Here is a 144,179-nt window from a genome sequence, read left to right on the forward strand (position 1 = left end):
TAGTGGAAGCTCCCGCTGAGCACAGCTCAAGGAAACTTTCAGTTCACGGCAACTGCAGGTCCTGCAAAGGAGACATTTTCTCTTCTGGACATCCAGGCGCCTGGGCTCACCTGAGGGCAGCTGCCAGACAAGGAGCCAGGCAGCTGGGGATGGGGGAGAGGCAGTTTTGTGGCACAGACGCCAAATTCTGCAACAGGACAATTCGTCAAAAAGCAGGAATGCTTTGCTCCTTCCTTGTCTTTCAGGCTGGAGAGCAGCATATGGAAAGCAAAGCTGTCCTGGCTATACCAATAGGTTTGAGACAAGCCTGCCCTAGCACAACACTCCCCTTCTTCCCACATGCCATTACCCTATCCTCTTTAGTTTTAGCTCTTCCAGCTGCATCCCAGCATGCATCCTTGTGCTAAAAATGCTCAACCAGAGTAAAACCCAGTATCCCTTAGCTCCTGTTGCCTGCAATTCAGCAACAGCCCAACAGCCCCGAACAGCAGGACACTTGCCCACAGCTGCTGCAGAAAGCCCACAGGAGGAAGCATGTTTATAGCACATCAGCTATACTGTACTGGATTAAAACTTAGCCACTTTCTGCACATCAAAGTGAAGGAATAGTCCATGGGAGGCAGGATGGAAATGCCCCTTGGGTGGCAGCACAAGCATGCTGTGAAACACACACCCAAGTTCTCGCCTTTTCTGAGAACTCAGCTTCTCAGCTGTGGGGCTTGCATTACCACTGCTCCCACAGGGCAGATCTGAGGTTCAGTGCAAGGGAACAGACAAGATGAGGCCAGCAGAGGCAGCAAGCTCAAGTCTCATAAGCAGAAAAAAAAGCCCTGCTGAAAAAAAGCAGGTGATGGAGGGAAGAAATCAAACAAGCTGGAATTTGGAAAGACTTCTCTCAAATACATATAGCCATTGCCTACAGCCAAAAGGGTAGTAATGTCTACCCTTAAGTGCTAGTCTAAACTGAGTTGAGCTCCAGCGGTCTGACCATTCATACATTGAGAAATGCCCAGCTTCTTCCGTGTTTGGCACAAACATTTAATAGCAGAATTCAAAACTCAGTATGTTCCATTTTAGTCTTATGTGGAAAATTAGTGCAGGTGATAATCTTAATTGTACAACAATATGTTAAAAAAGTTTATTTTACATTATATACATTAGGGAACATATTTCAAAGCATTACCCATCACAACAATAACGCAGGCCATAAATCACTTTAAATTTAGTTTGGTTTTAGTGTATATTATCACAATAAAATATAAAGAACATATACAAAAAAAAGGAGTCAAATGTGTGCATTTTGCTAAAACTTGGCATTTACATACTCCATTGGAAAATAGCAATCAAAAATACTTCTGATCAAAACTAAGTTCCTGTGATGCATAGTAACCATTGTATTGTTTGAATGAGGTAGTAACTAAATTATTTTGGCCATGTGTTAACATCCTAAATCAAGAAAGTGTGAAAATGGTTGTAAGGCCAAAAAAAAGTCAAAATGGCAACATCTTTGAGCCATTTTCACAATGTGGAATGTTGCTCCTTTTCACTGTGATATGAAATCATTTAGTAAGACCAACAGTAATACCAATTTTTAATCACTGTATACACTAATAATTCAAACACCTATTGCAGTGTTACAGCCAGGTACCTCTAGTCTGGGACTGACACCCAACCAGAAAGTATTGTTTTCAAGCATAGAGAAGTAATCATAAGGAGAGTTTTAATTAAATATAAAAATACAGGTGTTTAGCTGGTTTGTTTCACAAAGAAAACTACCCAAGTAAACTAAAAAAAGAAACTTTGAAGCCCAAGTCATATCCACAAAGTCACAGCTTACCTTTGTGACTAAATACATCACATCTCAATACATTGTGCAAACATGAACACCAGTGTGTTGCATCAAAATTAAAACAAGATTGTAATCTGATTACAGCCTTGGTTACGATTTCTAAAAGTTAAGATTTACTTGTATTAGTAAATTACATATAATAAAATACAATAGTGTTGTTAAATGTACTATATTTGTTGCTAGCATCCCACTTTATAATAAACACAAGAAGTCCTTAAAATAGTACCCCGATTTCATTTTTGCATCCTCAGTGACTTTTACATCTGTACAGGTAAGACACTTGTACTTAACAGGAGGACCGCTATCTACAGAAGGTCAGTGTAGGTCTTCAGCAAGAAGTTTCACTGAAAAATACTGCATATGTACAAAGATTACATAACAGTAAATTAAGCACTTCTGTGGTATCATAATGCTTATGTGTCCATACCACAAACAATTCTCATCTTCCTCTTATGCCACAATAAATTATAAAGTAACTGAAGTGGGGTTACTGCAGCTTTTGTGCAATTTCAGCCAGCCATGAATGCTGCTGCAGTAGGAGTGTTCTCTTGCCATGGTCAGCTGCCTGCCATGCGCTGTTCTCAGTAACTGTTCTCATGCCCTGCCAGGATATACAAATTGCTGTTGGCTGTTGGGTTATCCGTCGGCCTACTCTCCAGGACCACGACCCTAAAATGAAAATAAAAAAGCCACAACATCAGGTAAGCCTTCATTTAAAAACACCCCTGGATATTACTGTAAATATTGTTTCCCAGGATCTATCTGACCAGTGGTCATTTCTCTTTCCCTGGATGCCTCTAGTACAAAAGCTGCTCAAAGCAAGGCGAACCTCAAAGCTGGCTCAGTGTCTTGTCCAGGCAAGGTCTCCAAGGATCTCCCACAGCCTCTCTGGCCTCCTACCGCAGTGTTCAATCACCCTCACCATGATGTTTTCCCCTCTTTTATCCAGCTGGAATTTCCCTTGCTGCAATGTATGCCTGTTGCCTCTCATCTTTTCAGTGGGGGCTTCTGAAAAGGGTCCATCACTCAGCTACTGCCTGGGCTTCTGCTTTCCTGGAGCTTTGCAAAGCTAACCTATTAATCAGGTTCCAGTTCTGGAAGTCGTTAGTCTGCCCTTTGCCATTGGACATGACAGATAACAAAACTGACTCTTCTATGAGCATTTCTAGCCCTTCCCTGAGCCCATGTAACCTAAATCCAGAGAAACTTCCTCCAGCTCTGAAAGTCCCAGCGACAAAGACCTGCAGGCTGAGAGAGCCCTTGAGGAAAGGACTGCTATGTGCAGAATCTTCTCTCTTCCTCTTTTATTGCCACCCACTTTTGGCCAGCATTGGAGACAGGAGACTGGGTTTGCTGGACCTACACTACAACTGCAAAGACCATAAGGCATGTCCTACATCAGACCTTTCGCTTCAAAGGAGAGAAATTAGCAGTCACAATACTGTTTCACAAACTATTTGAGATTTTTTAATCAGGCAAGAACTGCTAGAACCGCTAAATGGACCAGGATGTTCATGATTTAATTCTCCTCCACAAACACCCTGAATTGAAGAGATTGTGGGAAATTCAAATCTATCTATTGTGCATTCACCCAAGGAGAGGCTGCTTGCTTCAAAACTATCGCTCAGAAAACCTACCCTCTGCTCAATGTGCTCCACAAAGTGACACCTCATGCCATGAAGCATTCCCCACTCACCAGGAGAAAGCAACATGCAAGTTCTTATCAGACTGATGTCAGTTTTTTGGCTTCTCAGAACCCCAGTTCCTATGAACTGCCTAGGAAGTGAAATGTGTTACTGGAAAAAGGTTTCACAGCTCAAGCACAAATTATGACAGTGCTGCAAGCAAAGTGGTATCTGAAGAAATTGGAATTAATGTTTATTGCAGTGCAAAGACTTTAAACACTGTTTCAGACTTGAGAGACTATTAGTGCAAGCCAGAAATAGATGAGACTGTATTTGGGGAAGAGGACATTATTTTTCCAAGGCAATCATTTGCAATGTCATGCTCCATTGCAAAGTCGGACTCATTTTTAAATTGAGCTGTACTGTCTCTCAACAACTAAGAGAAATGACATCACAAAGCTGAGCTCCACGCACACCTCACTGGAACAGCGAGAGTAAAGCCCTCAGGTCATACAGGAATATTACTTTCAACTACCCGTTATGAAAAAGCTATCAGGTATTGCATGTAAGGCAGAATCTGCAACCCCCAGCCAACAAAGATCGCTGGTAGCCAGCCAACAAAGCCACAGCACCATTCACTGCTGTTGATGTTTTGAGTAATTACAGGGCTGTGCATCAAGCTTGGAGAAGCAGAATATGGGGAAAGCCTTTGGTTGATGTGAAGCTCTTTTAGTAGTTCTAAGATGCCACAGGAGAGCAAGTTTACCACAAGTGGTATAAGACAGAAGCAATTCTCAAAAGAAAAAGAAAAAAGAAAGCCTATCTTGGCACTTCATATGAATAAATTACTGGTGAAACCGTCATATCAGCATGCACTCCCCAGAAGACAAAACATCTGCTGTTTTCATGGCTGTTACAGAAGTACAAAGTTTGACAGCAGGGCAGAGAAAGTTGAGGAAGTCAGTGACACTCCTAAATAGCAGTTACTGACTTGGCAAGCTGGTGTCTGGTGGGTCAGACAGACACAGTGCTAGTGTCCTGCAAAGCGGATGCCAAAGAACAGCTATGCTGGGAATTATCAAGAGCTCTTACAAGACCTGAGCTGTCATGCTGGGAGGACAACTGGTGGAGTTCCTTTCTGGGGGTAAAAGTGAGATATTTAAATTATTAAGTATTTTTTTTGCATTTGTCTGAAGAGGTAGATCTTGATGAGCTACTCCAGCAGAGCATCTAAAAGTAAAGATTTCACCAAGTTAAACAAAAGAATTACAGCACAAAAAGAAAGACACTCCTGGAGATTGTAACTGCAGCCAAATAGGAGCTTGCTAGCATGGGTGATTACTTCTGGAAGCCCACAAACACTTTTAGAAGTTTTTTAGGTTTTTTTTGGTTTTTTTGGTTTTTTTTTTTTTTTTTTTAATTAAGAAAGAGAAATAAACTTGAAGGGCTGAAAGGTAGACATGTACACAAAGGAATGAGTAAGATGGCTAAAAAAGGAATTGCAAGAAACAAGCAAAAAGAACTTTTACAAGGTAGGAGGATCACGCATTATTCTTCTATTTTAGCATGCCATGTTCACTTCTCTTCATACCTGTCAGATCCCAGAAGCCTGAATATCCTGGTATTATCAGAAATTTCTTGTGTGATCTAGAAAACAAAAATAAGACAAGTGTTTACACATTAAGTGCATAAGTGTTTTTTATTAAAATCAACCTAGAGAAAATAATTGACTATGACTGATGTTACCAATTTACTGCTGACTGAAATCCACTAGAGAATTTAATCCAACTGTCATTTTTAAATGAGATCTAGAAGTTTTCTGTGATTCGTACACATTATGTGAATTCCTCTAGTAGCAACTGCAAGCACAACAGCAAGTCTCAGCGTTGCACGCCATCTGAGCTACCAGTGCAATTCCCTTTACAGCCATGACTGAAATAGGTAGCTGTAGGTTGCAGTTTGTCTCACTCAAGTAGATATCCAAAATGGGTCAGGTAAATCACACATAAAATGCATTTTGTTGAGATTCTGAATCATAGTAATGATGCAATAAATTCATATTCCGAAAACCTCAACAGGGAAACAATCTAATTTGTGGTACTTATGTCCATTGTCAAAATATTATGTCTTCTTTTCACATTTCAGACTAGTGCAATAGAGCTTTGTTTACTGTGGGTGAATTATACTTGTGTGATACATCTTTATGATCACATGAATACCAAAGCACTAAAGAAAACATCATGTTAATCATGTCAACCAAAGCCCACTGCATACTCCAAAGGATATCAAGTCACACTGTGAACAGGTAGCAGTGTTTACAAAGCTCCTTTTCTACACAGCCACATTTCACATTCTTGGGGAAAGAGATTCTTCTCTCCTTCCCAGATCTTTGTAGCGTTAGCCGACTTAGTGAATTCACTTTTGGCACAGAGAACTTGCAAGAGAATTTTAATTCACAACAACGAAGTTCCCCACTTTGTTAAGAAAATTACTTCCTGCTTGTTGTGGGGCTCAGTCTGCACAATCTTGGCCCAAATTTTGAGTGTCATCTCAGAATTCATACAGTTCCCTGTTTCATTCTTCCCACTTAATCAAACCACTGCAGAAAGTCACAGTGGTGGAAGGAAACAACTTTGCAAGCAGCTCAAACTATCCCCCATTAAACCAACTGATAGCAGATTACGGAATCTGAACTAATCATGTCTTCAAAGACAAACACACTGCGAAGTTAGGCTCGTCAGGTTTTTGTCCTGTGTAACCACTTCCTACACACTATATAGTATAAAATTCCCCCAAAGTAATGAATATGGTCAAGATCTGAGCCTGGTAATACAGGCTTTTCACACTACAGATGAAAATGAGTCTATTTTTTTCTTAATAGCTGTGGCTAGTAGGACAGCCAGGAGAGATAAGGAATTTTAAAAGGCCTGAGAGCTTACCCTAGACATGTTCTACAGAGGAAGAATTTTGGGTGGCTTGCTTTCTGACAACAGCTCAGTTCTGCCTTCTGTTCTTCATTTAGGTGCTGGCTTTTGCTTGACAGTAGCAAAGCAAGAAGACACTGTTCCTTACGCTTTACATAAACAATATAAAGCATCCATCCACTTGCACTGCAGCACTCTGGGACATGCCCTCTAACAACTGGATCAGAGCTACTGAGTGCCAATGGGTGGAGTAATCCACTGAGCCTTGCAGAATGCTGCTAGCAGGAGTCTGGAGTTGGAGAAGTGCCTAGCGGCATCATCTCCTTCTTGTAGTCTGTGCTAACAACGGGGTGCTGCAGTTCACCATTATGAGCTCCTGGGAGAAGGACAATCATGCCTGGGGATCAAATATGCACAAATGCGACAAGAACCATTTGCAGACTTGGAAATAAGAAGTAGTCTGACTCCAGTTTTTGGTCCAACTTCCCACAAAGAGCAGGCTTACTCTCAGCACAGATTAGATCAACTGTGGCTTTGTGCAAATAAACGTACTTGTGTAACAAATGTGGAATGTCTAAGCTTGGCATGGTACGACTGTACATGTACCTTAAAATACAATTAGTCATAATGAGCTCAATTTCTCAGCCAACGCGACACTGACGAAACTGGTGAAGTTTGTAAACTTTCTTTAATAACCAAATTGACAGACTCATTAAAATCCTACAAACCACAGCATTTCCACTAACACATAGATACACAAGATTTGCAGCAAGAAATTAAAGGAAAAAAAAAAAGAGTTGAGAAGGTACTTGTAGTGGTTGAGCTATGTCTAAAAACTCACATCAAACTGGCTGAAAAAGGGGACTACACAGAAATTTTAGAAAAAAGTCTTTAGGTCAATCTGACATTTTTCTCCTGAGAATGGAAAATATTTCCTGTGAAAGCTGAGCACTAAAACCTTCAAAGTATTTGTAAGCCAAGCAAACATGGAAGAGACTAAAAACCAACGGGGAACTCATTCAACACTGTGACAAAAAGCTAAAGCTCAGCAGTGCAGCATGCAACCACTGGCAAAGCCCAAATTTTGGTATCCATGTGTGAGAGGCTAAGGGACTGAAACTGGTCTTCAAAGCAATTTAAGGTGAAGAAGATTCATGTTACCAAGAATTAGGCTTGGATATTTTCTATGGCATCATGACCCAGTCTCTTGCTGCTTTCTGCTTTCTATGTTAGACTTGACAGGGGATCTTGTGTAGCTTCACTGATTAGTTTGCAGCTTATGAAACATGCTTAGAATGAGACTCTAACTTCCAGGTCTGATCTAGGAAGTTACTGAAATGTTTTACTCTTTTTCAGACCATAGCATTGTGCATTTATCCTCTACTTGGTCTATACTAGAAGCTAGAATGTGAAGCAAAATGCAGTACTCACCTCATTTGATCGAAAACTCCTTCCTTGCATGCCGTGTTTCCAGAATGCTAACACGCTGTCTTGTAGACAGACTGGTAACAAAGAATACTGGAATCAGTTTTGAGGCATGATGTCAACTCATGCTTTTAAGGCCAAAAGCATGACTGCAATTTTGAAATTTGTACATGTATGTTTTACTCTATGCCATTCACCCACACAGACTGCAAAATGTCTCACAGGAATCGCTGAACCTGCCTCAGAAATAGCTGCATTTATATATTCATTTGTTTAATGAGTGGGGTTTAAAAATATTCCCACCTAATCAGAAAAAGTTCTGAAACTGTCCTTCTGTCTAGTCCTAAACATGTCCTTTCCTTTGAACAGGAAACCCCTCCTCGTTCTAATACTAACAGAAAGTATATATTGAATTTTAGCAGAAAAGTTACAGGGATACTGCACTGACATTCTTCACTTTCCCAGCAACTATTGGCTCACATGGTCCTTCTGCAACAGCAACACAAAGCTTTAGAGCCCTCTACTTCCCAGCCCTTCCCCTCATCACAAACATGGAGACAGACACCTGCACATGAACCCTGTGAAAGGCAATGGCTCTAGGGCCTTCCTCAAAGAGAGGGCAAGCGTGTAGGTCCCCAGGGAGAATCTGTCCCATGTGCATCCAGCACCCTGCCTCTGGGCAGGTATGCAGGAAAGAGAGCAGAGCTCTTTGGAGACACTATCAGGCCACAACAGGACACTGGTAGCTGGTTTGTGATGAGCAGAGAGGACTACAGCACATTCAGAGGTTCCACAGTGAGCAGCTTCAAGTACATGTACTCCTTCCTTCCCTCCAATCCTAACTAAGAGGAACCATAAAAGTAGTGCTTTCCGTGACAATGTTTTTTTGTTCTCTCCTCTGTGGGGCGTTACATTTGAAGTGCCTGAAACTTTAAAGCTTCTCCTCAGAATTAAATTCCCTCCAACTCATTATTTTTGTTCCCACTGTTCCTCCTCTTCTGGTGCTACCCTCCATCTGTGCACACATCCTTCCTCATCCCTCTTTCAAAAGCACATGAAACAATCCAGGTATGTAAGCCCTGAGGAATTGTCAAAATAAATGTATTCTGTCTTTGTGTTTCACAAATCTAATTCATTCAGATTCTTCACAAGAAAATAAAATTTACATAAAGTGTGACTTATCATATAATTTAGTCTTTGAGCTGCTTTATAAAAAAGGACTGTGTGACCACACACGCAGAATGAGTTAGCCATCAGTGATTCACAGAGTTTATGTAGATTGTGTTAAGGTATTCCTTTAGAGGCTGAAGGCCTCCATCATATTCCCAAGACACTTAGCCTAATCAGGGATGACTCCAGGGTTATCACTCCATTCCAATTGCTCCTAGGGAAGCATGTTACATAGCATGCTGAACCCTTCACTGAGCCTTCTCACACAATGTGAAATGCGTAAGGTAAGTGTTTCAAATGCCAAAGACTTGACAGTTAGCATCTCTAATTCTATACTGTAACAGTAAGTTAATCATAGAATATCTTGACTTGGAAGGGTCCCATAAGGATCGAGTCCAACTCCCCGCTCCTCGCAGGACTACCTAAAACTAAACCATACGACTAAGAGCTTAGTCCAGACTCTCCTTAACCACCCTCTCAGTGAAGAGCCTTTCCCTAATGTCCAATCTGAACCTTCCCTGACACAGCTTCATAACATTTCCTCATGTGCTATCGCTGGTCACCAGGGAGAGGAGATCAGGACCCCCCCCCACACTGCCCCCCTTGAGAAAGGTGGAAACTGCAATGAGGGCACCCCTCAGACTCCTCTTCTCCAAGCTGAACAAGCCAAGTCACCTCAGCCGCTCCTCCTAAGTCTTGCCCTCAAGACCTTTCACCATCTGGGTCACCCTCCTCTGGACACACTCTTAGTAGTTTGATGTCCTTCATAAATTGAGGTGCCCAAAACTGCACCCAGTGCTCGAGGTGGGGCCGCACCAGTGCAGTGTGGAGTGGGATAGTCACCTCCCTCGAGTGGCTAGCGATGCTGTGCTTGATGCACCCCAGGACATGGTCAGGCCTTTTGGCTGCCAGGGCACACTCTTGACTCCCCTTCAGCTTGACATCAACCCAAACCCCCAGATCTCCTTCCGCAGAGCTGCTCTCCAGCCTTCTTATCCCCCAGTTTACCCCATCCCAGGTGCAGAATCCAGCACTTGCTCTTGTTAAATTTCATACGGTTGGTGATTGCTCAGCTCTCTAGTCTATCCAGATACTCAATATTAATAATGAAATCCAACTTACCTATTGATTCAATCTGAAAGTCAAACGTGAGTTCCGATGACAGTTTGCGGCTGGATTTTAACCTGCCTTGCAGATTCACTATTTTTATGCAGCCTAGACAATAAACAGGATATGTCAACCAACAATTGATCTTCAATATATGACCTAATTTGAAGACAGACAGTATGCATGTACATGCATACGTATATATTTAGTTGATACTAAAACTTACAATCCAAACACACCAAAATGGTATCCCTCTCCAGCTGTGTTACATGTACAACACTTGTCTCTGTAGTGTCTATAAAAAAATGACAGTGTTAGTTCATAACATAAATTAGCATGAAGTTTGAAATGGAACTTCTAGAGATTGAGACAATTTAATGGGTTAGTGTGGTTTTATCTACTTAAAATAGTCATCTTACCAGTGACATTTCTCTTCTCTTAGAGAGGCATGTCCACTTATCCAACATGTTGACTGTGACAGGAAAACTGAAGCTGTAATATTAAAGTATGGACTTAATCCAGCCTTTTCTGAGCCATATCACAAAAGCAAACTCATGTGTACATTGTTTTCCCTTTATTCTCTCTTGGTGCCATTTAATATTGCTGTTGCAAAAAAAGGCAGATACATGAGACTGTCCACACTAAACCTGAACGCTGTTTCATTCCATTTTTCTTCTGCCTTTATTTCTAAATCTTGCTAGGGACTTTCATATTAGTACTTAACTCCTGCTGCTATTTTCAGACATTCCATCCCCAGATCTTCAAAAAATAGGGGAACATTTCCTTCTCCAAACTTTTAAAAGAAGGGTTACCTTCCTCTCTTCTGGGTTACAGCTGCAGCAGTCTCCATCACAGCAAACAGGGGGATCTGACCCGTGATTAGTGGACACGTCAACTCAAAAGAGAAATGTAGTTTTGGTCCATTTTTTTAACACAAAATTACACAGAAAGCAGCTTTTACTAATTCAGCATTACTGCCAGCGATTCTGTAGGCATTCTTTCATACAGAAAAGAGAAACTCATTAAATCTGTTAGAGATAAGAAATTAGAGCATGTTACCTAAAATACAAAAGCAGCTTTCAGTTAAATAATAAAATCCGTGCTCCTTGAGATGGTCCCTCCATCTCTTTTTTTGCTGTTTGTTTTGGAAGCCATACATTTATGATCTTAGCCAATTTCTAATGCATGATCTTAACCAAAGGTGGATATAGCCATGATGAAAGCATGCAACAGAAGGACTGGAGGATATACATCTGTGCAACCACATTATGCAATGTGGAAACATTCACTGCACTGGCTGAAGCTAACAGGAGAAGGATGGGAAGGGGAGAAACCCCCTGCAGTAAGTGTCTGCCAGCTAATTTTTTTAAAACGACTATCAGACACCTACAAAAAAAGTCAAGTGTCAAACAATGAAAACTACTATTTGACAGAAGCTATTTGTGACCATATGGTACACAATTTCCTCATTTAAAAAACACTGAAAAATCTGTTTCATTGCATTATTGTTCTCCTGCCAGCACGGGACAGGAATAAACTAATACAACATGAGGGTTTAAATTAGAGTCAAACAAATAGGAGAAAACGACAACATAGACACAACATGAGAACGCACAAGTGATTCAAGGAAGGTAAAGAAGTATTTTTGGAAGGCACAAAGCAATGTTAAATTTTGCACATTAAAAAAAAGGTACAGGGTAGGGATTACTATTCTTGTATTTACACACTGATGCAGACAATACTGAGAGAAGAATGACAACAGGACATAATGGGTCAAAGAATTTCTCTCCAGCATGCTACTTGTATGGACTCTACTAAAGTCACAGTTACATAATGTAGATGTGTGAGTTTGAAAATAAAATGCACTAACTCTGAAGTAGTTAAGTGCATTAATTGGCCATCCACTAATCACTTTTGTAACTATGCTTTAAACTGTGTCAAAATCTGACATACTTTTCAGCAGCAAGAAAGTCAGCAGGCATCTTCCTAATGGAAACTGTTCCTTTTAGTCAATTCCATGGTACTCAATCAGCAGGACTCATACACATATATATGCCAGCAGAGGGCTATATGTAAGTTCATCATGGATCAAGAAGGGCTTGATGTCTGGTAATAACAAAGCTATTTACTGCTTCTAAACCTACAAGGCATGACTGGGGTCAGCTCACTACTTTACCTAGTTTTATGGGGGGAACCTTGTAACTCTAGAAAAGTAATTCTTAGCGCACTTCCTTCTTAAGAGAATTTCTACTGTTGCTCAGATGGTGGCCTCCTCACTCACAGCACCCAGACCAGTGACAGACATGGACAGGTACTTGGTTCCTGCTAACGGTGGTCCTAATCCCTTTTGCTTTCCATAAACGTTGGGAGAATAGAAATATGCTCTCTCTCAGCAGGCAGCTGATAACACCATTTCTAACCACACTGGCTTATTGCAGGAGAGCCAAACCACACCTACAGATATGTTGAAAGAAATTGCTTAGAGTACAATTCTGTTAAAACCTATTAAATAAACAGAAATCATGGTGCCAGGGTAGAGCACAGAACACCACAATGGATATAGTCAAGTACAGCCTGATTTATGTAAATGCAAGAAGCCACAACTCCATCCTCTGCTATACTCAAAATCTCAAGAAATCCAATCAGTTCAACAAATAGCAACGTGCAAAAAAAGTGCATGTGGAAGCAGGTACAACCAGATACCCCTTTAAACAGAGAACTTATAACAGTCACTTAGTCTTAATGATTTAACCATTAGTTTCTTCAGAGGAAACTACCTTTCTAGTGCTTCAGCTGTAACAGAAGAGCAAGTAACATTTCTGAACGCTATTACAACAGCACACAAACCTGTTTCTGTAAACCAGGAAGAGGTAGAATTTGGGTTGACAGTCTCAAACTTTACCACCTGGTTGAAGTCTTTTCCTCTGCTGACACCGACACAAACTAAAGGGAATTCCTGCTCAGGGACTACCAGCATTTCAAACAATCTCAGTGGACAAGGTACAGGAAAATCTATGTGCTAGATTAAGAAACAAAAATAGATATTAGACAGGAAACCAGTTTAGTCTAAGTTGCTATTAGCTATTTAAACTGTATGGTAAATTTTATGCCATACATTTTGTAACATTGTTTACTTCTTCAGACAACAGTAATTGATACATACAAAAAGCCTGCGTTAAGAAGTTTAGAAAGTCTTCATGCCAATTCAGTTAAAATAAGACAGGATGTCTTTCATCATGTATGTCGTGTACAGCTGTCTAGAGATGACAAGAGTGCTATACCCATCATTGCTCTCCCCAGCTATGGAGTCCCTAAGCCCTGTTTCCCAGGCTGAACAAGTTATAGCAGCTGCCTCTACAAATGTAAGTCCAACCTGGCTCCATCTTCAGGTGGTGTCAGATGGGGAGATAAGTATTTCTGAGCACCTCCAGTGTCACAAAGCAGTGGCCACCTTCTCTCTAGTATGGGAGCAAGCCCTCTGTTAACCCATGTTACCACTCCACTCCACCATGTCTCAGTCCATCAGCCAGAGTCTTTTTACTGCGCAACTAAAAGGCAATGCTCATGGAGAGAAGGGCTTTGTTCTTCAACTGAAGCGCACCACAAAACCAAGAACATTCCTATAAATATTTTTAGTCAGTTAATACTTGTTACACATTTAAATACCTATTTTCATTGGAATTTAACAGAAACCAAGAGAAAAGTCTAATATCTCAAGAAATGGCTAATATTCTTAACAAGTCATTACAAGATAAATAGAAATTAACATGAGAGTATTTAATCTTATCATAATATTACCTTGATTAACATAAATTTTTGCATTGGTTCAACCCATTCTAACAAAACAATGCTAGACTGTAGTGCTCCACAAAGGTACTTGTGGCCTGTGTAGGGATTCCTCACTGCCAAAAAAAGAGAGGTAGAGTACGTTAGTGTACTAAGCAAATACAAATTATAAACAATTTCCAACTAAATAACAGTCCATACACTTTTGGAAAATACCCACCACTGCCACTCTAATCTTTTATATAAGGAAGCTGCTGAAAAGTCAACATCCACACTATGAAAATGGTGACAGTGAGCATACTGGAGCAGGGGCTGCCCTTCCACTGGGCACAGACAGCTAGTAGCTGGTGCCAAATAAGCCGTAATAAACACCACTCTCACAAGAGTGCTGTGGTATGTTTCACCTCTCCAACTCAAAATAAAGTTTTTTGGTTTTTTTATACTGGTAGGTGGGATTTAGTATTTTATATAGTCTTCAAAAAAATAGTTGACTGCATACATATTTGAAGTATCTTGCTCCACCATGTTGGTTTGCCTAAGCTATCTTCAAATCATCATGAGAAGCTGTTAAGAATGGCTTTTTCTATGACATACAGACAGTTACCCAGCAGGCACTGAACAATCACTGTCACTTGATAACTGCTTAGCTGCCTTCCAAGCACTGTCACAGCAAGTCTGAAATCCAGCTCCATTTTTCTGATGGACACTTCTAGATCAGCAGGAAATTCAGTTTCTTTTACAGTGACATAATTTATTTCCACTCAACTGCTCTTCTTCTATTGTTTGTCAGAACTCAAAAATTGGAAGAGGACAGTAAAGTAGCAAAATTGGGCACTGTGAAATCTGAAGTTTCACAACTTCAGTTCTACAGTATTAACAAAATTTTGCTCCTTAAGCACTGCCAGCATATCCATTACAATGAACAAGCGTTACTTCACACTTTGTACAATTACATCTAAAGACCAGATTTTAAAGTGTAGTAAAGTGACTGTGGGCCATCAGACAGTTAACACCACAGTTCAGAAAAGGAGCTTCCACAATCCAGTACTATCTACATAAGTGAGAAACACTCATGCTACCTTACTGCCAAGGAAATCCACTAGCAATCCCTTGGCACCTTAAACATCAAAGCTTAATTTCATTAATCCAAGTTCCCACTCAACATCAGTCACACTGACTGCAAACTGCAGAAAAATAACACTTTGCATGACTGTTAGTAAGGCTGAACTCAGCAGCAGAAACCAAACCCATGCAATTACCAACACCTGTAAGGTGGAGAAACAAGACCAGAAGTTCCCATCTTTTTCTGCCTCCTATGGCACTGCTGCTTCCCCCAGGCCAAAGGGATACCTATCCCAGCAGGAATGGAGGCTCAGGCTGCACATAAGTAGGGCAAGAGAGGGGAATCTATAATTTCTCCCCTGGGACCTGCCTTTTGCAGCTGCCCTTCTTGCCATCATGAATTACCACTTACACCTATCAGGCAAGAAGGACTCCAGGCTTATTAAGCTAAGCCATCTCTGAATGCCAGGACAGCAGACTCGCCCTCATAATGCCAAGTCCCATGGCACTCTTGTTAAATTCTGTGCCTATTAGTACAGAAACTGTAAGATTACAAAAGAGTACACCACCAGGTTTCTCATTTCATAGAGATCTAAAAACATATGGACTTCGGAATTAATTTTCATGTCAGAAAGCCAGCATTGGTACCTACTCTGATCCCTGTCACTCCACCCCTTCAGGTGTTCCCTTCAGCATCCATTAACACTCACAGCTTCACTAGATGCCTCAATTAGGGCAAGACCTGGACATACACAATACATATCATTAACACCCTACCACACCCTAGAGAATTTGTATCCCAGAAAAAGTCAAGCTTTAACAGGCAAGCTGGACAAAGAAGTGATAAAAAAATCAGACCTTTCAGCAATATTGGGGAGATTTTTGTCAGGATAAATGACAGGTGCTCACTTACCACTGAGTCTCTGAAAATCTCCCGTATAATACAACTCCTCATACCAAACACCTGATTATGGAACACCAGGTAAAACATTTCCAGGTACGAGAGCCTGACCCCAAGAGATCATCCATAGCTATTTTTCCTGGTTTTTTTTTTGTTTGTTTTAATCTATCTGCCCCCATCCCTCTTTTAAAACATGTCTTAACACAGTACACTTTGACACTTGGAACACACTATAAAGGCTTCAGAGACAACGCTGTCCTCAAAGAATTGAAAATACTCCTTGCTTTTTATCATCCAATATTGGTAACTGGAACTTGTGCTAGGAAGTCAGGCTACTTAAGCCTGATGGTAACTTCTTCAAGTTACTCCATCCATGGAGATTACGTTCTTCCTGCAGGCTGGTTTAGATTTGACATTCTGCTTCTCCACATTTCTTGAGAATTGTCTTTAAATATAAAGAGTGTAATGAGAAAGCTTTCACTGCTTAAATGCAAGGACTAACCTGAATGAGCTCACTGTCTGCAAATGCATAGTTTTGTAATAATGACAAAAGTCTCTTCTCCCTTTACCTCCTAAACCTGACTCAGTAATCTTAATACTGCCACCATTTGTACTGCTTCTTGGCATTTATTCTGCAGATCTTTACTTACCAACACAACACTTCTGACACCATTTAGTATCAGGAATTTTTGTAGACACTGCAAACTTCCTACAAGATATAAACACAGAATTATTGATCAACTAAAACAATTGAATTAATTTGCTTTTTAGAGTTGTTGATGGGAAAATTATATTTGCCCCCAGAAAAATAATATATTTATTTGTATATTTCTTTTCAAAATGATATGCCTAGAACATACATGGTGATCGCTCTGTTAGCACTGAGATCCTGCTCAGTTCTGCACCATTATAAATGCAGTTAAAAGTGAGGAATGGAGAGGAATAGGTACCTCAATACCTTCAAGCATAATTTACCACTCTCTCGCGTTATTTAATTATAGGTATTTATACACATGCCTGGATAGTCTATTAGTACTCCCATGATCATTCTTTTTTGTAATGCTGTAACTTATTGCATCTTGTGCTGGATACTACAAAGACAACGAAGTCCACTCTCGTCCCAAGGACATTTTAGGTCTAAGACACGACACATGGACTCAAGAGGTGTAGGAAATGGTGCCGTACCGGATCGCTTGCTGGGCCACAGTTCTTGCAAACTACCAGCTTAAGTTTTGCTAAACTTTTCATAGGCAGCACAGCATGTGTTTCAAGAGGAGGTCTGAAGGAAGACTGGAAGGCAGCTTTGCAAGAACTTCTCATGTGCAGGGGCTGCTCCCTGAGAAATCGTGAAAACAATTACTTGAAAATTTATCAGATAAGCCAGGGAAGATGTTATTTGCTGGTAGCGGGAATCAGTGTTTCTACACAGACTAGAAGATGACAGACAGTATGGAGATAGGCCACAGTAGCCTTGACAGTAAAAATAACTAATTTGGTGCTGTAGAAAAGATGGGAATAAGCAGAGTGATAGATGCTGCAAAGCTATGAATTGGGAAAATACTTGGATAGCATTTCAAATGAAGCTGTCCAGAAGGGACTGATAATACAGCAGGACTGAGCAGCATGAAAACTGAGTCCTGGCCACAAATTTTGGTTGGAAGTAGTCATGGAAGGAACTGCTCAAGGACACTCAAGGGAAAGAAGCTGGAAAGGAGACTTATCACAGATATATTTTTTGTTACTGAATGTTTGCCTACCAAGTATCATAAATTGAGCTTACACCATTTTGCAGATGAATATATGAACCTTACAAATTACTCTGAATTCTACTTTGCTTTGCATTTTCTCTACCAAAAACTTCACTTTTAACATATCTACATTTTTCATGTAGCACCCTTCATCATGGTATTCAGGGACTTGCTGAAGAATACACTTTGTGCTCTGGTAGAAAAAAAAAAATTATGCTCTTCTACATACTTCAAATGTACTACTTCTGCCTGGCTAAATGTTCCTACCTTGATGCCTCACAGCAAGGGATAAAACAGCAAAATGGATTATCTACATGACTCTGTCCTGCCTTTGAATGACTGGCTTGGCACTCATACATTCAGGTTGTACTGCATTTTTCTTGGAAATTGACATGACTGGACAAGAAATTTTCTGAGCCCTCTGCAACTTAGATGAGGTGTAATTCCACACTGAATGTAGTCTGAAGGTTTTCCTCACATGATCCTTATGATAATTACGGTTGTTAGTCCACTGCTGATGCCGTTCTCAAGTCAAAGTCAGCCAGCCAAAGTTAGTTTGGAAGAGAGAAGAACAGAACAGTGGTGCAGGCACACATAAGACAACGATTCAAAGCACAAGTTATCTCTCAGGTAATTAGAATTTAGCCTCTAGGAGGAACACAATTTTCAGACAAGTGTTGCACCATTATGTTTGCAGGTGACTGAACAAGAAGCCTTTCCTGAATCCAAGAATTAAATGTTAATAGGCTGTTAATAAACCAAAGGTAGCAGAGAATCAGGTCTTCTATAATAGAGTTTCCTAACAGAAAGCCTATTATATGAGAAGAACCAGGGATTCATTATGTACTTTAAGAATCAAAGGTTTCTCTGCAAACTAGATTAGGGTTACTACCTCCTCCTCTTGGATTTGAATGGGCTCCTAGGGGGCTTGTTTGGCAGCCAGCACTGTACCCAGTCTCTGGAATTTTGTACGTGCTTGTTAGTAAAGTTGGAGGGACTACATGCACAATGTGCTGTAGGCATCTGCGGACAAAAGTACCTCCTACACTGGCCTGCAAAAAATGACTAGCCAATGATGAATGTCAAATCTGTACTCCAGCGCTACTTTTCCCAGCTTTCAAAATAACCAATGAGCCCCATTCCCTCTGCAGTAAGAGATTACACATCCCTGCTTTTTTTTTTTTTTTTAAATAGAATGGAAAGATAGTGCCCAGAGTAACTAATGTAAGATCACCATTTGTACTTGCCTGAAATATCACAGGTACAATACTAACCCTAGATTTTGTTTAGCATCAAGTACAACCAGGATTTACCATACTATAGTAGCTGAAAAGACCTATGCCCAGAAACAAAAGGCTTCACAACAAGAAGGTAAGATGTACCAAAACCCATTTCTCTAACATGAGGATATTCACATCTTGATTTGTGTAAATTTACGGGTCTACCCTCTGATTAATGCCCATATGAGTTATTCATGACGATCTGTGAACAGAGCTCCACATTATTTGCTATCCCCAGAGTTTCACAAGCATATCCTGAACTCCCAGGATTAAGATATTCTGATATATCTCTGATGACGTGTATTTACCTGGGAAGTATTCGGTCAGGGAGTTTATGTGCTGGAATAGCAACGGGTAACTTTTGCATTTGCCTTGCATAATCAAAGAGTCCTGGTAGATTATGGGAATAAAGCTGAGAAGCTTTACCTGGAAATTAGAAAACAAAAACACACTTCAAATACGAAACCAAATGTTTACCAGCACTACCACTCAAAGTTAGCACAGTAACTTACCAGATATTGATAACAAGCAATTGTTCATGACATATAACCACGTACACCTTCGAGGAAATAGCTGATAAAGGGAAGGAAAAACAAAGAAAGAAAAGCATTCAATTTGATATACACAAAATGTGAGCACATTAAGTCAATCAATTAATATCTGCATAGATGACAGGACCAAACTAATATTGACTTGCTTTTTGTAGCAGAAATTAGCTTAAGCCAAGTAATGTTTACCTGGATTCCAGAGTTAATTCTGAGTAAATCTTAGGCACACACGCTGTATTTAACATACACATTAACACTTAGACAATTAGCATATTTTATATTCATGTCTTCAAGTATACTATAATTAGCCCGCAAGATGTCATTATAAAGATCAATCAATTTTCAAAAACTTTATAAACCATCGAACTCTTTCTTTCAAAGGAGAAAAGCATAACAACATAAACTTCAGTAAACAAAGCACAGTCAACAAATAATAACCATTCTAAAGCCTGCAACAGTCCAAATCTCTTGAAACAATTCAAAGTGGCACTCGAAGGGACTCTCCACCTGCATATGATTACACATTTCACTTAACTGATCAAGGAATGCAACAGACTGTCAAGGCAGAATTGTTATTTGTCAAATCCCACAATTACTATAAAGATGGGACTGAAACCAACAAGACATCCTTTAAAAAAACCCCAAAAAGATAGATTAAAAAAAAAGGTACTTTCCCCCTCTCACAATTTCTGGAGCTTGTTGCCACAAGAGGTCATGGAGGCAGAAAGTATCAACAGCATATACGAGGGATTAGACATACTCATGTCCAACAGGTCCATAAACGGACACAAAAACAAATAGGCAGGGATCCTCCAACATCCCCGATTCAATGACTAGTGGAGTTGGAAGAGAACAGACAGCAGACAGTGGTAAAGCTCATGGGCATTTCCTACTGCCACTTTAGAAAATAGGTTACTGGGCTAGACAGACTAAGGAGGACATTTCTTTTGTTGCTCCTAAAACCACAAAAACCAAAAAACAAACAACAAAACACCAAACCAAAACTCTGCCCCCCCCAAACCACCAAACAAAAAAACCTCATGAAACCAGAACAAAAAAAAACCCAACAAAAAACACCCACAACAAACCACCTCACTGCTGGTTTATTAGAAAGATTTGAAGAGATCTGTAAATTAATTGAAACATTTTTCTGCCAAAGAGCAAGAGATTCATCTTGATGCTGTGCTAACTCCTGCAAACATGTGTTATTTCTGCTTTGTCCACTACTGAAGTAGAATGTAGTGAAAAATGACAAGGATACTACTTTTGCTTTTACACTGAATTGTATCAGACCTAGAGAGTAAACAATGAAGTGAAACACAGAACTTGAAAATGTTATTAAAGCCCTATTGCCTTATATCATAAATAACGATGTAATAAATGATTAGCACAGAGGGTGCACTTCTATTCCTGAAGTCTTCTCATAACCTAAACACACTAAGAAAAACCTACGGTAATAATCCACCAGCCTGGCTGTATCCAAATGTAATGTGCAAGTTTGACTGATCTTCTGTAGCTGCATAAGCATATTGTGACTTAGTAGGTTTGGATCTGAGGATTACAGAAGAATAGCAATATTCAAATTTGCAGGTTGATTGACCCGTCATTCATTCCTCCCGTTCCACACATGACTGGCTGTTTTTACAAGCATCTCTTCTCATCTCTAAGTGCTTATTAAAACATTTCCCTACAAGCTCACTAGGCAATGCACTACAGAACATGGTGCTTAGAAAAAATGAGGATGGATACGAGAACATGAGTTTCATTACACCTATTCTCCTTGCCAATTTAAAAAAACCCACCAAACAAAACCAAAAGAAAAACTGAAACAAAACTCTTGTTGGTCTACCTGGCCTACAAGAATTACTGTATTAGTGATACTTGTCAGGGTAGGTTTCACAACTGCAGTGTAGCAGCAGAGCGGTACCTGAGCTAAGTTTTAACTAGCTAACTCAAGCACCAGTATGATTATGAGTTACACAGAGCTCAGTGCAAGCTATCTAGGCCGCCTTCTCAACACAACAGACATATCTACAACGTCTGGACCCTGGAAGATGAACAAACACCAGTGCCTCCAGCTTACAGTGCGAAGACTGTCCTTGCAAATTCCTCCATCTTGATGGCAGATGCATAGCTCCCTAAGTTAGGGAGAAGGCAGGAAAGAAAACAAGTCTCGTAGAGATTAACAAAAGAGCTGGAGAAGACTCCATACAGAAAAGCCTGCAATTGGCATTTCCCCCTCCCCAGTATCCCCTCAGAAAAATTACTATTTATAAGATTCTGCAAAGACAGTTTTAATTGGCATTCAGTAAGCTGAGTCTCATCAGCAAAGCTGCTTTTAAGACCAAAAGAATGGAATCTAGCATATAAAGAATCTCCTTGCTTCCCTGTAGCTGAAACACAACATTTGTTGCAAATATTCTGTCTTGTAACAAAGCTTTAAAGAAAATGGAAACTTTAATCAAAAATAAATCAGGGAAATTCCATACTATTTAACAAATCATTTAAATGCAGGACAATGCACTATGATGAAGTTCAACACATCGATATACGCAGATCTCCTACATAAACATGGTTCAGCCTACAAAAAACTTAAACTTGACTGAAAGGTATCCTCAATAGTAAACATTTTAGGTAATTCTCAGTGTAGCTAGTGCCTATGTAACTGTAGTAAAGACAATTTTTACAAGGATTATACAACATTAATCTGAGTGGCTAAAAAAAATGACAAAGATCTACTTTTTTCCAGAATATCAAAACAGAAATATACCTGCTCCATTGATGTTTCATGAAGTTCATTGAGGTTCAGTGTGTAAATACCTTCTTCTGCACCAAATATCAAGTACTGATCTACAAACAAAACCAAAAAAACCCTAGAAATCCTGATTTAAGGAGGGTGTGTTTTTTATAAGAGTATGCAGCTCTTTACAAAATACAGACTTAAAACAACTACATACATTGAAATAAACCAACCTATAATAGTCACAGTATCTGAAAGCATGGAAAATTAACCTTCCTAAGGAAGCTTAAATTTGTGGATGGGCTGGTTTAAGACATTAGGAAAGATCAGTCTTTTTTTTGTGACTGACAACTGGAATAAAAAACAGCAGTGATACAACCATAAGCAAGGATTCATGTCAATAATTTCCTCATGTATGGATTATCCTACTTAGACATTTCCATAGATTTTGTGACATATTCATAGCCTTCTTTTGGAGTACTTCAACAGCAGTACTGACTAGAACGTTTTCTCAGTACTTTGGGGATGCCTCACTTCTTGAATATAATTAATACCCTGGATTGCTTTTAGGCATGCGAACAAGACAGACATCTCATATTGAGATGATGTCAACTGCAAAAGATTTGACTTCTTTAATGCCAGTTTCTAAAAAAACTAAGTATTTTCTTGCTTAGGTGCTCAGTAGCACGTCTATACAGCCTATAATCAGAAGGTGAAATTGCATGCAACGCGAGTACAATGTTACCAATTATCCCTTTTATCAGGCTATATAATAAAGCACTAAAATAAAACCGTAGGACCAGAAAGATTGGCAGGGGGCAAATAAAGTGAGTGATAAAGAAAATCAATCTCAACTAGGACATCCAGAAGGCAGATTAAAAAAAAAAATTAGGATTGGCATCTTTTAGACTAAAATGTTGATAAGAGTCTTGAATCAAAACAAAAAAATATGGATTTTTTTACCTTTAATATGTAATTTATTCTTTTTAATCAAAGCTGAAAACTGCACCCCACGTATCTTAACATAATTAAAAAAACCCATTGAATTTCAGACAGCAGTGGCACAATTAAAGAAGAACTGCTTATATCAATAAACGTATTTTACAATATGTCTATTTTAAAAGGAATAGTCTTGCTCATTTAAGCACTCTTGAAATCTGAGGAGAGGACAATATGGGTAAAACATGCATAATATACTACCTCTTGTATCTGGATTTATCCATGATGTTGCACAATGAATTTTTAATGGACAGCCATTGAAAACCTTTGAAAAGCAAGCACCCATCTGTAGAAGTAAAAGCAATTAAAAATATACATATGAAAAATGAAAATGTGACATTTCCAATAGGATGATTTTTACTTGTCCTGGTTTCAGCTGGGATAGAGTTAATTGTCTTCCTAGTAGCTGGCATAGTGCTATGTTTTTGAGTTTGGTATGAGAAGAATGTTGGTAACACTGATGTTTTCAACTGTTGCTAAGTAACATTTAATCTAAAGTCAAGGATTTTTCAACTTCTGATGCCCAGCCAGCAAGAAGGCTGGAAGGGCACAAGAAGTTGGAAGGGGACACAGCCAGGGCAGCTGATCCGAACTGGCCAACAGGCTATTCCATACCACGTGATGTCACACCCAGTATATAAACTGGGGGGAGTTGGCCTGGGGGGAATCGCCACTCGGGGACCAGTTGGCAGGTGGTAAGCAATTGCATTGTGCATCACTTGTATATTCCAATCCTTTTATTATTACTATTGTCATTTTATTAGTGTTATCATCATTAGTTTCTTCTTTTCTGTTCTATTAAACTGTTCTTATCTCAACCCACGAGTTTTACTCCCCCCCCCCCCCCCCCTTTCCCCCATCCCACTGGGTGGGTGGGAAGTGAGTGAGCAGCTGCACGGTGCTTAGTTGCTGTCTGGGGTTAAACCACAACATTACTTAAAGTAGTAACAAAAGGTTAAGAGTAGTTTCATTTGCCATGTGGAAAATAACCTCATCCAGACAAGCTGATAAAAAGATTTTTTTTTTTAAAAGTGATTTTTTTTCTTTCTGTGTAAGACTTTCCTGAACAAACATACTAGAATTAGCATTTCAGAATTAGCTCCTAAATTAACAGTCTAAGCACATACTTACTACAAAGTTGACAAACCTGAAGAAGGTTCCTGAATTTCATTACTTTAGTAAGTCTCAACAGAGAAACTTTATTCTTGCCATATTCCACACACTTAAAATAAAACTCTAGGTCATGCAACAATCACAATCTTAAGTCTTAGATTTTCTATTAGTTGTTTCGAATTAACTTATTTTCAATATTGTTTGCTTCCTAAAGGGAGTCATCTGGTAGAAGATCCCACTCCTTGTTCAGCATAACCCTTATAAACTCAGTTTGCCTATTAAGCAAGTGTCTCGCATAGTATAATATAATCAACTTCTCCACCTTCCCCCTAGTGAAGTGTAACCATTTGTAGGCATTTATAATATTTACTAAAATTTGCTTCAAGATGACAGAAAAGCAAAAGCCAGGACTTCCTCCTTTCGCCTCAAGCATCAACATAATAATTACCCATCCTATTTCGGGTACCAGCTGATCAATAGTACTGTAGATGAAAAGGAATGATGCAGTAGTAACCAACAATTAGTAAAGTGAAATGTTATCATTTATCAAATGATGGTCAAACATAAGGACCAGACACAGGTAAGGGTTGTCATCTTGAATATAAGCAGGTATCACCTTTACGCAAAGCTACATACTCTGCAATACAGCTACAGAATGGCAATGTTTTCACTTTACTTTGTGAATTATTATCAATCTATAAACTGAGTTAACAAAATAGCTCTTGTGTTAACATTTGGGCAATTTTTTTTTTTTGTTAACCTGTTGCTGAATAAGAAAGTCTGCACACATTTCAGTCACTTCTGAACATAGTTTAGGTTAATAAGGGAAGAAAAAGAACTTCAAAATTAACCCTTTAAAATGAAAAGAGCAGAAATTAGACCCTTCTTCGTGCTTTGGACATCTCTCACTCTTGCATCACTATCAGGAAGTCCATGAGTTTGTCTGAATATACTTATGTGAGGGAAGAATCAAATTCATTGAGGGAAGAATCAAATTCATTGAGGTAATCAGTAAACCCCATTACACAAAGACAAGGGGAAAGACTTCAGCACTGCTGGTACTACTGCAAAAGTCTGAGTGCCAAGGCAGGGAGCTGGCTGCTTGCTAGACAATGAGATAATCTTCTGCAGGTGTAAGAACAGAAGTAAGAAAAGATACACGAGGCAGGAACATGAGAAGATACTGACACAGAGTGACCTCAAGGTACTGACAGCTTCAATATTGTCAAATCCCTCAGCAGCAAGGAGTCTGAAGGAGAGATGGTATCAAGAAAAACAATAAAGGGATGTTTTTGGTGGTTTTATGGAAGCCTGTTTCCAAGTGTACAGGTCACAAAGACACTCAACAGAAAACACACCAGATGACACTCAAAGCACTGATCTAGAATACTGGTGTTCCTGCTGCTCCTGTAACCAGCTATGCAATTCTCCTTGACCCTTTCCAAGCACTGAAGAGAGATGCTGCAAAATGGAGGGAAGCTGTGCTCACTGCTAAGACCTAGTTGAGCTCTGCAGTAGTAAGTTGGATAAGAAAGAAGGAGATGGAAATCAGAAGAGACTAATCATTTTCCTCTGGCCATTCTCAGTCCTGATATCGAGGAAGCCTGCAGAGCCAAGATGCTGCTGCAAATGCCCCAGAAGGGTAAACAGAGCCTGAGGGTATCATCTCTTAATACCAAACGAATCTCAAGGATACAGCTGAAAATCAGACAAATTATTAAACTGAGTTGCTAGTGGGGGAAAAAAACCCACAAACATGAAGTAAAAGGTTGAAGCAAGGCTGCTTGATCTGACTGCTGCCATGGAGGCATTTAAGTCTTAGGGGAATTTCAGCAGGCAAGGCATTCCCTCACTGGTAGGATCTAACAGGTCTCCCTGTGCTGCAGGGAAAAACACACTACCAGACTGGGTTATTAAGAAAGCTGAACAAAATCTCTAGAGTCAGAGGCAACCATGCATTTTAAACAGAGGCCCAGAACAACTAACTATTTTAGAGGACAGCGAGAACACAAAACACTTTTTACCATTTGACAGCATACTTAAGAACGACAGAGAAAAAAAAACCCTAACAAACAAGAATCAGAACAATGATGTCCCACAGAAAAAGAACATATGAGACTGAAATATTGTCAAAGTTTTACTTGCTGTAGCAGGATATTTGTTAAATAAAACTCCCAGGTGATGTTAGGATGCAGAACATGCTCCACAATAGAGAAAAGTAAAAGTCCAGTAATCCAAATGACCTGGGAGAAAAACCCCTTCCTTACCCAAATTTTCATTATTTGGCAACTGATGGAGACAGCAGGCAGAGAGGAACATGTGAAGTGCCAAACAGATCTTCAACAATTAACAGGAAGGTTAGAAAGTTTGTTATACATAGAAGGTGGGGTGTGATAAGGGAAGAGAGGGGAAAGACTTTCTAACCTAAGAACCAGCAGAACCAGAGAATTAGTGCACTACAAAGATGCATGAACATGCAAAGAACAGTCCAATATCCAAAGACTCGTTTGATCAGCTTCAGAAGTTTTCCTATTTTAGTCAGTCTCTTGTTACGGCTTCATTATATTAGCAACTCACAGTCATTCCCTGATGGCCTGTCCCTCAAATTTGTGGCAAAAGTTCAACACGTATGACTTCATTTTGAGCTATTCTATTTTCTACTCTTTTTCTCATTCCAGTCACCAAACCTTTCTTATTTTCCCCTCCCCATGATGATTCAGTTCTTTTGAATGCTAGGAGTCCTTCCAAATTTCTGTCACCTGCTAGTTTAAAGTATGCACTCCTAGGCCATGCGTTTAGTTTAATGTTTAGTTTATTAGAACAGGATTGACCTCAATAAACGATGCTAAACATATCAAGAACTCAGAGCTTAAACAATCCTGTGCATTTATGTAAGAGATTACAGTTCTAAGGAACAGAAGTATGACATCTACCTTAACCTGTCCTGCTTCTCTAAAATGGATAGGAAGCAAAAACCAGTATCATTTGCATTTACACACCCTTGGAGCAATTTTATCTTCTTATCTAAAGAAGAGAAACTAATCTGGCTTAGGAGTAGTGCAGCAAAAAGGTTAGTTTAAAAGTCAGATGAATCCCCTATTTGGTGCACAGCTCAACTACATGACTGCATGCTCCAGCACACAAGGAGGAGAGCGGTAAGGGCAGAAACAAACGGCCAAGAAGGCAAGACTGGCTATTCAGATCACAGTGCTGGCTAAAAGCACAGTGACAAGTCCGTGCAAGTATTACAATGAAATTCTAGTTTGCTTTATGTTATGAAGGTGCACATGGATATCTAACAGTATTTCCCGCCCTAAGGCATATACGAATCCTATCTTCAGAAGTTTTGAAACTTAGAGCTGCATAGTATAAACTTTGAGGTATCTGCCATTTCTGAGAGACATTAGCTCCTCAGATCAGCAAGTACCTTCAGTACACTGGAAGTACTTCTGTGGCATCAGTCACAGAACTCTCATTCACTTTTTAATGAAGCAAGCAAACAAAAAACCTTCCAAAATTTACTTCAAGAGCACAAAATCAAGAGCAATTTCTGAAATACCATACCTGTGGCTTAACATTTCCAAGACATACTGGCTTTTATATTTAAAAAAAATAAATACTACAAACATTCAAAAAATGTACTCTCTCAGCTTTAGTAAGAAGACTTGTCCTGCTTCCAACATGTATTTGTATGACTCAGTAATACTCACGTGTACTTTAGGTGTGGGAGGAAGGCCATTACTAATTGGTTTCTAGAAAATAAAAGTTTAAAAGTATGTTTACACTCACATGCACACATATGCATGAACATGCATATTCTCTCCCCACACTGTAGGATAACCAAAATACAAGTCTAACAGCATTCAAAAAAGTTTTTTTTAAAAGCACTTGATAAATAATAAAGCATAATTATATTAGGAGAAAATAACAAGCCAATATTTCTATCTACATAAGAAATAGATACAAAACTCTCCCTGCAGTTTGTTTTGTTTTTTTTAAGACAATAGAGTTGTGTTGTGTATTTCTACAGTACACTAAATGGAAGGCACTAGGCACCTACTGGGACACTCTGCTGTGTCCAGCGCCTCATGTACTAGATCTGAAAGCCATGGCTAAGCTTTGGCTACAGTCCCATTTTTAAGCATGATGTTAAGCTAGAGACCTCCCTTCCAACCGATGCTTCCATTAATTCTGCATGAGTTTGCTAACTGTGTCTCTAGTGACCACACACCACAAATAACCAGTATAATTTTCTTTCATTAAAACCTCTGCTATGATTCCCTAATATCTCCTCACTGAACGTCTGCATTATCTCCTCATTGAACATCTGCATTCAGTTGGACAGTCTATTGCGCAACATTTTCACATTACAATGATGCCTGAAAGAACGTCATACCCAGCAATACAAAGTTTAAGCAATATTGCAGCAATTGCTCAATTGTTCAATATTACAAGCAGTGTTAAACTCTATCAATAGGTCCTAGACCCACTTCCCTGTATCAGTATCAATTTCTCCTAGTAAAACATGCTTCCGACAAAATGTATTTCACAGGTAGTACAGGAAACTTCAAACACACAATTTCAAATGCCAAGTTCAAAGCAGTTGAGGAAATCATACTTTCTAAAGTACTGCCAGTATTACTGGCACTTCCTTAAAACAAAACAAAAACACACACATGTTTCTACTCTATTTCCTCTTCACTTCTCTCAAAAGAGCGACATTTCCAACCTCATCCTTAGAAGAAGTCCCCAAAGAGTGCGGTTTCATGTTACATTTAATCTGATCTAACTACAGATGTCCCACTCTCTCCCATCTCACATTCCCACTTTTGCATCATAGTAATAGAGTAACCACTCTAGAAGCCATTTGCTGCTTTGATGGAAAAACTCACTTGGAAGAGGAGAAAGGGATGCAGGAATATTCCCTTTCCTCAGCTCACAGCTGGATCTGATTACACGTGGTGTAAAACTGCATTCTCTCCATGAGAACAACTTCACGTAAGTATACATAGCTCAAGTCTGACACTAAACCCAAGCTGCTAGACCTGGAAACCTGGAGCTCTGGAGGCCAGCAGGCAAACAGCTTGCATATCTGGACCCTCAATCTACATTTCTCCACCTTTTTTCCCCGTGAACACCAAAAATCCCATATGCCTACATCTGGGATAGGAGGACGACTCATTTGGGAACAGCCCTGATTCAGCTCCTTTCCCAGGGCCAACAAAATCCTCCAACAAGCCATCAGGTGGCAGCACATTCCTTAATTTCCTCATTTGCTTAAATAGTCATTGCTCAGTTCAACACATTACATCTCTCTCACAGGATCTTGTTCTCATTACGTCTCTCAAACATGTGAATACAAGCAAGTAAATCTTGTATATCCACATTTATGTTAGTTTCTAATGAAAATTAAATACCGATGCAAACTTCAGCTTAAGACTGTATCACAACTACAGGATCTAGCAAAACTGTGCTTTGAGTCAAAGTAAACAAGATGCCACCCAGGAAAATTCCTAAAGAGCGTGCCTGCTCCTCTTCATTGAGCATGTTAAACAGTTCAGACAACTTTAAAACAACACCTAGAAGCTTAAATACCTACCAGTATTTCCTTCTTTTCTTTCCTTGAAAAATTAGTGTCTCTAGCTTCATTCTGTTGATGTGGTGATCCCTCTCTTTCACCATTTAATTGTACAGAAGTGACTCCATTACCTAGAAAGATTCATATTTAGAAATGTGTTCTTCTACCTTCAACTCAAAGAGTAGTCTAGCCTAAAAACAAATTTGAAGGTAATTAATATGACAAATCTAATGTGGGCATAGAAAGGGATGCAGTCACAGTTATGAGGCAAAATGTATTTAACACATCTAAAGAAAAGCTTCGCTACAGCTAATGCTTCAATTATCGATTCTTTATAAATAGCCTTGAGGCACTTCTTAGCACTGGATGCTTAAGCATTACAGTCAAATCTGCAACTGCAGTACTAAATATGTAGCAAGGCAGACCTAGCAAGATAGCAATTAAGAGTCAGACATTAAGCTTGCTTAAAACAAGCCAGTCCAGGACAACTCTCAAACCATGAGGCTTTAACAAAAGCATAAAAGGAACAGCCTGAGCAAACAGTAAATACACAGTTACTTGCTATACCACCCAACTCAGTTCACTATATATAAAGGCAAACTTTGAAAGCAAAACTCTATTCTTGACACATCAAATAACAACAACATTTGACACACAGGGCCAGAATCTGAAACCTATATACAGGAAAACTTTTTTATACCCTGTGACAATCCTGATATGCTACATTATAAGCCTGCTGCTTTGAAAAGCAACTGTGTCACCAATGGCATCAGTAGGAATCGTGTCAGTGACTTTCCTAGAAGGTACATTTGACTCTCTTAAGAGTCTAAGCATGCTTTCTTCGTGCATTTTGGCTTTCACGCACTTTGTTACTTGCCCACCAAAGAAAAATTACCACAGTACATTTTAATGTGCACATAGGTGAGGATGTAGAAATAAAATCACATTAGATTATTTAAGAAATATTTGTATACTTCTTGGTGTCACTTTTATTACCTAAAGCATTAGATTTCTGTGGAGGTAACCGAGGAGGTGGCGGTCTGGGTGGAACCTGAGACGCAGATTTTGCTGGACTCTCTGATGTTGGGCATCTCTTGATTGTCCCTTGATTATCATTTTCAGAAGGATGTGTTTCTTGGGGGATAAAGATGGATTTAGGCTGAAAAAGACACAGTAATAATAAAAACATAATGAAAAAAGATTCAAAAAATCCATGCTACTTCTCAATGAGGAAAAAAACCCAAAACACGTGCAGTATTTGGATCCTGGAATTTTCACAAGTAAATTGGTAAAGCAACTTGTTCTGCCATGCAAATTTCTTTCAAAAAACAAACTAGAAGGAAATGCATAGCAATAAGGAAAACCTTGTTATCAACAAAGGATGAATTCAAAATCATTATATTCAAGTCACGCATTAAACAATTATCGGGCATGTGAAAATGTCACTGTTTATGACTACAGATAACCAAACCAGACATTCAAGTAGAAACTAGGGAACATTCAATGATATGGCCAGAACTTTGTTTAAAGAATCCCGAACAGGGGATGTAACCACATAGAGCAATGTAGTTGAGACACTGGTTGCACTAAATGCTGCTTGTAAAATGCTTCTCAGTTATGCAAAGATAGTTAGTGCAGGAGGGTAAATAATCATACCTGCAGTTTTTGCCTGGGGAACCGACAGTCAGACAAAAAAATGTAAGTTTTTTTCTTTTGCTTTTTACTCATATTAAGATAACTTCAGTGTGCAAAACCTAATCTGATCCAGGCATGCCTCTGAAGAGCAATCAGACATTAAAAGTTAGCAAGCAGATGCTTTATTTGGCATATTAAAAATGGCTTGCATAACTAAATTTTTTTAACTACCCAATTTATTCCTTCCAAAGTATCAGAAGTGCAATTAGTCAGAAACAGCACTTTCACACTGACAAACACCCTACAGTGCAAGACTTCATGCAATTTGCAATTAAAGGCTACAAACATACAGGTCAACCCCCTGGATATACCCTTGACTTAAAACTTGATTCAAGTCTTCAAGTCATGGCACAAGTAAGAGAATCATCAGTATAGTAATTTAGACACTTCTGCATTCATTTATTTATTTAAAGTGCCCTTTTATTCTGGGCAACAAAATCCCCCTCACTTACCTTTGGGGGTAAAGGAGGTGGCACTTTAGGTTTCATAGTAGCACTATAAAGAAAAGAAAACAGATTGTTATCCAGTGTAGCTCTTTGAACCTTGTATTGCAGTGTTCAAGAGGATACAGAATTTTATAAATGCCATACAAATAAACACCATTAACTTGTCAACAGCACTATTGCATCCAAATAACTGCATCACAAATACTTTCAAACATTTTGTTATTGCTGTGCATACCACAGATACTACCCAAAACCTCAAGTATCACAGATCCTCCCTAGAGAGCACAAAGTGACACGATCTGATTTGTTGAAGAGGCACATACTTGTGCAGAAAAAAGTAGGGAGATGCAGAGCAGGCCTCATATTTACTCTGTTGAAAGGAAAAAGATTTAGGATATCAGTGAGTGTTTTTTAAAGGGCCATCTGTAGGTATACAGGGCAAAGGAGAGTTACAAGAGAACTGATGAATACCATCCCTTGAGAAATTTACTACTGACTTCTTGAGAAAGCCTTACACACGAAAGCAAAAATCCATCTGCAATGGACAGCTAGCCTACTGCCTGGGTTGTTTTGTTTTGTTTTTTTTCCATGAGTTTCTTTTTTTCACAGAGATCTTGGGAAAGACAACTTTGTAACGCAAGAACAATTCAATGGCTTGGCTCAACGGTACAAGATATCAGCAGCAAACAAGAAATCTGAAGTATCAGGAGCATTCTTCCTCTGCTGGTTCTGTGCTTTAAAGAATATGCTGCATTTAAAAAAAATAAATCCTAAATTCCTAAATTTTTTATATTTCTAAAAACTCTTACACTGTCCTGTTTCCTAATCTTTTGGAACAGAAAATTATTTCCATTAAATAAATTAGGAACACAGCTGTGAAAACCTGACATTCTTGCACAATATTTTCCTTATTTTAAAATTATGTTCCAAAGTTTTGGGAAAATATCCAAGTAGTAAGATATCTATTTGCTTGTTTACAGATCAACAACTTGTCTGCTTTGCTTCATTCTTTTCAGGAGTTTCTGTCCTGGCATATTATCAGTTGCTTTTATTTCAGAGAAGCTGGAAGGGGACTTCCAAGAATGGGTTACCCTGTTGTGCACTTCAGCTGCTATGGTGGTGGAGATTATCTTCTCTTCATGACATGGGACCAAGCTTAAGTCCTCAGTCATGTGTGTCCAAGCTCCATTTGTATTTTCTTTCATATTCTTCCCTGCTTCTTGGACAGCCATCACAGTGTTACTGGGCAGCCAAACGTAAAAAACAAAGCCAATGATTTGGCATAAATGTGACAGATGTTTATACAAGGGACTGTGTGCCCTGGTTTCAACAGCAAGGTTTATGTGCAATTTGTCACTGCTGATCACGCAGGTCAGTGCCCCAATAATTCCTGCTTTCTCAGCTTCCATAACCAGAAAGTTCAAGCATCATCAGCTTTGCTGCACATGAGAAAAAGAAATATCAAAACAATAAAAATTATTAAATGGAGATAATTTTATATTGTTCCCTGAAGTGTGTGGATTCTCTGCTGCTATGAATCACCCAGCTTCAGAGTCATGCAGTGGCATCAGTTTGGACTGGACAGCATACAGCTGCTTCATTATTTTGTTCTGGATCTGAAGGGAGAAGTGACCGGTGTCACATGTGCTCTTCAATTGCAGCTCCATCTCACAGAATCTAAAATCAAACAAAAGCCTTGAATCTTCAGTGGCCTCCAGAGAAAAATATCTGAGACCGAGCTGATGAACCAACATATTGCAGCAGAGCTCTGGGCTCAAGGAGATACCAATAGGAAAGGCACAGATGCAGAATCTGTCTGATCCAAGATTGAGGCATTCATGGCTTACTCCTGTGCTTTCAGGAAATTGTCAGGCCCTCTCTGTACAGCTAGAGTACCTAGGATGAAATACGGAAAGAAGCAAAAAACACCAGGACTTCTTTGGAAGGCCACTGGTGACTGTCCTTAGGGTCAGATGAACTGGAACCTCTCTGGAAGCTATCAGGTTCTTTCTTGCTTGACCTGAAAAAGAAAACCCACAGAAATACAACAGCGACAGAAGCAGCTGAGGTCAATGCTGTCTAAAAGTTCTGATGGAGCTTGTGGAAGGAATAAGGATCTCAAAGCACTGGACAAGGAAATCAGTGCAAGCACTTCAAGACAGCAGGAATCAAGGGGTTCCAACCCCTGGAACATTACTGAATTTGATGATACTGGCTGCAGAGCAATGGGGGTGTGTGTGTGGCAGAAACATTAAGCAAAAATGAACAGACACAGAGCTATACACAAAAAACATCCAGAAATTAGTATGGATGGAGGAACCAAGCTGAGCTGGCTTGCAGCAGCACAGATATCCAGTGCATCTTCACTGAAGGCCATGAGAGTGGAGCTGGCAGTATGGAGTTACAGGGGACTGTTACATCCTACAGGCCAGGAAGCCCGAGTTACCATTACCAAGGTCTATACAGCTATGAGCAAAGTGGGTTCTCAGCTTGGTCCAAATGTAGGGAAGCAAATAAATGAGTAGCATTATCAACCTCTTCCTCTCAAAGACAAGACACAGGAGCTTCATATTATTGATGAACTGTGAAATCAATCATGCCTTTAATCAACCACTTAAGAAATCCTTCATATTTCATTATTAAGGAATTAGCAAGGGGAAAAAGCCTGCTAAAAACTGACTAAAAATAATTCTTCTTCTATAAATATCACTTGTGTCAAACACCAAACATAATTGTGTTTTGATTAGTTGATCATGAAACAATGCAAGCTTAATGTACTTGTCACCTAGCCGACATCAGACACTATCAGTAGCTTTACCCTTCTTGAAGGGGGCTGTTCTTCATGCTTAGTACAGTGATAAAAAACACTGCCTCTGTTATAAAAGAACAACAGTAAAATAACTCAAGAAAAAAAAGAGAGAGAGAGATTTGGTTCTCTGTAAAGATATAGATGCCAGCAATAGATAACACGTTTTACAGGTTTCCGGTATGAAGAAACAGCTTTCAAAATTATCCATTAACAGTAAGTAAACAAGAATGCTGTCTCAATGCCATCTTTCTTTTTGGTCTTTACATCAGATTTATTTAGGAATGTAAATTTCCACATACTGGCTGTGCATTTTTAAATTGTTTCAGTTCTCATCTGTCAATCAAAAAGAGCCCAAGAATACTTATATCAGTGGAATTTAATATGAACATAATTAATTTAACACATGCCTGTTGATACTGCTTTTGCAGTCACTTAACCTTGCTCTCTCTGTGGTAAGGGAGCCAGTTCTATTCCAAAATCAAGTACCCATACAAGTATCCTCCTAGCTAGAATGTGGACAGAATAAACTCAATCATCTAGAGAAGATAGTTATGCATATATTTTATGTATTTTTAATGAGCTTTTATTTAATATACATTCATCAGTTCTAAAGAAGACACCAAGACTGGGGTCAGACAAATTACTGGCTCAATGTAACTATGCCAAGATTTTGTTCAATAATAGAAGATAAAAGGACAACGGCATCAAGCAAGGAACAAGATTTTTTTTCCCCCTAATTTATCACAAGCTTATCAGCACAATAAGAAAACTTCTGGTGATGGAATCTAGGAACAACATCAAATGCCTATCTTTAAAAATGCTATAGAAGAAGAATAATACTGAACTATTAGGGATAGAACATGATTCAACTTTTCAAAAAATTTTTCATCTATTCAAGAATCAGCTTTTCTATATATTTATTTATTTTTACAAGAAGAAAGGACTTACTGTTTAGCATCATCGTCTGCATCATCGTCGTCTTCTAAATGTGCCACATGACCCCTAAGAAAATGAACAAGGTACTACGGCTGAGTGAGTTGTATTAAAATTACCTTGGCTATGTGAAAAAAATCTCAGCTCAAGGGCTCTCTAACAGAAATTTACTGTCTTTTAGCTTTTTATCATTATTATTCTTCTCTAAAGCACAGCTGCAATCCAGACAACTAAGCCTCTCCCATATCCTCTCAGCAAGTACAGGTACAAACAAGAACTAGTAGTGACAGACATAAGAAATCAACGCACAAATGACTTTGAAACACGTAAGAGGGGGGAAAAAAAAAAAAGAATAAAATTACCGCTGATGCAGTTCTTCTTCAACTGATTTTAAGAGACTCCTTCAGCATTAAATAAGAATAAGAACACAGTTTAATTGTGGCACACATACTTAGTTATCAAAAGCCAGGGCAAATGCTCCTATGATTCTATCAGTAATTAATCCAAAGCATGTTGTTTCAGCTGGCTTTCAGAACATACATCGAACATCCACATACAAATGAACATAGCTGCATTTTATATATATATATAATTTTTTTTATTATTTATTTTTACACAACACACTTTCATATGCATTTATTAATGTAGTGCTATTAAGTGCAGTGGCCCTTGTTCCTGGCACTGTAAAACAAGGACTGTCTTAGCTTGATCCAATTTAAAGCAAATCCACACTATCCAAGAAAATCTTAATTATAAAAAATAAAAATCAGACTGACAAGAGGATTAAACTATTGTTGGAATAAATTCATTCTACCCTAGTTAATTTTTGTAACATTCTGAATTTCCTCATTTTTCTGTCTTTGTCTGAAAACACAGACAGGGAGGAACAGCAGGCAAAACACAGGGATATAAACAACAGGATTTCAGAAGATATCAGTATTTGTATTTGCCCCAAGTAAAAGATTGTGTGAAAGATATCATGTTCTATGCTTAGATTTTCTGCAGTTTTTTTAATACCATTTAATTTAGCAAAGCAAAGCTAGGCATCCCAATTCTGGCATGCATAAATGTAATTAGGAAATTGGGTGGAAAGGAAGAATTACATGGAAAACTATTTCATACGATTAATATAACAAAATTATTAAATGTATGAACATGAAGTTAAAGACTTTGCTGAGACAGGTAAGTTTTATTTTTTAAAGCATCCATAATTGAATGTTCCTAGTGCCCTACAACATGAAGAAGGGCATAAAGCAATGTCAAAGAGCAGTATTGGTAGTTCCTAGATGGGGTAAAATTGTGCTCTGTGGGACCTATGATGCACAACATTTTATTAACAAGCAGACCAATATAATGGCTCTTAAAAGGAGGCTTACAGCACCATAGAGACAATATGGTCAACACAGCCTCAAATACTGAAAAGTGCCGTAATTCTGTGTCATTGAAATTACTATTATTTTAGCAATAAAGAGTGATTTTGGAATTGTAGCTGATATAAACAAGCTTGACATTTTACTACATCCATTTCGGCTAATTTGTGATTTTTATATTAAAAGTCTTGAATTAAAGACAGAAAACGCTGTTGCTTACTCACTTATTTGCACCCAAGAAGTAGCCACACTGAGGACCATGACCATATTCTTCTAGCTGTAGATCCTACAAATACAAGAGAACGGATCGTTAAGACGTACAGGTAAGCATCAAACACATACCCTGTGTCATTCTGCTGTTATCCCCCCTGCCACACCTGAGCTACCAAACGAGCTCATTCCTCTGCCCTTCCTGACTCCTCACACCACTCTCAGGCCCATCACACCCCAAAATCTCCTCTCTGACAGTTTGCTGCGTCTCTACTTCCTTTTAAAACTCTGACCTTAGCCCCTTCCTTGGACACACACGTGCTTTGCTCAAGTCAGCTGCAGAAAAGGGAACAAACCAACAAAAATAATATAACAATCAAAAAAAAAGAAAGAAAGAAGAAAAGGAAAAGAAAAAAAAAGGACTTTGTGATCTGCCAGACCCCATACAGAACCCAGCATCCCTCACTGGCACATTGTAGTATTCATTTCAGATGGAGAGTAGCTCTGGCAGGGAGCCTGAAATGCCTCTAGCACATGGGGATGTTAAAGAAATAAGCCAAGAGGACAGTTAAAGTGTTTTTATAGCTCTGGTTATACCAATTCATATTTTAAGGATAACTATGTATGTTCTCATGTACACTTTAAGATCACCTTTTGTATCAAAAAATACAGTATTAACAGAAAAGTCAAGCACTCAAGCAATCATGGAGCATGGGCTACTTAGAAAAAGAAGTGGCAACAGGCCTCCAACACTATTATTCAACAGACACTGTACGACACACAAATTTAATGCATTAATGGCAATACAGGGACCATGTTGAAACACCATCAAATCTGCATCTGCCAGGAGGATACTGCTATAATTACAGGGTATTTTTTAATTCAGGTGGATCACAACAGGAAAAATCTGAACATAAATTTGCTCCCAAAATGCTGAGTGTATTCACCAGGAGAAATGAGTTATTGATCACTTAACGTAATGATAAATGGAGCTACATTGCTCCTTTCCAGGAAACATTTTAAAGGTCTCCCAACATATTCTGTCAAACAGGCCTTTCAGCTGCAACTCATATCAGAAGCATGCCATCCTTCAGAAAGATGCCCAGATATTCAAGCTGTAAGAGCAATAAGCTTGGATTAGACAACAACTCCTCATTGGGCTGACCTCTCAAAAGGGTATTTTTGAAAATCAGAGGAAAAGTCTCACACTAGATTTGCCAGTACTCCAAGCTGACAAAGCAGAAGCCACTGCAGCTTTCAGTTCCAGACTGAAGGGCAATCACTTTAATACAAAGCTATGTGTATTGTTTTCTGCTCAGCAAGGAGTTCCAGGTTGTCTACTGCACCCTCAGTTCTGCTCTGTAAAGCTAAGTAGTAGTTTCCACATGGGTGTTTCTACCACAGCTGTCAGTAGCTTTTGATTGCTTCAGTGACTTTCCATATTTTCCCCAAACAAGTGAGATACTGTGGAAAAAACAGTATGTAACTGATAATTACTTGATATGAAAGAATGCATAGATCAGAGGGTTGAATAAAAATGCAGAGGCAAGCCTGATGCTGGCATTTACTGAACCACGGAGAGACTGACTTTTCAATCTTTGTACCAAACTTATTTGTTACACATCTTCCTTCTAGAATTAAACTAAGAAACCCCCAAACCACCAAATCCCATCCACTTCTATGGAACTGACTCACAAGGGCCACCTGACTTTCCCCCTAGACATCTTTCAGTCGAACTAGAAAGTTAGGCGACAGGAAAGAAGGGCTCATAAGTGGCTGTGCCAGCAGGAAGGAAGGCTTGTTTCCCTCCAGGAATGTGTCCCAGGGTCGGCAAGGTAGCAGGTGGAAGGGGTCAGGCCTCAGTTGTGGGTATCTTTGATCCCTTCTGCTATCCTTATCTTCCTTCTTCACAGTTTCATCCTCCTCCTACGCCCCAATCTCAACTCCTCCAACTCCTTCTCCTTCCCTCAAGAAAGGCCATCCTAGGCCCTCGGCAATTTCAGTCTCTTCATCACTCCCAATATCTGTCACCTTATCCAGGCAATTCCCTTCTGCTGGTCCTCACCACCAGTTGATGCACTCGAATCCATCACAAAGAAACACAGATTAAACTTGCTTTACTGTGAGTACTTATACTACTTCTATGCAATCTCAAAAACTTCCACATGTAAGCACAGGTATTTTGAAGATTCAGACTCTAGAGCAGAAAATAACAAGACTGGAAACATAAGATGTCACCAGACTCACAAACAAGGAGGTTAAACAGGTTGTGTGAGTCTATGTAAGAAGATGCCAGAACAAAGACTGGGAGGCTGTTGAGAAAAATAACCCCAGATCAGTATAATGAAATCTGAGATTTTCACCTTGAAGTGACAAGCATTTTGTCTGCATGTTGCAAAATCATATTACTCAAAAGTGGGAAATGAAGATCTTATGCTGGGCAGAGCCAAAACATCTGTCCATTTTAATTTACACACTGTGCAATGTACAGCCATATATATTGTACAGCAATGACAGGAAAATAGGTAAAAGAAAATAAGCAAACCCCCCTAACACATAAGGAGCCTTCATCTGTCTTCAGGCTTTTAAAGCCTTACTGGCATTTTCTTTATGAAAAATGACATCTGCCAGAATTACTTATGTTTAAATGCTTTAAAAAGACAAAAACTTTACTTTGATTCAGTTTAGTATTGTGCTGCTAATTAGCATTTATTTGACTATGATTCTAATTGGATATGTATATTTTTTTGCCTTAACTAGCTTGTTAGAGTTCTCCTAAGCCCTTTAAATATTGCTGGTTTTCACTCCAAATGTGGGGTGAAGTAATCCATTGCTAGGGAAATCCCTTCTTTTATAATATTGACAGATAAATACTGAGTGCTAGAGAACTTTTAAAAAGTGCAATACATTTTTTCTTGTACCGTCTATGCCAAATATATCCAGAAGTTATATAAACCTTCTAGCTACGTATTTGATAAAAAATCATCAGTAAATATTGCATGTATCCTGTAAAGCCTCCAGTGAGTTGTTATGCTTTATCAGAACAACCAGTATAACCAGGTTTTTTTAAAGCCAAACATAAAGGTATTTTTTAACAAAACAGAAATCTTATCAGTATATGGATTCCCACTGGGAAGAACTGATTAACATTAATTACTAAATAATGCAAGAATTCGCTTAATAAAAGCTGCTACCTCTCCTGCATCCCTAAAGTAACCCAACAACTTTATGAATCTACATTAGTATTTTCATTTAACATACATACAATGCCGATTAGTTAATTAAAATTCTTTTTAGATCAGGCAACATTAACACAGAATAAATCTGAGTGACTAGACAGATATTTTCCAAGAGAATCTTGAGATCTACAGCCAGTAGGAATAAGAAGAGGTCAATGATCTTGGTGTTGAATTAAAGATGCAACCCCAGATTATTCTGCACTCAGCCTCAGGTTACCAACGATCCATTCCTGAACCACCACAACTGTGCACAAAACAGAGTGCTATTTGCTGGCAATGATCGCTTTGGAAAAAAGGTAATACAGGGAATAGCTATCAGTTCTTCTCAACAGCCTGGATAATATTAAAAGTCATGCAGAAAGACAAATCTCACCTTCAGATAAATCACATGTGCTAAGTAATCAATGACTAAAAACAGTATAAAGATTTCCTCAAAGCAAAGACAAATTTGGTGGTAAGGCCATGCTATGAAACAAATTCTGCAGGAATGATCAAATGTACAATACCTTCAGCTGTTTAAATTTCAAGAACTGCTATTTATTTTCTGCAGAATTTCATGATTGATTAATTGTTACTGTAACTTTGACAGTCTTATGTTCCTAATTTGTTCTGTAGGGCTGAGCTGTACTGGAAAACTATTTTTAGGTGTTCAGTCCTTCAAAAAACAAAACTGAATGTATACAGTGAACCAGCAATTCACAGTTACTTCCTACATTTGCTGTTCCTGAAATCTAGTGAGAAACAAGATCATTTGGATTTAAAGTCTTAATTTTGTCATTTCGCAAAGTGCTGGGGAAGTAACTCTGAATTTCAAAGAGCACAAGTCACCTCTGGACTACTAACATATCAAACAAGGCTGCACATACACATCTCTATTTGTCAGTAAAATCATTAAGCAATTCCTACCACATTGCTTCATAACAGAGGATGTTAATTTTAAAAAGAGCGTAATATTACCTAAAGCATATGCTATACTTTTAATGCCTTTATTTCATTAAAAAGTGCATTCTTGAATTTCTTTGGATAGCTTAGCACATCAGAAATACCAAGTTATATGTATATTTTCTTAAACATGCTAAATATAATTCTTCCCTGGCAACTGACTGAGGTTTTACTGTGCATTACTGCTACACAACCACTGCTCACCTGCCTCTTCCATTGTATTTCAGTTCTTTATGCATTTTGTCTATGAGTGTCCACTTGGTACAAACAGCACTATTTCATACCCATATAATGGAACATCACTACCCTAGCTAGCTACAGTAAGGCTTTGAAACAACAGGCAATCGTACACAGCATTTTTAAACTCCCTCCTACCAAGAAAGTTGCTAGCATCTCATTTTCTCAATTACTTTTGCTGAGGCAGAAAATACCCAAAACATACTGGGAAGAAAAAGAAAGCAAAACCCACATCCCAAACCCTTAGGCACTTCCCCCCCATTTCCACTTATATTCTTCTGATCTTAAGGACCACGTACCATTTCATCACCTAAAAATGAACAAATTATGTAGACTCTCTCTGAAATTCAGCATTGATAGCTAACTAACTCTAAAAAGATATTGCAAGTAAGTAGGATAGGAGTCTTCATGGCTTGTAACAAAGGAAAAGGATATGTATGCATGTCTACAAAGAAAAAGGCTTCTGGGCGAAGTTCTCTGTTATCTATGTTGATCTCTTGAATTCAGTCTTTCCCTACCAGTATTCTAGTTTTTCTGCCACAAGTAATTAACTAACATAGAATAGCCATGCTGAAACATTGCATTCCTAAAATTATTAATAATTTGTAATAGATTTTGGTAAACACAGAATATATTTATGAGCCAAAAAAACCCCATACCATGACCAAGTTATTTAAATAGGACCAAATATATAGATGCATCTGGCAAATACAACAGTGCAGACTGCATGGTAACTGCAAACCTCTTGCTGAATTCTTTGCTAAAGAAGTCTAAAATGAACGCTAAGTTCATAACAACTGAAAATAAATGTAGGTTGGAACCTGAGATATCAAATCCAAGTTCTGTTCAACTCTGTCACTTTCTAAAACTATAGAACTCTACGCTTTCCACTGTGTGTTGAATACTCCAGACTAAGTTAAATAAAGTCCAATGCAGAAACATTTAATTTTACCCCTAACACAAAGAAAAATAAAAAATCACTAGCTATAGGGTTACAAATTGATATGATGCAGACCAGGACCAAGCAGAAGGCATCTAAGGTGCTGAGGTAGCTGGCCTACCTTATTATGAGACCACTCTCTAACATCTAACAAACAAAACAACAACAACAAAAAAAGTGGGCTGCTAGTCAGAGGAACCTCAACAACCTGGAAGAGTACGCAACAAAACCCCACGGGGTTTAACAAAGCCAACTGAAAAGTCCTGCAGCTAGGACAGACCAACCGCATACAGAAGAAGAGGCTGAGGACAAGCTAGCCAGGGGCAGGAAGGGCAACTCTGCAGAAAAGGGCTTGGAGGTCCCAGCAGACAGGGAAGGGACTACACATCAGCAGCACACACTTGTGGTATAGCTGGCCAACCATAGTGAAGCCAGAGGGGGCTACCCCCTCTGTTTGGCACTTGGAAGGCCACATCTGCATGTGGTGTCCAGTTCTGGGCTTCCCAGGACAAAGGCATTGACAGGTTGTAGGGGAGCCAGCAGAAGGCCACTGCGATTGTTCAAGTGACGGAGCAAATGGCTGAAAGAACAGACCCTTTGTAGCCCAGAGAAAGTAACTGCTACCTTCATCTACCCCACACAGCATTATAGAGAAGACAGAGCTAGACTCTTCTCAGATGCACGCTGAAAGAACAAGAGGCAATAGGCACAAATGCCAGCAATGCAAACCATGGCCTCAAGGAACCAACTCCTCCCCATGGGAGCAGTGCAACCCTGGGACAGGGCCTAGAGATGCTCCGTTGTCTCCACCTTGAGATAGATTCAAACTTCAACTGGACAAGCCCAAAGTAATCTCCGGATCTAGCTTGGAAGCTGCCCCTGTTTTAAGCAGGAGTAGGCTAGAGATCTCCAGGGGTTCCTTCCCACCTCATCTTTTGGGGGGGGGGGGGGATTAGCTGATGGTATTTATAACTTAATAAGATATGCAGCTCAGTCTACTGTATATGAACTGGAATTATTTTTCAGCTCACTATGAAGGGGAAGAAAGATTTTTTTTGCCACAATATTTCATTGTGGATCAGGATAACCTGAATAAAAACATTTTTATTTGCTCAACATGACCTTTTGTTTTGAATCAGAACAGCAGTAAACTCTGTTTCTGAGAAATGGGGCTTCTGGGACCAGAAGACAAATTGTCATACAGATTCCCCTTGACAGACCCCACCACTCAGAAAGTACAACACGTCACCTGCAAGAGGTGAATACAGTTACACATACAGCAATAGCTCTGCAGGAGCTGGGTTTAACAGCCCTTACTACTGGCTTCTCTCTACCCCTTGTACCTCCCTCTACCACGCTGACACAGCCATTTGCCATGCCACACAGGGAACCCACATAGGGAACTGATCTGGTGGGAAAAATAACCTGAAAGAAGTTGCATGTTTTTCCTCATATCCTCATTTTCCAGGAGGATATACTTGAGACTACTTCTGAACATATGCTTAATTATAGCAAAAACATTTCAACTGATGGAAGTTTGGTCCTACTATGCCAACTCATGTAGATTCCTGAGACTGTCATCATGGTGGCTGCCACAATACAAGATAAACAGTCATACATTTAGTTAGCCATTGGATTTTCAGGTGCTTCTCCCAGGATCGATAGCATAAAACTTAAAAATTGTTCCAGAACTAAAGGTATATATATTTTTAGGGAAGATTACTTTGACTTAAACTATTTACTGAGCTCACTGCAGATGCAATGCTCAGCTCTCCCACTTATTTGAGCCTGTATCCAAACAACTTCTTTTAAAGTACACAGAAAGGCAGTGAAAAATATGAAAGAAGCATTTGTTTGAGGTCTACCCTATGTAAAGTCTAATATGCACATAAGATAAGACTTTTTTTAGAGTCCAGCATACCTCTGCTGCTCCTGAGGCAAAGGAGGTTGTCAGAAAACAGCTGCCAAAACACAGTGCAAGGACCAGAATAGGAACATGAGGCACTTAAAATGACAACAAGGAGCACGTGCAAGAAAATCAAACAATAGAATGTACCCAAGTAAGTTCCCAAAAACCTGTCTAGTTGCTGAAAAAGTAAAAAAGATCTACCCTGACTAAAGAGAAGAGCCTTGCACCTAGCACAAAATATTGTAACTTATTTAGGTATGAATCAAAGGCGTATATCTGTAGAAGATCAAAAACAAGTACTATCTTGTCCTTGTCTATCTGCCATTTGCATGAAGGGATACTGGGGTTTGGACACTGAATTTTCCCTGCAAACGAGACCTGTACTGAATTTTTCCATTCTTCTGGCAGATCCAGGTAGCTGTTGCAGGAACACAGAGGCAGAGAGAGGGGGAAGAGGGAAAGGAGAGCAATGATTTTTAATGGTAACCACATCGTAGGTGTCAAATTTTTAATGGATAATGCACATGGTGACTGCATACGCATATGGATATGATCCATCCAGGTGTGCAAAATGCTAGGCGATAGGTAAAAATACTCTCACTCCCCAAATTTGTTTTCAACCTCAATCAACTGTATACCTTCTGTGACTCACGCTGCCCAAAATACACCCCAATTTATGGGTTTTGGTTTTTGGTGGTTTGGGGGGTTTTGGGGGTGGTTTTTTTGGTTGTGTGGGTTTTTTTCGTGTGTGTGTGTTTTGTTTTTTTTTTTTTGTAGGATCTTAGAGATGCATAGCTCTGCAGAAGAGTTGTTGCTCATAAGGTATTTTTCTCACTAAACGTATCTGAAGCCAATATTGTCAAAAAAGAAGGGCAGAGTGGGGGAAGGCAAGAGACAGAGAGAAAGTCCGATTAGTATGTCCCAGTACACAACAGAAGAATGAACCAACTACTAAATATTTCTTCTAATTTCCAGAAAGATTAGGTCTTACTGGAAAAATCTCACAAATGGGCAAAGCATTACCACCAAATCAGAATTCTCCTCTATCATTCACAATGAGCACAGGAGGTTGTGAAGAAAGCAGTGAAACACAGAAAGTGCTGTCGATTGACTTTAAAAACCCTCTCATGACTGTGACACCAATAGCACTTTATAAGCTTTATCATAGTAATAATTTTTAAAGAGTGTATTGAACAGCATGGGGCAAAAGAAGGATGGGAAAGGACAGTCCAGTTAAAAGACATGTGCTTATTCATCTCTTGGACCCACAGATACTAGGCTAGCAAGATATGCAACAACACTGAACGTAACCTGAAAAAGACAGATTTTAAAGAGTGTTAAACTGAAAAGATGAAACCAAAAGCAAACCAAACAAAAACCAGAGCAATTGCACAGGATGGAGGTGTTCTCACCACATACAGAGAAATCTAAGCTACTGATCTCAAAAAAATTTGTGAAACATTTTTATAATCAAGCAATACAGGCAGTTCCTTCCAAGAATGGGGAAGACAGTCTAAGTTCTCAGTAACTATGGTACTGGCAGATTCAAGTCACACCAAACCAACTGATGCTACAACAAACAAAAAATCCAAACCAAAAAACATCACATAAAAACCAAAACAAGACATTCCCAAATACCCCAGTTTTCCATTTTCCCCTCAGTGCACTTATATTAAACATCTCACAAATCAAAGAAAGTTAGCAGAATAATGCTCTTCATCTAGTAGAGAATGTTGCTTCATTTTTTTCAACAGTACATGAAGATGTCCAAGATTTAAAAGCATTACTTTTCTAACTGCATAGTGCCTAAAGAGCAGAGAAATAAGAAAACTCACTTTCTAGAGTAATTTCTACACTGCAATGCTAACAACCAAGTATTTTAGCAGTGCAGTTAAGAGAAAATTTGGGAAAAGTATCAGACTATAAACAATGCCAAATGCCATTGAAAACACTTGTGACACCACTTTGTTATTTGTATTAAGTGTATATTCATTCTGTAACATAATTACAATCTGGAGAATTCAGAGACTTACATTTATATAATTTCGTCATCTTTCATGGGCCTACTTAAAGGAACTACCCGAAAAAAACATGAAGAGAATGCCTCTTCTATTTTTAATCATCCTCCAAAAAATTAACAAGTTATGCATTGTAAGGCAGTTAAATAAACAAATTAGAATGAGTGCATAATACTGAGCCCCTTCTATAAAAGTGATTCAACTAAACACAAATACGGGTTAAATACTTACAATACTGTACATACTAAGCATTCCTTCCTATATCACAGAAACACACATATAGACTAATTCTTGTATTCAATGGCTTTTACACAGATGAAAACACCAGTACAACAACAGGACAAAACATGAGCTTTGAAAAAGGAAAACAAAGACAAAACTAACACAGACAAAGAAAGGCATAAGATGAAAAATACCAGGTTAGATCTTGCAGTGTAGTATATTTCTTCTGAATTGTCCAAAAAATCGCTACTGTCAGGCTGTTCATTAGATAGAGACCAAGAAACTCAAGTTACTTACATTGCGACTGAAAGCCAGATACACATAAAGGGAAATTTTCTTGCTAAAAAAAGTTGTTAGTTGAAACTCAAACCATGTTAAGACAGTTCCGGGGATAGGGCTAAAACACAGCTAAGGGTATGGTCACATTACCAAACACTACCAAATCACACCAAAATAATGAACTTTTGTTCATCACCTGAGCTGTGGTAATGAGCAACAAACTGCCTCAGTAAGAGGTAAGTATGTACCAGCTCAATCTCTCAGTGCACCACCGACAATAACTCATCATGCTGCAGTGGTCCAGTCCTTTGGCTTGTGCACTCATACCCATAAGTAAATAAGCACAAAATTTAAGCATGCTTTAGTGAGACAGAAGCAAAAGGATCAGAAGAACTGCTTTAATGCATTGTTACTGCTAGAGGAAGAGACGGGCATCTCTTGGTCCCGTTTACATTTAAAAGACTTTCACAGAGCGTGTAGATTGTTACAAACTTCTTCCTCATCCTGCTTTGTGCTAAGGTTCTTTGCTAAAGCATCCATTCTTTGAATAGATCTCATTTGCTTTTGACATGCCAATTCAAATTGTCCACTGATTCTATATCTAATGACAAAATATGTTTTTTCTTTGGTCTCTAGACCCAACATAATAATTTTCAAAATCACAGCTCTGTTTTATCTGAAAAGGATGTACGAGGTCTGCACGCTTCATTCTGATATGGGCAGTGGAGCAGTTAATTTCCTTCTTCAGAAAGATCCAAACAAGCAGTTATAGATATTCCTTACAGACAGGGAGAGGAGGCAAGTTCTTTGGACAGGTTTCAAATATGCAAACTCTGACATGAATAGAAAATACTAAGAGATTTCCTTATCAGCAGAATTGATCTGGATCATTCAAGTCCCTTCTTGGAGCAGCAAGAGCTTCTGAGATGCCAAAGTGCAAAGGTCCTGATTGCTATCGCACAAGGTATGAAAAGGCTCCATTCCTCCCTTCCAACAACATCGGCCAAAGAAGTGCTCTCAAGAGTTGTGCTTTAATCCCTGCAGAAGATCTCTCTCCCCAGATTAGCAACTCAGTTTCCTAAGGTGCAGTGAAAACACCTCTCTGCCCCATGAAGTTGTCCACTAACTGGTTTGTACAGTCAGTGACTGATAAACCAAGAAAGAAATGGAAAAAGTATTTTTAAAACTTCAGCTTCTCCATTAACATCTTTCTGCAGTTACGATTCTGTGTGTGTATAAATAAATAAAATTCTTAAGGAGCAAAAGCATTATATTTTCTTTATAATCCAGACAATGCAACAGGGAAGCAAAGCCAGGGTAACTTGGAATCAGTTAAAAAATCATTTTAACTACTGAGTTTATGGTAGAAACATTGACTTCATTACGATGTTTATAAATACTTGTATAACTAGGGCTCCTAAATGATGTTGTTATGCAGTTATGTCAAGGTCTAAATAACATATCTGGAACAATTGCCTAAGTCCTGCATGTGATTTGGTAAGCTATTCTCCTCCATCTCAAACAGCCACCAGAACCTGCAGACTACCTGTCCAGCCAGCTGGTGAGAAAGAGCAAGATTATATATAACCTCATACACCCAGAGCCAGCTGACCCACTACCAAAAGACAAGGCACCAGGAAGGAGATTTTGGTACAACTACAGAGCAATACAGGGAAATCTACACCAGAAATCCCACTCACATGTGGTTTGTAGACTATAGAAGAGGAAGTACATTCCTAGGTACACACCCTCCCGAAAACCAACTCAGACCAAAGCCAATGGCCCTCCCATGTATGTACTCAGCCAACTTCTCCACCTTAACACCTGCCTTAGAAAAACAAAGAGAACACAGAAGTCTGCAGTAAGGAAGAAAAGGAATGTTTTTATCAAGGAATGTGAGGAAACTGCTCAAGTGCACAAACGTGGAAAGCAACAGTCTCCATAGAAGAGAGGAAGCTACTGCAATTGTGTGCGAGACAGCACAGACACCTTTTCCCTCACTGCTTGAGTTCTCATACCCCTTGTACTGATGGATCCATATGAAGAAAACATTGGCAATACACCTTTACACAATACATCGACTGCCAGACTCAGCGTGGCTCAGGTGTGATGCAGGGCCACAGAAAGATTGTTTGTGTGGGAAAACAATCACCCCACAAAAATCCAATTTTTTAAAATGCATCATACCTCTTTCCCAGGCTCTCATTTTTATTATTTCCATTATCAATCATCATCAACACAAGCACAGGGGAAACATTTGAGTAAGCACAACAACTCAACAATTAAAAAACCAGCTCAACAAATAAAGGGAATGATATATTTGGCAATGAGGTATAAAGGATAGAGGAAACCCACAAGACAAAGGGCTGTTGCTTAGCTCATACATCACACCTGGCAGAGCCCACAAATAAGGGGTCTTGCTGCATAGTGTAATGGCATCAAAAACTTTAGGACCAATATGTTATGACTTGTCAGAAAAATCACTACCATGTTTAGTAGAGCTAAGGAAGCATGCTACACATCTTGGATTTCTCCTCATCCACAAGTATTTGCGGGGAATAATGTGCAAAGCATAGCACATGCTGCTTGTTACTCACGAATTCATGATGTGGCTCTGTCTCTTTCCTCAAGGGTGGATCAAATTTTACTTGACCAACTAAAGAGGAGACAAGGAAAACAAGAATTTAAGCTGGGCTGTAATTAGACAAAATTCAGCTCTAAAGGCCAACAAAAGAAGAAAAATCCAGTTTAATGAGTCAATCATATCCCCACTAATGGAAACTTCTGACACATGGACATACTGAACTTGTGCTGGCTAGAAACTAATTGGCACAGAAAGTACTCTTCTATCACAAAGGCAGTACAATCACCATTTGCCCCACCTGCTCATTAGAAAGATCAGGAAAACCATTCAGCAAATAGGGCAGTGAAGTGCCCTCTTTAGAAAAGCAATACTGCTGTAATTTGTAGAAAAAACATATCCATTGTGTCAATTCACTTTTGGATCTGTTCTTCTGGGAGATTCACTAGCACTAAAGAGCCTTGAATGAAATTTGGAGAGAGCTAATCACATCTTCTAGGACAGCTCTTTGGCAGATACTCTTTAACACTCCTTCCCTCAATTTTGGCTTAAGAAAAGACAACTAAAGCTCCAAGTATCGCTCTGATTCAACTCAAGCAAAAGAATGACTACAATTTGGGGGATGAGTCTGCTCTTAATGGCCAGTGATCAACCTCCTCCTTTCTCAATTTCTGCATGAATGTTTCAACTGAAAAGGAAAATCTACAACAAGATACTAAATTAAGGAAGAAAAACATTCCTCTGTCATCGGAACCTATACCTGTAAGTAAAACAGCATAAGTTTTTATTTTCCTATATATGACTAAAAATATTTCTATATATGTCAGATACCCAGAATACAAGTTAAAATAAGTTAACATCAATGATTATTTTAAGAATATTTCACATTGTCGCTTCGCACATGCTTACAGTTTATTTCAGAGCGTGTCTTTTCTTCTCTCACGTTTCTACTTGTTGAATGAATTCTATGAGGCACTACAAGAGGCTAGAAGAGAGAGAAAGATAAAATACTTCAATACCAAAATATACTCACTTGAAGCCAGTATTGCATACCTAGTTTTTAGCAGGTTTCTTTAGCATAATATCAAAAAAGAAAGAAAGAAATCAAGTGGAAGCTAAAAATAAAGATTGCCATGTATGGTTTTCTACATTAAAGTTAGAACTATTTGGAGACATTTTAGCTGTAGAGTGTCTTCAACTTCAAGATAAGAGTTTTTAAAACACTGGATTTGAGCAAATTAAGACAATGCTGGCCAGTGTTTATCTTTGCCGAGATAACATTTCCTTTTTGCACCTTTCAGTTTAAGGGTATTGGTAGTTTCCAAAATAAGCAGTAAGACTTATTCTGACTTACTGGCAGCATTTCTTTTCTTTAGTTACCCCAATCATTTTCCCAGCTTCTAACCAAACCTGATTCCTAGAAAGTCATCAATTAGTTTCTTTAAGTAGATGAGAAGTTCGCCTGAGATTTTCAGAGCTGAATAGAAAGGAGTATTCCTAGTACTCGTGGTGTGTGGCAAGAGTGATGCCATCATTTCTACAAATTCACCTTCATATTTATGTTCCACTTCTGTTTTTTCCCTGGATTTCCATTTACTTCTCTACAGGATGATGCATCATGAACTTTTAAGACTTGGCTTTCTTTTCTTTGCCTCTGTTGGATTTTCTCTGTTCCTTCTACATCTGCTACTGCAGGTTCTCTTAGAAACCATAACTTAAGGTTTCTTAACAAGAGTAAAACACCAGCTAACTGCTATATACAATCAGGCCCCAAAATTAGCAACATAAATACTAACAGTGTGCTCTCAGCATGTCTTCTGCAATGAAATCTTACTTTTGAGGGGAAAAAAGTTCATTCTCCATGATATAAGCCCAAGTAATCTCTGAAAAGAGCATGTTTGCTACATTTCTGTGTTGAATACATGGAAGCAAAACAATTTTTAATTAAAGCAATCTGACACCATAGTGTCAGAAATTTGATGCGCTGGCATGTTAGCTTTGCTTTTATATATGCTAATTATAATCTACACTCAGCAACTTTTGACTATGAAGTGATGACAGTTAGAGAACTTCAACTGCTGTACACTCACAAAAAGTCACGAATAGCTCAGCAACTGTTTATCCCTGAAATATTATCTGAAAGCATTACTTCCCTTCTCCCCTTTTCATTGCACACTACTTCCTTGCTTTATATTAGGATCCAACACACATGTACATAGTGTTTCATCTCCCATTTATGCTCACTTTGGTCTTTTTTGAAACTGGAGAGACTTACAGACTGTGTGTATGTATTGTCTCCCACATATCTCACAGGCAGTTTTTCATTTCTTGTAACTTATGCCAATTCTCCCCTTCCTCAGTTGTAGTTTGTCTATTGTGCATTCTTTTGAACTTCAAAAATGCTTTGCTATAGCTCAGGATGTATTTCAAGGTTTGATCTGGTTTTCTACTTCAGTTATTTCAAATGCTCTAAGCACAAAAAGGTTGCTTATTTATAATCTTTTGTTAAGAGGCATTGCCCACTTGCACATGATGCGTGCTTATCTGTAATGCCAGCACGAGAATCCCGACTGTAGTGAGGGTGGGAGTTATTTTTGCCTTTGCAGCGATATTGTGCAAGTTCCTTGCATCCTGCCACAGATGTTTGTCCTACACAACAGGCAGAGCCTGCCCTTACACCTTCTTCTTCCATGACCAGAGAATTACTGGAAGGAGTCAAATCCTCATCGCTTGGTCATGAGGACAAAAGTCTTCAAGTCACCCTGAAAGACCTACGCTGACAACAAACTGATACAAACAGCTGACATCCAAGCTGTGCAAGAGGACAAAGTAATGTACGTAAACTTCCCAACACAAATGCCATTTGGGCCCAATTTTAATCATGGTACAGATCTCAAGAGCAATCTTATCCCCAAAACTTAGTGTGCTAAGGATAAAACATGAGCACTTTCCTCTTTACAACCTTTTCAGCTAATATCACATCCATCATGGGAGTCACTGTCACAGAAACGTGGTGAATAGGCAGTTGCCAGCATCTCCAAAGGTTTATTCTTAAGGGAGTGAAAGCAGAGTCCCAAATGGAAATCCTGCCTTTGACTGAATGGGAAACCAAATGAGGTCCTCCATGAGTTGGGGTAGAGAAAAATACTCAAAATGTCAGTTACAGATATTGCTGCCAAATGAATAATGACTGTATCACAGGGAGACCTTTCCGATTATACCCAAATAACCTGTTTGTGTGTTTTTAAGTTTAGCTTTTACACATTAAACATTTCACCTTTGTCTGAGTTTAGAATGATTTAAAGATGTAGTACAGCATTCCTCAAAGTAGCAGCAAATTCACATCTTAATCTCTACCTCACCCACACAACTCTGCAGACTATCCAAGCAGTAACAGATAGCATCCCCACAAAAGCAGCACAGGCCAGGTGAAGAGTTGGCATCACAGCAGACAATAGACTTGCCTTCAAAGACCATTGATAGCCAGAAAAGCTCTCTAACCTCAAATAAGAAAACACCAAAAAACCCCAAAACACAAACACCACCCCCATCTCTCCCTCTCCAAGAACCAAAACTCCAAACAAACTGGGGAGCAGGTCTGAAGCTCAAGATTCTCACCAGTGTTGTTTGTACCACGGTACCTTGTACAAGGTAATGTTGCTTCTGTCATTTTTTGATGGATGCATTCAGCTGACTGCCACAAGTATAGGAGTGGTCAATCCCCAAGTTTGGATTAACATCTCCAGCTGCCTCTGTGAGCAGGCAGGTATTGGAGAAAGTTCAACCGTGTATAAAAGGAGCATGTACCCTCCTTATTCCCTTTGGTTTATTATAGGAAAGACCACAATGCCAACAACTGCTTTGCCTGTGGCAGGATTCTTTATGAGAAATACAGACCTTGCTCAAGATGCATCAGATAATTCATTATCACCGGCTTTATTCACAGAGGTGAGTTCTAGACTTGCTTATTACAAAATAAAATGTTTTCCCAAGTGTCACTATCAATCTCATCTTACAGGTTGATTAAATGCCTCAATGGAAAATTATCTGGCAACATGGTTAGGGGAGAAATGAGAAGAGACATCTAAGTTGTCTACCCAATGAAAATGATCCAGCACCACAGGTAACGGTGTTTGAAGCTCACTGGAGAGCTCAAGGCCATATGATGAACAACAACGGAGAAGTATCATTATGCCTAGCACAGAAGTCCACGAATGCAGCAGGAAACCCTCAGCAACATAAGGCAAACAACGAATGAACTAACATCTGAAAAAATGCCTATCAAAAGTCATGCAAGCAGCTTGCTTGTCCTCCATACTGTCAGCCAGACTAGCTCCTTTACAAATGATGAAAATATGCATTTTCTCTGATCACTGCTGTGAGGTTGTTTTCTCTTCATTTTGTCCCCAGACAAGGCATAGCTTTTTCCTCTGATACCACACTTCATTATGGGATGACTGATAAGTAATACACTAGGCAACAGAAGAGCCTTCTTAATTCTAAGTCAGAAGGGACATAAAAGAGCAAACGTTATTTTGAAAGCTACAAGTAACTGTCAACAAAATGTGTACTGAAGTGACTCCATACAGGAAGATAAGAGAGATTCTCCACCTGAGTGGCCCAAAACAAATGTCAAAATTCTTTCTGAAAAGATACACCAGTGACACAGGGGAACAGCACATCAGGGTTTCAGTACAATTTCCAGGAAAGCAGGGAAGACTCACAGGGCAAGCTACTCTGATCTCAGCAGCTCACTTACAGGAAGCACACTAAAACCAGCTACCTTTCTTCTTCTGACAGGTCGTGAAAGCTTTGGTTTTTCTGGTTTCTACAGATATATCACTTTAACAGGCCTCAGAGCTCTCTATTGCCGCTGAACAGACAGAGAACTAAAGGACGCCTGATAGTTAGAGCTTATGGTGAGACGATCAGAGAGTTCCTCAGTGCTGTCTCCATCAGGAATCAGACACCTTTCTCTTAACACTGACATGAAAGTCAACCACAGTAAGGGTTTTCTTGCCTGTTTAACTCTTCTAAACATTTTTTTAACAGAAAAATTTACTAAGTGTGCTCCACTATTGGCAATTGCTTTTAAAAGTACTGACTGTTCAATCCTTATGCCTTCCTCTCCTTCCCTCCCATTTAGGAAATACGTAAACTTTGCACTCTACAATACAAGAAAGATCTATTTCACTTTGGCTTCTTTCCACATTTATTTATTTCAACTTCTAAGGGAGATAAATTTGGTGCATGTCAACTTGTCTTTGCTGTTCCAGAAGGTAAAAGCTCTTTTAACTTGTAAAATCTGAAAACTAGTATCTTAAAGTAGTTGCTTCTTTTCAATTGTTTTCCTTTGAAGGCATTTTTAGACTAGTTTATCCATTTAAAAAACAAAACAAAACAAAACACAAGTATGCAATTAATGAATCAATGGCATTTCTGTCAAAAGGATTAATTTTTTTCCTCTGAAAGAGATCATCAGTTAGGGAACTGTAAACAGTTGGGAAGTCTTCACTAACATACAGTTAAGTACAAAGACAGGGGGCAGTAACAGAATATCTGTTTTCTCTTATTTATGAAAAACTTCGGTCCCGCACTATTTATCATCTAACATAAGCATGCTATTTTTTGCCAGCTATTAAAGCAGAAAATCAGAAACTTTGCCTTTGACAAAACCTTAAGTGAAAGCAAGTTTCGGAGTATTCCAAGATAGAAAATATAATCTGCAAGAAACACATAGCAAACCATTTGAAAAAAACCAACTACAGCATCATTCTCTTCTCATAAGAAAGTAAATTAGAAACAAAAGAACAAGTCTACAGAGGTATAAAGTGATTCTTACGAATGCTTTCTTTGCAGATGAATAGAAACATAATTCCAGAAAGAAACAGAAAGAAGAATGCATGACAGAACTCACAACTGGAGAAGTAGTCCACATTTACTGTTGCAAAATTGTTGAAGGGCAAAAATAAACAAAATTTTAAAGTGTTTACATCTCTTTCTCTTTGAGCTTCTTTCCTCCAAATATAATGAATTTTGCTAAGTGCCTGTACACGTGACAGAGCAGCACAACCAAAAGTAAAAGCAACCCTCGAGACTATTCCCAGATCACAAAACATTGTGGCTCAGTAAATCATAATAATTTAGTTTTGTTGGCAAATGAAAACTTAACCTGATTCTGCGATTAAAACATATTCCTACCTCAGGATCATCATCATCAAAATCATGGTAAGTGGAATGATCAGGATTATTCATTTTATCCAAAAGTTCAATAGCAAGACTTCGATTTAATGGTTGGGTAACAAAAGGATGCTGAAAGACAGAAGGAAAAACACATATTAAAATTCCAACCACTCATATTAAGCATATTCTAATAACTTAAAAAAAATCCCATAAATGAATTTATACCTGTAGTAGCTTTTCAGCTGTAGGTCTTTTTTTAGGATTTTTTGTAAGTGCCATTTTCACAAAATGATGGAAACTATTGGACCTGTAAAACGAAGTGGTAAACTTTAGAATCAATTGCCTGGTGAAATACATGATCATTAGCTACTGAAACAGAAAAGTACTTACCATTTCATTTTGTCCTTTAACTTAGGAGGCTGGAAGTTGCTTTTTGTCATTAGAAAAAGCGCTCTGAAAAAAAGCAACAGTATTTCTGTGGCTTACATTGCAAAACATGCACAAGATGAATTATTAAATACATTATTTAGTTGGCAGGAAGAAGTCCATCAGTTTAAGAGATGCTACCTCAACAACATTACACATTTATGCACCAAAAAGAGTTGCTACAATTTCTATCATGTACATTCAGAACTTACAACCCAGTACCTTTGCAGCATCCCCAAAGACCACAAGCACACATAGCCACCGCTCCAAACAGATTATTTTCAAAGCTGTATTTACACACGAAGCTTAACTCCTTACTAACCTCATTGGATGTAGGTCAAACATTGGAGGTTGAAGTTCAGCAAGCTCTATAGCAGTTATTCCAACTGCCCACAGATCACAGAGTTGGTTATAGCCACCTTTTCTTTCTACTGCAGCAACTTCTGGTGCCATCCTAAAGAGTAAAAGACATTTTTAGATAAACTTCTCACCACAAATCAAACGTTCTTCTGTATGCAGCAGTTTACTACTCTTTTCCTTAAAGCTCTCAATCTGTAAGCTAACAGCATATACATTTATATGCATGGATATATATAAGTATGTGTAAAAAGTTATGTAATGCATACATGAAGTTTTCCTCAATCATCTTCTAGTAACTAATAGGCAGTTTCCAAAACAGCTATTTAGCAATAACTGGACAAAACCAATCTCTCAGACTTTTTTTGCAGGCACACAGCAAACTACCACTCAACAACCAAAGAGCCTAAGGTATAATTATTCAATTACAGTAAAATCCAAATAATATCCAAATTTACACATTGCCCCAGAAAGTGATCAACTGACATTGAAGAGAAGAATTCTAACAAAAAAAAGTAACAAAATGACAGCAAAATGGCCTTAAGTTGTGCCAGGGGAAGTTTAGACTGGATATTAGGAAAAATTTCTTTACTGAAAGGGTTGTCAGGCATTGGAACAGTCTGCCCAGGGAAGTGCTTGAGTCTCCATCCCTGGAGATATTCAAAAAGCGTGTGACAAGGCACTTCAGGACATGGTTTAGTGGGCAAGGTTGATGGTTGGACTCTATGACCTTAAAGGTCTTTTCGAACCTAAATGATTCTATGATTGTATCCTGAAAACATGAGACCAGAAGACTCATTGTCACCTCTGCACAGAACACTCCTTGTTTGTAGTCTGCCTTACTGCAATGTCAGAAGGCCTCATGTAAGTTAACAAAGTAGTTTCACATCCTCAGGTGGCAAAAATTAATAAACATAACTGACACATAAATAGGAATACCTAAAGAAAATGATTTACTAGGCATTGTCAGGTTTTGAATGGCCAAAGTGAATTACGGATTTGATTGTCCTACATAGTCATATCAGACGGCAAAGTTTAAAAAAAAAATAATTTTTTTTTTAGCTTTTAATTTTATTAGTTCAGATCACCCGAAAATTAGCAGTGGAACTGGAGACGTAACTCAATATAGGTAAGACATATTAATGTCACTTAATAAGTGCTCCAGTAAAGCAGCAGGCAGCATCTCAAATGATGCATTTTTTAAACACGGACATCCTTATCTGTAGATCTGAAAATATCACCAGGTTTGGTGATACAACTTATTCCAAGCCTCCATAGCTAAACTATATTTACATAAATTTCTTTGAGAGTTCATAAAAAAACCCCAATCACTCTAAATCAAAAAGGAGGGAGTTACATGGGTTAACTTTAGAAAGACATGGAGGAGGAGCACAAGGGTAGACAGCAGGGTTACTAGAACTAAAGACACTGCACAGCAGTTTTGCCCTTCATTTCTCTCTTCCATCCAAGCACCATAGCCTTACCTGCCCAGACACCTCTAATGATCACTAAAACTTTCACACGGCCCGTTTCCAACTAAATTTTTTTCTCTACAATCTCAACAATTTTGCTTCCTTGCTTCTCCTCTCAAATCTCTGAGAAGCTCTGCAAAGAAAACCTGATGCTTTTCATCAGCATTTAACGTATGTAATGCTTTCAAAGTTATTGTTTAAGGTTATGACATGTCATTTGAGAAGCGTGGCAAAATTTGGAAGTTACAGTGATACAGGCTAGTACTAAAGCCACCCAGACATCTTAGGAAAGAGAGACACAAACCAATTACACAATCATGACTGATGGGTGTTTGTGTTATTCTGAAAGGGAGTGAATCCATGCTTTGGCGTGACTTATATTGCAGAAGAATGCTAAAAATGCTATTTCAGGACTGAATACTTGGATGTAGGGTTTTTCTCATTGTATACATTTTTATCTTGTACCTACTATGCTGTCAGACAACAGAATTTTGAATATCTTTCTGGGAAATGCACAACAAACCTGCTATTTTACAGTGAAGAATGTGTGCCATTTACTTCAAGGCAAAAAGGGAACAACCACTTCCAGTACAAGGAGGAGAAAATAAAATGCTGAACTTCAGAAAAGATAAATTATGCAAACTAGGTTACTGAGGGAAGAATAAAGATGCAGTACAAATAGAATAGAAATGTACTTTTGAATTCAATCAGTTTAGGCAAATAAGGGGGGGTGGCGAGAAACTGGCTTAGAGGAAACATTTCACAAGTGGCAAAAGAATCTGTGGAGACAGACAAATGAAACTCATTATCAGCTTAAGAGTTGCAGAAAAGCAGTATCTAGGGTGGAGGGAAAGAAACAAAACACCAAAACGGAAAATCAGGGAAGAAAAAAAAATTTAAGATCAGCATTAAAAACAAGCAAAATTGTTTATAGTTTTGAAGTTTGATTAAATTGAGATATATTAATCAACAGTGATAGCAGCACACAGACAGCCTTTCAATTTTTCAGACCATTACAGCATTTTCTCTGATACTCAGTAAATTCAGGATTTAGCATAAGTAAGACAGATATGATCACTAGAAAGTTTGACACAGCCTTTAGTGATTAGTCTACCCAGAAAGTGACGTAGCATGCTTTTATCACAATTTTTCAACAGTATTATATATACATTACTATTATATTAATGGCCAAGTAAAACACAGTTACCAATACGGGGTGCCAATGAATGACTTCCTTTTGGCAATGGTAGCTGTAATCTGTGCAGATACTCCAAAATCAGCTATTAAAAAAAGTAAAACCAAAACAACGGTTAATAACTGATTTAATGTAAATGTTAATGAACACAAGTTTGGTTTCCCACTGTAAGAGTTCCTTAAATATATTGGAAATATTTAACAAAAAATAAACAACAAAAGCAAATAATGGAAACTTGGTGTATCTCGGGTACCATCAGTCAGCTCCTCTCAGTCAGCTGCCAAATATGCAGGCTGCGCACAAATGTGACCCTTATCAACACAAGAAAGAACAGGATAGCACGGAAGCCCTAACAGTTACATGCAGTGTTTTAATATGGTAAAAGACATCATTTAGTATTATCCAAGAGATTCTTTTAGATAATCTTTCAAGGCACATTTCACACTTAAGCACTCTGGATGGTACATTTTATTAAAAATTTATAAAACCCTGTGATTTGGTTTTTACCTCCCCCTTACATCATCAGAAAGTCTTTTACCTCAGTGTTCCAAAACTACTCCAGTTACTCCTCAGACACTAACTGGATGGTGCAGTTAGATACTACCAGCAAGAGAAAAAGAATTCTGATATTCACTAATTCCTTACATGAACTATTACATCATTAAACAAAATACAGAAGACTGCTTCTTTGAGCACATAAAAATCTGTTAATAACACTAAATTGTATTAACTCACCTAATTTTACATGTCCGTTATCTGTTAAAAGGATGTTTGCTCCCTTAAAAAAAAGTAAGCATACTTGAATTAAAACATGCAGATTCCTCCAATACATATTTAAAAAAAAAAAAGTAAGATCTTACAGCAAACTAGGGGCCAAAGACAAACCAAGGATTGTGTGTTCAAGAAATCTGCAGCCTTACCAAGGAAATGTTTGTGAAATTAGCAAGTTTCCATTCTGTTATATAAAGAAACTTGGATATACAGGGTTCTCCTTAATTTTTAGTTTAGTACTCTTCAGCCTATGGTACTACGGAGTTCCATTGTACACAAAACCCCTCTCAAAAAGCAGAATATGATTATTTGGCTATGCTGATGAATTCTTACTTTCTTCTATTTACACTGACTGAAAGGAAATAGGAACTCTAAAGGTCAAAGTGGAAGTAATTTGATTTTCTTTTCATATGTAAGAGCTGGCTTTGTCTTGAGAACCATGATAATTATAACTATAGCCTTAAGGACCTGCCTTGATATTCAAGTGTTTAGCAAAACTATTTCCGTACTTATGCAACAAAGATTCTGTTAGTGCTAGGTTTGAAGAGTTCGCTGTTGTGTGGCTATATGTACCACTCACTTCAGTTCAATAATCAAAACTAACTTGAAGCGGTAGTTGGTACCATAAAATTACAACATAAAAGGACTGAGAACAAACCTGATTTGAAGTCTGAAACCAGGTACAGTTTGAGTTGAGCGAAGGCTGGAGCTGGCTCAACACACCTCCAGATGTCAGCACTGCCCATAAACTAGATGGAATTGCAGCACAGATTGGCCTCCAAAAAACTATGTTTTTACAGATTATGGCTTTTCACAGAGAAGGAAAAGTCAGGCCTGCAGTAGAATGCAGCTTGCTTTGGCAAATGTCACACAAGTATCATTAATGAGTGTTATAAACAGAGCTTGGTAAATAGTGTGACAGTCCGGTTAACATGCTCTTGCTCTTGTTCACCTTTCAAGACTAACAGGATAGATACTCTAAATACATAACTACTGAGGGAAACAACCATAATTCAACAGTCAGGAGATCTGCAGATGAAGATAGTATTTTTCAATGCTCATGTGAACAGCATTTAAAAAAAAATTCAATGTAAGCACTGTAAGCATCTTTTATCAGCACAGTTCTGTTTAGAAACAGGTTATCTATGCACTGTATCCTTACAAGCATCATTTTGTATTCTATAAAGTATAATGAAAAAGGTTTAATTTTTGTATCCAAAGTAATCTTTCATTCAGAAATTATTTTTATGATTGCTCAAAACCCAAATATCCTTCTGCAGTCAATGAGAACAACTTGGAATCAGGCTGCATTAAGGCATCTGCTGTTGAAGCTACCATGGACACTTTATCCCTAGTCTGAAAAAAACCAAATCAACCAAACAAAACCAACACCCCATATAACACAAAGGAATATGATAATTTACTGTCAGATTTCCAGGAGAAAGCCTGCCAAGTTTAAGCTGCAGTCTGAGCAAGAGTTTGGAAACGCAAACAGTAACAAGTAAAACTCCAGCAACAAAAAGTTAACAGGAAGCACCAGAAAGAAAGTGTAACAGAACAGCTTTGTTGAGATGAAGGTTTGAGTAAGTCAGTGTTACAAGCCTGACGCAGTACCCTCTCCAATTTCAGCATGCAAGGGAGTGGACAGAAGTAGTCTCCAAGAACCACACAGAACAGCAGCCACTGCCCTGCATCTGCTCACCAAGAAAAGAAGCCAAAGCAACAGCTCTGCTCGCTAGCTAGTTCAAAGAGAAGGGTATGTCAAGCTTCTTGGAAAGGTATGGGAAAGGCCAAATCTTTCCTTTTGCACAGGGCACACCCGTCCAGCCATCTGAACACATGTTGCTCCAGACACTAACTGATGCCCAAATTTTACAGTGCTGGTCTAAATAAATAGTATGTTGAGCTCCAATTAAAAGAACAAACTATTTCCATGCATGCATTTTAAAGAAAGATTTTTTTTTTCTTCCCTTGTGTAGAAAATTTTATTCTAATAGATAGAAAAACCTACATATTTAAAAATATCCCCCAAATTGATACATAACAGTAAAGACCCATCAGAGGTAGTCTATTTGAAAAACACCAAAATTCCCTTCAGTTTTTACTTACCTTGATATCTCTGTGCATTTTTCCTTTACTGTGAAGATAATATAGTCCCTGCATAAAATATTTGGATAATAATTTAGTCCAATATTTTTCATTTTATATACATTTATTTCTTAATTACCAGACATACTTAGGATCCAATTCAATCACCTAAATGACTCACTGAGTGAAGAACATTTTCGTATTTCAGTGTATCCAAACTGCATTTGCAAATTCAATACATGTAGTAGCATAGTATCTAAAACACAGGATAGATGGATAGAATACCAGTCACCACATCTGTTTTAAGAAAAGCACTCCCTGACGAAGTTTTCCTCTGGAGGTGGTAACTGTCACCTTTTTAGACCAAGTTAATTACTTTTAAATTGCCTAACAGTCTTCTATTCAGCAGTCAGATTACTGGATACCTAGTGCAGTTATCCCCTATACCATTACACACTTCAGTTAAGTCTAGAAACATGCTAGCAGGCAGCATTTCAGGTCTAACACAGGAGTTCAGCTCTAATTCACGGACTTCTGCAGAAGCATTAGGCTGTCTTTCTGGGTTGCGATGACAGTGCCAAAACGTTTTAGGACTCGAGTTAGAAACTTTAAGTTTAAATTCTGGAAGAATTCTATGGAACCAAATCCCTGCGTGACAAATCACAGAGCATGACACTTTTGACACTCCAGGCTTATCTCTCAAATTCTCTTCCAGGGGTAAAACGACACAAACATCTTCCTCACTCTGCAGTCATGAACCTCCATAAAGACTATGTATTTATGTGAGATACCCATGTCAAGACAGAATTTTTTTTTTTTTTTGCCACCTCATGCAAGAGCTGTTGATTGCAAAAATAAATTAGGATTATTTTCAATTATCAGCATTTTCATGAATGGTCCTAAATATACTAACAGGAAAAAAATGAGGAAACAATTACTTACGTGACTTGGTACTTGAGAGTTTCAAGTGAACGACATAGTACAGATAGACAACAATGCCACTGAAGATACAGTTCTGGGCTATTTTTTTGTCAGTTCATGAAAATCCAAATGCAATGTAGCTGAAGTGCTAATCAGTTACAAAATTCAACTCCTTAAATAAACTAAAAAAAAAACAAAACCCCACTCACAGATGTTTTAAGCTGTTTCTCTGGGGGAAATGACTAACAATACCCAGTTGGTCCAATCGTTTTTCAGTCATCACTGCAGGCATACATGCAGACCCAAAAATTAGACTCGATTTGCTTTTGGGACAGAGCATCTATCTGACCATTGCAACAACTGGCATTATCTAAAAGAGTCCCATGTACACTCCTTGCATTTAAATCTCTGAATGCTATTGGCACAGAAAGCCCAACAACTCACTCATTGGGATCGAGTGCACCCTCAGCAAATCTGCAGATGACACCAAGCCGAGCGGTGCAGTTGACACACCTCAGGGAAGGGATGCCATTCAGAGGGACCTGGACAAGCTCAAGAAGCAGGCCCATATGAACCTCAGGGAGGTTCAACAAGGCCAAGTGCAAGGTCCTGCACCTGGATCGGAGCAACCCCTGGTATCAATACAGGCTGGGGGATGAAGGGGTTGAGAGCAGCCCTGCTGAGGAGGACTTGAGGGTATGGGTGGATGAAAAGCCAGACATGAGCCGGCAATATGCACTCGCAGCCCAGAAAGCCAACCATATCCTGGGCTGCATCGAAAGAAGTGTGGCCAGCAAGTCCAGGGAGGTGATTCTGCCCCTCTGCTCCACTCTGGTGAGACCCTACCTGCAGTACTGTGTCCAGCTCTGGAGTCCTCAGCACAGGAAAGGCATGGACCTGTTGGAGCGGGTCCAGAGGAGGGACACAAAAACGATCAGAGGGCTGGAACACCTCTCCTGTGAGGAAAGGCTGAGAGAGTTGGGGTTGTTCAGCCTGGAGAAGAGAAGGCTCTGGGGAGACCTTATTGCTGCCTTTCAATACTTAAAGGGGGCTTGTAAGAAAGATGGGGACAGACTTTTTTAGTAGGGCCTGTAGCGATAGGACAGGAGGTAATGGTTTTAAAGCAAAAAAGGGTAGATTCAGACTAGACACAAGGAAGAAATCTTACAATGAGGGTAGTGATGCACCGGCCCAGGTTGCCCAGAGAGGTGGTAGATGCCCCATCCCTGGAAACACTCAAGGTCAGGTTGGACGTGGCTCTGAGCAAATTGATCTAGGTGAAGGTGTCCCTACTCATAGCAGGGGGGGTTGGACTAGATGACCTTTAAAGGCCCCTTCCAACCCAAACCATTCTATGATTCTGTAAGAAAAAAGGGTTTAAAGGTTTAAAACCCAAAACACTCCTAGCTGTCACATAAGACTTCACTGTAAGGAAAAAAAAAGCCATGTCATAGAAGTCAGCAAACTCTGGCATAGCACAGGGAGATGGTAAACGGCATGCAAGGGAGCTAGCTCAGGGGCAGAGCTATCTTGAGAGAGTGTTTGAGAAAGGCAACAGCTCTAAACTGATGGCATTCAACACATTTGCATTCACTAGAAGCCAAGAACTGTGCTCTCACATGGAAGCAAGACATCCACCAAAAAAAGCTGTTTCTGATTAAGTTTTACTGGTGAACTGAACCTTTAATTTAGGAAAGAAAAATGAAAGCTAGCATGCCCATGAGGAGAGGCTAGTGACCTTAACTTGAACATCTCAAGTACACAGGCAATTTTTTTTCTTATTGGCACAGATCAACTATTGGATATGCAAAACTGAGTCCTTAAATTTTCCTTCAAACTTGCAATAACTAATTTATACCACAAATATGGATTAATAAATATGCTGCTTTCCCCCTTTAAAAACAAAAATAGAATTAACAGCAGAAAGATGATGACATTTTTGTTCAAATGATCCAGGATAATTTGAGGTTATGCAATTATACAAATTAGTGCTTCGCTATAATACAGGACCTCCTCAGAAGTCTGAGAAAAATGCTAAGCCATCCAAACACTGTACTTCCATAGCATCACACATATTTGTAGCTTTTAATGTAAAAGTATTAAAAGCTAAAAATAAAAGTCAACCACAAGAACCTGTGAACACACTACCTGTAGTGTTTCTCTGCTAACATAGGCAATCTGCTGTTCTGAAAGTGGTCCAGTCACTGAAATAGAAGGGGAAAAAAAAACATAATTCTCAAAATCAGGTAAGGTACTGCCTGTTCCAAACCCATACCTCAATCACTTCCATTCACACTGATAGGATCTTACACTAGAAGCCTCAAAGTAAATGTGTTTAGACTTTCCTCCCAGACTGAGCATCCCAAAGACCAACAAACATTTTTTTAAACTCAAAGATGTCTCGTCCCATTGGAATGGAAACTACTAACTCCTTCCACATATAAATCTCAAAGTAATTAAGAGGAAAAAGAAACAGAAGCAGTGATTTAAGCACAACTCTTTCCCCTGCACAAACCCATTGTGTCCTTTTATGCAGGGCTGGACTTCCAGCCCAATGACTCAGAGCTGCAGCAAACTCTGCTCAGTCCCCGTTGAGCCCTACGAAGTTCCTTCTATCCTCTGCGACCTACTCTCTCCTTCCGTCCTTCCCACTGCCATGCAACCTGCTCTCTCTTGCCTGCAGCCATGCGATCTGCTCTCTGCAGCTTCTCAAGCCTTTTCTGCTTGAGCTACCAGCACTGTTGCTCCTGGGCCTGCCACACCATGCACCTTCTCAAACTCCCTCTGAGCAGTCTCAGCAGCTTCCTGCAGGGTCACACTTCACTCAAATCTCTTAAAGGAAAACAATTAAATTCTTAACAAATACATAAACCAAACACTGAACAGCAAGCAATGAATGGCCTGTGACTTGTCCCCAGACACTGGACTTTGATCCTGAAATTAAAGGGTTTTAAGACCAGGAAATGCAGTCCTCACTGCAAGCTTCTCAGGTTTTGCAGAGAAAACAAACAGAAAAGTTGGATGGGGTTTCTCAAAGGAAACTGAAGGAGTAGGGAGTTAAAAATGAAACAAGATTTAAGCACCTAACTGCTCAGCTTCTACAAAACCCACAACCATAATATAAATTAGTATCATGCAACATATAGCTTCAAAACAGGTCTAGATCCATCTTCCCTTTTCTGAAAGAAAAGCTCCAAACCCACATAAAACTAAATATATTAGCAGCCAGAGTACGTATTTCTAGGCACATATGTTTATTTTGAAAATTTAATTCTGATTAATTTAACACTACAGACGCCTATAGTTCAATTGGAATAAGTCTCTTTGGAATGTAATTAAAAATCAGAAAAGAACCTTCCACTGTAACTACCAGCAGAGAAGCCAAAAATCAGCTGCAACAGGAAACCACTCCTGTACGACATCTGTTCAGGCATTTATGTGGCATGAGCTCATTTCCTACTCTACAGGTGTTCCACATAACAAAACCTATCAGACACAATGCTTTTATCAAAACTAGCAAAGATGTAAGGGATCAACAAGGCCATAAATGACTATGTCATGAGCATGGTGTGAACTTGTGAATTGGTGCCTTGTTTTAATTGCAGCCAAGTTAAACTTTAAAAGGTATACAAGCTGTTTACGCACAAGAGAAGGATGTGAAGATCCCAACATGTACAATCTTCACAATTTAGAATATGACGGATTTCCTGTCTGAAAAACATCACCTGAGAACCACAGAGCCGTTACTCACTTATGGCATACTCCCTTCCTAAGCAAGTCTTAATTCCAGGGCAATAAAATCCCACAAAACTGATTTTATCTCTTGAAAACCAGCAATCAGTTGACTGATCCTCTCTTAATGCAATAGATTCACACACGCCCCTTGTTTCTTTGATCACTCATTGCACCTAAGCCTAAAGCAAATATATAGGCCACCTTTGCTTTTCACATGCCATGCATCCAGCATTTAAAAATACCCACAAAACACACCTCTCATGGCACTACTGCTACAGAAACATACAAAAGATCGCTGTTTACAAAGGACAAGAGCATCCACGCTAATCAATCCACTTACCTAGGTATCTGTAGGCAGTGGTACAGATTATACCAGAGTAAAGTTCAAAAGCTCAAAACCAAAATGGCTATGAAGTAAGACATCACATCAGAATATTTTTTTTTTAATTTTTACAATACAATATTGTCTAATTTTACAGCCTTTGAGAAGCAGTGATGGGTATATGAGATACTGAAGGAAGGAAATAACTTCTGCTGCTCAAAAAAAATCCCCACTATAGCTGATTTTGTTTAAAAAACCCCAAACCCAACCCCAACCCATTATGTAAATACATAAGCTAAAATTGACCTGCAATGGATTATTATGTATACGAAATTCAGGATTCCTCCTCTCTGATTCCAAAACACTGTAATCATCTCAATTTTTGAAAATAAGCTTTGCTTAAGATTTTAAGGAATCTTGACATACAGTCCTGACATACCATGATAAATATCCTGTAGAGAGCCACCTCCACAAAACTCCATGCAAATCCATAGCTTGTCTCGTCTAAAAAGTGAACAAAACCATTCATTAGCTGTCAGATTTGAAAACAGCATCTATAAAAGATAAGCCAGAGGACCCAAACATTATAAAGCACAACACAACAAGCTCCATATTATGAAAAGTACAAGTCAAATAATGAATATGATTTAATCTTTGTGATACTTCACTGTCAAAATACTAACTAATGAAATACCCCAAATATTCCAGGGTTTATTGGAGCAACAGAAACAGTATTAGCGAAATGTTCACACTGACATTTGTTGAATTTTTACTGAGAGTAGAGAGAAAACAAATGTGGGTTCTTATTTCATCCTCATTTTCACTTCTCCACTTCTTTCAGAGCAGCGGAATTAACACCACCCACCCCCCCAAAAAAAACCCAAAATCCCTAGGGATATCTCTCAGCTCAATTTCTTTTACAACAAATAGAGCGAAACTCTTAGCACTTGAGTCAAAGCAAGGCAGAGTGGAGCCCATGCTGTGGGTAAGTGCCTTCTCAGATGAAGTCTTTTCCCTCAAAAATACCTATACATATTTTTGGTGGCAGCAGCCAGAACGAAGTTCTTTAGGTTCCTCTTACCGAGGGGAATCAATTTGGTTTGACTTGCTATACCTCCATAAAAGGTGCTTTCCAAGAATAGACAATGGACTGAAGGATTCAAAGGTATCTTCTATTACAGACACTAAATTCTATTTTCACTTAGTAATTTTCACTGGTAAGACAGATGTATTGCATGTGGCCGCAGAAAGGCATTTTGGAGAGCAGAAAATCTGGGACTTGCCTAGTCATTTCTGGCCATCAAAACACACAGGACAGAAAAATCACATACAACCACCTTTGGGCAGAGTGGGACACAGGACAACCAAAGGGAAGACTGGTGATTGTTCTGCAGCTTGCCCATGACCCCTGGTCTTGGGTTTCTTGCATTCATAAGGCTCTGTTAGAATAGCTGAGACACTCCTGTGGGCAATGCCAACATTCATGAAAGTGTTTTGCAAGGCAATGCTGTAAATGCTGAGCTTATCCCCTGAGCTGCAAACTGCAAGTACTTCTCACCAGCAGGTAACAGCTAGTACAGCTGCTGTTCCAAGGAAGAACTGTCTTTCTTGGATCTCCTCCCCTTTTATGTCCATAGTCCACATGGTCCTCAAAGCTACACCCCACCTGCTTCCCCTCGTGGTGGGAAAGGTATTGTTCAGGCATTACAGGGGTTTTAAGCAATAGAAGTCCCTGGCTGTTAACTCCATACACTTCTAGGGGTTAATTAAAGCACTGCTTGAAATAATATGAAGGCTTTCCACTGAAAGAACTGATCAGACACAGAAGCAATGTGAGTGCCTGTGAAAGAAAACAGAATTAGCAATGGCAACAGGGGAACATGAGTGAGAAAGAAGCACTGAAGAGCTAGACGTCTGCAAGCCCCTTGTTTACTCCCCACAATAATGCAGGACTCAGACAGGGACACTTTTGGGGGCACTGGGCTCATGAAAGCCACTCTTTCCCATGTGGCTGCATCCTGTTTGATGCCAAGAGCAGCAGCAGCGTGGAAGTGGGAAAAAGCCAGGACAACCCCAGCAGCCTTAGGACAGCAGCAGAGCACTCGCAAAGTAAGCGACATGAAGTAGATAAGTGTTGTAAATTCACACCTTCGCTTAGTGGGCATTAACTTCCCAGTGTGGAAAAGCCCTACAGAAAAGGAAAAAACTGTAAGAGGACCAAAAGAGGAGATCGCATTTCTAATTCACTATCTAGCCTTTTATTACTGTGCCCAAATGCTTTGACACAGATGAAGATCCATGTAATCAACAGTAACAGTGTACACAATTGTCCATGTCTGCAGAGCGTATGGCAAGCACAGCAAACAAAACAGGATCAACAGTACCATTTAGCGTCTGCAACTTATACCCAGGCTAACAGCAAGGCAGAAATTTGACTGCCTGAAAAATCCATACAAAAACAGAAGAAAAGCACGGATAACAGTATGCCAGTAAGTGCCAAGTATAGGATGATGGTATTTTCCTTACTGTTCTTAGCAGTGAAAAATACTTGGAAAATAAAAGGTCAGACAATGAGAGGCCTCAAAGATAGCCATTTGATTGGCCAGACAAAAGAGAAACACTACACCAAAGAAAGGGGAAGGGACCAAACAAGAGCACAAGAAAAGTGCCAAAATATATATTTGCCAAAATTTCATTCTGTGTCTACAAAAGGTATATTTTGATACCCTGAGACAAGAGGAAAACTGTTTTAAAAAAACAAGAAAAAGCACCCCCAGCCTGAATACAGCATCATGAGAAGAGGCACCATTTCAATCAAAAAATTTTAAAGAAAGTTGAATGCAACAATATTTGCTTACAGTCTGTTTTCACATGAAATCTTAAAGTCATCAGAAACAGCTTTTTATTAGTTATACCAAGCAATCTATTCCCACTATGACTAGTTAAAAGAAGCAGCTGGAAGACAACTGGGATACATTTGTCAGTGCTTCTACAATGCAAATAATCTCACCTCCAGAAACAAACACAAATGGAACCTTCACATTCTGGTCAGAAGTTCATATGTTAGAAAAACAGCTTGGGGTAACTTCAACAACACTGCAGAGCCCCAGCCCTCCCCTCTGCAACTCCTCACTTCTTTCTTCTGAATTTGTCTTCTGAAAAGGTTTATAACAATGACTTTCAGGTTTGCACAGCACACCAGACTTAATGTCACACATCAAGAAAAACGTCAACAACTTCCTTCCCAGTACTGCAGACAGGTACAAATAAAGTCATCACGTGCAGTGGAGGACATCTTAACATACAAAAAGGTGCTCTCTTCCCAAACAGAGGCAGGCTTTGAGGTTGGCAGGAAGACTAAGGAGGTGCAATAGAAGGGTGGGACACTACGTGGTCCCAGCCACACAACTTTCAGTATACACAACACCTATTTAAGAAGCTTAGCCACCATAACACAGTTTCCAAACACTGCCTTTAGGAGATCACAAGATCCCTTGCCAACTTTACCACCTGACAATCTGTAATCAGCTGTCAAACAGACTAGTAACTCCACAGTTCTCAAAAAAATTTTAACATGACTTTGAGGTAGCAGTATTAAGAATTGACTGTTCATGCACAAGAAAAAGCCTGCCAGTACTGCAAAGAATGGAATTAATGCACAGTTTAGGTTAACTTTCAAATTAACCGCAAACATTCAAAACAAGTACAGACAATCCTAGTTTGGAATACCAAGTCCCTACATGTACACATGCTCTATCTGTATACACACCTGCACAAACTTGTGCATAATGCAGCTCACAGACCAGCTCAGCATTAAAAAAAAGCATTCAGGCTGCCAAGACAAGCACCTTTCAAGATATGGGATGCCAGAACAGCATGGCTCGTTGATTTTATCTTCAGGCTTTGATCCCTTCCTGCACATGTATACACGACAATGCCAGCAGTACACAATCACACACTCCCAGCCTCACCCAGTGTAGCATGCAGATGGTGTTCCATCTAATGGGCTAGTCAATGGCTTGCTTTCCTCTTTGTTCTCATACTTTCACAGTGCATTTCCACTTAATCTTATTCTGAAAATACATTTGCTCTTGGAAACTTCATTCATGCTCCACACTAAACTATGTCTGTGAAGTACTAATATGACCAGCTTTTCCACTACAGACCTTTGAAATGACTATAAAGCAAACATAATTGAAAACACAGATTCCACTGACTTGAATCACATCTGTCAGCATGCAATACTTTAATCAGACAAAAGCTAACAAGGCACTCATACTGAGAAAGATGCAATGAACACCACCAGTGATAAACCATGGTTTCTTTGAGGGTCCAGGGCTATTCAGGACACTGAATGGCAGGGAGAAGAAACTCCTCAGGACAGCATTAGTCAGCTGAGCTTCTGCATGAGACCTCTCCTTCTCCTCTAGCATTTATTGCCAGGACTTTCTCTCTTCCCCAACACCGCCTTCAAGTTCTGGCACACTCAACTTGTCCAATTTCAGTTTACTCCAACTACGCATCAGCATCAGCACCACAAAGCGCCCCACACTTGCTATTTCGATGTCCTGTCCCAGCTCACCCCAGAACAAAACAAGGTACAAGCAAGTCAGGGAGCACATGGTAGCTCTTCTGTAGCACTGCAAACATGCACCAAACCAGATGCTGCTGGCTAGAAAAGAAACAGTAACTGGGATTTCCTAAGCTCTAGTCGATCTAGAATGAAAGTAAAAGAAATGCAGTGTTTCAGAAGATAACTTGGTCAAATTGGAAAGGATTTTTAAAAGGAAAATAAGCCCTCCAAATACAAGAACCAAATTCTGTCATATATTCCTTCTCCAAAAGATGGTAATTTTTTGTTGAAATCCTTTCATGTACCAGGATTTTTTCATGTGAAAATACCATCCATATCTTCCCACCCCCAATCCAAAAGCACTAGGTCTATATTGCTGAAAAGCTTTTGGCTGCAGCAGATAGCCATTACGGAAAATTTCAGCTGGAGTTGCTGATGTCTAGTACATGTATGAGTAACTCAACTTGGCATCTTCCCACTATGAATAGGGTCTAGCAAACTTCACAACAAGCAGAGCTACCATGTCCCACCTATATTGTCCCCAGGCAGACAGAAGATACTTGAATACCTGAAAAGAACAAGAAGCCTCTGCCGTAAAGAGCATCATGACTTTTCAGAGCCTTTTAAAAGCTTTTTATTACATGGCATGATATGCCTAAAATTATGATGTTGGGTTCACAAAATCCAGCATCTAGTCCTTGAATATGAAGCAATTGCTATATCTAGCATAAAGCATTTGTCAGGATGTATTAAAAGCAATTATAATAGCAAACGTTATCAGAAACTAGCCATCAATTTTCTCAGAACTGAGACTTTGTATGGAGTACAAGTTCAGTGTACTTGTAACAAGTAAGCATAATACCTTGTAAAAGGAATTACACGAAAGAGTAATTTACGTATTTACATATACTACATTAAGTGTCCTAAACAATTCTGAAGCTCAAGAGAGAAAAGCAAAGATAAAAGGGCTAAAATATCAACCATTTTTAGATTTCAAAACAAATCCAAAATACAAATCACCAGTGGGCTTTTTAAAGGCTACATTGTCCTTAAAGCCTAACATAGCACTACTACTGTTAAGCAAGGAAAAAAAAAATTTTCCTCCTTATTTCCCCCTAAGATTCAATTTTGAGTTCTCAGACAATTTAACATGCCAACACCAGTTAAGTCAGAACATTTCTGAGAACTCTATCTGTATTATGCAATATTTATACTTCCCAAAGTTTTGCAGATTTAAGAGACATTTTACTGAAACAGATTTTAAAGATACTATATACACAGACTCTTTCTTCATACTTGTCATACTCCTGCTTAACTTTCCATGACAACTCATTTCCAAGGAAACTTGACTACATGGTCACTGAAAGTTTTTGCTAAGAAAACATTATTTATAGAGAGACACTGTAGTAAACAGAACAGACTTTAAGGTAAATGAAAAAAATAACATACAAGTGGATAATACGTATTTGGTAATTTAAGTTTTGCCTAAGTCACCTTATAGACCTGTCCTTTACAAGGAGATAGAGAGGCATTTTTAAGTGAGCAAAAGAAACAAACTGTACCTGAGATAGCTGCCAAAATAAGCAACAATGTTTGGATGTTTACAGTCTTTCATCATAATGATTTCCTGCTGCACAACAGCAAAATCTTCTCCTGAAAAGCATAAAAATGAATATTTTCATTGGCCTGGCTCATACTCACATCTCAACTAGACTTCCAGTACATGTTTATAAAATAAACATTTTGAGTAATTAAAACTAATTATGCGCCAGTTTCACAGACATATAAAGCAGATGTAAATATTTATTAGCAAGGGCTTAAGAATATAGTTACCTATTGCTAAGAAGTTTAATTCTGGGCCAGATGGACCTCACATCTGCTATCTGACAGCTCTTATGATATTGGCCATAGCTCTTTCTAAAGTCTTTATCTTCCCAGAGACCCTGCTGTGTCCATCTGCATATGTCCTGCCAATAGCCCAGGTTCTTAAAAACATGACAAAACTTTGCTATTTTTGGCCACATAACCAACACCCATTAGATCATCTTCCTGAGAAAAAACATTCAATAGTACACCACTGCTGCAACTTTTCAGTAAACTCGGTAAGCACATAAATTTATGGACTGTGTCTAACGTATGTCCACATAAAACACTAACATAGATGTGGCATTTATCTGAGTCTTACGATTTGGTACCTCGGTTGTCCCTGTCTTTCTACAAAACATTCTTACTAGATGTGTACACTGAGAAAATCATGTATGCAAATTGAAAACCCAACAGAAACATTTCTGTTTTGGGGCTGTTGTGTAGGGGATTTGTAGGTAAGTTAAAGAGGGAATGCAAGGAAGATACCAAATGTAAGAGAATGCCAGTAAGAGATATTTGACAGCCTTTTTAATTTTTTTTTTTTTTTTTTTTAAGAAATACATGTCAAACGCTCTTTTGCCGCTCAGTATCTTACACTGGGGGTCCTCTGAAATTTCCTAAGTCATAAGGGCAAATTATAGCTAGTCTGGTATATTATTTCTAAAGTTCTTCTGAAGTTCGTTTAGTTACTATACACAGTTCACAAAAACCAACTCATTCTTACTAACCTCAAGGACTTCATAGGTGAAACAAGCCCTGAAGGCCTAAAATAACCATTTAACTTCATGACTAACTTAAGAGACGCTTTAAGCAAGTTGAAAAAACAGGAAAATTCAAAGTATGTCAAAATTCTCCTTTTAGTGTACTGCTGTAGCACACTTCAGCATAACCCAAAAGAGCTTTTAAGCCAGAAGCCAAAGCTATTGTCTAAGAAGTTGAATATAGACACTAAGCTCATATTTATCAATTGCTGCAACTCAAAATCACTTCTCAAATATGGCTGTTAATAAATTTCAAATGTAACAACAAATTCCACCAGAACTGGCCAAGCTGTTACCTAAGAAAATGTTTTAAGTTTCTCCCAATACATCAACATATTGGTGACCTACCCATTTGGTTCTTTTTAACCAGAAATCCAATATTCACATGTATTTTATTTAACTGATAGCAAATTTCAAACCACAAGCTGCAAGTTAACATCGCAACAGACTGCCTACTATCCATGGTGTATTGCTGATGGCTTGCTGTAACCTGGCTAGACCTTTAAACATACAAACCCTGAAACACAAACAAGAAATTATTTTCATATATGGACAGGTATCTCCATGAAAGGACACAATTCCTCCAGTACTTGACCAGTGTTTTCACTGCATCCAAAATATTTAAGTAACATGAGCTTTAGAGTAAGTGCCTAAACATTATTAACCATTATTCTTCACACTGTCACCAAATCTGCAAAACTCGCAAAGAAAGCCAGTGCCATGGTTCTGGAACATGGACACGGCCCGTCTGAAGCTGCGTCAAGCCTCTACAGCAACTGGAATTCACAACTACAGAGAGAAAACTGAGCTTGCTGAGCAAACACAGGGTAGCTAAAGCGCATTCTCTGTACACCACTCAGGTATTGAAAGGCTGCCAAAAATATCTGATTTAACTGCAAGATGCCAGTTGTTATCCCCATCAGCACAGCATGAAGGCAAGTTACCCCAGCTGCAGTGCTTCCCATCTCAGATCACACACACAGCACGATTCTCCAAGTCCTAGCACAACCCATACAACACACTTTTCAACCAAGTCACTTCATACTTTTGAAAGTGGTAGTCAGCTAAATAAGAAGTTGTATTGTTTTAAAGGTTGACATCATCTGAGTCTGCTGAGTCCTATGGTTCTTTCCACACTACACAAGTCTCCTTCCCTGTTTTATCTTTGCTGTTCCAGAGAGAGACACAGCACAGCTGCTTGGCTTAGCTGGACTGGTAACCCGCATCACGCACAGCCAAGTACTCCAGAAATGGGAACTGTCATAAAAAGCCAAAGCAGCACAACTAGACAACATAATCTGAGACCACGACTTTCAGTGTGAATAAAAGAAGTGTGATGAACACACACTTTTGGAACTACATAGTAACATACTGTCCTAAATTTTTAAATGTGCATGCATTATATAAACACAGCATTTCTAATCGCTTCCAAAATTGTAAGAGGAAAAAAGGAAAGGAGCTAGTAACTTCTTTCCCTTCTTGCCCGCATAGACCTTAAGGATCAAACCAGGCAGTGGTTAAAATATTACACACCACCCCCACAACATTAAACCTTGAAATGGAACACCAACTGTTACAAGTTAATCAAAAAGTCTGGACATTTTACTTCCCAGATTACCACACTCTTGTTCAACAAGTCTAACCATATTAATAAAAGAGCATTTGCAGGCTGATAACCGATCTGTAAGGCATATGTACTTTGTGAAATCAGAACATAACTACAGTTCAAGCATAAATCTAGCATACAATGAAGTCCTAATCAAAGTCTCCAAGAGAATTTCAGGAAATGCACTCAATTTGTAGATACCAGCATTCACCTATTTCACCCTTCCTTCTTTGTCTTTCTCCCTCTATGCTTTTTCCAGGTGAGGAGTTCTCTGCCTTGCTGTCTTCCTCATTCCTTTTGTACTATACAGGGGTTTTTATCACATGGGTTGAAAACATAGTACTTGGCACAAAACCCACAACTCTCACTGAAATTTCAGTCAGCTTTCCTTTAACTGTTTTCCAGTTATGTTTTTTTTCTCTCCCATCATGCTTGTCATTCTTGTTATTTCCTAGAACAGTGTATTTTGCCCTACACTAAACGGCAACAATTATCCCTTCTTTCAATGAGTGGACTCAATTGATTTTTGCATAATTGTATCTTAAGCATGAAAATATTTAGTTTCTGTAGCCTATTCCAGTTAAGAAACACTTACCTGGTTCTAGTTTTATTACTTTAATTGCTGCTAGCTCACCAGTGTTGACATTTCGAGCCTACGAACAACAAAAAAAGAAGAATATTTAGAGCAGAACACAGCAACTAGCTCTACATTCTCAACTCAACGTTCTCTGACAACATGGAGTAAAAGAACAACTGAGATACACAAGGTTCTTAAACAGTGAAACTACTTGTTGGGGCTTGGGGTTTTTTTTTAAGCAAAAACAGCCTCAGGAGGAGCCAATAAATATACAAGATGTTTTAATTTATATTTCCTGCAAGGTTATAATTTTTTTTCCAAATACACCATGCATTTATTTTTTATTGGGCTTAGAGCATATAGTTTCATTAGATAAGCATCATTATTGAGTTCCATTATATCCAAAACACTCAAACCACTTATTTAAAATAATCCACATCTGTGCTTACTGACAGTGAACCAAACTCACATGCTCTTCTCCAGTACGCATCTGTAGGAAGAACTCTTCCAACAAAACTTCTCATCCTGGATTTATTTTCTAGCAATAAAGCAAGCTATCTCAAAAAAATATCCCACTAGACAGCTAATTTGTACTGTGATCTGAAGCTTTAAGTATGTTCAGGAAACTCTACGCTGCCACACAACAGTCCTAAACTATGCAAGTCCTTGACCATGCTGTACTTCCATATTAAAATCCATAAACAAACTAACCACTGAGATAAAGACTGCAATGCAGTTAACAGCATACACAGATCTCACAGCAGTCAAGCAGGGCCCAGGAAGCATAGAGGGCTGTACCCTGCAGTGTATGCGACTGCTTCCAAGACTCCCACAAGAGCGATGCAAAGCTTCCTGCTCATTTCACTATGTGCCCCTTGGTCCTTACTCTCCGCCACCGACAGCATCCTCCTCTTGCTGCAAGGGTGCGAAAAAACACAAGCCAGTAAACAAAAGAGTTTGAAAGCATTCCCCTCATATACACAGCAGCTCTGTGGCCAACTTCAGCAGCAACTACTCAGCAACTTAACTGCATTTTGTACAGGGCTCTCTCATGCAAAGTCTACATTCTACAGAGCAACCAAGGAAGCTAAATTTTTAAAAAGCCATTAAGAAACAACACAAATTATGGTAATAATGACTTCTCTTCTAGAACTGTTGCATTTGACTACTAAACTGAAAACTGAGGAGCCATTTGCCCAGTGCTTTCAGGATACCTCAGTGGCCCCACACCCAGCTATGGATGGGGAGAGGGCAGCAAAGCTGCTCCCCAGCATCAAAGCAGTAGCTCCTGAAGGATGCTCAGCTACAGCCTCTCCTGTCCCCAGGGGAGTCTTGGTACCTGGAGCTGCACTGTGCTGGACCACCACTGCACTGAATGCCATGCCCACTCTACCCCCTACACAGGGCACAGAAGGCAAGACCAGTCCTGCTTTTGCTTTTTCACCCCATCCATTTTCAAATCAAAAAAGGCCAGAATCACAGAATTCAATGATGCAGATAGGTGCCTGCCTTTACAGTAGCTAATGGTCTCATTTAAGTCACTTTAGGAGCTCCAGGCCTCACAACTTTTATTGACTGGCCATGAGACTCACCAAATACTGTAAGGTATTGATTCTTAACATAGCAACTTAAGAGCTGGTTGTGGAACCACAAGTGGAAGGAAAAAAACCCTAAGACTATAAAAAATAGTCAGCAATAGTCTGGAAATAAATGCAGCGTGTATTTCTGTGTTTAGAGATCTACCCAGGTCATTCCTAGTACAGCCGATCTCAAACCTCTCACTATTCCTTGGTGTGGCAATGCTCTTCTGCAACGCTGGGAAGGAATACTGGCATTTGCAAATCATTTGCAGGCCAATGGTTATGAATAGATCCTGAGAGCAGTGGAAATCCTATAAAAGTCAAGTAGTCGTCAAAACTTGATAGATTGTGAGAAAAACAGTTAAAAAATAAATTTTCTCTGGCAGCCTTTCCTTTAAGTCATTATTTGCTCACCCCACCAATGGCAGCAGTGTCTCCACTCATCACTGTATGGTAGAAAAAAGACACTAAAAACATTAATAGCAAGAATAGGAGTTCCCTTTATCTGTACCAGAGAATGAAGGCAACACATGAGAAAGTGGCACCACTGAAGCATGAGCTAGGATTTTTATTCTTTATTTCTTTTTCCAACACATTCTTTTCATAGCGAGAAACAAACACAGAGGCAAGATGTTCATGAATCAAAGTTCAGCATTTTTTAACTTCCAAGATTAACAAGAAAAATTACTGAAGCTTTAACAAAGACCTGAGACTATCAGGGAGTCTTGTTCATACTTAAAGACCTGTTTTGGGGCAACTTGGGCTACTAAGGTAATCAATGAGATACAACTGTAGTGGACACAATTGAGGACATCCTGAAGTTATGCATCCTGCCTGCTGCTGGGACATGCAAGCCAAGCTGGAAAAATTTCACAGGCTTCAGGGACACTGCTAGTCTAACAAAAAACATTTGGTTTTCTTTTCTTTATTTTTAGCAATACTGTGTCCAGCTGTCAGGAATTTGTTTCTCTGACTATGGCTCCATAGGTCACTATGCTCTGCACAGTGCTATGGCTACTAAAGCAAGATAGAAGGCGGGTAGGGGCTAGTGACAATTTGGAACAAATCTGATTAAAACTTGTGAGGATACTCATCACAAAGTCTTATGGGATGGTGACGCCAAAAAATATCAATAGTAGACAGACAAATCTATAGATACATCTGGAGCAGGACATGCAAAAACCCAGCCAAAGGAATAAAGTCCAAGCAGCAGGCAGCCTTGCCAAACCTGCGCTCTCCACATCTCATGGCTGATTCAGCCCTCTCCCATCACAAACGGATTTCTTCTTCAATGTCATGTTCTCAAAAGAACTGTTCAAAATCGTGGGCAGGAAAGAACATTGTGTCTTTTCACCTTCAGCTTAGGCACTGCTTCCCTTCTTCAACACCAGCAGTGGTAGGACTCTTTGGCCAGCTTGTCATTCTCTGGACAAGTATCTGCCTGGGCTCATGAAAGCCAGGAAGGAGGAACAAAACCTGATTTAATGCAGGTCACCAATGCCTTCAGGAACAGCAGGCTACCAACTGCTTAAGGGCATAAATTGTTACTTAAGAACACAACTTGAAGTTGATAATCTGAATAAGTTATCACTTTGCATCCTATTCCATTTGGGTTATTAGCATCGAAGGTGGTGTAAGAATATGAATTGCCTTTGTTAATCTGAGTATATAAAAAAAGAGATTATTCTGATTGTAGTGACATGAGGGTTCCTTGCAAAGGATGAAGATTAGGTAACCCGACAGGTTTTACAAGATCTCAAACATCTTTGAAATCATCAGTTAGAAACAATTCCTTGCCTAAGCTCACAGGAATGAAAGACTGAGAAAGACTGAAGTACCATACACTTTTCAACCCGTGTTGGAGCTGGCTCTGACTCTTAATTTGAGGGTGCTTGCATGCATACCATATAATAGCTCAGTATGTTGAGGATACTGCCTTATGCTTTCATTTAGCATAATCACACCAAAGTTGCCAATTACTTATGGGTTTTTAGAGTGGAGCATCAATAAAGAATAGCTGGCTGCAGAACAATTTCAAATGAATATTTTTGAGTCGGCAAACGCAACCGAAAATTTCAGAGGCTCATGTAAAAAAAAAACCCACACTTTCATTTTTTTGTTTCCACTTGCATCTCAAGTGCTGGAACTCCCAGCCTTTGTGATGAGGTTAACAGCAATAGCTAAGAGTTCTTTCTCCCATCCCTGCTTCCACGATCAGGAGCCTGCAACTAATTCCTTCAAATGCAGATTGCACTATGTCAATGGGAATGCATTACACAGGTCTTCCAGAAGCAAAGATCAGCCTACAATGCCTGCATTTACACACAATCACTTTACTAAATGTACACAGCATTTATACAATGTCTGTTTTGGAAAACCATATAAGGATCCTCACTCTACCAGCAGCTAAAACAACAATACTTTTCCAGAGATCTAGATTGCCATATCTGGGGAGGAGTTAAAAAAAAAAAAAAATCCACCAACCACTAAGTCAAGCTGGAGAAGCACTACCTAATTAAACAGGAAATAATTACTAGTGCCTCTGTGACAACAGCAGAATATCAGATCAAAATGTTATATAAAAAACTGCCACCCACTAGAAGTAAAAGCTAGAAAAATCCAGGTTTTGTTGTTATTGCGTTATACAAAAATTCCTTAACCAAAATGACTCAGAACTGGAAAGATCTTATTATTCTGAAATAGAGAAGGGAAGAGCAATGCAGCAGGGCTGTACTTGGATGGGGTCTATTTGGGAAAGATCAGCCAAGCAAAAGACATGCATGGTGTGTGTCTGTAAAGAAAAGGAGGGGAAAGAAGAAAAGGAGGAGGAAGTCTAGTATTTAGCACTGCCCCTAATATATGCCACAACAGTAGAATCATAAGGAGAATTCTGTGCAGCTGAACCAGCATAGACATAAGATCCAAGGACGTAAATCTCTTGCCAAGTTTATATTTGTCCTTCAAATGGTAACTGGTAATATAAAGCATATAATGCTGCAACAAAAACCAGGCCAAAAAGCAAAGTCTAAGACAGTAACAACAGGTGCTTCTGTTTTTGACTACTTCCTACGTGAATTGTTGAACAAAATGTAGATGAGCAATTTCTAAACAAGTTGCTACTTCACGGGATAACTGGTCCCAGGGCATAGACAGGCTTCCTGACCAGGATTATCTCTGCTTTCAGGAAAACGCACCTGAACAGCTTCCCAACACCCTTGTTTCCAGCCCTACAGCCCTTCTCTTCAGCCTCTCTCAAACCCACATGACTGCCCCAGGAGTTGATTCAACTCTCCAAGTCAGCAGAAACCCACCTGCCTCCCTTTTTTGGGTTAGTTTTCTGCCAGGTTAGCTAACCGCACCGGCCCAGGCATCGCACTGAGCATGGGAGCTAACGCGAAGTAAGTGGCAAGACAGCCAGGAGCAGGGTAGGGAATCGCCCCTCTTGGGCAACAGTGAGCTGTTCCATCAGTTCAGCCCATCCTACAAAGTCACAGATGTAATTAACAGGAATTGAACTACTAAGAATTATGCCAAAAATAATTAGGTTCCATATTCTGGTAGGAGGCATGATACCAAAACACAACAGTTACAATTTTAGGAAGCAATGCTTTGATAAAGGTGATGTTAAACAAAAAGATCTGAAAGTAAGGCAAACAAAAATCCCTACACAAGGCATGGATTCTTGGTTAAGGAAACTACAGTTACAGAAACTAAGCCTTGTAGTATGTACTTAGCACACTAAAAAAGGGATGGCAAAACACCCACCCCTCTCTGCCTGCTCTCTGTCTGCCTAACAAGCTTCAAAAGACAATTAAAGCTGAAATAGAGCCTTCAAAACAGACATTTATTCCTAGCAAAGTCAAAAGGAGCTTCAACAGCTGTAACATCAATCAAGAAGAAAGGAAGACTAACATGCCTATCAAAAAGCACACAACTAAAAGGCACAGTCTCAATATTTCAGAAGCAGCAAAGCTGTAGAGGAACTGATGCCTTACTGGATCACACCAGGAAAGAGGAGAAAGGGCATGCATGTGGAGAGAAGAGATTTGTGTGTAGGGCTCCGCAAAATGGGAGTTCATCAAAATTCAGGTTCATCTGTTCTGGACACATTATCTTCCAGCAACACACATGAGTCCTACCAGAAAACAGAGATTCCAAAACACAGTGGAGAGCAGAAAGCCGTAAGTCACCAGGTATTCCCCAGAGATACCCACAGAATCCAAGTGTTTTAGCGTGAAGCAGTTGAGCTGGTAGATAATGACTTCCCCCACCAAAACCAACTCCCATGCCAAAGGGCTGGGGCACAGAAAATCAGGCTTTTTCTTTTTTTTAAAATGAGACCTCAAGCACAGCGCACCCTACCAAGTTCTGTGTCTTCATTTGTCAACTGGCTGAAGCCATAAGTGACAAGGAACTGAAATAAGGCAGAAATGGTATAACAGATACCTTTGCAGGAACACTAATCTCACTAATCATCACAACTATATGAATTTCAGTAAAGGGGAAAGTAAAAGAAGGGCCTTTCTTTTAGTAAAAAGCTGAAAATCTTCAGAAGGATCCACCTTCAAATGGTGAATGACCTGTCAGATGGCAAATGAAGTTCAACCTTTATTAAACCAAAACAATTATTTTTTTTCCCCAAGATATGCTGTGATATAAACTAATTGTATGAACAAAAGGAACGGACCTACAATCACCTCAGAATATACTTCAAATCTATGTGCAGTTACTACCAAAACCAAAGGTATTAGGATGGGGGCAAACAGGAAAATTATAGCATTATTATTAACATGATCTCTGTCAGAATACTATGTGCAGCAATTCTAACCCAATCCCCAAAAGAATGGCATACATTACAAACGGCCTGGGACCAGGGACAATTAGAATGGCAATTTCGTACTAAGAGACAGAAAAGTCTTTCTAAATGAGACATGGAGTAAACACAGAGCAAACAAAAATTAAGCACCACATCATCTAACTCTAGCAATATCTCTTGAAACTGAGCAGGACAGGACTGTGCCTCTTTCACAACCAAAAAAAGTAACTCTTCTTTTACACTTTGCTGACCACCCTACGCAATTAAATTCTTTGCAACAGTGAACTACAGAAACACAAAAAGACAGAAGTGACTTGTACAACAGCATAACTATTTTTCACCCTTTCTAGCAGGTGTCATTTTGGACAAGAATATTTGACAGAAACTGAAGGTGAATTTCAAGAACTTTTCTGACATGTAACTGTAATCAGAAAAGCAATTTTGCTATCAGTCTCTAAACTAGACTTTAGATGATGATAAATTACTTGACAAATAAGTTTACTGAGACATAGAAAACAAAACCACCCAAATGAAAATGTGATATGCAACACTCAAGAATACTCAAATTCCAAAAAAACCCCACTATTAGCAGATTGTCTGTCTGTGTTTTGTTACAGATACATCAAGCATTTGACAAAGTAGTAACTTGATTTCACCATTAACTTTAGCAGTCTTGAGAGGAGACATCTCCGGACAACTTAAACTTCTCATAAGAACTTTGCAATATTAATGTTTTAGCTATCCATTGTGGCAATATAACTTCACTGAAAAAAATTTTTAAAACCCAAACATCATCTCTCTTTCAGACTCTCACTGAAAACAGTGTTACGTCCAGTGTTTATGGCCCTGGGATACATTAAGAACATACATCAGTAATCCAGATAACACTTCATCTCCTACAATCAAACTTGCACTGTTGCTAGTTAGAGGAGACACTTATTGTTGACTGTGCATATTTGATAGAGAGCTAATGCCACGAACAAGTTACCCATTAACTTTCTTGCGATGAATTCGTTATCGTCTTCTTCAAGGCCTCTTTGAAAGCTGAACTTGGGCTGGAGGGCAGATAATTATAAAATATTGGTTCAAGCCAAAAATCCATACTTCCAGTGCGCTAGCACATTGCCAGGTACCAGCTAAACAGGAGGACTCATAGCAGCAGCATTGTATCAATCTGACCCATATCCTTGCTCCCTTCAAGTCTCCATAGTTCAGTCCACACCAAGGGCTCTTACTTCAAATTCTAAGATGTCCAGAGTAGAGACTCTGCCTTTTTTTTAATATATATACATATAAAATTTATTTTTTTAAACAAATCAAACATTTAATCCATGTCCTGTTGTAGCTCAGTTCAACTAAAACGAGCAAGGAAGTAGATGCCAGTCTGCTCTGCTTTCAGCTCCTCAACACTCTGCCAGGAAAGCAGGTTAAAGAAAGGTCAGCATTTAGCAAGAATGTCAACATAACAAGACTGTCATCTTATTAAGGCAGTAATCCCTACCTACTGCAGCAGAAACACCTCCCTACATGGCTGTCCCTGCTAAGGGGCGGGGGGGGGGGGGGGGGGGGGGGGGGGAATCCACAATTTACAAAGAATAGTTTGAAGCTGCCCAAGTACATCCAGTGCTTGGATCCACCCTGCTGAAAACCTCCCACTGATGAGCACCACCATCACACGGCTAATCTCAGCTTCACACAATTATTTCATCAACCACAAAGTTCACCTACAGACAACAGGATGAAGCAAATGAAAGAGGCTTTCTGAAACCCCTCACAAATTTAAGATAAAGCCCTAGTAAGGTCACATGTGGATGACTCTTATGACTATATTACTTCCTCTCTGCCACATTAAAAGTGACCAGCTTTCATTATTATTTTGGGGCTACTTTATGCTCCACTTTGAAGGTGCCTTGGGCAAGACCTTGCCTCAAAATGAAACAGACAATAATCCATCCAGGAGAAAAGCACATCTCATTTTCCCTACACTGTCCACATCAGAAAGCACTTGCCTCTCTCTCATCTAGAAGAAATAAATAATTATAATACCAGCCTAGTATATCCTGGTCCTGATATATCACCTTCTATCTCAGCTTCACAGGCAGATTGTAAACATAAACAAATCCACTCAAAGCCTCAAACAAAAAAAAGTCACAAGCAGTGCCAAACATTGGCCACTTATGGAGCACCAACCGAAGGTTACTGCAATATAGGTATGCTAATCATCTAGAAAACCTTGACAAACCCAATGAAACTTAACAGGTTTCAGATGCATATGGAATTGCAACAGTAAATATTCACTCCATGGTTAGAGGTAATGTCCTTAAAATTAAACTGTAAACACAGATGACTTGGCTAATTCATATCCATCAAAATCATGTACAGAGCACTGAAGAAAATCTGATTGATAAGGTATCACAGAGTCAACAGGCCAGTTAAAAAGTGCAACAGAAACAGAGCTGAGCACATCAAGATAACAGTTTGCAGAAAAACAAAAAAACAGAGCATAAGGAAAGTAGACTTGGATAATTAAAACATCAGCATAGTACACAAATACTCAAAGCAAGCTAGTAAGGTGTGGAAAACAACACAAAAAAACCTTTTAATTAAACAATTAATAAAGCAGGGAATTAGCACACTAAGAGTGAGTAACAAGAGGATTTAAGTCCTGAAACTTTCGTAACATTCAAGTGAGCTGAGATTAAACCAAAATTGCCCCAACCCAAACAAGACTTCATTCTAGGTGCATTCACTTAAGAGTCAAAGGCAGCATCAGCGCCAATTCTGTGCACCTCAAGTTGTGCAATGGCTTTAAATGTTTCCCTACAATCCTGCCTACCAATACAAGTTTTCTTAAACACACATGCCCACCCGTGATGACAAAAACAGACCAGAAGACACCTGGAAAGCACACAGTTAAAGTGATGCTTCCAACTGGCTGCACATGACAAACTTCAGTTCGCCCCTCTGTTCTGTCACCAAACAGGAGCAGATAACAACCAGTGTCATTCTACCTGAGGGACAGGCTGCCGCATCCCATCAGGCAAGAGTTCAGCTGGATAAACATATAACAACATAAGCTGCAGAGCAGAGAAAAAAGTCAAAGTAGGCTATAAAGCCCCAAAAGCCAAACTTATGTTCAGCTACTGTTGCTTTAGCTTTGCTTTTCCTACGTTTCTGAATTTATGATAGGCTCATGAAAGACTCTCATTCTAAACGACACTTTTCCCGACTCCCCAGTTTGCCCTCCGACTGGTCAGCCTCACGTTTTACAGGGACGCAAGCACAAAACACTAGTATTTCCATCCAAAACAGCGACGAGAGCAGCAGCCGGGATGAACCGCCCTGTTCGCCTTCAAGCACACGATTTAAAGCGACATCGAAGGTGGAAACGAGCGAGCGTGCCCTTCCCGCACCCCCACAGCCCTCGGCTCGGTCTGGAGGGGAGCCGAGCCTCAGGCTCCGCCCGTGAAACAGACGCCCGAGCCGGCACCCAGCAGAGGCAAGAACCGGCTCCCGGCGGGCTCCACGGCCGCAGGAAGCCGGGAGAACGCCGCGGCCCCCAAGCACCAGAGGCGGCCCCCTGGGGTCGCCCCCTCGCATGGGCCGGCCAAGCGGGGGAGGCGGCCGGGCCTGCGGTAGGGAGAGGCGCGGGGGGCAGGGCCCCTCCGCGGGGGAGCCGGGGGCGGCCAGGCCGGGCGCCCACCCGCCCCCACCAGCACTGGGGCCGGTGCGACGGGGCAGACCCCGCTAAAGGGGGGGACGGGGGACGACCTCGCCGCCCGCGACGGCGGGAGCCCCCTCAGGGCCGGGAAGGGGGGCGGTGGGGGGGGTCGCGTGGCAACAGAAGCCCCCCTCAGATTTTGGAGGGGGAACCGACCCGGTTGCGTGGCAACGGAACCCACACCGGGACGACGACGACAGCCCTCCGCCACCCAGACCGCGATGCCGCATCTACCTTGTAGACGTCGCCGTAGGTGCCGCTGCCGATGCGCTGGATGAGCTCGAAGTCCTCCTGGGGGTTGCGCCGGGACAGGTCGCACACCCGCCCGCCGCCTCCTCCTCCGCCGCTCATGGTGCCAGGGCAAGGCCCCGCTCGGCCGCGGCCCCCCAGGCCGGGGGAGGAGTGGGGGAGGGAACCCGACACCGGAGCTCTCACCGCCTCCCCCCAGCCCGCTCCGGCAACATGGCGCCGCGCCTCAGCTCCGCGCAGGCGCAAGGTACACAGCCCCGCTCCGCTCCGCTCCGCTCCTCCGCGGCGGCCCTTGCGCCTGCGCGGGTCGGGACCAGGTGGGGCGGCCTTTCCTGCGCATGCTCCCGCCGCGCTGCGGCCACCCGCTCCGCTCCACGCGACGTCCGGCGGGCGGGCCCGGCTCCCCCCGCCCGGCTCCCCCCGCCCCCCCCCGCCCGGCTCCCCCCGCCCCCCCCCCGCGGTACGCTGCCCCGCCCCGCCCCCTCGAGCTCCCAGCCCCGCCCTCGGCCCAGGGTGGGCGTGTGAGGAGCGCTCCGCCCTCGGCACCTCCCTCCGCTTCCGCCTCCGCCGGCAGCGCGCGCCGGGGCCGTGCCTGAGTGTGGGTGCGCCGGGGCTGCTGCTGGCACCGACCACCGGTACGACACCGACCCGCGCCGGCACCGGCAGCGCTCGCAAGGGCGGCGGCCGCTGCCGCTCCGCCGCTTCCCCCCCCGCCCCGGGCTGCGCCCGGCCGGTCTTCGCCACGCACGCCGGGCTGTGGCGGCCCCGCTGCTACCTGGACATCGACTCTCGCCTCGACGGCCTCGTCCGCAGGGGGGAGCGGCGCTGCCGGCTCGGGCACCCGCCGGGTTCAGCCCCTATGCGGGCAGCCGTGGACCCAAAAAGCCAGCCCCGTGCCCTTTCACCGGGATCCCCCCCCCCCGGGAAAGACAGCACCCGAGCATGCAGCCGGCACCCCCCAGAGCCAGCACGGGAACCGCAGTCCATCCCCGGAGCCCACGTCTGCAGCTGAGGATCCGCAAATTGAGCGGCCCCAGTGCATGCAGCTGGGGACCCCTGCAGCACCCAGGGGACCCTCCCACGCTGCCCCCGTGCACCGGGGACCACCTCCCCTCTCCCCTGGTGCCCAGCCCCTGGTCTCCAGCTTGGGACAGGGCACTTCTGTGCACAGGACCCCAGCGCTGCCTGCCCCAGTGCACAAAACTGGGAACCCGCTGGGGTCCCAGCATTGCCCAGTTGCCCACAGTCTCCAGTGCCGACTCCTGCGGGAGCTCCTGGGGCCCTTGCCAGCTCTTGTGGGGTATCTGTCCTTCCCCAGCAGGGCATGGGAACCACATGTTATGGATGTGCCCGCATCTGCACCATGCTGTGCACTCACCGGTCCCCTGCACTGTGGGCACAGCATCTGTGCATACCTATCCAATGCACCCTGGCTGGGCAACGTCTTCCCCTCACCTGCAGGACTGCTTCACCTTATTTTGTGACTTTTTGGAGTGTTGTGCATGGCCCCACATGATAAAGTGTGCACCGCCTTTCCTCTTACACCAGCACTGCTAGTCCCACTTCCATCTTGCACGTGAGTTTCCAGCGTGGTGGTGTAGGCATGTGGGTTCTTGCCTCTATCCCTGGCCCCCACCCCCTCTATGCAGGAAACAAGTGCCAGACAACTGTGGGAAGGCCTCTCCCCAGATGTGCAACCCCTGGAGCATGGCTCTGCGGCATGTGGCTCCTAGGGCACCTCTTGGGCTCTGTAAGGGTGAACCAGGCATGGCTTTTCCCACCACGCTCCTGCTGCCAGTGACTGATGGGTGAAGTAAGAAGAGTGGGTCAAGGGGGGACTTTGGGCACAAAGATGCACCATCTGCTCATCACCCCTGCCAGCCTTGCCAAGGATGTTGCCATGGGGGACCCTTCTCTCCACTGAGAAGGTGCATGGCCCCATTTCAATGTGTGATTATCAGAGCAGAGAAGCAGCTCAGGGGGTTGAGCTCTGGCAGGTGTAGCAGTGATAGCTGTGAAATTGTATAATGTCTGTTGGTGCATTTGTCCCTCCAGCTGACCTGGGCCATGCAATTCTGTCCTTGGCTTTGTTTTTATGACTTTTGCTCACACAAGCAAAATGGTCTCAAACCTGCCAGAATCAGATTCAGGCCACTGTGATTTTTCCTGGCACGTGACCAAGGTTTTTGGGGCACGCTGTGCTGCTTTCTGCTGAGGAAGAGCCAGGACAGGCGGCAGGCATAGATTAGCTGGATGGGGCTGCCACAGATGCTCCAAGAGCTGATCCAAGGGGACTGGACTCTGGGACAAGTTCATGAGTAGCAGCAGCTCTGAATGAGTTATGGAAGGAAATGCCAGGGAGTTTGAGCTCTGTCCGGAAAGGCTAATGGACATCCTGTTGCGGAGCACCAATAACCTCGTCACCTGCCTGCTCTTGCCACTCAGTCTTCATTTTTATCTCATTAGAGGGGAAATGGGTTATAGTTTTTCCTATGTTATGTCCTTGACAAGTTCTGCTTAGGTGGAAATGGTTATGAGTGAAGCAAGCATGGTTATTTTTCCCCTTAAATCCTGCTTTCTATCCATGGCAGCTGCCTGCACTTCCCCCGTTCTTGTAAAAACACCCATGGGTTTCTCTGGGAGTGTCTGTGTCCCTTCTCCTTGCTAAGAGAGATGGAGCTGAAAGATGTGCCCTCCGCTGCCTTCAGACACAGGTCAGATCAAATGGGTGTTGGGCATCATTTGCTTCCCTAAGCTTTGGGGTGACTTCTGCTTTCTCTTTTTCCTCCTATTCCTTAGATGTGGCTATGGTAGGACAGTCAAGCCATATGCTGCAGGGAGGCAGACTGGGCTTCTCTTCAGCACTGTTCAGAAACGTCAAACAAATTAGATAAAACTGCATTTGGGTGTTAAACGTTTTTGTGACAGTTCAGCCAATGCTCTTGCTTTAAGAGTTCTTCTGGTGATGGTGGGGGATTTGCTGTGACATTTGACTTCTGTGCCTCCAGGGATCACAAGCCCCAGCTGTAGTCAGTGGCACCCCACAGCCACAGAAAATATCTTGCTGAGGCTGGATGCCTTGTTATTTCCAGCTGCATTCACAATCCATCCATTCTGCTGCTGCTGCTTACATCCGAAATGCCACTTAGTGCTCTACAGCCGTAAATACTGGCCACTGCTTGAAGCGGGAGCACTGGCTCCTCAGCCGGCATGTGTTGGCAGGCTCCACCTGGGTGACACCAATGCAGTTTGCTGTGGTTGGAGACCTCTTCCCACCCCTCCGTCATCTTTCCATTGCAGATGAAAGGGTGAGGCGCCGCGTCTGACAGTGCTGTGGAGGGAAGGTATGGCCTGGGGCCAGCCTGTCCCTTTCACTTATGGGACTGGAGCCACGGTGAGACGGAGGGTGTCCTTACAGGGGCCACAGAGCACCTGCTTGAGCCTGGTGAGATCAGACATGGAGGCAGGCAAGTGCTTTCTGGAATGCTGAAGTCTGCCTTGGTCAGGGGAATAGCTGCGGTTTGTGTCAGTCCCAGGGCAGGTTGATAGTGGTTGTAAGCTGTGCCCCAAAGAAAGCGTATGAAGGAAAGTTTAAATTTAGAGGGCCCAGTTTGCTCCAGATGTGAGAGGCCCATATACACAAGTCCCATCCTAGTATACTCCTGTTGCAGTCACTCCTGATGTCCAGGGAGAAGAGCTAAGCCTCAAACTTTTAGGGATGACTCTAAGAGCATAAAAAGCAGTAGTACAGCCTGGACATTTTTCCCCTCTCCCTAAACATGAAGCTTTTATGTTGTGCTTCACAGAAAAAAGAAGATAAATCTTTCCAGCATGACATTGACAGTTTGAATACTTGGCTTCTTCAGTGGTCTCTTCCTCTTTAACACCTCCCCAGAGCAGCTGTCCATCCCCTGGTCCCTCCTGACAGCAGCCAGCATCTCTTGGGTACCAGTTCCTTGCAGTATCTGACATTGACTCCCATCTGTTCTGGTATGCCTTTCACTGGTTGTTCCCTGTTCAGCTGAGCAAGTTTACCTCCACCCTGCCAAGCACCCAGCACCCTGGCTCAAGGAGGGGCTTCCACACAGCATGGGAGCCTTTGCACTGCATTCCTAGTTTATCTGTAAGCAGCTGCACACCCTGAGACTGCCTGTTAAAGCAGCCACCTCTGCGGTGTCACGCTGAGGAGCAAGGTGCCAGTGACAGCTCCTGCCGGTATTTGCTCTGTGAAGAATCCAGAAGGCAAAAATGCCTTTTGTCATGGTTTCAGCCCAGCCAGCAACAAAGCACCAGGCAGCCATTCACTCGCTCCTCCTGCCGTGGTGGGATGGGGAGGAGAAAATCTAATGAAAAGCTCATGGGTTGAGACAAGGACAGGGAGGGATCACTCACCACTTATGGTCACAGGCAAAAGACAGGCTCAACTTGGGGAAGAAACAAAATCAATTTAATTTACTACCAATCAAATAAAAGGATATTAGGAAGTAAAATCAAACCTGAGAACAGCTTCCCCCCAGCCCTCCCGCCTTCCCCCCTCAACTCCACTCCCGGTTCTCTCCACCCCCGCCCCACCAGCAGCACAGGGGGACAGGGAATGGCCTTGGGGTCCGTTCATCCCACCTTGGCTCTGCTGCTCTTTCCTCCTCAGGGGGAAGACTCCTCACTCTTCCCCTGTTCCACCGTAGGGTCCCTCCCATGGGAGACAGTTCTTCACGAACTGCTCCAACGTGGGTCCTTCCCACGGGCTGCAGTCCTTCAGGCACAGACTGCTCCAGCGCGGGCTTTCCCACGGAGTCCTGGCCATTTTGGGCGGCCTCTGCTACCACACTCCCCTCCACGGGCTGGGGGGGACAGCCTGCTGCCTCACCGTGGGCTGTGGGGACATCCCCTCCTCCGGCACACCTCCTGCCCTCCTCCTTCCCTGACCTCGGTATCCGCAGAGGGGTTCCTCTCACGTCCCACTCCCCCGACTCACCACAGGTTCACCTTCTTGATTATGTTCTCCCAGAGGCGCTACCGCTGTCACTGAGGGGCTCGGCCTGGGCCAGCGGCGGGTCCGGCTCTGAGCCGGGGGAGCTTCGAGCAGCTTCTCGTAAGGAGCCAGCACTGCAGTCCCTCCCCTGCTACCAAACCCCTGCCACACAACACCAAAACATCTTTTTTCAGGGAAACGGTGCCCCAGGGCAGCGATGGCTGCAGGGGTGAGGTAGGGCACATCTCCATGGTATTTGCCAGACGGTGACCCTTTGGGTATACTGATCGGTGGTGCAGCATGTGGCAGCTGGAATCCAGCCAGACCCCTGCACTGCTTTTTCCTTCCCCTCTCCACACCTTGGAAAAAATTAAAGCTTGCATGAGGTCCAGCCCACCTTCCCCCTCCTTCTCTCTCCCCTGCAAGTTCCATGGTTCAGCCAACACTGCCACTGGCCAGCACAGGCTGCTTGGGAGAAGTTGGTGATAGCCAGTTCCCAGCAGGCAGGGTTCCTGCCTGCGATTTTGCATTAGCCTGTTTCTCCTGCTGCAGTGCAGGCCTTTTCTGGGAAGGTTCTGTCTTTGCCAGGAGAGGCACAAGTATAGCATGAGAGGAAAAACACTGATTGCTTTGCCTTTGCTCAGCAGCCCAGTACTACGCATTTCCCCATGCTTCTACATGTCTGTGTGGAAATACTCATCTGTGTCTTTCAGAGGGAAACAGTATCCTTTTGGAAGGGGCAAGGGGGAGGGAAGAAGTCAGGCTCCTGTGTAATAGATGATGTTTTATGAGTGCTGCTGGCCCTCTGTGGTCTTGGGAGGATCCAGGACATGGGCGCTGGTACTGGGAGAAGCTGGGCAGAGCTGATTACTCAGAGGAGAAAGGGTGGGCAGGAGCTGAGCAGATGGTAAAAGGATGGGGAGGAGGACAGCAGGTGACAAGGACTAGCTACGGGAAAGGGGGGTAATTCCCAGCACTGGGAGGGGAGACTGGTGCTGGTTACCTGGTATGGGAACACCTCATCTTCCTCTCTGGCAGGCATCGCTCAGAGATGCACTGCTATCAAGTACCACTTTTCCTAGCTGGTATATTTGCATAACATCTGCTTCAACCTGATGAAGATGAACCACCAAGACGAATGGCATTTGCGCTGTAAGTGTTCAGCATGGCCCACTCCTCCCTGGTGAGGCCCGTGGCTCCTGCTCTCCCTTTCACGTGAAAAATGCAACAATGAGACACTAGTTTGCAGAGGAGGGGGCTGAGGAGGCAGGATCCCACCAGGCCCCCAACCATCAGCAATTTCACCCTCATTTTTACTTGCAGGCCAGCATGGTCGGTCCAGGAAAGTGTGAACACCACACACAAGGGTTTTTAAGCTTGTTGAATGTAACCTGCTCTTTGCCACCTTTCACAGGCAGATCACCTTCCCCCTTGCCTCTCCAGGGGTCTGCAGACACCAGCTTGAAAACCTGCATTCTGGTGTCACCAGAAAAGGTCCAGCAGGAGATGTAGCAGAAGCTGACGACAGAAGCCAATGACAGAAGCCCTGTGCTAAACAATTATGGCAGAGCCTGTCTGCATGGAAACTCCCTGGCATTTAGGAACTGGAGCATTTCTGTCCATCCAGGTTACTTTAAATTTAAACTCTAGAAGGAAATAAGAGAACAAAGAGCGTATCACAGTATGTCTGTATAAAACCATGTTGCACCCACATCCTGAAGGTCATATGGCTGAAGCCATATGATTATACGGTTCATGTGATAGTGCGAAGTTTATAGCACATCTACAAAACCACTAGTTTGTAGCAGCCTTGCTACAGTACCACTTTCTACTTAAGAGGTACTCACTGGCAGGTCTGGGATTACGCCTACTGTGGGTCTGCCTGGCACAGGGCAGCTGCACTCCTGGCTATTTCTAGGTGTCCCTCCACTTCCTCCTGCAGTGGAAGGCTTGTCCACAGTAACCCTCGCTCTTAATTTCTTGGGTTTGGTGCAAACAGACTTGAGAAAGATCACGGCACATGGCTGCAGATGTTCTTCTCTGTGAGTGCATCATGGCAGCAGTCAGCTTCTTCTGGGACGAAAGCCTCACCCAGCGCATTGCAGGTCTGCTGTTCCTGGGGACAGGTAATCAGTCGTTCTAGCATGCTAATTACGGATGAAGGCTTCACCAGTTTTCACTTGGGTAGGCAGCGTGCGCTGCCAGTGAGTGGAGCATGCCTTCCCTTCTGATCTCCAGTTACTGTGCCGTGCTTGAAGCGAGTCGCTTACTCAAACAAGTGGAATAACCAATAATTAGAAACAAAAAAACCTGTGAAAAATGCTCTAGGCCTCATGCAGCAGCAGGAAAGGACCACGGAGCTAAAACAACTGCTCCCTCGTCTTTATGTATGTAGCAATCTCTCTCTTCTCCAGAATGGAATGGTCCCTTGCTGCAGTGGCAGTCCTTGATGGTGGACTACATATTTCTTTTAACACTGAAGTAGGAAAGAGGAATACTTTAAAAAAAAAGTCTTAGTCATAAAATTAGAGGTTGTTTAGAGGGGAAGGAAAGTAAAATCCATGAACATGAATCCAGCATGAGTTTGAACCATTCAAACTCACGAGGCTAAGCACACCACCTTCTCTTGTGCCAGAGGAAATATTTTGATTTGAGAGGCTGTAATGCTACATTTTTTTTAATACACCTGGAAAGCACAGGCCTGAGGAAAGGCTCATTGTGCATAGCTAATTTAGCTGCTTAATGAAAAACACACACAGCCTAATGAAGAGTGACCCAACAGAAATCCTAGGCTGGGAGAAGTGTGTCGGCAGAGAGCTGGGGAGTGATTTAGCCTGAACGGTTCCCCTGCAGAGCTATGTGGAGGGCCACCTGTGGAGGTAGATTACCTGCTCAATAACCTCCAGATCGGATATACACACAGTGCATGCAGAACAATTTCCCCTGGCTGCTCTGAGGAGTGCAGCAGGCTCTGCTCCGGCAGAGGGGATTCATCATCACGCCAGCTTGCACAATGTAATTGCGTCCCGTGGGTCAGATCTGATCACAGAGGCTTTGGCTACCTTGCTCTATTTGAAGGGCAGGCATGACTGAAGTCACAGAGGAGACTCTCTTATTCTAAAAAGTAGAAACCAAGAAGTTTGCTGGATGCAATTCATAACCACAGAGCTATGGCTTAGCCTTGCATAACTGGGTAATACAGGAAAACTTTATGAATGCTGGTAATTATTACCTGTGTGCTACCCAAGATAACTTATAACAGTAAAGCTGGGTGCAACTTATTTGAGTAGTAAGGCCTAACTTTTATTTTGTTATTCATGCTATGCTACATCTCAAAATAACAATATGATTATTTCATTTACAGGAACATTTTGCATTGTATCTCTGTGCACTTATGCAGCCAGCATATCATATGACCTAAACCACCTCCCCACATTCATCTCTAATCTTCCCAATGATGTAGAATATGGATACAGCTGGTCTGTATTTTGTGCTTGGTGCAGTCTGGGATTTACAGTAGCAGCTGCGTGTCTTTGCACAGCTTACCCGTTTGTTAGCAGAGGCAACATTATGCAGCCTCCATATGACTGCCCACCTGCCACTAACACCCTTCAGTGATGGCTGAACAGTATTTTTCAGGACTTACTCGAAGAAGCAGAAGTGAAGGGAAAACTCAACTCAGGATTCCAAGCACAAAACGCTGATTCTTCAAAATCTGACCACCACATTTTACTGGTTCAGCAAGCTGTTCTTCCATGCTGCCCAGCAGAGAGATTTGAAAAGGAGACAGCTCTCAGAGGATGGAGGTGGCTCCGTATCAGATGCTTCAGTTCAGCATGCCAAGTCCATGCAGAGGAAGATATTTGCACTGGAAGGTGAAAAGGAAAGGAAAGTTGTTGTAATAATTTAGGGCTATTTCTATTTTTCAAGGATCTGTACATAAAGAAATTAAGGAAAAAGCACTGCTGCCAAATGAATCCTAGTCAGAATTATACCCCCTTCCCCAGGGCATCATCTATAATGACTTAATTCAGCACCTTCCACATCTGACCCTAAAGGAAGGCTTTGGTGCCCCTCTCCTTCCAAAATGCCCACACAGACCTTTTTCTTTTAAATCAATGTGTATCTGTGTCTCTTTGTGTATCTGTCCTGGGTTCAGCTGGGATAGAGTTAATTTTTACAGGAACCTGGGAGGTGGGGGGCATAGCTGAGCGCTGCTGTGCCAGATATGTTAGAGCTTCAATATGAACTGGAATCAAAGGCAGCTAAGTGGTATGCCACAATTGACATTGCTAATGCATTTTTCTCCATTCCTTTGGCAGCGGAGTGCAGGCCACAGTTTGCTTTCACTTGGAGGGGCATCCAGTACACCTAGAATCGACTGCCCCAGGGGTGGAAACACAGCCCCACTATTTGTCATGGACTGATCCAGACTGCACTAGAAAAAGGTGAAGCTCCAGAGCACCTGCAATATATTGATGACATCATTGTATGGGGCAACACAGCAGAAGAAGTTTTTGAGAAAGGGAAGAAAATAATCCAAATCCTTTTGAAGGCTGGTTTTGCCATAAAAGAAAGTAAGGTCAAGGGACCTGCGCAGGAGATCCAGTTCTTAGGAGTAAAATGGCAAGACGGGCGTCGTCAGATCCCTGCGGATGTGATCAACAAGATAGCAGCTATGTCCTCACCAACCAATAAAAAGGAAACACAGGCTTTCTTAGGTGTTGTGGGCTTTTGGAGAATGCATATTCCAAATTACAGTCAAATTGTAAGTCCTCTCTACCAAGTTACCTGGAAGAAGAACGATTTTAAATGGGGGCCTGAGCAACGACAAGCTTTTGAGCAAATTAAGCGGGAGATTGTTCATGCAGTAGCTCTTGGGCCAGTCCGGACAGGACAAGATGTTAAAAATGTGCTCTACACTGCAGCTGGGGAGAATGGCCCTACTTGGAGCCTTTGGCAGAAAGCATCTGGAGAGACCCGAGGCCGACCCCTGGGGTTTTGGAGTCGGGGATATCGAGGATCTGAAGCTCGCTATACTCCAACTGAAAAAGAAATATTGGCAGCATATGAAGGAGTTCGAGCCGCTTCAGAAGTGGTTGGTACTGAAACACAGCTCTTCTTAGCACCCCGACTGCCAGTGCTGGGCTGGATGTTCAAAGGGAAAGTTTCCTCTACACATCACGCGACTGATGCCACGTGGAGTAAGTGGATTGCACTGATCACACAACGGGCTCGCATAGGAAACCCCAGTCGCCCAGGAATTTTAGAAGTGATCACGGGCTGGCCAGAAGGCAAAGATTTCGGAATGTCACCAGAGGAGGAGGTGACACGGGCTGAAGAGGCCCCACTGTATAATAAACTGCCAGAAAATGAGAGGCAATATGCCCTGTTCACTGATGGGTCCTGTCACATTGTGGGAAAACATCGGAGGTGGAAGGCTGCTGTATGGAGTCCTACATGACTAGTCGCAGAAACTGCTGAAGGAGAAGGTGAATCGAGTCAGTTTGCAGAGGTGAAAGCCATCCAGCTAGCTTTAGACATTGCTGAAAGAGAAAAGTGGCCAGTGCTCTATCTCTATACCGACTCATGGATGGTGGCAAATGCCTTATGGGGGTGGCTACAGCAATGGAAGAAGGGCAACTGGGAACGCAGAGGTAAACCCATTTGGGCTGCCGCACTGTGGCAAGATATCGCTGTTCGGATAGAGAAGCTAGCGGTAAAAGTACGTCACGTAGATGCTCATGTACCCAAGAGTCGCGCCACTGAAGAACATCAAAACAATCAGCAGGCAGATCAGGCTGCCAAGATTGAAGTGTCTCAGGTGGACCTGGACTGGCAACGTAGGGGTGAGCTATTTATGGCTCAGTGGGCCCATGATACCTCAGGCCATCAGGGGAGAGATGCAACATATAGATGGGCTCGAGATCGAGGGGTGGACTTGACCATGGACACTATTGCACAGGTCATCCACGAATGTGAAACATGTGCTGCAATTAAGCAAGCCAAGCGACAAAAACCCCTGTCGCATGGGGGGCAATGGCTGAAATATAAACAGTGGGACGCCTGGCAGATTGACTATATCACACGCCCACGAACACGCCAAGGCAAGTGCCATGTGCTTACAATGGTGGAAGCAACCACTGGATGGCTGGAAACATACCCTGTGTCCCATGCCACTGCCCAGAACACTATCCTGGGCCTTGAAGAGAAAATTTTATGGCGACATGGCACCCCAGAAAGAATCGAGTCGGACAACGGGACTCATTTCCAAAACAACCTCGTAGACACCTGGGCCAAAGAACATGGCATTGAGTGGGTATATCACATCCCTTATCACGCACCGGCCTCCGGAAAAATCGAACGATACAATGGACTGCTGAAAACTACATTGAAAGCGATGGGGGGTGGAACTTTCAAACATTGGGATACACATTTAACAAAAGCCACCTGGTTAGTTAATACTAGAGGATCTGCCAATCGGGCTGGCCCCGCCCAACCAAGACTTCCACATACTATAGAAGGGGATAAAGTCCCTGTAGTGCGCATGAGGAGTATGTTAGGAAAGACAGTCTGGGTTAGTCCTCCCTCAAGCAGAGGCAAACCCATTCAAGGAGTTGTTTTTGCTCAGGGACCTGGGTACATCTGGTGGGTGATGCAGAAGGATGGAGAAGTTCGATGTGTACCTCAGGGAGATTTGATTTTGGGAGAGAATAGCCAGTGAATTGGGCTGTATAATATTTAACTGCTAAATAACCTGCCAATGCATGTCATTGTAACTATAATGTCTATATGCCATATCAAGGGTACTACTGTAAGAATTACCCAAATGACTGCAGCATGGACTTTGAAACTGAGCCAAGTACAACAGCAATAGAACTTGAACTGGCACCCAGCAATTTCTTCAAGATCAACAACTTCGACCTGCAGACCAAGGGCATGAGTTGCACCAAATGTACTAGCCACAAGTTCCAGAGGCAGCATGTAACAACCCAACATCTTACACCATCTCTCTTATCCTGAAGAACTGTTACAACAGATGGAGTCCCAAAGTCATGGACTAAATAAATCGATGGACACCTAGAGGAATAGCCCATAGGCTAAAGGAATACCATTTGTGTGTATGTGCGTGTGTGCAGTGGGGAGAAGAACAAGTCCATATACTTATATATATATAAGACAAGGAAAGTGGTAGTGGTTGATTGGAAAATGTAAGATCTGGGCATGATGTAGATGGTATAGAATAAGGGGTGGATAATGTCCTGGGTTCAGCTGGGATAGAGTTAATTTTTACAGGAACCTGGGAGGTGGGGGGCATAGCCGGGGCAGCTGACCTGAACTAGCCAAGGAGCTATTCCATACCATGTGACATCATGCTCAATATATATATAGGGAGCAGGCCAGGGGGTGGTCTCTTCTTTCGGTGGGGGAAGTGGCAGAGTGCCGGGTCCCGGGTGGTGAGCAGTTGCACTGTGCATCACTCTTGTTGTATACTCGTTCATTAGTACCATTGTTGTTGTTGTAATTCCTTTGTTTTGTCCCAGTAAACTGCCTTTATCTCAACCCTCGAGGTTCCAGGGTTTTTTTTCTTTCCTCTCCTCCGTCTTCCCCCCATCCCACCGGAGGGGGGCGGGAGGAGTGAGCGAGCGGCCGCGTGGTTCTTTGTTACTGGCTGGGCTGAAACCACGACAGTATCCTTTGTACATGAAGCTCCCATGTAATTTGTAAATAACCAGGATTTCCATTCTGAGAACCTGAGCTGCACTGTGAGAAAGATTAAATTACTCCTGCCCATTCCTGGATGCTCTCTTGGTTATGAGGCATTTGTCAAGCTACAGTATCTGTAGTAAAATACCTGCCTCTGTCAAAAACATTTGTGTCAACTACAATTTCACAGCCTGGAAATGGTATCTCCTGCAAGGCAGAGAAAACTCATAAACCAGGAGGGTCGTAGCCTGGACAGTGCTTGCAGCAAGCATCCCTACAGGGCAGTGCAGCTTGCTGGAGGTAGAGCCCCAGAAAATCTCTCCTGTTTGGGCCAAGAACCCACCCATGGCAATAGAGGGATGGGGAGATGCAAGAAAGGGAGCGGATTTGTATTTTCCAGTGCTTAATGGTAGGGATACATGAGTTAACAGATGAGAGCGCCGTGCTATCTATCAGACAGCACTCAAGCTGACAGAGCCCGTCAGTCCCCACAATTAAGAGACTTCAGTGCTATGTTGATGCATCTGTCACAACTCAACCAAAGCTACAATCCTCTGCCATCACCTAAAAGCCACTGCTGCCCTTGATGCATGGCATCCATACATCCATCGTTGCCAGAGCAGTGTTTCACACCTGCTGGGCACAGGGAAAGAGTTGGACAGGCCCCTGGAAGGTCCCCCAGGCTGCCTTACAGAGGGCACAGGCTCTGTCAGGAATGGAGCAGACTCTGCTGAGGGAGCAGAGCGATCACAGAAGCCAATTCTGCAGTAAGGGTGGATGGTACAAGATGAACACAAAAGGGAATGGTGTGGGGAAAGGGTCAGATACAGAGTATTGTGAGCTGGGAAGAGAAGAAGGGAGATGTGAGAGAAAGGTTGGTTGAAGGGCAAAGTGATGGGAGAGGAAGGAAAGGAGGGTGAGAGGTAAGGGTGGTGAAACAGAGAAGTATTGCCTTAGCGCAATAACCATCCATTAAATGACAGCAGAAGAAGTCAGTGCCAAAGTAGGCTGAGAAACACAATCATACAAAGTAGACCAAACCCCAACAGATCAATTAATTGATCTGGGAGCAATCAAGATGCCAGGAAGCAATGGCAGGAGAAACAAGCATCAGCACTAAGCACAGCTTTGGGGCCAACCTTCCCTGCATTTCTCTGCTTGGCTTCACCACCGAGCACAGAGCAGTGTCTCTCAGCAAACAGTTAGGTCCTGTTGGAGTCAGCTCATACCTGTTTACGTAGTTGTCTTGTCATACACAGACCAAGGCAGAAATACTCTCTTCAGATGGTTTATACATCTAATATATCACCAAGAAGATTTAACTTGGTTCTACCTCAGGTGAAGAGCACAAATAGCCATGGGTGACACTAAACTGAGGGGGTGGCTACCCTAAGTGAATGGCAGAACTTCTGCCCAGAGGAGCCTCAGTCAACTTGAGAAGTAGCACCTTGTGGTGTTCAAGGAGGAGATGAGCAGAGCTGTCTGTGTGGGGTGACACAGCCCTGTGCATTCAGACAGGCTGGGAGATTCAAGCTGGGCAGCAGCCCTGCTGAGGAGGGCTTGGGGTTACAGCAGACAATGGGCTGACCATTAGCCAGAAGCATGGTCCCATCACAGATAAGACAAACGGGCTGCACTAGGAGCCACGTGGCTAGCAGAGCCAGAAGAACAATTTGTACTCCCTCTGTTCAGGGCTGGCGTTAGGTCCTCCAGTTCAGGAGGGATGTGGGGAAACAGGAGAGGGGCCAGCAGAGGCTGCAAAAAGGGTTAGGGGCCTGGAGCACAGCGCCTGTGAGGGGAGGGAGCTGGGCTTGTCAGGTGAAAAGGAGGGAGGGGGGCATCTACCTGGAGTCTGTGACTGCTTAAAAGGCAGTTAGAGGCATGAAGAGAGCCAAACTCCTGCAGTGTCAGACGATGCAGCAAGGGACAACAGTCACAGATGCAGCTTGGGAGGCTTACGCATAAGGAAAGCTTCTCCCCCAGGAGGGTGGTGTCTCCCAAGACACGTACCCAGAGAGGCAGGGATCTCCATCCTTGGGGGTTTCTTGCACAGTGCAAGAAAGCTACTGATTCTCAGCAGTAGAGATCTCCCTGTGTTTGTGTATGAAAGCCCCAGCTGACATGATCTAGCATTGGCAATAGGCCTGCTCCAGTGGGGAGGCTGGAGGTCACAAGAGGCCCCTTCCCACAGGTGTGACAACTGTATTGAAAAGACACCTCAGCGTTGTATAAAGTTGGGGGGGGGGGTCCACAAGGAGTTCTGAACAACAGCAAGTTTTAGTTTCTTGAAATACAATTAGTCTTAACATTAAAGTCTCTTCCCTCACCCAGACAAAGCACCCTGTCAGAATCAAGAAAAAACAAAAGAAAGCAAAAAAAACCCCCACAAACGCAACCCAAACCCCAGACACACTATTAATCATATCTCCGTACTAATCATAGCAGAGGAACACAATGCAGGAGTCCATCCCAGCTTGCCAAGTTGCAAATGCTTGTCCAAAATAGCAACTGAAAGCAATCTGCAGTAATTCTCTATAAAAATACTTCATTGTCAACTCAGCAGCCATAGGAAAGCCTTGAATTAGACTATTCCCCGCCCCCCCAATACCTTTTGCATAGACTAAAAGAACTGCTAAGACCTCTCTCTTTTCACGAGAATTTTCCCATGTGCTTCTCTGCAGGTAGAAGTCACTTTTCATTGTTCATCCACTTGGCAAGTTTTTCCATCTTCTACACTGTGCCCTTGGAGTAACATTACCAAGTGAGGAAAAGCATCATTGTTGATAGAAATAAGTCTCTTCACCCTAAAAAGCTAAAGCATACCCATTAGACACATGCAAATGCTGCAAAGAATTAACACAGAAAACAGTTTATTTTCCGCTCCAAGTGATCTGAATAGTGACACTTCAAACTCATCAGAAACTAGCTTTAAAATAATATTGCAAGGCATACATCGAGCCTTCAAAAAGAGCTGGAGACTTCTTCAGACAAGATGTGCCTTCTAAAAACATTGCTGAAGGTGAAAATCCATTTACATTTAATATTACCACATTTGTTTTTGCAGTTCTGCAAATGAAGTCTTTCTCTCCCAAAGAAACTCCTTCCAATAATCAAAGACTTTGCCTAAACAAGGATTTGAGGACTCTTGTCTCATTACAATATTTTACAGTAAAAACATTTGAAATGCCAGTAAGCATTCCACGTCTCCTAAAAATCAAAGAGAGAAAAGCAATGCCTTAGGATGTCCAAAGAAAGTGAGGTGAGCTAACAAATGGCACAGTGTTCATTCAAATCAGTAGGGTTCCACCAGATCACTGCCATGCTGCTTTTCAAGTGTATCAGGATTCAAGTTCACTTCGGCACAGTGTAAGAAAGCTACTAAGTCCCAGCAGTAGAAATCTTCCTGTATTTGTATATGAAAGCATCCCTCTCTCCAGAACTAACTCCATAGATGCCATCTGGCACCAGAGACCCAAAACATGTCTGTCTGCTGCTGAGAAAGGATTCTTCAACACCATTCAGTAAGGGGGAAGAATTCCCATCAATATTCAGGGCTTTTGCAATGGCAGTTTCACTTGTGCCACCAGAAAAGGCATTAGGAGAGTCATTTTCACCACACTTGGTAATGCCATCCATGTGCTTATGGAGATCTTGGTTCAGTAGCAATACAATACTCCCTCCCACACAAAATACTCTGGCAATTGCAGGAAAAATAAAGGTTAGGTGTTCATCCTGCCTAGCATTCTTTCATCTGTGCAGAACTCAACACTGCTGACACTTCAGGTGCCAGTTGCATTTGATAAAACACCTAAGCATGTTAAGGGTCGTAGCTCAACTCAGTAAGCTACATCTCCAAACGGAATTTAAATTCCCTATCATCATAACTCTTCCTAAATTGGAGAACTGGGCCTGACTCCCAAACATTTCTGACCTCAGGAGTTCTTTCCATTGGGTTAGCAAGGAATATGGATCCATTTTTTTCGCTCTTGGTATTATTCCAAGGATTAAGGGCAGTATCACCTTCAAACCCCATTTTTGGGTTGCATGAGCCTCCCACCAGTCTGCAAAGGAACAGTTTCCCAGGGCAGCAAGAGCTTCTCAGGATGGTAAGGGAATTCTGAAGCTGGCCTTTCCCTTCAGAAACTTTAAAAGGTCTGTCCTTTCCATGTTCCACTGATCCTTAATGCCTTTCAAACTCAGGAAACAGAGGAAAATTAACCATTGTTTGCAATCCATTTTTCTTAGTACATAAGGAAACATTACACTTGGCTTTGAAACAGGGGAAAAAAAAGGCTATCCTGGCTCTGTTCCCAGCAGGTGGATTGAACAGTCTTACTGGTGGAGCTCTCATGGTAACGGTCCCTTTCTCTCCTCCACCTTCCCAAGGAAATATTTTGCTTAGGATGGCCCAACAGAGCAAGTAAGACCAGAAGAGAAGCATGACCAAAGGGAGAGATGGTCAGCGTAAGCTGACCTAAGATTGCCCTGCCATTCTGTGAAGCTATCTCACCTTCTTCCGCATCTTCCCACCACATTCCTGCATTGGGTGAGCAAGATCAACACCCACTGAAGACCAATCCTACAGAAAGTGCTTGTTTTCAGCCAGGAAATGCAATAAAGGCGCAGATGGTTTGAACTGCCTGTTAGAAGCAGCCCGCTATTAGCTTGACTCAACTCTGCCACAAAATGACAGGGTGAGAGATGAAAAGGAAGCATGTAAAAGCAGACCACGTGGCTAGCTGGATATGCCAGTATATACTAAAAGAAATGAAAATGCATACCATCATTTTCTGGTCTGAGATTCTCCTTGCCAACACAGGCTGGTAAAAGCTTGGTTGGGAACCCAAAAGGAAAGCCTATGATTTTTATACAAGCAGACCTGAACTGAGAATGGATTATTGCTTTATTTGCCTGGCCATACTTTAAGTTTGTCTAGGTCATCCTCTCCCCTTTCTCCTTTCTGTCACCGTTGTGCCTCATAAAGAATATTTGTGAGTGTGCCTCACACAACAGTCTCATTCCTTGTCAGCTTGTGCTGCCATCAGCACTTCCGCAGCTCGCAAGACAAGTCACAACAGCCTTTTTAAGGGACAAGTAAAGGACTCAGACTTTCACAGCCTGCACAGGATCAGATTACAGAGCTGGAGAGTGTTTGGAATAAAGCAAACCTGAAGCTGGCTGAACACTTAGGATCGCAAACCATAATGACATTTACACCAAACTCCAAGCATGTCAGAGGCCACACATACCTCTCCATTTCCTGGAGAACATCCAGTAGGAGCTGTATGTCTTTTGTGATCTAGAACTTCTTCCCAAACAGAATATCTGAAATCACAGTGTCAAAGCTTTCTGAAGGCAATGGCAATGTGGCAGAATAAAGGCAGGTCTTCACATCTGACTATGTGAAAAATGAAAAGCAGCTATGCCCCCATTCACCTTACAAAACTGCCTGCCAGCTCTTTTATGGATTATGCACCCAGATTCATAGCTCCCTCTGTACTTATCCTCACAAATAGCACTATGAAGCCACCAACCCAATGCAGACTGGGAAGGGACAAATGCATGAGAATGTGGTTTAGCTTGTAGATTCCCTGTTACTGGTGATATGTTCGTTACTGGTAGTATGAGAGTAAGACTATCCTAACAGGGGAGTGCATGGTTCCAAACGAGTTGCTGCTTCTCAACACACAGTACATATTTACAAGCAAAATGCAAAAGAGCTAAACTTGCAAGCACTTTACTTAGCACAGATGTTCAGATACGCACATATGAATGGCAAGGAACCACATGTTAAATTTCTCTCCATGTCCTTTTTCTCCCCCACAAGAATCCAGTTACAGGCAGAATCACTTGGATTCTGTCGGAGCTCGTGTCTTTGAAGTATCTCCCCAGAGCTTCTGCATCCTGGGAATAGTCAGTTCTCTTGACCATGATGCAGCACTGCACCCCTGTGGCGATGAAGGCCGGCCACATACCAGGCTGTGCTGCCCAGAGCATAGCCAGCATTTGAAAGGACGACTATGGGTTCTCCATCTCTCAGGCTGCTCAAAACTCGACTGGACAAGGCCCTGAGCAACCTGACCCAGCTTTGGGTTTCGCCCTGCTCTGAGCAGACTACAGGACCAAAGACCTCCAGCGGTCCCTTCCCACCTAAACCCTGCACTGTGATTCTGCGCCAGCCTTCCCAGAACTAGCTGGAGATGGTTCTTGGACCATCCTTGGATCAATACTTGCAGCACGACAATTTTATCTACAGATGGAAGGACAAGTTACCTACAGTACTTCTCAAAATATGCAGAAATAACAGCTTCTGACCATCAACAAAGACACTAATTACTCATTCAGCATTAGAAAAGCTTGACATCAAACTACCTTCCATTATCCTAGAAGCCAAGGCCAATCACAGCTTTTAAGTCAGAAATAAAGCTATACCTATTCATGTCAATAAGAAATAATATTTCTTACCATTCTGGTAAGAAATAAATATTGCAAGGTAAAAAAAAATACGCATACTTCACCATCCACGCAGGGCAAAACCACCCAGCTTTTGTCTATCATGAATTTCATATAGGACTAATTTAGACTGAGGCTTTGAGGTCCAGAATAAGGACGTAAAATTATTACCTTCTCCCCAGATTAGCTCATGAACTGAGAGCAAACAGATTCCCTCTTCCAGGAGAAAGGCATCTTCATTTAAAATATTCCTACTGCAAAACATCGACAATTCAAAACTGAGCTTAATGAGTCACCACTATTACTCATTCAGTACATTTAAGTTACAAGCAACATCTTATCTGGATTTGTCCTTGCTGTGTTCCCGTTAAACACAAAGAACTGTCACATAGTAGGTACTCTTTGTGTTATTCACAAGTTTACCATTAAGACAGACAACTACTGCCCACGTCTGACAATTATTATTATTTTCATTGTCTTCTGCTGAGTTTATTCTTGCCAAAGTTCCCAGGGGCGGGGAGGGGAGAACAAATAGTTATACATACACTGGCACTACAGAGTCACTAGTGAGCTATTTGTTGAGAGTTGGCTCTACTACACATCACCTCAAGAGAACCTACACTACCTGTACAATCCCAGAATGACAGAAACCACTTCAAGTATGTCTCGCTTGGAAAGCCTACAGACATATCTTTCACAGAATCTTTAAGTAACTCAATCTTATCCATCAAGTCTGCAGTCCTAGTATTCACATCTAACTGTGAATCACTTATATCAGCACCCCAGCAACAGGCTTCCTGTTCGGAGAAAAAGAGAGAAGTCATTTTGTTGACAAACAGGTGTATTTATTTTATAAACCCTTCTCAGAACTGCCTTGCTGCACAGCTCTTCCAAGACAAACCCCTTGCTGGGAGATCTACTGCCATTACACAGAGCAATACACAGACCCAGGGGACAGAGGAACAGGGAAAGTATGTGCTATTTTCACTCCTTTCATGTTCTAGTATGCTCAAGACACTTGTAACTTACAGAAATATAGGCTATGTCCTAACAGCAAGACCACAGCTAGCTACAGACAGCCATGCTGCCTCTAATACTGACAACTGACTGTACTGTCCCATTAACACCTCTGTTCCCAGGATAAGTCCAGGCAGTTTTAGAAGTCCACAGTTGCCTTACACAAACCCTGCGGTATAAATCCAGGGCTCCCAGCACCCCCCCCCCCCCCATAAGTATGTAGGACTTTTGTTTTACATTCCTGTGGAGGAATATTTGTACTAAAACACTTTTAACAACTGTCTAGAATGACCAGTTTGGTTCCAGCTTTCCAGTAATGGACTTTGGTATAACTGTTGTACAGATTTTTCTTGATGCAACTACAAACCGTCTTGCAAAGGTCCTGCCCATTGCAACTATGATACTTATGGGCCACTCCTTGGCAGCTTCCAGCAGTATCGTTCCTAGCCCACACATGGGATCCAGCACAAAGGCACCAGACTACAAAAATAAAGGGGTTATTGCATCCCAAGCAAGACAGACTCCTCTCCCAGGACAAAGCTTACTCGGGGATGTACTGATCACCTACATACTCCCACTGAATCCAGTGTAGGTAACAATAATCACTGGTTTACCAGGCCTAAGTAACTTACCCTGTAAGAGGGTATAGTAAAAAGCTTTAATAGTTTCACTAAAGGCAATGCATCAATGCATTCAGCCTTGAGGTGACATTTAGCGAAACAAATTACGACTGTACTGGAGACGGATATTGGTACCAAATTAATCTGTGGAAAACATCACACTTGCTTCTGTTTTCCCTTGGGAGACTGACTCCAAACAAGGTTTGAAGCCTGAACAGTGAAAAAATCTTGCCATTTAGACATATATGTTCATGCAAGGAATAACATCTCTGCTGAGAAGGACCTGGGATTACAGTAGATATCAGGTTGAATGGCAGGTGACAGCACACTCTGATCACGGATAAGGCAAAACCTGTCCACGTGCGTTAGAGGATGGGGCATTAAAATCACCACACTTCTACAAAGCTTCCAGCTCCAGCTCTGACGAATAGCAACCGCCCCCTTCATTCGGGACTCTATATCTTTACCATGAACATTCACTTACACTGATTTCAGCCAGAAATGCCATGGCCCAAGCAATTGTTGACGGCAGTCCTGCTGTTTTGATATACTGTCTGTTTGCCAATGGAAGCCTGGAGACAGCAAAAAATCAATGCAAGATAACAGTATAACTACACAGAAAAGCCCATGTAATATGAAAGAACAAATGAACTGGACAGATCTGCAGACGGATAGAAACCACAGTCTGCTTTTATCCATAACTCACTGCTAAGTCTGGCCTACGTGCTCAGATAAGCTCCAGACAGACCACAAAACTAATGTGACAGTCCAGTGAATATTAAACCCTAAGATAAATACTCACAAAAGACAGCAAGACTATATAGAAATTATGCCTGTTCTGATACTGCCAAGACAAATCTGGTGAGGAGAATGCCTACCTGAAAAGAGGAATCCCCACCACAGAGTCGATGTCATTAAGATGTACAAAGATCTGAAAGAGGAAAAAATAATATTAGAAACTCTCAACCTGACATGACAGTAGCTTTAACTCATTTAAACAAGACACAGAAGATGTTTCTATGAACTTCTGATCCTAGTTTTTAAGAAAAAAATTGCACACTTTAGACAATCCTGATTAATTGGAAGAAATCACACTAAGTAATCTGAATGCCATTTTAAAGAGGATTTAATATTTAAGCAAGCTAGGAAGGGATTTTATCAGCCAGGAATCTATCAGCAAGCACTTGAATCTTCAAGGGAACCAATTTTTGTAATGTTCAATGGGCATTTTTAATTATAAAACCAATTATACTGACCACGAGAAGATTATTCACTGTCTATTAGCTACTAGCACTCAGCTATTCACACACAGAGGCTTTTTTAAAAAAAAACAACCAACAAACCAACAAAACCCAAGTGCCACTAAGCAGTATTTCAGCTGGAAGGCAGATGTGGGTAACTTTTCCAGAAATATGTGTAGCTCAAAGAAATTGTCCTCCTGTCCCACAGAGAGCATCCCAAAGGAAGACTGAGCTCCTCAACAGGTCTTGCATGCCTGCAATCCCTCCCCAGGAAGCCCAAACAGAAACATGATGCTTTTGCAATATCCCAGTCCTCAGCATGATATAGAGAAGGAACTGCTAATTGCTTGATGATTGTCTCTCTGTAACTTTACATACCAAGGACTGGTGTTTGTCAAGGATTAAGCCTGTCAGAGACTGGTACTTGGGAGTGATGAGCAAGAAGGAACCATGAACAATCACAAAACTTAACTAAATGTTTGATGAACTTACAATCTTGTTGAGAAGGCACAAGTAGAGGCCTTGCTTGAATAGATAGGGCCAGAAAAGATAAGAACTCCTGCCTTTGTTCTCCTCCTTGTAGGTAATTTAGCTTAAACCAACCATATGATTCTACACCACTAATGAAAACTTAGATAATAAGAGCACTAACAAACACTGATGTATCAAAACAAGTAAAAGACCATACTACGCAGAATCACCTGAGGAGGGTCAAATAGCAGACAAGTGAGGAAGACTATGGAAGACCATCAGAGGACTCCTGAAGATCACCAGAGACCTTCAATGCGCCTGTGTAAAGGACATTTGCATATGCTAATAGTTCCCTGGAAAACTAATTAATATGTATAACATTTCTTGGAAATCTAGTGAATATGTATGTAGAACATGTACTTAACCTGCACAATTAGACCCGACAGCGTGCACGATAGGTGGAGCGATCCCCCGTGCATCCACTGCTGCCAATAAAGAATACCTACTTAATAATCAAACTATTGAGTTAATTTCTTTGAATCAAGCACTTGAATGGTTTCAGAGCAAAAACCTGGACAAGAACAAGAGCCTCACTTGAGGTTCAACAAAGCCATATTTGATGCACAGCCTGGGAAAACCAGAGCCAGTAGATGAACTCAGAGCTTTTACAGAAGGCCTCAGACCTGCCAGCATCAGTACTGAGAGCAGCTTCCATACGCCAAGCACAGGGATGGAGAAACAGCTTGTCAAGAGCAATGAGTGCTTTCCAAGGTCTCCAGACAGCTTGCACCACGGAGGGTGCTTTAAGCAAGCTGCTTGTCAGGGACAGGATCTGGGAGGAGGCTTTTCCATAAACAGCATTCTCGAGTTCCTCGAGAAGATGACCTTGCTGTTCGCTCTCTTCCCTTACAGAGGCTAAACTAGCTGCCCAATGGCTCAAGTGATCTCCATTTTCAACACAGTCAGAGTCCAGCAGTTTGTAAGCATGCTGGATCCTGAGAAATCACCTGTATGGATCCTTCCCCTGACATACATGCTCATGCTGGCTGTTCTGGTATTCATTTAAGTGCTCTGGAATGCATACACACAGTGGCTACTGAAAAGCTTTGCTCAGTGCTACCAGATGATTTCTAGTTAAATTCAGCAGCAGAAAGACAAACAGGAAGAGGCCATGGTTCTGACTGCAAAGGGAGCAGAGAACAAAACAAAAGATATCAAAATATTGGGGGCAATTCTGGAAGCAGCAACAGGCCACATGGCAGACAAGCACCACTATGTCGAGATCAGGGTCCCGCAGATCAGCCTGCCACCCGCACTGCTTCATGAACGCTATGCCAATGGCTCTTCCAATCTCCTGCAACGGGGAAGAACAGTCACAGGCAGTAAAAATAACAATTAAGAAAACTACGTATCACAGCCCTGTCTGCACAATCCTTAAAAATACCTGGGAAAAGAAAGAGTCTCCCTTGACTCCTAGGAGAACAATTCATACAAAGACCAGAAGAGGTACAACAGGGCAGAGTGAGTGAGGGGCACAGCAAACACACCGCAGGACAAAATGACTATCACTCAGCTGGAGTGCAGGAAGCTGAAGTTCAAGTCCTGCCCAAGTTACAACAAAAGTTGTAATCATTTCAGGAGTACATATATCATGCAGAAAACATTTCCTATGGCTGTAAACTAGATTACCTAAGAGAAAATCTGAGAATGCACAACTGCAACTCCCAAATTTAATGCTTTTATGGCATCTAGAAAGCTCTGACTACCTTCAGAGTATAAGAGTTCAAATGCACAGCACAAATTTAAGCCAACATTCATGTCGGCAGGCTGTCATGGTTTAACCCCAACCAGCAACTAAGTACCATGCAGCTGCTCACTCATTCCTCCCCTCTCCCAGTAGGATGGGAAGGAGAATCAAAACAAAACAAAGTAAAACACATGGGTTGAGATAAGAACAGTTTAATAACCAAAATAAAATAAAATATGATAGTAACAATAATAATAGTAATGTTATAATTGTAATGAAAGGAAGATAACAAAAAGAGAGAGAAATAAAACCCAAGAAAAGACAAGTGATGCACAATGCAATTGCTCCCTATCCACTGACCGATGCCTGAGCAGTGATCCACCCCTCCCAGCCAACTCCCCCCATTTTATATACTGAGCGTGACTTCCTATGGTATGGAATATCCCTTTTGTCGGGAGGAACGGCTGTAATCAAGCCTGCTCCGTCCCTCCCGTCTCCGTCTGCTCCGCCGAGTCTTATGAGCAGATTTGAGAAGCCCTCCGTCTGTTTCTCGGCCTAACAGATTTGAGGGTTGCGAGCGGCGGAGGAATGCACAAAAGTCGACTCAATATGAGTGATAGAAGTGATTCACTTTACTTGCATGGATAGCTCATATTTATACAGTTTACGATAATTATGCCTACTAGTCCTAATATTATTGGTACATTGCTAATGTTTATTCATTACTAAAACACACCTACTTGTGGTTTGCAGCTATGTAGGTTCCGCAATTTTCTCATGGGAACTTTCTCAAAGTTGTCTATGAAACCTTGCCAAGGTCACAATGGATGCAGTTACTTATCTCCTTCTTCAGCATCCAGGTGTTGCTTGTAAGGCCAGGCTCTTCTTATCTTCTTTTTTTTCCCAGCGCACAAGGACACAGTATTTTGTAAATGTATACTTCGTTCCCACATAGCGGCTGGATTGCTCACATACCTTTGCCCAGCCAAGAAATCCCCAACAATTCCCCCTTTTTGTTTTTGAGCAATCCAGGCTTGCTTAATAACTTGGGATGCCATTTTTCCTTAACAAGCTGAACAAGGTAAAATTATTACAATAGCTAAAATCACAATAACTACATCAATGCCCATAATTCTTTGAGTTAACTTGTTACCCCTAATGACCCGAACCATGAGGACTATGAGGAAGATGAACTATTCATACATTCCTGTGTCATCTTGCTCTGTGAACTCAGCCCAGCAATCGGTAGGTGCCAGCTTTCTGTGGGCGTCCCCACAGAGGCAACAATGGCCTCACTGTACACCAGCCCGATGCTCTTCGGAAAATCCCGGTATTTATATGTTTGCAGAGGAACGGGTTTTAGCACACGTGGCCAGCGGGTGCCAAAAGTCCGCTTCCATTGCAATCTATGACGCATGCGCTTGCTGGCGAGGCGCGCTGCACGAGTCATAGCCATCTTGTTTATTGGTTCGTGGGCTTTATGATGTGGTTGCGGTGCGCAGAGAATCTTGACCTGTTATGTTAGCCAAAGTGACCTATACATTAGGTTTTGACTGAGGTGGTATTCATGTTGCCACATCATCTATGATGCTCCAGATGATGATGATCGTGCATATTCAACAGGAGTCCGTTGTGGGCCTGTATCTGTGGAAACACAATCAACCTCGTTCCCAGGTTATTAATGGAAATAGTCCTTACCCCTAAGTTTGGCTTTAACTAACTTTTACGTTTACCCCACACTGTCTTCCCGTAATCACACTATGTTTAACCAAATTATGCTTAACACACTTTTTACCTAAAGCAGGTTCTACATACAATAAGGCACGCTGTTCTAAAAACCTCTGTGAAGGACTCAATGTCCGGTAGTCCTCTAAAGTGTAATATTCTATTAGTCGGAATCTGTCGGATCAGTGGCTCCAGCACCCGCCGGTGCCGTGCCAGTTGCCATTGGGACGATTCCGGGTCCAGCATCACTACGAACCCATGGCTTGACCCACTTAGCCGGGATCCAGCAAAGGCCTCGATCTGTAAGCAGACACATATACCCTCTCCCAGTAAGTTTTACTTCTGCTGGTCCGCACCGTTTCCCGGACTCTGGGTCCTTATACATTACCATGATTCCTGTACTTTGATGTGTCCTTTCCGCCTGTAAAAGAGCATGATGCACTACCATTGGTGGGTCTTTGTGATCACCTGTCAATCTAAGATAATTTAGCACAAATAAGGCTTTGGCCAATCGTTCCTCTGGGAGTAAGCCCTGGGTTCCCCCTTTTTGTTTTTGCAGCATGCTCTTTTAGGTTTGGTTGGCTTGTTTGACAATAGCTTGTCCTGTGGGAAGATGTGGAATACCCGTACCATGGTGAATTTTCTACAAATTATAAAATTGAGCAAATTGTGTAGAACCATAAGCTGGACCGTTGTTTGTCTTAATTTCTTTAGGCACACCCAGCACTGCAAAAGAAGCGTGAAGATGTCATTCAATATGTAAGGCTTTTTCTCCAGCTTGTACCGTGGCCCACATGGCAGCAGGATAGGTATCAATGTACACATGCACTCAAACCCAAGAGTTCTACCAGAGGGGCTATATTGTTATCAGTGATACCGCAAAGATTTTGCACCCACTGGATGTCTCCCACAAGCTTCTGGACATCATGTACTGTTGAAATTTCTAACATTGCTAACATCTATGTGCCACCCCAAATACTTCCAAGGTGCTGTCTTTTGCACCTTTTCAGGAGCAATTATTACTCCGCGATGGCTTAAGATGTCTTGCAACTGAGTTAAAATTTCATCCTGTGGCAAGTTCCTTCTTGTTATCAAAATGTAACTGAGGAAACTGCTTTCTTACAGGTTCTAATGCCTAGGCCACATATACTTGACACATCGTGGGGGAATTGCACATTCCTTGCGGTAACACAACTCAATGGTATTTCTTATAGGGCTCTGCCTTGTTAATCGATGGTACCGAAAAGGCAAACCATTCAGTGTCATCTGGGTGTAAGGGAATGGTGAAAAAACAATCCTTTAGATTTATAATTAACAAATCCCATTATTTTGGAAGCATAACTGGAGATGGCAAACCTGGCTGCAGGGCTCCCATACTGTGCATCACTGCATTCACAGTTCTGAGATCATGTAACAGTCTCCATTTCCCAGTTTTCTTGGGAATGGTAAATATTGGTGTATTCCATGGACTAGTGGAAGGAACAACATGTCCCGCTCTCAATTGGTCCTTAACTAACTCTTGTACCTTTTAGCAGCTTTTCAGAATTTAGCGGCTACTGATCAATCCAAACAGGCTCATCTGTTTTCTAGCTAATTTTCAGGATTGGCTGTTCCTCAGTGACTGCTTCTAAAAAGGATGGGTCACTAACATTGCCTTCATTTGGCTCAATAAATCACGGCCTATGAGGCCAAACAATTCAGCTGGGGTAGTCATGACGTACGGACGCATCGTAACGTTGTCACCGTAGGGGAACACAAATGTAATCGGTAACTGACTTATTAAGGTGGCTTGTGTGCCCCCTATCCCTGCAATGCCAAAATTTGGATTGATCAATGGCCATGATGGAGGCCAAATATATCGTGAAATAATCATAACACCAGCTCCTGTATTGATTGTTATCAGTTTCTTGATGATAACTCTGTCAGGCCTTTCCAATTGCACTATCTTTTCTGGTTTACCTTTTGTTATGTCCATGGCAAGGTATACCTGTGGTTTCCCTGTGGAGCCGAATTCACCATTTCCACGTTGTACTTCACCTGGGTTTGGAACACACGACCTGAATGGAACTAGTTGTGTTATTCTGGTACCTTTAGGAACAGAAACAGGAGGGATTAAAACAAGAATCATAATATTCACAGTCCCACAAAAATCTGTATTAATAAGCCTTGGGACTACCAAAATTCCTTTTAAAGCTGTTGAAGATCACCCCATCATAAATGCACTAAGCCCAAACCCCAATAGTCCCTTTATGTTGTATGTGTACTGCGGTTTCCACATCCACTCCGGAGCTCCCTGCAGTGATGGATCTGGTGGGGTCACAGCCTCCTTCGGGAACCCACCTGCTCCAGCGTGGGGTCCTCCACGGGCTGCAGGTGGATATCTGCTCCGGCACCTGTTTCTCACTCTCCCAACTTTTTTTCCTTCTTAAAAATGTTATCACAGAGGTGTTACCACTATCACTGATTGGCTCGGCCTTGGCCGGCGGCAGGTCCGCCTTAGAGCCGGCTGGTATGGGCTCGCTCTCTCTCAAACACAGGGGAAGTTTCCAGCAGCTTTTTACAGAAGCCACCCCTGTAACCCCTCTCTGCTACCAAAATTTTGCCACACAAAACCAATACATTCCACCCCTCGCCTCTGTGCATCACATTTCCAAGAACTATCATTAAAATCTACATTCATCACACAAAATCTTCACTTACATCAACAAAAGAATTCCCCACATCAAAATCAAAATAATATCATCACAAAACCAACAAAAAGTGGACAATTTACACACAATCCACCCCTTGTCCCTTCACCACGATTACAACAACAAAAATTCCTCACTCATCAAGCAGCTCTTAACTCTCTAGCTGCGTTCAGTCCATGTTTTGCCCGTTACATCTCTCAGTTACTATCCTTATCTTAAATTCCTCACACTGCCCGCATTCTCCTCATGCGCAGTGTAAAGTTTCCCTTCTTCCTGTATTCTTGGTGGTATTGTCATCTTTCTTAGCAGAAGCTGTACATTTGCTTTTAATGTGTCCATGTTTGCCACAGTTAAAACACTTGACCAAGGGTGTCTTACTGGCCTTGCGTTTCTTTGTAGCTCCCTGTGGAGCTGCATGTTTTCTTTCATGCCCTCGTTCATGTCATGGTGGTCGTAGATTGTCCTATGCAGTCTATAAAGAAACTGTGCGAAAGGTTCATTATGCTCCTGTTTCACCTGAGTAAAAGTATGGCTTTGCATATTGTCTGGTATGGTAAGAAAAGCTTGATATGCCAATATCTGTGATGGGTAATGAACCTCAGTGATACGTTGTAACTGAGCGTTCCCTGATGTGAAGGGTTCAATACTCATCAGCATTTGTGTGGTTACTCCCCATAAGGGATCTGTTTGTTGTGGTGTTGTTTGTTCCCGATCACCGAACTTCTCCCACTGTCGGAAAAACACTAGCATTTTGGAGGGCTCTGAAACTAACCGTGCTATCTGTTTAATATCTTGAGGTATCAGCGTATCAGCAGAAAAAATGAATCGCAGTATTTGGTGAGCTAACGCAGATTTGATTTCGTACTGACTCACAGCATTCTTTAATTTTTCAATGACCTTCCAGTCAAATGCTTCCCATTTTTTCTGTCCATTTAATGTAATAACTGGGAATGTTTGGAGCATAGTCCTTTCTATAATGGCATCTTTTATTACTCCCCTCCAATGTCTCTGTTTCTCGCCCGCAGCGGCTACTGCAGGCGACTCCGCGTCTATCGCGGGCGCAGTTGGTTTTACCGTCTCCAGTTCCGAGAGGCGGGATGGATGAACGGGCGCGGATGGTTCTGCCCGGGGGCCAGCCGCGGCAGCGCCAGGCGGTGGCCGCTCCATGGCCGGCGGACACGGGCCGCTGCAAGGCGGCGGAGGGGGGGGGGGCGGAAAAGAAAGGGAGGAGGAAGCGCCGGAGGGGGTGCGGGTGACGGCTCAGCAGGCATAGGCTCAGGCAAAGGCTCAGGAGGCTTAGTCCGTTCTCCCGGCAAGGGCACCTGATTTCCCCAGTGGGGGGGTGTTTCCTCCTCTGCCACAGTCTCCAACCCCCGCAGCCGTTCTATGGCCACTGCCGCGAGATTTCTTTCTACCGTTTAACGCTGTTAATTATCTCCCGCCAAGGTTTCATCAGTTTTTTAGCTGATTTATCATCATCAATTACCAGATCCCATAATACATCTCCTAATTTACACCATTCACTTTTCTCAAATAATGAATCTGAATTTTTAAAGCATCCCTTAACATGACCTAAAATAACTAATCCCGAAACTTGCTTAATGCAATTTACTCCCCGCTTTTCTAAAAAGCACTGTAATAATTTTAGGGCTACCTGTAGATCCTTTGCTGGCCGGCTTCCTGGTGCTCCTTGATTAATGCACCTCGATTAGTAAAAGTCTTTGCAGCCTTTTCCAGCAGCCCTCACTGACGGCGAACCCCTTTTGGACGGTCCAGGCACGAGAATTAACACACCAACCAAGACGATCAGCGTTCGGTTAATCTTTTGCCCCCCGGTCGCTGCTACCGGTGCTTCTCAGTGTCCGCCGCTCCTATTCCTTGTTTTCTGGTCCCTGTTCGGGCGCCATTTGTCGGGAGGAACGGCTGTAATCAAGCCTGCTCCGTCCCTCCCGTCTCCGTCTGCTCCGCCGAGTCTTATGAGCAGATTTGAGAAGCCCTCCGTCTGTTTCTCGGCCTAACAGATTTGAGGGTTGCGAGCGGCGGAGGAATGCACAAAAGTCGACTCAATATGAGTGATAGAAGTGATTCACTTTACTTGCACGGATAGCTCATATTTATACAGTTTACGATAATTATGCCTACTAGTCCTAATATTATTGGTACATTGCTAATGTTTATTCATTACTAAAACACACCTACTTGTGGTTTGCAGCTATGTAGGTTCCGCAATTTTCTCATGGGAACTTTCTCAAAGTTGTCTATGAAACCTTGCCAAGGTCACAATGGATGCAGTTACTTATCTCCTTCTTCAGCATCCAGGTGTTGCTTGTAAGGCCAGGCTCTTCTTATCTTCTTTTTTTTCCCAGCGCACAAGGACACAGTATTTTGTAAATGTATACTTCGTTCCCACATAGCGGCTGGATTGCTCACATACCTTTGCCCAGCCAAGAAATCCCCAACACCCTTTGGCTAGTTTGGTCAGTGGTCCTGGCTGTGCTCCCTCCCAGCTTGTGCACCTGCTTGCTGGCAGACCATGGGAAAGTGAAAAATCCTTAACTTAGGATAAGTGCTACTTAGCAGCAACTAAAACACAATGGAAATTTGTGAGTAAAGATGATGTTTAGATTTGTCTGCAGTGCCACAGTAGAGTTCACGGGGCCCTGCCCACCTTCAATAAATGTCAGCTACTGAATTGGAGAAGACCCATGGGAGAAAATAAACTGATGACAGAAGTTTTCAACGATGGGCTTGGGAACCACAGATGTGCGTGTTTATGGAGTACATCTCTTTCAATCTTCTGAGAGGATTTTTTTCTCTCATAACTTGAGTAGGATGGAAATCTTTTTGGTCTGGTGGATTTGATATTTTTAACTTCACTTTCTACTGTGCTGCGAAAAAAAATGCATACAGTCTTACCATTTACATCCCACAGTGTTACCCACTAGTCAGAAACGTCTGAGGCTTTCACATCTATTCCGTACCTCTGCTAACACTCTGCCAGTCTTGATCTGGTCAAATGAGAGCAGCGACTGCGAATAACGTTCTCGACTTGGCCATCTCCTCACTCTGGTTTTCCTCTGTTTCTCAGGCATATGCTTTCTCGAGACTGCATGCGAGGGTGAGAGATTACTAGAGTCCTTCCTTATTCCTAAAGGCATCTGAAAATTCTGTTAGGAGTCACTTGCTGTAAGATTATCTTCTGAAGTCATCGCAGAAATATCTAAGATTTTGTAGAAATTCTTTTGAGGCTCAGGAAGGTATGATTCTTTTCTTATGCTCAGTTTCACAAAAGTCTCTGTAGCCTTGGTCTCATCTTCTTTAATGCTACGTTTGAGGATTAGTGGTTCTCCCAAGCAGGGTGCCCTGCTGTTGAATTAGCCAGGCACAGCACAGAACCCTTGGTCTGGCCACGGTGAATACTTTTTTGGATAAGCTCAGACGAGCATGGTGAGTTTATGTTGTTTCAAGGATTTGCTGCAACATCTGTGCCTTTTTTGACCCAATACTGCAAGCTGTTTGAAGCCATACACTTTTTTCCCCCTCCAATGAACCAGTCTGAGAATCTGTAGAGCACAGGATTACTGCACTATGATATAAGTTATTAATATAGCAGCCAAGCAGTCTTCCTTGCTGGAATACCTACCCATCCTTCCTACCACGATAATATTGTTTCATAATGTGTGTACTGGAATGAAAATGCTCATAAATGCAACATGAATATTTGCTAACTGCAGGTATTTTTGCAGTTCTGATCCCTCTAATATCGAGGCAGATGTAACGATAGTCACCCGTGTACTTCTATGAGTCTATGCAATGTTTAGTTTGTTAATGGACTGATGATGATTCATGCCTTATCAGAAAGGGAAGAAGTGGATGTTGAAATGGCAGGAGAGACTGGGAGCTTAAGTTTATAAATAATGGTAGCATCTGACAGTTCATCCAGTCTCAGTGGAAACTGTTTGGGAACAGCGCTAAGCACTGGATCTCAGTGAATGGTCAGAGTAAGGTGGGAGAAGGCACCGTGGCTTTATTCAGATCTTCCCTTCAGTTGACTTAAGTAAGAGTGGATGAAAACCCTCTTGCAAAGAAGCACTTTTGCATCTCCAGACTTTGAGGGGTTTTGCCTCTTTATTTATACTAATGTACAATCTTTAAAATATTTTCCCCTGGAAAAGTGTATCGATCTATGTGTTTCTTACTTATCGAAGTATGTTAACATTAACTATTAGATAAAGAAGCTCTGTTGTATCAGAACCACTAGAGGAATATTGTTACAGAACTGTATGGAAGCGGTGGTATAATTTAACTATGATTGCTCAGACAATCATAGCAGGTTATTTTTATCAAAAGAATTGGTGCTGACTTGGAGTTGCTAACACTTATGGAACCTCGTTTTATGAAGCATAAAAGCATGGGTAAAACAAGTGTGTTAAAGGTGATGGTAGGATGGGATTCAATGTGAGCCTTACATGCCAGGGGAGATTTCATAAATCAGACAACCAAGTAGATGGCTTCCTTGTGAACTGGTATCCATCTGGGATTAATTTAGGGACTAATGCCATTGGGATCAACTTCAGGACTAATGCCATTGCACAGTTGTGGCCTGATGGTACATTTCCCTTAAACACATTTTAAAATGGGAAGCTGAGGATTCAACTCAGTTTGTACAAGTCCCTGTTTCCTCTGAGAAATACTAAGTTTTTGCTGTAAAACTAGAAGATTCCCAAGCTGAAAGAGCCTTAGCTTTCAAACAAAATCAGTGCTTTCCATGGGAAACACCCACAGACTCTTTAAAGATGTTTTCCTAGAGCCCTGCACACATCCTCTGAAAAACTACTCCTTTTTTTTCCTCAACAGCTCTATTGGCACTGTAATTTCTTCGACTGCCAAAACAACATTTTAAAATGCAATTGCTAAACTGCTATGCAACTTTGGACAAGGCACCTTTAAATTACTTTCTGTCAAATTAAAACAAAGTAGGAAACACTATTTCTTTTTCTCTGTTCACATTCTGAATGAGAGTAGCATAGTTCAGCTGGAAGGGACCTACGAGTCCCTACTAGTCCGCTTGCCTGACGGCTTCAAGGCTGGCCAAAAGTTCCAAGCATGGTATTAAGGGCATTGTCCAAATGCCTCTTCAACACTGACAGGCATGGGGCATCCACCACCTCTCCAGGAAGCCTGCTTCAGGGTGTGACCACCCTCTTGGGAAAGAAATGTCTCCTCACGCCAAGTCCAAACCTTCCCTGACAGTGTGGTAGCAAATGTCCCTTGGTGCGCTCATAAGGAACGGTGAGGAAACCATGCATGCTCTCTGCATCTCTGCAGAGTTCCTGCAGAGGGAACCAAACCCCTGTCTTTCACCTCTGGCATCACAACAACCAAAGGAATGTCTGTGGCATAGATGCCCTTATTTACATTAGTCTGCAGGTACAGATCAATTTTGGCACCAACGCACAAAATGGAAAGGAGAGTACCTCTCTTAATCTCTCAGTACTCAAAATACTAAATCCTAAAGGAAAAGGAGACTTGCCAGGGTTTGAGGTAAGATCCGAACATCTTCCCACAAACCGAGGTAGGCAAAGAACTCTCGGAAGGGTTCAAGTCACAAAGGAGCTCTGAAGCTTTCACCCCGTGGCTGAAGCGCGTTTTGTATCCTGTAGAAACATGGCCAACGCGTGCATTGAACAGAGAGGCTGTGCAGCTTGGTTTCAGTGGGACAAGGGGACGTGATGGCGACAGCAGCAATGGGCTATTTTGACAGTTTGGAAGAGCTGCCGTTTGCCTGGCTGGCCTTTGGTCACGGATCCAAACAGTCCAGGTCTGAATGCGACCAACCTTTCCTTCCACCACACCGGGCTCACCTCCGCGCACTTGTTTCTCAAAGCCCGGCTTACTTCCACGGCGGGCTGTTGGCACCCACCATCCCAGCCTCGGGCTCTGGTTACCCTTTGGCTTTCCTCTGGGCTGCAGCTGCCAAAATCACCCCCCCTTACGCCCCAAGAAAAGGGGTCGTGTCCAGCCACATCAAGTCCCCGCTCCTCCTGGCTGCGGGGCCGCACAGGCTTTAGCTCTGGCGCAGAGAGGGGACAGCTAATAGGGGTGGTCTCTGCGCTGCACGCTTGGTTCCTGCCATGGCCCAAGAGAAGAGGAACAGCACCAGGCTTGGCCTTGGGAGCCGAGTGGCAGAGCAGGCGTCAGGGACACCCAGCACCTGGGCCCAGGGCATGGCCGCCAAGGGCAGGGAGAGACCCCCGGGCCTCCTGGGCACAGTGACAGCCCATGGAATGATTGCTGGAGGTGACTTGTTGGTATGACACACGCCCCCCCCCCCGCCCCTCAAGGGAAGGGGAACCTCCAGGGAGGAACGCAGTGCACATGTAAAGAATCGGTTCCGTGGCAGTTCCCTAAGCAACGTGACCTGCAACTTTAGACCTCAGCAACACCAGGGGAGCTCCGTACACTGACTCTGAAAAGGAACACGGAGGGCGGAGCGGAGCTGAGACCGCGCGGCCAGGCTCTGTGATTGCAGGGGTAGGCAACCGGAACGATCGGAACAAGAACGCTTGGTCCCTGCATTGCATCCACTGAAGCAAGGAGGTAAAATAACGGCGGTTCTGTCGAGCTAACGCCCTACGCTTCTGGTTTATACCACACGTGCCCACTTCTGGGGTACTGACACGCAACAGCAGGTCCTCTGGGTGAACTTTGCTCATTACAACACCAAAACACACCTCCATCCCCAAAGGTACCCACCTCCAAGGTGCGACCACCCCCCCACTCAGCATGCGATCTGAATTTTCTCTAGCATACACCTTTAAAAGCAAAGCAAGAGAACTTTATACCAATCAAAGGAAAGGTATGTATGACTAGAGTCACTCCAGCTCCACCTAAAAAATCGGAAAATATAAAAGGGCTCAAGAGAGGAGAAATGTTAGGGAAGACACCACCATAGACAAGTCAGGAGGACACCGCTGACTTCTGGGATCGCTTGACGGGCTGAGCCTGTCCCCGTCCCCCCCGGGACGCCTCTTGCGTGAGATTCGAATGCTCGGCTGTACCGAGTGCTTCCCCGGGAAACTTAGAACTCTTTAGAGCTTTTTTCTTTCATCATTTCATGCGCTTGTAGTCGACTGCATTGCCACCTGCACGTGCTTTGCAGACAGTCTATTTATCACGGGCAATCCAAAAGAACCTGTCCTGTTGCTCTAATAAGCTGCGCTGCTCATTCACCTAGTTGTGATAGTTCGTTAGCGCAACCAACCTCCCCAAGTCTGGTCATTCTCGTGCGTTGAACGCGGCTAAGCCGAGAGCGCAGTAGGCTATTAAGTGCATCCGTCATTGTGATAGTTCAGCACATTGAATGCGACCGCCCTTAGAGCGTCAAATTGGACATCACTCAGAAATTAAACCCAGCCGCCCCCAGCCCCTCTGACATCCGAGGATAAGCTGGAATGCAAGGCCGTTTATTTTCTGCCAAACTTGTGGACTCGGTAACGCAACACAGCCCCCGTGGCCGGCACCCCAAAGGCCTTCCTCCGAAGGATGCTGGGCCGAGGGGCGGCAGGCAGCGCTGCGCACGGAGGGCCCCCCCCCCCCCCCCCGCCCCGTCGCAGTGCCACCACCCGGCAACGCAGCAGTCACAATGCCCCGGAGCACTATAAAAGGGGCAGCCTCCCCTGTCCCACCCCCAGTCTGCCTGGCAGGTGCCCCAGAGACATCCGAGATGAAGTCCGCCAGGAGCTGCTGGAATTAGTTGGAGGGGGCTGAGGGGGGAGGACGACTGGAGGCTGCACCGGGCTGCTGGAGACGAGAAGAACCACCAAGCCCTGGAGGTGCCCGAGGCCCTCAGGCTTTTTTGGATGGAGAGCTGTGGCAAGACCAAGGGAATGCCTTCTTGAGGAGCACTGCAGAGCTCGCCGTCCTCACTCTCTGCGGAACCAGTCGCAGCAGCCGTAAGAAGCAGGATGCAGAGATGTTGCCGGGGTCCCAGTGCCTTGGAGCACCCGCTGGTGGCCCGAAGGCACGGGAAGGATTCTTGCCCCCAAGGTCGATCAGGCTGGGGGCATTTGGCCACTCTCGGAAGCCCCTGAGATGGCTCCAGGTTGAGGGAGAACAGGGCTCGGGCATCTTCTGGCAGGCATGACCAGCCTGTGGGACCAGGAGGCAGGTGTTGCTCACGTGCTCAGGGAATAGCCGATTGCCAGCTCTGGGGTCAGGAAGGAATTTTCCCCCGGCGCAGATTGGCACTGGGCCCCGGGGGTTTTTTGCCTTCCTCTGCAGCACTGAGCAGGACCACTTGTCAGGGCTCCTCTCGTCTGTCGTGGCTAGGTTACTGCCCGCTGCTCGTGCACCACGAAGATGGCCTCTCGTGCCCTGCAGCTGGGGAGAGGAAGGCTTTTTTTCCCCCACGGTGGGCTAGCAAGTGTCCCCAGGGGTTTTTTGCCTTCCTCTGCAGCACTGAGCACAGCCCCTCACCAGGGCTCCTTTGGGCCCTTGTGGCTAGGTGCCCGCTGCTCATGCTCCACGAAGGTGGCCCTCGTGCCCTGCGTCCGGGGGGAGGAAGCTTTCTGACTCCCACGGCGGGCTCCAAGGGATGCTCCCAGGGGGTTGCTTCTTGTCCTCTGTAGCACTGAGCACAGCCCCTTGTCAGGGCTCCTCTGGGCCCTTTCGGCTAGGTCCTTGCCTGCTGCTCTTGCACCTCCAAGGCACCGCTCGTGCCCTGGCTCTCTTGGGCTCTCTTGCCCGGTGCAAGTCTGGAGCGGGAGCGAGCTCTGCTCTTCCCTTAGCTCCATTTCCCCAGGGGTTCTGGCTTGGGCAAAACAGCCTGTGCTTGGAAGGGCTCCAGGCTCACTGCCCCACCGGGAGCTGCCACTTTTCACCTCTCCCTGCATGCAAATCAAGCGCAGGGCCAGCACGAGAGCGCCTTTCGTGCATCATTGGCCAAGAAGCACAGCGGCAGAGCAAGTTTCCCAATGCAAAAATACGCTTTTCCCCTCTACCTGTCATACTTTGGAAAATACCCCACGGTACCACACACCTTGCCTTAGTACACTTATATGTTACGCAGCTGTTCCATAACTAAACTGCATACCATAAAAGCTGATGTAGAAAGTATTACCAGGTTGCAGAAGGTAAATATTCATAGATTAAGCTTGTTCTCTTTAGCTTGAAACACTAGGCAAGTTAGAGATCAGAACGTCTAAAATCGATCAGAACGTCTAAAATTAATCAAAACCTTGGCAGATGTATTAACAAAAATAAAGCTCAGTGTTTTAAAGAAAATAAAAATAGTCTGCTTTAGTTCAAGCTCTCCTAAAATTACCTGATGGATAGGTGCCTAACGTGCATCCTGTGCTAGACATTCTGTATGCACAGAGACCTTTCTTATACACTTTCTTAATTACCTGCATTGCTTATCAATATTCACTCGTTCATATACGCATAGTCATTTAAAGCAACTTATCTTAGTAGGGCTATTTTCATCGCAGCTAGCTTTGAATACCGTCTCATTTTGGCAACATCAACTGGTCAACCCTTAGGTATACATATGATTCCCACAGGTACCCACACATACAGAATCTGGCATTTGTGAGACAATGCCTGTGCAAAGGCTAACAAGGTGGGTAAAACAGCCTCATTTGGTGCATCCAGGATGGATGCTGCATCCTCTATCCACAGCGTAGACAAACACAGGACTAAGATTCACGCGATACAGTGAATTTACTGGGTGAGAAGGGAGAAAGCGGAAAAGGATTTGCCTTCTGAAACTGGACAGTACTCTTCTCAAGAGCAAGAGCTGCCGCTTTTATTAACTGTTTTCAAAAATCTGCAGCTAAGAAGACTCCTTTGAGCTGAGTACTTAACAGTCCTTCTTCACTTGTACATACTTGACAAATACAAGTGTATTGCCCCTTAGGGTGTGTTTTGGCTTGATGGGGGTTTTGTTTGTTTTTCCAGAAGAAATTACCAGGAAGTAGTAAATGTCAGCAGCTCTTCAACTATGCTTGTGTGTTTCTGCATGGTTTGTAGCCCTGCCTTCAAAGGAAAAACACATGCACACAGTTTAGCATTGAAAATACTTCACACTGTACTGATGGCTTTTTTTCTTCTGAATCTCAGTTTGTAATTGTTGGAAGCAAGTTTTCTAGTCATAAACTTAGCTGAGCTATTGGAAAAACCTGCTGTATATTATCGTTATACTGCTATCCACCAGCATGGAACTTACTGTCCTGTAACTACATATCTCAGATTATAAAATACATATGCATGTGTTCATTTCAAATGATCAGTTATTTATTTCATAGCTGAAGAAACATATCTCAATGTGAGAGAACAAGTATACACCTACTCACTCAACTGCAAGTTGTAAGCTTCACTGCAACACACCTTATAGTTTTAGTTTCTTTCCAGAGGTGAAGACGACAACAGAAAGACTAGAGTCCAATGCTGTTTTCACCAACCCTGAGTGTTATTTCAAGTTATTGCTCTGTGATTACTACAAAAATTACGCAGTTATATGGCTTGAAAGGCTGACCATCTTTCACGCACTCTGGAGAGTGTGAGGTTTTGTACATGAATAATAGAGAAATGGGAATCAGCACAGGTAGATCAGCGATTTGTCTGTCACACGTACAACAAAGTGTTAAGAGGTTATTTTGCAATTTGTTTCATTTTTATCCTTACATCTCCACCACTGGTAAGCCAGTTGGGTGAGATCCTTCATTTCTGTAATTCCAACTGTTTTACACTGTACTCAATATTTCCATCTCTAAACGTGGGCCCACTCAAAACAAACAACTGATTTCAGGTTTTAAAAACACTTTTTTAGTTTTAAAACATCTCTAAGTTTTACAGCAGTCCAGTTGTATGTGCAACTCCAAAACATCCCTCGCCTGTAAATCCACCAGTCTGATGCTCATTTACATCACAGGTCTTTCACCGAGCGCAATGTTCCTGAGGTGGGTACAATGCGATATGTGCCAGTGTAGACTCTTTTCCATTACCAGGGAAGGTAAAAAGATGCTTTAACATCACTGAAAATTCAGGCTGGATGGAAAAACACACAAGTAGAAAATGCTGATTTAAAAAATGCCAAGGCATATCCTTTCATTGCCCACATGGAAAAAAACCATAGACCAGGTATGGCTATGGAGATCTCTTCCTCCACCCCACTATTGCCTAAAAGGACAACGGGCAGATTTTTCACACTGCTTGGGACCCACAAAGATCTATAATTTGGTATTATGTTTCTGCATGCAGCCTCTGCATCATGCGGGAGCAAAGAAATGCTCCTACTGCCCTGCAGCCCTGCCACTCCACAGCTCCCAGGACACCTCAGAGCTCTGCACATCCACATCGGTTCTCCTTGGGTGGACATTCCCAGAGGAATTATGCTGCTGTGAGCACGCAAAGCCGCGTAATCCAAGCCACTTGAAGGAGACACAAAACAATTGTACATTTTCTCCTTAATAAACAGTCCCTCTGGACACAGAAGTCACAGACTGTCTCTGCTTGGCAGCACATGGGATAACTGCGCATCAGTCACATCCTACATTTTCTCCGTGTTGTTTCTTTCTTTTGCAGCACTTGCAGATATCCACTGGGGAATATGGTAATCCAAAAACACTGCTGCCTCCATGCCTCCACAGTCCATCTGAATTTCTCAACTTGGGTCTTTTCATGTGTCTGATATTTACAGGGACAGAATCTCTGGCTTTGCTTGTCATCAATAATACATCTATCCTATGAAGAACAAGAAGACTGGGACACCAAAAAAACCCCCAAACCAAAAGACAGAGAAGTCCATTTCTCTTTCAACTGCCTGAAAAAACACCTTCTTCCTGGACCCCTGTGGATATACGCAAAGAGAGAGAGAATGCAGCCTTTGAACAGTAACTGGGATAAATCTTTCTCCTCTGATCATTCCCCCTCTGACTCATAAGTCTCAATCTACCAAGAAAACAGTGCACAGCTCTCACAAAGCATGACATGCACCTAGAAGGGAGGCACAATTAAAAGAAGAGACAAGAGAGACAAATGATATGGGAGCCATTTCCTTAATGAACAGAAGACTTTTCCCTTCTTATTCGTCATAATGACTACCAATAAATAACAGGAAGAAGCAACAGGTTTGAATACAACACCGATGAATTTAAGTTTAATGCAAGTAAAGTGCCTTATAACAAGTCTGGATTGAAAAAGATGTTGAGAAGGGTGGTTTTCAGAGAGACTGCTTACATTTTGATGTTTAGCGAGACCTGAATCTGCAGGAGATGGGTACAAAAAACAATGAGAAAATGTTTGGGTTTTTTTTTAACAAGTTAGGGCAAGTGAGATTCATCTCTCATTTTTGTGTGTTCTTTAAAAAAACAAGAAGAAAATCCAAATAAAAAAGGCAATAAACAAATACTGAGACCTGGGAGGGAAGGTGGGCTTTATTCTACCCCACGACTAGCCCTCAACTCCTGTTCTTCTGCGGTCATGGTCACAGCTCTCCCGCATAGCATCACCTCCCTCTCTGATTTTCAGACCTCACATACTAGCTTAGGTAGCTACAGCCAAGCTTTGGTGCTGGCAGAGAGTGTCAAAACGTGAGAGGTGCTAAAGGAGTCCTGCAGGTCCCTCTCCACCAGGTCACTAGAGATGGACTCTTGCTAGGACTCAGGCAAAGTAGGGGGAAGGCTGGCTCATACCCCTTATTCCCACTGATGCCACCTTGACCCACATGATTGAGCCTCGTGGGCTGACTCCCAGCACACGGTGCTGTGACTGAAGTTTTCGCATTTGGAACGCTGCAGTATCCTCTCTATCCTGTCAATCAAATGGCCAGTAGCTGGCACGAGCAACAGTTTACATCACTCACAACCAAACCCAAAATACAGGAAGATTTGCTGCCAGGGCGATTTAAGACTCCCAAAGCAGAACAGAAGCAGATAAGGGAAGCAAAGCAAACTGTCCTTGGAAAGATAAAGAAACTTTGCAGCTGACACAGGAAAAGCAGCTATTAAGGTAAGCAGGGGTGTTACCAGTCTCAAGCTAAAAGTATTTTGAAAGGTGACAGCAATTAAGAACCCATGCAAGCCTTGAGCTTAAAAACACTCTGAGCTTGAAGGAACTCAATCTGCCTTTCTGGTTCCCAGGACATATGGCCTCAGTAACAGATGATATAGATCACTTCCTAGTTCAGTATAGCTACATAGGTGTCCTGTAAGGCTTTTCTGGTACAGGACAGAGGGTCTTTGCCTCACCTGCTGACTCTTCAGCTGCCTGCCACCCTGATTGATCACTTTGGAATCACTGCTGCCCCAAGCCCCCACGTGCTAGATGGAGCCAGCTGGACTACTCCACAATTCCAGACCAACTTCAGCTGTCACACAGGCCCTGGACCAGGATGGCAGGTTGCACTGAACATTTTGTCTCAGACGAGCATCTCCATTCCTCCCTGGATGTCACCGTCACCTTGCACCATGGGATCTCTCCTGCCACAAGATCCAGCACAGCCATTACATCCCATAAGCACCACCACAGTCATATACCCCAATCCAGTGTCCCAGGTCTTCGAACTCAAAAGAACAGCCCATCTCTCCCGTACATCAAAATCAAACAAGTCTAGCAGAAATGATGACATCTTGGACACATCAAGTTTTCAGCTGGAGCAGTGCCACCCTGGTGACTTGGTTCACTCCAGGCAGCAGTCTGGGGACAAACGCAGCAGTTTCTCTCCTATCCTCCAATATAAAGCACTTCCACAAACTTCTAGGTGGTATTGGGAGAACAGCACCCAAACTGTCTCTCGTTTCTCTGCTCCCCCTGCTGGGTGCCAGCCCAGCATTATCAAAATGCCTGCTTGGGTAGCGCTGCCAGGCAGCAGCACACAGAAGCTAAAGCAGGCTGTAAAGTTACTACACAGTCTCCCAAAGAGCTCAGTAATTACCACTGTTAATTCTTACCAAGAACAATAGCACCACTACTCTTTACAGGGACCAAGCAGATCAAAAAGCAGATCCAGGAAGAGAGTTTGAGTTACAGGCTTCAGTGTCAGCAACCGCTGACATCTCCAGCCAACAGCCAGACCACGCAGCCCTGCCAAGGCTGTACGCCCACCACCTAATATTCCACACTGGCATCAGTCCACAGCCACTGCCAACAATTGTACGTACATGGATGCTGATCCATGCACAGCTATTCAAAAAGAGAGGGATCACAGCCCCTGTAATTGTGAACTTGCACCTTGGTGCAGAGAAAGACAGTGGATATATCGGGTTTGTTGCATAAAGTGTGGGCCAAGAAGCTAATCACTTCTATGTGTCTCATGATACTTTTTTCCCTTGTCAGAAGGAGATAATCCACCATTCTCCATATTCCACTGTATTTTCAAATGTAATTCAAGTTGGGGCCTCCCCTGCCTTTACTAGACAAATAGACTAAATGCCAGTGAGAATGGCTTTTAAATCTACATTTTAAGCACTGGAGTAGTAGAACTAGTCAAGACACAAAATTACTCACAACTGCTCCCTCATTGCAATATTCCAAACAAGATGATACTACAAACTCTTTCAATTCTATCTTTAGAAAGGTAATCAGCCTTGTTTAGACCAATCTGGGGCTGGTTCTTGGTATCTTCGGAAAAGAGATAGTAAAATAATTGTATAAGACAATCAAGACCCGTCAGAACACTTTTTCATTAGGGAGGGATCATGCACTAGACTTATGCGGGGTATAGAGAGGGGGTTGGTTTCATTTGGGTTTTGCTTTACATCTTAAAGATGGATTATTACCGCAGGAAAAGTACAACCCAAATGATTGAAATAGTCACATTTCTCCTACCATGTTTAAATGCGTTTCAAGCTCATATCTGGAAGCAGAACAAAATCAAACATAGATCTCTTCCTAATTTTCCAAGCTACAGAACAATAAGTACCGCACAGTAGAAAACAAGATCTAATACAAGAGGTGGCAGCTGGGATTTCATGCTGCTTACATGTATTCACATAAAAACCTATGCAATCACAAGCAAGTGTCACTCATTTGACACTGAAGAGACATTGTCTTTCTAGCTGTGCATGGAAGGGATAGTTTCACCATACACTGCTCCAACAGCAGTGAATCAGAACTAGGAAGGGAGTCGCTGCATTTTACAGTTCGTAGCAGCCACGTTCGAAAGCAAGGCCTGGTTTTTCTCTCTGTAAAATCAGTTCATGCAAGCCCAACGTGGCCCCATGCACCCCCTGAGATTCAGCCACCAGATTCCCAATTAAGACATGCTGAACCGGAAAACTTGGAAAGCACATTTCAGTCCCCAAAAGGCAACAGGGTAGCAAGATCTTCCACTAGCCTCTAGTAAACAAGAAACAAGGAAAGCCCATGCTTGCCAGGCAATCACTTACCCTCAGACACACCAGGCAAACTCTGTCACGGAAGCACTTGAAGATCACCACCCACAGAAGACCTTGATAATCAAACATGCAGCCCATCATACAAAAGATGCTACTGCCTCCTAAGCCCCAGTTTGTACCATAATATCAACAAGATCCCAGACTCAATAAAAACACCACAGTGTTTTTATTTTCTCGTGTCTTTAGACAGTAATTGCAATGTACCCTCTTCTCTTCCGCTCCCCTGCACAGCTCAAGCGCACACGGGGCTTCCTTTCTTTATGAAACTAGACAATTAAAATCTACTTTGTAACAACAATTTGTTTGGATTCCCATCTATAAAAGCCTCCAAAAATGCCACATTGTACAGTAATTGCTCTACTGGTGAAATACAAAGGTTCGGTAATGTTTATAAAGCCATTTAAACTGCATGAGCAAAACTATTTTGCTTAATTACATTTTCCAACCCTTCATGCTATATACAAGCTCACTTCTTCCAAGAGTCACCCCTACTCACATGATCAAATCATGCCACTTGAAACACTCTGACATTATTTTGGCATATAAAAAGGTTGAAATTATCGTGGCGACGGCAACCTAAGGACTGCAGATACCCAGAACTTGGTATAAGAAGTGAAAGCTGAAAAAGAGTTAGATCTCTTGAAATTACACATTTTAAATACCAGAGACACAAAGTGTTTAAAAGCCATTCAATACCACGGCTCACCATAAAACCATAAAAGGTTCTGAAACACTTGTCCTGGATCGTTTCAATGGAAATATTAAAGAATGAAAATGCCCCATGGAATTACAAGATTCATTTATATAGACTGACCAACTCACTTTGTGGTAACGTGTTTTTAAATGTCAAGCAGTATAAACAAGTTATCTGAAATTACCACCTAATACAATGACTTGAACTTCAGCGCCTTCAAAATCACAATTCTACGAAGACTGAAATAAGTTTGACAGACTGAGGTATAATCCAAATCACTGTAGTCAAGAGAAATTTATCCAAAGCAAAAACCATTTCATGCTTGCACACATGTACGTTTACTATAAAAGAAAAGTAAAGCAGGTTTTCAACAGCAACCAAAAAAAGGCTCGAAAAACACTTGGAAAAAATAAATTCTGCCACTCACTCCACTTTTGCTGGGCATACCGATTTTCACATTTTGGTCAAAGATCACTTGGCTTCTCCAGTTTACCTCACTTTGAGAAAATCATTTTCAGAAAACATGCCTCCAAGAAACATCAGACAACTGTACGTCCACATGATTAAATAAGAGGTATTGCTGGGTAAAACCCAGCAATAGATCTATCACACACTTTACAACAGCAGTGATCGCTTGCTTGCAAGCCCCTGGCCAGAATCCTTCTCCTTGGCAAAATAAATTAACGCTAGACACTTCTCCAGACATCACATCAACAGGAAAAGGGTTAGCTCTCCCTCGCATCAGTAAAGCACATCATCTGACCTAAAGCGCAAGTCTTCATCACTAAACCACTTTCAGAAGAAACAGTGCCAACCTTCAAAGACATCTTCCTAGAATGAGCTGTCTTTCCTGACCATTTTGACTAGTTACAGACTTTATATCTGTCTAGTTCTTCATCTTTTAGGAAGGCTAACGAGGTCGGAGAAGTAAAGGACAAGTCCAGCCAGCATTACTTATGGACCTCTTTTTTCACTGTTGTTCAGTACAGATACGCAGCATTGTGGAATCCTTCGGGACCGATTTCTCCCACCAAACCCACACTGCAGACTTAATCTTAAAAACATATCCTCTCAAGGATAAACAAAGTAAGCTCATATCCGCCAGACCTGAAAGATGTTTTCACCAATGCCTCAGGACTGTCCACTGCTGGTAGTTCATCCGCTAAGCTTTCTTCAGGAGGTCTAGGGTCACTCTCCTTGAGGTTGCCGGTCAGCCCACCGATAATGGTGTTCCACAAGCAGTTTTGTCATTTAGACCCTGCAAAACCAGACAGTCAGCAAAATAACATTCATAGGCCTACTGTCCAGCCTCTCAGCAGTCTGCAAAACAAAGATGCTCTGTGAACTTTTTACCTTTGCATCACCACCAGTTTGGGATTAAGCCTGAAAACCCAAAATAAAGCTCCAAGTGGAAATAAGCACTAACTTTCAGCTCATTCCAAGTCCAAGACCACAATGCTTCCCATAAAAAGATTTGGTTACAGAACAGGGAGTGTTCACATCTCAGTAAAAACCATCCTCTCCACATTAACTTCTAGCTTAGCATGTATTGGCTTGGCTGTATTTTAAGCCAAAGAACTAACCAGAAAACAAAGTACCAAATCAATACAATATTAATCATTGAGTTTCTTACTGCTTAAATTTGAGATATCACTGCAGGACTAGCATCAAAAAACCATACTTCTTTTCTGCTGAAATTTCAACTTTTCCCAGCAGACATTCAAATGCCAAAATATTTCTATGGATGGTCTTTTTACATTTATTTCCAAGAGTCACCAGGCGCCTCTTGCGTGTCATTCAGAGAACCCATCCTCATCTGTAAGCCTAGCTCCACTGACAAAGTACAATTAGCACCCTTCAGTCAGATCTCCTCCCCACCCCTGAAGAACAGAAGACCTGACTTACAGCTCATCAAATTTAAGGACAGGGAGGGATCACTCCCCGCTTACGGTCATGGTCACAAGACAGGCTCAACCTGGGGAAGAAACCAGATCAATGTAACCTGCTACCCATCAAATCACAACAAGGCTATGAGGAAGCAAAACCCAGCCTGAGAACAGCTTCCCCCCGGGGAGCCCTCCCGCCTTCCCGCCTCAACTCCACTCACTCCCCGTTCTCTCCACCTCCTCCCCCCGGCGGCGCAGGGGAACAGGGGACGGGGACGGGGGCTGGGGTCGGTTCCTCACCCCTTGTCTCTGCCGCTCCTTCCTCCTCAGGGGGAGGAGGACTCCGCGCTCGGCCCCTGCTCCGCCGGGGGGTCCGTCCCTCCCGCGGGAGACAGCCCCTCACCAACTTCTCCAGCGTGGGTCCTTCCCACGGGCTGCAGTTCCTCACAGACTCCTCCAGCGCGGGTCCCTTCCACAGGCAGGGTGCAGTCCTTCCGTCACAGACCTCTCCAGCGCGGGAGTTGCGGCCATTTTGGGGAACATCCGCTCCCCCGCTCCCCTCCACGGGCTGGGGGGGACAGCCTGCCGCCTCCCCGCGGGCTGCGGGGGCATCCCCTCCTCCTTCCCTGACCTCGGCATCCGCAGAGGGGTTCCTCTCACGTCCCACTCCCCCGACTCCCTCACGGGGCGTTCCCCTTCCGAAATCTCTTCTCTCCGAGGCGCTACCGCCGTCGCTGAGGGGCTCGGCCTGGGCCAGAGCCGGGTCCGGCTCCGAGCCGGGGGAGCTTCGAGCAGCTTCTCCCAGGAGACGGCCCTGCGGACCCTCCCCCGCCACACAAAAAAAACCAAACCCACCACACAAAAAAAACCCCCGAAACAGGGAGGGAGCAGATCCCGAGAAGAGCAGCGAAGGGCTGCAATGGTGCTTACCTCAGTCAAGAGGCTTCTCTCAGCAGAGGTGCAGCAAGCCTTCATCTTACTAGATTCCAAAGGAGTAACTGTTATAAATGAATTCAGTCCCAAACAGGGTTCCAATCAAAGTTAACAATTTATTCAATGAATAAAGGCAAGCAAACAGCGCTGGGCATGCCTGGAGCTTCTGCTCTACCAAGACGCGCGCTGTGAAAAACAAGACAGCTTCTTTTATAGTCTAACGCTCGTTACATATTCATACTAGGCGTGTTCTTCTCCACCTCCTGGTTGTGGGGGTGCAGTAGTTCTCCCAAAAACTTGCCTCTGACCAGGCTCCCCACTGTTCGCGCCAGACAGCAGACATCCTGTGTGACAGCCGACACCTTGCACAGCACCAGCTGCGGTCACCAGAACCCAAACAAGTTCACAACAGACACCTCCCCCTCAACAAATGCACACCACAAATGGCCCATCGAGATCCCAAGCACTGCAATCCCTGAGGCCAAACACACATCCAAATGCCTCAGTTCTCCTCCAGGATAGTTAACAACAAAACCGGTTTTGGGTTGGCAAAAAGAGAACGAACTATGCACACATCATCTGTCTCCTCCCGGCCTGGGGTTAGACAAGGATCCACAAAATGGTTAAAGGTTACATAGACAGTGAGGGTCACATTTTACTGTGCGGCCCTAGCATTGTTTATATTGACACGAATCAGATGAACATATTTCACAGTAACAAAAGAGGATGGACTGGAGAGAGAAGCCATGGACTTAAGGAGGGATTTACTTAAGAAGAGGTCTTGTGAAATAAGAGATCCTTTGCCCTTGCTAACGACTGGGCCCCTGAAGGAGAACGAAAAGACTGAGAAGAAGGGAACATCCTACCCCGAGGCGCCGAGAAGTTGAAAAACTGCTAATAGGCACGAAGTCAGCAAAAATCTTGGATAACCAGAGGAAAGGTAAAGGCAGCAGGGGGAGATCAGACCACCAACTCAACTCATGACCAAAAGACTTACTCCCACCTGCCCCCCCCCGCCTTGGGCATGTGCTGTAGAAGAAAAGAACACTGTACCTTTAATTTGAAGCTGGGGAACTTCAACCTGATAGAAACTGTGCGAGATAAGCGACTCCCAGTAATAGTTTTGGGGAAGAACTTTGGAAATCGAGTGTGTATAACTGAACTTGATAGCATATGTCCATACATTTCATGTGGTTTGTTCAAACTTTTATGGTTTTAATATTTTGTACCTTCTATGAAAACTGGTTTGCTGCTAGAAGACTGTATAAGTGAGATTTGATAAATGATCATACATTAACATTATGGTTGAAACAAGAGACAAAGGGTAACTGGGGAGATAATTACAAGAGTGTAGTCAAGTGATTAACTAGTAATTCTTCATAAGTTTTGCAGTCTTTTGCTCTTATGATGAGATATTCCTGTACGCTAGATGAGAACAATGCTGAAACTGACCACATGTGACTGAAACTGCGTTAAGCTTCAAGATCAAAGAACAAGGACAAGAATAAAGACTTCAAGGACAGCCAGCAAAAACTTCAATGGGTCGGCGGTCGCAAAAGCAGCCCTTTGACTCAAAGGGATCCTTCATTGCGCATGATCAGATGTAGCCAGCACTAAGATAATCAGTTGCGATCATTTTTATGTATATGTATACTAATTCGATTAATATGCAATTACTTATTCTATATTGATACCGAAAAGCCGGTCAAAGAAACTCTCTAAGACTCATTTTGGAGTTTTAGAAAGCAGGCATTCTTTATTGCAGCACTGGATGCACGGGGGATCGTTCCACGTAGCGTCCATACCACAGCTATAGCACAAACAGGTTATATAGAATAAGTATAGTCACATTTCTCTTGTCTTTTCAATTAAAAGCTCCTTCTCCAGAACCGCTCCGCGCCTGTGTGGGAGGGGTAGGGAAAGCAGGGGGCCCCAAGGAACAGCACCCAAGAGGTGCAAAAGCCCTGCTGAGCCCCAGATCCAAGCCGGGGAAAGCCCCGAGGGGAACTGAGCCACCCCCAGGGCCGAGTCACCACCAGCAGGGCAGGCAACGGTGGGGCGGTATGCGGACGACTCCCCTCTCCCCTTCCCCAGGGGGAGCAGCGCTTTGGTGGGGAAGCCAGGACAGACAGGTCCCTGCAGGGACTCACGGACACGGCCCCATGCAGAAAGCAGCACAGAGCCCCTGTGACAACGACAGACCTTTGGGGCTGGGGGGGGACACGGGCACACACGACAGCAAGGGCTGCAAGGCCTTCGTCTTGAACACCACCAGCGTCCCCTCCAGCGGGGATGGGGCTCGCTGCAAAGCCCTTCAAAGCCTCAAGACCATCACAGCCCTCCTCGGGTCCCACTGACCTCAGCCCTGGAGAGCCCAGCTTTGCCTCACTGACACAGCAAAATAACCCCAAATCACCCCAAGAATGGCGAGGGAGGGAGCTGCAGCCCAGGCAGGGACCCTCCTCCACTTGTCTGGCTGCACCTTGGGCAGCTGCAAGACCAGCAAAGGGGGGAGAAAAAATCAGAAGGAAAAAAAAAAACAAAATCACTGCACCGGCCAGAAAGTGCCTGGAAACTTCATCAAATGGTACATTTCAGCTTGAGGGCTTGAAGATTTACACCCATTTACCAGTAAAACTCTCCCTGCATGCTGTGATTTGGTGGGAGCAAGATTTGTGGGTATGTCTGCACCCAAAACGCAGCAGTACATGGCACCCCTTTACCTGGTGTTCTTCCCAAGCCCATTCACCTTTGCAGAAAAAGGGATTGTCATCCCGCACATGGCACAAAGCAGGACACACGCAGCCCATGGTGGCTGAGAGGGTTATAAGGGAATAAATGCATTGAGCTGGTAAATTCAGGCACCAGCACTTGAAATCAGACAGTGAGTCCCAACTCAAGAAGCGCTCACTCTCCTCCCTGCCATCACGCCTCACCATCGAGCTATTCAAGCCGTGCCATTGTACCAGCTGTCCCAAGGGTGGCCCACAGCATCTGCCCAGCTTCAGCAGGCACCAAGGCCAACCCTTACGCTTCCCCTGCCTGACCCTCCGACTCGGCTCCAGCCCTTCTGGGGCAGCCCGTGCAATTTGCCATGAGCTGCTGTTAACACTCACGGGCCCAGTGACAGTACTGGATTTACTCCATTTTATGTCAGGAACAGTGAGCTCAGCCAGGACATTCGGATTCTTCCCATCCTCCCACCAACCTTACTCATAAACAGGGGTTTGTTTGTTTGTTTTTAAACAGAGTATTTTAGGTAGATGTAATTACTGTGAAATGCAGCAAGAGGTCAGCAGACTGCATCATCACACAGACGGTCCAGGAGATGAGACGCGGTGAGCCGGGAGGACAGAGTCAGCCCCTTCCACCGTTCAGCCCCTGGAAACATTTTGAGACAACCAGAGGGTCGGGCTGCTCCAATACAGCTCTCTCACTCCTGGCTCTGGAGCCTTCATCTCACCTTCCCCACATCCCTTTGGCCTTTCTAATCACAGGCTTTAGGGTCCCTACATACGTTGGTGAGCAAATATTGATTTGCCTGCACTGCCTACAGATCATAATCTAACTCCACGCACCTTAAAGAAGCTCAGCGCACACTCCACGTTCTTACAGCTGCTTTGATTGCAATTCAGTCTCTAGTACATTGCCCTTATTTATAATGCCAGGGCTTCAGCGTGGTGCCTCAGGCACTCTAAAATTATTACAGGGCCCTTTTGACTTGCAATTCCCTTCCATTCAATTCCAATTTTAGTTGTCAGCAGAGACTCCCATTGACCAGCGGTGGAAGCCAACTGTGCGCAGGCAGACAGACGGCGCTACTGCATGTTAAGCCAATCCTATAGAAATTGCTTGCACACAGCTCAACACGACGGGTCATCTCGGTTTGAATGAGAAACGCCAGGTCTGGAAGAGCAGGTGGCAGAGTGCTCCTGGGTGCAGCTTCCTCGGAGAGATGAGACATCCAGGCTTGGAGCAGCACCGGGGGTGCTCAGCTGCAGCCCCTCGACAGTGCCATCCGTCCGGCTGATGCAGCCATCATTTAAAAAAACGGCAAAGGAAAGCGACTTTAAGAATCAGAGCCCCGGTGAAATCAAACTTCAATTATTTACCAAATCTCACTTTTACAGTCACCTAGCAGCAAACCAGTTTCCACGGCTGGTACAAAATATTAAAACCATCAAAATATTTAGACATACCATACAGAATGTATGGAAATATGCTATCAATTCCCCCCTTTCTGTTTGAGGCTACTAATTCTTTTAGTAGTCTCACTTGAACATAGATTGTGTCACAGTTGCGCACAGCATTATCTCCTTCCGTTCATTTATGCTAACATTAACAGGCTGTATTCAAGAGAAATGCTACTAACTTAGACAAATCTTTAAGTTGAAAGCTTACTTAGCTGTATTTAGGAATACAGGAACTAATCTACAACCATGCTGTTTTATAAGAAGGTACCTTTCATATTCCTGGGTAAAACCTGTACCCCTTTTTTTCCCTTCAGCTTACCTTTGCAGGATTAGTGACAGGTCTCTCTACACATGCCCTTTCTGGCTTCTTTCCTCAGGTGCTCCAAACACTCTGTTGGTGGGATAAGGGTTATCCTCTGAAAGATGCTTTTTTTTATTCCCTGCTTTGCCATAATTGCTGTCCCCAGAATGCCTCCGCTCCTTGTACAGTGGCTGAATTTCCCAAGCATTAGGGTCCTTGGAAGCTGGAGCTCCGGATTAGCATGTTGGACCCTGAGAAATGATGTGGTAGGTGGTAGACATCACCGTAACCTCCTATTGTGTTAACTGATGTGGGAGGACACGTCTTGAGCTCTTTCCAGGTATTCTGGAACTATGATGAGTGAATCATCAAGTCCGCAAATACCAGTTCAGGTGAGAAGAACCTTCTCCAGAAGAGATGCTTGTGCCACCATGACTCATACCTGCAATTTGCACTAGTCAGGGCACTGTTACACTGAGAGGGAGCTCCAGACACAAACTGGTGTCTTTATGAATACCAGACCAGATGTCAGGAGCACCGCATGGAATCCTGAGCAGATGACCTCTCCCTTGTGTGCTTTTTTAGGAGATCAGAGCCAGGTGCTTCTGTGACATGCCTTCCATTTGGTTTGCTTTCCGTTTGTTTTCTTTTGTTATTCAGGATGAGAAGAAAGATCAGGTTTAGAAAAAAACATCTCAGTAGGGCCTGTGCTTTCTCAGGATTCTTCTGGTCATTCCTCCAGGGCTCTTGTTCAGTTTATCAGCAGTGTATGACTTTGGATCCAAATCCAGCTGGTGTTTTAGAGTGCATCTCGAAAAGGGAAGGGTCTCGTTAAAACATGAAGGAAATCTGTCCGCTTAGTACACATAGGACTGACTTTACAGCATCGGCAGTCGATTCAGAAGGAGGAGCATGGAAGTGCTGCAGTTGCATGGCTGTTGAATAGATTGCATTTTCAGCTCTCATCCAAATGCCTTCCAGGCCTGTGATTTTGACAGGAGGCTGTCTGGTCAGGATGATTGGAGTTGAGCCTGTGCATCTTCCTGCTTACCAAGAGCACCAGCAGAAGTCCAAGGAAGAAAGAACTGGGAGACGGTCAGCCTGTCACTGCAGATAATTTTCCTACCTTAGTTAATGCTCTGAGACTAAACTGCAAAGATCTCTGGCCATCTAAAGTTTGGAATTTCACGTGAACCTGAGCTTAGTGCAAGAGAAGCACCATCAGGGAGGGATCTATTCTTCTCTTATCTTATCTCTGTGACAAAGTTGTTTCACTTTCTCCTGAAGAAGCTTATATGGTGGTTTTGTTGTTTGTGGTCCTTTGTATTGCTGATAGCCTTGTGAATGGGTATTCCTGGCTCACCTCTTGCTTCTGGCAGTTTTCACTTTTGTCCCTGCCCTGTTACTCTGCTTCCTATGAGTGTGTCTTAGCAGGGCTGATGTCTAGGGGCCTGTATTGTCCAGCAGCTGTTATTTCCCACAGCACCTCTGTCGATGTTTTTTAAAATCTCTGTCTGTGCCATAGCTGGTGTTCCTCTTTCACTATCTGCTATATTAAAGTCTAGTCAATGAATTGCAGCTTTATGTTAGGCCTGGGAATGTCCTGAGGAAGGAGGGGCAGAAAGATATTGGTGAAGAAGGTCCTCATAGTAGCAGGAAAGAAATTAAAGTCACAGAACAAGAGAGCAGACCCTGCATTTTAGTTCTTCAAGCAAGCAAGCAAAGAAACAAAGATCTCCTGTAGAATAGAATTTTACATGGTGTGAAAGTTCTTGGGTTCCTTTGCCGTTCAGAATTCCTCCAAAGAATATGAGCGTGAGTTTAGTCCAGCATCCCTTACTGTGGGCTGTAACTGGGTGAGTTTGTGTAAGTAAGGAATTCCTGGCTTGTTTCATTCGAATTGGTCATATGAAGTCAAAAGCCGCAAGGATGACATTGGTAATAGTTTTCCTTTAAAAGTGGTGTTTGGTATTTTCCAGCACGTGAGACTAGGAATTAGAACCACCGAAGAGCAGTAGGTCAGCAATGATTTTGGCTGTAAGCAATTCCCACCCATAGTCTGCACTGTGATTACTTTGAAAGCTCCCAGGCGTGATGTCAGTCAAAGTCTGGACTGACCTCTCGGTTTCAGGGTCTGCCGTTGGGTGTGCAGGGAGTGTGGAGAGAGCGAGCTTGTGTTTTTGTTCTTGCTGCTGTTTCTGACAGGGGGGCCTGTGGGATCGAACCTTGAACAAAGAACAGGAACCGGTCAGGCTGAGGGTGCGGTGCAGCTACTGCAGCAACTGGACCAAATGGTAAACAAAGGAAACGCGGAGTCAGAAGGAAGAGGTCTGTCCAGGTTCTGGAGAAGGTACGAATACTGCAGCTACGAGCAGATGCAGTCCTGGCTCTGTCCGAGCCTGTGCCTGATTCTGGCAGTTCAGGTGATTCTACGTTCTCTTGAAGAATGGGTCCCTCTTTTCTGTGGTTAAACAAAAAAGTCTGCCAAGGCAAAAGAGCATTCAGGGGTGTCCTTTTGTCTTGTGGTAAGGTGCAGCATTCCCAGGAAATGTTCCTCTTCTGGGCTGTCTTTGGGGAAAAAACTCCTCACGGGGGAGGGGGGGCCTGAGGGGTGGGGGGTTGGGGGGTGTTACTGACCTCAGTCACAGCCCTCATAGGATGTGGCTTTTATCAGCTGGGGAGTGCCATCTCCAGCCCGGTTTCTGAAGGACTTTTACACACTCCCCCTTCTCGAGGGGCCTTCCTGGGAGGGACCTTCAGTCCCCTTAAGGCAAGTATGGCCTTTATTTGGCCGCTTAGCAACTGTGGCCTTTGTAACTTTGACTCCCAAAGACACCATTTTAAGCCGAAATGAAAGTAGCCCCGCCAACAGTTGCTGGGCATTGCTGACTAAAGGAGTGCTCTGAAGCTGTCGAAACAAGAGTGGTCTGTTCACTGCACAGCCCATGTTGAACGTTGGCAGTAACTGATAGGTGGGTTAGTTTTGGAAGGAATAAAACTTCTTGTTAATCATAATGTATGCTAGTCCCCTTAACTATTGAGACTAGACCGTTACGGCACAGGTTGTTCCTTACATTTCCTCTACTTTTTTGGTCTTCCTCTGTATTATTTTGTGCTGGGGATGTGTCTTTCTGGTGGACAGAAGTTACATTGTTGTTACAATTCTCAGAGAAGTATTTTAGGTACAATGTGGGGGTTTTTTGTTGTTGTTGTTTCCCCAGCATAATCTTCTTGCCACTACAGCATCTCTTTGTTGGAAAGAACTGGCCTGGAAGTACTAATGGTTGTGGAAAGGTAAACTTGTAGCATGAATGTCAGGTTGTATTGTTTCTTTTGTAATTCAGCTTTACACATTGCTTGTCTCCGCTATTAAATGCTTTAAAATGAAGTTGTACTTTGTTTATGTTTTCAAATTAACATACTGAAGATGTTGGGTTAGAATGTCTTTTTCTTCACAACCTAGAGGTTTTGGAAAAAAGAGCGACAAGCTTTACGATGTTAATCCTTGAGTGTCATAAATCGGGAATTTTACATTTGAAAATCATTGTATGAGACTCTAATAAAACAAGCATCAGCTTGGCACTGTGTGTTATTTTCATCAGTCTTACCCTGGCAGAAAACACTCCTTCCCTCCAAGAAGAAGAAGTAGAGGTTTCTAGTCTTGGATGGACTGCTGCCCTATGCTTCACAGCATTAAAAAGGTCAAAATTGGTGAAAATACTTCGGATTCGATTTTACCACTCTGCTACAAGTGGCGTAATTATTTGTGCCTTTGATAGGTAGTGGGATGAGGCTGGGAGTTAAGATTTCAGATGTGCCTAGGGCATGCTCAGGCAGCTTTTTGCCATCACGCTAGCACATTTGCAATAAACCATCATTCTTCAGCCCTCTCCTGAGCTGAGGCACCATCAGCACCTACACGCACAATGCTGGTCTAACTCATAACACTGTGTTACTGGTTGTTACTTTAGCAGTAGCAACGTGTGGCTGTCTGACGGGGTAACGTGTCTGGCAGAATGAGGCGATGTTCTAAAAGAGTCAGATGATAATGCAACACGGGCTCTGTTTGGCTTGTTCCCACCATGGTGCACGGATTATCCACCCTATATGCCTCTGTATTCATTCCTGGACTCCCATCAGCAGTGAAAGAATGCTTTCCCTCCAAGAAGAAATGGGGTTGAGAAACTGGTTCCATTTACGGCGTTCTCCTCAGTCCTGTCCCACAAACCATGGTAAAGGTGGAGCACCAGGGTTCGGTCCCTTCTGCTGGGGGGCTGTACAGTGAGATGGACAGCGGTGAGGACCAGGGAATGGATAGAGAGTTGACCAGATGGAGAACAAGCCATAAATAAGGGAAGATATCCATGAGCTGATCTTCTTTAGCACTGGTTCTGTCAGGAGGAGGAGGTTGTCCTGCTTCCCCGATCTTAGATGCAGCTGCATAAGAAAGGGCCTTTACCCTGCAAGAGCTGGGCTGGCTGAGGCTACAACCTACACACAAAGACATTTTGATGTCTCAGTCCAGAAAATGCCATTACAGAATTACGGGCAAGATGTGCATCCATTTTGGAAAATCATTTTAGAAGATAAAGAACATGGGTCAATGAAATCTAAACAAAAATGGTTTTTATTTTAACTGGGATAGGCATTCTTTTAACTTTGAGAAAGCACCTTGTTCTTTAAAGCAGTGGCCACCTTCTAAAAGTAAAGGGAAAGGTACTTAAAAAAGAACAAGCAGAAACAAGCAAGCTCTTCCCTCTCTTCCCCTTGGCATCCCATAAACCCTGGAAAAAGCCACACGCTTGCATCTGTTGTCCTAAAAGCGGATTTGGTACACCGTGTGCAAGAGAACAATCTCACACAGGCGGGAGAGATACTGTTTTATTCTGCGCAGGGTGCTCCGTGGACTTTGCACAAATCAAGCAGGGCGGATTCATCAGTTGTGTCCCTTTTATACAGTAACAACTGCATCTAATTTATTAAACTACTACCTAATACATATTCAAACTATCTGATGCATGTGCGTAGCATTGTGTAACCCTGACGCATCAGATGCCTTCTCCGCACGCGCGGGGGTCTCGGCTGGCCTTCGGTGGTCTTTTGAGGAGGTATCCCCTCCTTGCTTTGACCGCTCAGTCGCTCTGTATCGGGTCAGCGCTCCATTTTCCTGCCAAGAGGGACGCACCATCCATGAGGAAGAGCAGAAGGGATCAGCTCTGGTGCCCCA

The 144,179-nt window shown here is 42.5% G+C and overlaps 4 protein-coding genes across 16 annotated transcripts; 1 reads left to right on the plus strand and 3 right to left on the minus strand.

Annotated features, from left to right (window-relative positions):
* Positions 1–1,113: 1,113 nt before the first annotated feature.
* On the minus strand, positions 1,114–87,156 carry MAP4K3 (mitogen-activated protein kinase kinase kinase kinase 3). Of its 13 annotated transcripts, none has more exons than XM_075047008.1 (34): positions 86,890–87,153; positions 76,557–76,614; positions 73,291–73,381; positions 67,595–67,659; positions 65,247–65,302; positions 62,199–62,246; positions 60,054–60,096; positions 59,331–59,403; positions 56,617–56,748; positions 56,259–56,321; positions 56,094–56,175; positions 55,887–55,997; positions 50,595–50,670; positions 49,702–49,760; positions 47,020–47,082; positions 37,333–37,394; positions 36,101–36,139; positions 35,754–35,807; positions 32,003–32,045; positions 30,852–31,014; positions 29,877–29,986; positions 27,988–28,029; positions 23,366–23,450; positions 22,196–22,275; positions 19,390–19,450; positions 19,186–19,297; positions 16,500–16,558; positions 13,899–14,002; positions 12,948–13,119; positions 10,327–10,395; positions 10,116–10,208; positions 7,830–7,900; positions 5,066–5,121; positions 1,114–2,518 (listed from the first exon to the last, which is right to left on the minus strand). In XM_075047008.1, exons 1-34 carry the CDS (start codon positions 87,004–87,006, stop codon positions 2,431–2,433), a joined length of 2,700 nt encoding a protein of 899 aa, XP_074903109.1. In that variant the 5' UTR covers positions 87,007–87,153; the 3' UTR covers positions 1,114–2,430. The 13 variants fall into 13 exon arrangements, 9 of the variants coding, with proteins under 9 accessions (XP_074903109.1, XP_074903108.1, XP_074903115.1 ...); XM_075047007.1 differs by having other exon boundaries at positions 19,186–19,303; XM_075047014.1 differs by lacking the exon at positions 86,890–87,153 and adding an exon at positions 60,748–60,838 and having other exon boundaries at positions 19,186–19,303; positions 76,557–76,612.
* TMEM178A (transmembrane protein 178A) lies at positions 87,118–95,494 on the plus strand. The gene is given in 7 exon segments (XM_075047029.1): positions 87,118–87,151; positions 87,417–87,709; positions 88,195–88,204; positions 92,915–93,028; positions 93,876–93,894; positions 93,896–94,002; positions 95,241–95,494. Coding segments are annotated over 7 exon segments (831 nt in total).
* A 7,467-nt stretch (positions 95,495–102,961) lies between these two features.
* THUMPD2 (THUMP domain 2 tRNA and snRNA guanosine methyltransferase) lies at positions 102,962–110,736 on the minus strand. The gene is given in 7 exon segments (XM_075047031.1): positions 102,962–103,277; positions 104,833–104,949; positions 106,727–106,829; positions 107,458–107,533; positions 108,158–108,245; positions 108,552–108,604; positions 110,659–110,736. Coding segments are annotated over 7 exon segments (804 nt in total). The 5' UTR covers positions 110,710–110,736.
* A 745-nt stretch (positions 110,737–111,481) lies between these two features.
* LOC142039892 (uncharacterized) lies at positions 111,482–117,910 on the minus strand. Its single transcript, XM_075047018.1, has 2 exons — positions 115,198–117,910; positions 111,482–114,945 (listed from the first exon to the last, which is right to left on the minus strand). Exon 1 carries the CDS (start codon positions 116,712–116,714, stop codon positions 115,758–115,760), a length of 957 nt encoding a protein of 318 aa, XP_074903119.1. The 5' UTR covers positions 116,715–117,910; the 3' UTR covers positions 111,482–114,945; positions 115,198–115,757.
* Between the last annotated feature and the right edge of the window lie 26,269 nt (positions 117,911–144,179).

This window comes from Buteo buteo, chromosome 15 (genome assembly GCF_964188355.1).
Source record: "Buteo buteo chromosome 15, bButBut1.hap1.1, whole genome shotgun sequence".
In the NCBI taxonomy this organism is placed as follows: domain Eukaryota; kingdom Metazoa; phylum Chordata; class Aves; order Accipitriformes; family Accipitridae; genus Buteo; species Buteo buteo.

Coding starts and splice junctions, on each gene's coding strand:
- LOC142039892 (XM_075047018.1), bottom strand. CDS start 116,714: ATGGAGCGGCCACCGCCTGGCGCTGCCGCGGCTGGCCCCCGGGCAGAA.
- MAP4K3 (XM_075047007.1), bottom strand. CDS start 87,006: ATGAGCGGCGGAGGAGGAGGCGGCGGGCGGGTGTGCGACCTGTCCCGG. Junction 60,097..62,198: donor AAATGCACAGAGATATCAAG/GTAAGTAAAAAC, acceptor CTTTTTTTTAAG/GGAGCAAACATCCTTTTAAC. Junction 7,901..10,115: donor CTTTCAGATTGAATCAATAG/GTAAGTTGGATT, acceptor CTTTGTTACCAG/TCTGTCTACAAGACAGCGTG.